The 141,085-nt window shown below is 50.8% G+C and overlaps 3 protein-coding genes across 12 annotated transcripts in view; 2 read left to right on the top strand and 1 right to left on the bottom strand.

Annotated features, from left to right (window-relative positions):
- OSBPL5 (oxysterol binding protein like 5) overlaps positions 1 to 12,840 on the top strand; it is a 54,904-nt gene extending 42,064 nt beyond the window's left edge. For 2 of the 3 annotated variants that reach the window (XM_077115396.1, XM_077115395.1), the window contains exons 15-22: positions 5,394 to 5,491; positions 5,822 to 5,911; positions 5,991 to 6,124; positions 6,589 to 6,774; positions 7,011 to 7,137; positions 9,970 to 10,105; positions 10,583 to 10,685; positions 11,720 to 12,840. In XM_077115396.1, the coding sequence (XP_076971511.1) occupies positions 5,394 to 5,491; positions 5,822 to 5,911; positions 5,991 to 6,124; positions 6,589 to 6,774; positions 7,011 to 7,137; positions 9,970 to 10,105; positions 10,583 to 10,685; positions 11,720 to 11,858 (1,013 nt within the window). In that variant the 3' untranslated portion in view covers positions 11,859 to 12,840. Of the gene's footprint in view, positions 1 to 5,393; positions 5,492 to 5,821; positions 5,912 to 5,990; positions 6,125 to 6,588; positions 6,775 to 7,010; positions 7,138 to 9,969; positions 10,106 to 10,582; positions 10,686 to 11,719 lie in introns of those variants that run through there. The other variant, XM_077115397.1, reaches the window with a different exon arrangement.
- Positions 12,841 to 61,066: 48,226 nt separating this feature from the next.
- On the bottom strand, positions 61,067 to 65,670 carry LOC143646475 (uncharacterized). Of its 8 annotated transcripts, none has more exons than XR_013157479.1 (6): positions 65,576 to 65,615; positions 65,061 to 65,105; positions 64,239 to 64,414; positions 63,958 to 64,123; positions 61,645 to 63,867; positions 61,067 to 61,371 (listed from the first exon to the last, which is right to left on the bottom strand). XR_013157479.1 is itself a non-coding variant. In XM_077115393.1 (6 exons), exons 3-5 carry the CDS (start codon positions 64,046 to 64,048, stop codon positions 63,380 to 63,382), a joined length of 309 nt encoding a protein of 102 aa, XP_076971508.1. In that variant the 5' UTR covers positions 64,049 to 64,414; positions 65,061 to 65,105; positions 65,576 to 65,615; the 3' UTR covers positions 61,067 to 61,371; positions 61,645 to 63,379. The 8 variants fall into 8 exon arrangements, 2 of the variants coding, with proteins under 2 accessions (XP_076971508.1, XP_076971509.1); XR_013157477.1 differs by having other exon boundaries at positions 63,958 to 64,103; XM_077115393.1 differs by having other exon boundaries at positions 61,645 to 63,445; positions 63,716 to 63,867; positions 63,958 to 64,414.
- A 12-nt stretch (positions 65,671 to 65,682) lies between these two features.
- Positions 65,683 to 138,803, top strand: CARS1 (cysteinyl-tRNA synthetase 1). Its single transcript, XM_077115392.1, has 22 exons — positions 65,683 to 65,796; positions 79,606 to 79,697; positions 80,670 to 80,758; positions 81,749 to 81,845; positions 83,836 to 83,934; positions 84,885 to 85,034; positions 94,740 to 94,880; positions 95,007 to 95,095; positions 96,460 to 96,581; positions 107,888 to 108,000; positions 108,589 to 108,717; positions 109,093 to 109,222; positions 109,324 to 109,427; positions 109,962 to 110,059; positions 110,210 to 110,399; positions 110,713 to 110,781; positions 112,986 to 113,067; positions 121,293 to 121,373; positions 122,239 to 122,306; positions 137,345 to 137,404; positions 137,716 to 137,799; positions 138,502 to 138,803. The coding sequence occupies exons 1-22, from the start codon at positions 65,772 to 65,774 to the stop codon at positions 138,634 to 138,636; spliced, it is 2,247 nt and encodes a 748-aa protein (XP_076971507.1). The 5' UTR covers positions 65,683 to 65,771; the 3' UTR covers positions 138,637 to 138,803.
- Positions 138,804 to 141,085: the final 2,282 nt, after the last annotated feature.

Genomic DNA, 141,085 nt, shown 5'->3' with positions numbered 1-141,085 from the left:
AGACATGGGGAGGGTGGTGAGTTTGCTTGTTGTGTTGGCTGGAGAGAGAGGCCACATCTGAGCAACAAAAGAGGTTCTCCTGGGGGTGACTCTTAGGCCTAATTTTAAGTAGGCTTAGCCTGTCCTTTCTGGGGTTAAGTTCCATATGAACAAACCCCAAGACTGGGGGCTCTGCCTATAGCTTTGGTGCCAATCACTTTTCTGACAATATGCAGTTACTCAAAATTAACTGGTCTTGGGAGGTGGGGGGCGGGCCCTACCTATGGGCTCAGACCTGTGGGTAGGTGCAGCGAAACTGTCCTCACTGTAAAATGAGCTCTAGTTTTAATCCGCAGTTTGATTTAAATCTTGCTTTGGGGCTGGCACCGACAGCAGCTGGGTGGAGGGCTCTGGAGAGTTCCCAGCAGCACCCACCTGCAGCCCTGCCTCGGCGCTGGGGCTCGGGGGCAGCCAGTGTCCCCTAAACCCATTCTCTGGGCACCTCTGTGAGCGCAGCATGCTCACCTGTCACGGTTTTCGGGAATTAGCTCCTTTCATCTGTGTCTTTACTTTGTCTCTCAGACAAGCTTAATTCCGCCCTTGCCTCGGGCACTGCTGGAGCCTGGGAAGGCTTCCAGTTCTCTCTCATGAGCTGTTAAGGAGTAGAAACAAAGCCAAAAAAGAGCCTTTTCAGAGCCGGACCCCTCTCCTCCCGTTTGTCAATCAAGAGCGTAAGTTGATACGTTGCCCTGTATATCTCCAGGCCCCATGTGCCCCCTTTCCTTGGGTCCAACCCTTTTCCAGTATTTTGTGCTGTCCAACCCAAAAACCCTCTGGTGGGTTGGTTGGTTTTTTCTGTCAGCCCCGCCCCCTCTCTGCCAGGGCAAATTTGGTTGAATTAATGCCAGCTTAGCTTCTTTGGTATATGAAAACTGCTTCTATACATTATCCTTTATCCCACCAGTGTCATAGATGATATGTTGTGTCCCCATTAACATGCATTTGTAATTAATGTGTTAGGCATTTCTCTTTTATTCACGTAGGAAAAAAAAAGAGGAGTTAGAAACCAAAATATGTGAACTACTGGTTTTTATATTTACCTATGTGTGGCTTCAAGCTATTATCCAGGGTCCTTTCATTTCAGCCTGAAGGCCAACCTTTAGCATTTCCTGCAGGGCAGGTCATTGTTTATGTGAGAATGTTTATCTGAGAATTTGTCCTTCCTTCTTGAAGTACAGTTTTGCCAGCTGTAGAATTGGTTAGCACGTATTTTCCTTTCAGCACTTTAATATGTCATCCCTGCTTTTGATTTATTATGAGAAATGAGTTGTTAATCTTACTGAGGAACTCTTGTAGGTGACAAGTCTTCTCTCTTACTCCTTTCAAGATTCTCTTTATTGCTGGTTTCAGCAGTTTGTTTATAACGTGCCTCGGTGTCAAGTTCTTTACGTTTATCCTGCTTAGAATTCCTTGAACTTTCTGAATGTGCAGAGTCATATATTTTATCAAATTTGGGAAGTTTTTGGACATTATTTCTTCAAATATTTTTTCTGCCCCCTCTCTCCTCTCCTTCTGGGACTCCCAATATGTTTATGATGGTATGCCCTCGTGTCCCACGAGTTTCTAAGGCTCTGTTCACTTTTCTTCACTCTTTTTTCGTCCTATTCCTCCAATTGGATAATTTCATCTGGCTAGTTTGCTGATTCTTTTGTCTGCTCAAATTTACTATGAGCCCTCTATTGAACTTTTCATATCAGTTACTGTACTTTTCAGCTACAAAGTTCCCATTCCATAATGTCTGTCTTTTTATTGAGATTCTCTATTTGTTGAGACATTGTTCTCCTGGTTTCTTTTAGTTCTTCGAGTGTATTTAAGACCACTTAGTAGAAAGTCTTTGTTTAGCAAGTCCACTGTCTGTGCTTCCTAATGGAACTTTTCTGATAATTTCTCTTTTTTTACCTGTGAATGGGCCACACTGTCTTGTTTCTTTGTATGCTTCGTAATTTTTTGTTGAAAATGGCACACTTTGAATATTATGTTATGCAAAAAGAAAGAAAGAAAGAAGGAAAGAGTGGAAAAGAAAAAAAGTAAGGAAGGGAAAAAAGACAAGGCAAGGCTGTCCAGGTCTCAGCAGGCCAGCTTTGTGTGGGTCATTCCTTTAGCACTTTGCCAGGTTGTCATAACTCCGTCTTAGCCTTCGCTTCCTGCATGTGTCTGGAAACCAGCCAGAGGTGAAAGCTTATGTTCTGGCATCTTCCAAGGGGGGCCATTGTGGTTTGGTTGCTCTGAGCATTATTTGACTTGGACTTATTTGATGGCTTCAGAGCATCCCAGGGGTTGCCCTTTCTGATGTTAAGTTGTCTGTCGTTGGCCAGTGGGCAGCCCTTCAAGGTGACCCCTGCACTTTTCACGCAGTGACCTGATAGACGCCTGGGATGAGCCATTTCCCCAGGTCGCCCCACGTTCCTTTCGGTGGGAAATGCTTTCTAGAGATCGTGACCTGGAGGCCAGGCAGGCTTCGCACATGAGGTTTGGTTGTTGTCTCTGCGGGTTTTCAGGGAACTGAGCCTGGAAGTCTTTGTGTTAAGATACAATGGGTAAAAGAACAAAGAAATAATAGGGGACAAAGGGTAAGATACATTGGGTAGATGGAAACACTGGTGGTCAGTGAGAGGGAGGGGTAAGGGGTGTGGTGCCTATGGGTTGTTTTTGTTTTCTCATGGGCAGGCACTGGTTTTTTCTTTCTTTTTCTGGAATGATGCAAATATTATAGAAAGTGATCGTGGTGATGACTGCACAGCTATGTGCTGATGCCGTGAGCCATCGATTGTGCACCACGTATGGACTATATATGATTTGTCCATAAAAATATTTTTCTAAGAAAAGACACCACGGTGAGTCACACCTGATCTGGGTTCAAAGCAGCAGGGATCCCTTGTGTCGTTGGATTTGCACCTGGGCTGTCTCTCCCCCAGGTCCAAAAGCCCGGTTTTCAGTGACACCACACCATGATCATTCGTCCCTCTTATCCCACGTCACGCATGTAGCAGACATAGAATCACATGCATCCCCACCACCACAGATGTGTGGGTTGGTTTGGGCGATTGCTTTTATCCTGGGTGTACCCCACTCAGGTTTTAAAGTCGCCTGCTGCAGTGCCTCTCCGCGGGTATGCCACCAGCTGGAACCAGATTTGGGGTATTTATTTAATTTTACTTTTATTCACTAGCAGTTCCTTCTCTAGTTTGATTTTTTTTTATTAATTTAAATTTTTTTGAAAAATATGACAAGAAAGAAACACATCCTTTTTGTTAATTTTTAAATTTTTTTTAAAACCCCATAAACACCAAACAAATACTAACATTCTTAACTTTTGATCATTCCATTCTACATATATAATCAGTAATTTACAATATCATCACATAGTTGTATATTCATCATCATGATCATTTCTTGGAACATTTGCCTCTATTCAGAAAAAGAAATAAAAAGACAACAGAAAAAAATTCATACATACCATACCTCCCACCCCTCCCTTTCATTGATCACTAGCATTTCAATCTAAGTTTATTATTTTAACATTTGTTCTCCCTATTATTTATTTTTATTCCATATGTTTTACTCATCTGTTGACAAGGTAGATAAAAGGAGCATCAGACACAAGGTTTTCACAATCACACAGTCATGTTGTGAAAGCTGTATCATTATACAATCATCTTCAAGAAACATGGCTACTGGAACACAGCTCTACACTTTCAGGCAGTTCCCTCCAGCCTCTCCACTACATCTTGGATAACAAGGTGATATCTACTTAATGCGTAAGAATAACCTCCAGGATAACCTCTCAACTATGTTTGGAATTTCTCAGCCATTGACACTTTGTCTCATTTCACTCTTCCCCCTTTTGGTCGAGAAGGATTTCTCAGTCCCTTGATGTTGAGTCTCAGCTCTTTCTAGGATTTCTGTCCCACGTTGCCAGGAAGGTCCACACTCCTGGGAGTCATGTCCCACGTAGACAGGGGGAGGGTGGAGAGACTGCTCGTTGTGTTGGCTGGAGAGAGGGGCCACATCTGAGCAACAAAAGAGGCTCTCTTGAGGGTGACTCTTAGGCCTAAATTTTAAGTAGACTTGACCTATCCTTTGTGGGGTTAAGTTTCATATGAACAAACCTCAAGACTGGGGGCTCAGCCTATAGCTTTGGTTGTCCACGCTGCTTGTGAGAATATCAAGAATTCAACTTGGGGAAGTTGAGTTTTCCCCCATTCTCACCATTCCCCGAAGGGGACTTTGCATTAATTTGGTTTTATAATTATGCCAAACGTGTACCTTTTTCCAAAGTCAAAACGACAAAACAAGGTATAGCCAAGAAGCCCAGTATCTCCCCGGTCCCTGCACCCGGCAGAGAGTCCCGTCCCACGCCTTCCGCAGTCTGCTTTCGTGCCCTTTACCCCGGAGACTCTGCTCGGCTCCTACTAGGCTGCGTGTTCTCCACCATGAGAGCTGGGAGGGGTCTCAGGGCGCTTCTGGGCGCCACTATGGCATGCAGCCTTGTTGTGTGTCTGTGGTTTGTTTCCTTTATTCTTTAGAGAGAAATTTATCCCACATTTCTAAGTGCTTAGAGCGGAAATAATTTCTCAGTTTTTTTCTTTAATTAGACAGTCCTCCATATGGCAAGACATGGGAAGATTCAGTCTTTCCATCACTGATTCAAAGAATAAGTGTTAATTCAAAAGAACTGTGCCAAGCCTGGCCTGGGTGCCAGCCCTGTCCTGGGCGCTGGGGTCCGTGCGTGCCCACCCTGTCCTGGGCGCTGGGGTCCATGCATGCCCGCCCTGCCCTGGGCGCTGGGGTCCGTGCGTGCCCGCCCTGCCCTGGGCTCTGGGGTCCGTGCGTGCCCGCCCTGCCCTGGGCGCTGGGGTCCATGCGTGCCCGCCCTGCCCTGAGCGCTGGGGTCCGTGTGTGCCCGTCCTGCCCTGGGCGCTGGTGTCCATGTGTGCCCACCCTGTCCTTTGCGCTGGGGTCTGTGCGTGCCCGCCCTGCCCTGGGTGCTGGTGTCCGTGTGTGCCTGCCCTGTCCTGGGCGCTGGTGTCCGTGTGTGCCTGCCCTGTCCTGGGGAGTGACATGAGCCGGGCTGGTGGCTGCCCGTAGGAGCTGACGTTGGAGCAGGGACTCCAGGTCAGACAGTGGCAGGCGCAGGGTCTCAGGACACGAGGGGCACTCGGAGCCCAGAGCATGGGGCTGCCGGCAGGGCGGCCCAGCAGAGATGGGGGCAGGTTCTAGGCAGAAGGCCGCCTGTCCCACCCCAGAGACCATGTTCCTGGGGGACAGTCGCCGTGGAGCCAGGCACCCCCCCAGCCTCCACTTCCCCTGGGGAGTACCCCTGGCCGCGCTGACTGCACCCCTTGGCCTCTCAGGGGTCCTGTACGGCACCATGACGATGGAGCTGGGGGGGAAGGTGACCGTCCTGTGCGAGAGGAACAACCTGTGTGCGGAGCTCGAGTTCAAGCTCAAGGTAAGGACGGCTGCAGCTCCCCGGCCGGCCAGGTCCCAGAGAGGGGAGGGGTACATGGGCCCTGGGGACTCCCCTCCGCCCTCCCTGGGCCCAGGGAAGCTGCCTGGGTGGGCGCAGGTGGTCACAGCTGCTCTGGGCAGCCCCAGGACAGGACGGGCGTGTCCCCAGGGTGGGAGAGAGGCCTGGAGAGTCCCCACGTCCGGGGCCCTGGTGGGGTGTGGGGCGAGTGTGTCCTGCGAGCCCGCTCTCCCCGTGCACTGACCACTCTGTCCGTGAGGACGGACCTCGGACGGGCCCGCTGACCGTGCGGGAGGCCCCCTGTCCCCGCAGCCTTTCTTCGGGGGCAGCACGAGCATCAACCAGATCTCGGGCAGGATTGTGTCGGGGGAGGAGGTGCTGGCGAGCCTCGTGGGACACTGGGTAAGGCGCCCTGGGGCGGGCGGGGGCAGGGGCTGCCCACCCGGGCGGCCCCTCTGACCCCGCCCGGGCTCTCGGGCAGGACAGAGAAGTCTTCATCAAGGAGGGCAGCGGAAACACCCAGCTCTTCTGGAACCCGACGGGGGAAACCCGCAGGCAGAGGCTGACGCGGTACACGGTGCTGCTGGAGGAACAGATGGAGCTGGAGTCCGAGAGGTGAAGCCCCTGAGGGACCCCTGACCCTGGCCCAAGGCGGCAGCCACTCCCCAGGCCAGCAAGATGACCGTGTCCCTGTCCAGGAGGGCAGGCCTCACACGAGCCTCTCATGGAGGATGACATGTCATGCAGGGGGCAGCTGGAAGGAGTAGGGGGTGATTCTGGACAGGAGCAGGCCAGGGGGTCCCTGTCACTGCTGCAGACCACAGGGCTGCCTCAGGCCGGAGACCCGCAGTGCCACAATGAAGGGCCTGCAGGTGGGAATGAGGACTCGGCGTGGGAAAAGAATGGACCATCGTTTGATGAATAAACAGTGCCTTGTGAGAGAGTGAGCTCCCCATCACCAGGGGCAATCAAGCAGAATTGCTCTGAGGCATCCCTTCCAGTGCTCAGAGACCCTGATTCCAGGCTGCCAGGAGGTGGGCGGCCCAAGTCCCCACTCAGATTGGTCCCCTGCTCCGCAGGCTCTGGCAGCACGTCACCAGGGCCATCGGCGCGGGCGACCAGCACAAGGCCACGCAGGAGAAGTTTGCCCTGGAGGAGATGCAGCGGCAGCGAGCCCGCGAGCACCAGCACAGCCCGGCACCCTGGAAGCCGCAGCTCTTCCACCTGGACCCCGCCACCCAGGAGTGGCGCTACCGCTATGAGAAGTGAGTGTGGCCGGGCGGCCCTGGGGGACCCGCAGACCCCACCCCGCCCCCAGCATCAGCCCCTTTGCCCGGAGGAGCGAGTGATGGAGGGCCTGGGCTGCACGGGGGACGCCCGTCTGGGGCTGCCCAGCCTGGCCCCACTGGAGGGTACTGACCACTGCTGGGAGCAGAGGGCGGGCCAGGACCCCTCATCCCGAGGGCCACCGCCTCCACCCCGGACCCTCTGGACCCTCCAGCCACAGCCCCTGGGACCCCACGAGGGACGTCGCCCAGTACGAAGAAGACGGGGTCCTGCACACCCTCCGTCGGGAGCCCGTGACCGGCCAGACCACCTTCCTGGGCAGCCCAGGGACCGGGCACAAGGTCAGCGCCCCCCGCTCACTGGCTCCCACCTAAGGGTCCCAGGACCACCATCTGCGGTGTCAGTGGCACGTGGCAAGGTGGGGTCGGGAGAGCCGAGGACCTCGCTCGGGTGGGAAAAGGATGAGCCAGGTTTGCACAGCCGCCTGGCCTCGAGTGGGCAGGAGGGAAGTCAGTGGGCTCCAGAAAGAAGGGGCCTGAAGGGGCCTGGAGGGTCCCTCTGACTTTGAGGGACGCTTACAGTGTCCCCTTGGGGGGCCAGGAACCGCCGCCACGCCCTCAGCAGCCACCAGGGGGTGCCCCATCCCGCCGCGTGGTTGGCCCAGGTGTGCTCACAGCACCTGCCGCCTCAGGTGGGCTCCATGGTCCTCCCCAGGGGAAGAGGCCCATGGCCTGGAGGGGCCTGGGAGGGGGTCAGCCACTCAGGGGGCAGGTGCCAGGGGAAGGGCAAGCAGCAGAGGCCAGCTCCCTGCCCAGGGCAGCAGGTGTGCTCAGGGGAAGGCCCCCGAGGAAGCTGCCAAGGCTGGAGGGCAAGTCCCAGGCAGCCAGCGGAGGAGCCGCTCCTGCCCCCAGGCCCAGACTTGGGGACCTTGTTAATCCAGCAACTGCCCCTGAACGAGCTTCGCTCTGCCCGTTCCTGCACTCCAGGGACCTTTCTTTTTTTTTTTCATGTTTCAACAGTTTCATGATTTATTCACAAGTAAACAAAATATAGACCACATGATTCAGAAAATCTGGGAGTGTTTATGCAGGAATTCAGGCTTTTAAAAGTTTTCAGTAGTGATCAGTGAAAGGGAGGGGTAAGGGGTATGGTATGTATACATTTTTTTTTTCTGTTTTCGTTTTATTTCTTTTTCTGAATAGATGCAAATGTTCCAAGAAATGATCATGATGATGAATATGCAGCTATGTGATGATATTGTGAATTACTGATTCTATATGTAGAACAGAATCATCAAAATAGGAATGTTTGCGTTTGTTATGTGTTTTTTGGTATTTGAAACAAAATAAAATAGAAAAATTTTTTTAAAAAGAAAAGTTTTCAAGGTGACAGAGGAATTCATGGCTGATCCCCATTATATGACTTTCAAAAGTTGATTTAGTGTTCTTACATCACTGGGGAGGCATAAGAAGAGGGTGAAAAGAGACCAAAGGTGACAGAAAACATTAGGAATATGCTGCGGATGATAAGAAAGGGAAAGGGACTAAATGAAGAGATAAATGAAATAATGAGTGGGATGGGGAAGCAAGCGTGAAGTCAGATTTGGTCTTTTTGTTCCAAATTCACCTGCCACAATACTTCTACTTTTACAGTTCATACTATTTCCATCATACTCTTAGTAATCACTCAGCTTTTGTTTCTTTCAAATATAAACACACATATTCCCAAAACACACAAATGTGTGCAATATCAGTCATAAAAACCTTTGACGATCCTGCGGTGTTTAACCATGATGGTGAGGGGAAAATGACTCTGGGACCCAATTTAACTTAAATGTACGTATTCTCTCACATTTTTATACAGGTTGTGAAAGAAGTTTTAAAATTAAGGGTCTGGAGTGATCTTATTCCTTTTGCTTATAGATAATGAAAATGCATGTGCTGTAAACAAATAAGCATATTTTTATTATTCCCCTTGTTTTCTAACAATAAAGGAAAACCCATTTCCTTGCTCTAAGCACATGAGCAAAACTTTCGCTCCATGAGAATCTGCATTTATTTTATTTTATTTATTTACAGTTCTTTCTAGATTGGCACTCATTACTATAGAAAAATAATATATGGAATAATAAGGACGTCAGAGTTTGTCTGGCAATAAGGAAGCAGTTTCTAATAGGGTGAAAATGCTCTTTGTCAAAAGTGACTCTACGCTAAACTGAAGAAAAGTGATGAGATCGGGAGAGAAAATACATATATATATACATCACCTACCTGTGTGCATCTGTGATAGTATATTTATCCGGATTTGTGATCTAGTAAGCTGCCAGAGAGTTAAACTCTGAAAATATCAGGGGATTCTTCTAATTATATACTTCAAACCGGTCTAAAGGTTCAAACCTTGCATTCCTGAGTAAGCCTGAGGATGTATCCAAGTACACGTTTATCAGCTTCCCAGGAAGCATGTACCTCCGTCGTGGAAAAGAATTGAATTAAATTACTGAACCCAGGGCACGCGGGTGGTTCAGTGGTAGAATGCTCGCCTTGCATGCAGGAGACCTGGGTTCAATTCCTGCACCATGCACCCCCCCACACCCAAATTATTTAACCCAACACTTCTGCATTAAAATGTTTGGGTTTTTTCCATACCATCATGGTTAAACTTCAAAGGCCCTTTTTAGGAGCATGCAATTGGGAAATTTCCCTGGAAGTCCTTTGGTCCCGGTGGTGGCCTGAGCCCTCGGGCTTTGCAGACCCGCCTCCACCCCCCTCCGTCCCCTCTGCTTTTACTGGGCTGAAGCTCGGGACAGGCAGGGCTGTCCACACTGGCTGGCCACCCTCACCCCCTGCCGGGGCCCACAAGGAAACTGAGGCCCAGAGAGGGGAAGCCACCTCTAAGTCTGTACCAGGTCCGGGACTCCGCCCCCTCTGTCCCCACCGCCTCCCCGCCGCCTCTGCTAGAGCCGTCCTGCTGCAAAAGGCCAGTGTCCTGTCCCCGAGGGTGGTGCACCCGGTGGGCCAGGGCGTGTCCCGGCTGTGCGGGAGGCCTCTCCCCGCTGGAGGGAGCCGTGTGTGCTGTAGGCACGGCCAGAGCCCAGGGCCAGGCGGTGGGGGCTGCAGGGGGTGGGGGCGGGGCGTGCCGTGGGCCCCCACTGCAGCAGCCCCATCTCCCTGCAGGGCCCAGACCGCAGGCTCCGCAAGGCCAGCGACCAGCCCTCCGGCCACAGCCAGGCCACGGAGAGCAGCAGCTCCACGCCCGAGTCCGGTCCTGAGCTCTCAGACGACGACGACGACGACGACGATGATGTGCTGGGTGAGCCCTGCCCGGTGGGCGCCTGGAAGCCCGGCCCGCAAAGGGCTGGAGGGGAGGGCTGCCCTGCTCTTGGGGGGCGGAGGGCGTGGGGGAGCCTGGGGTCCAGGGGGAGACTGCACAGTCCAGGGGAGGGGTAGCCTCCTTAAGGGGGGCAGGCGTGCCCATCAGCGTGGGACCCTCAGCTCTCTGCGTCCGGCTCCGTGGCTCTCCTTGGGTGCCTGGGTGTTTGGACTCGATCTCCGCCTGTTTGGTGGCCAAGCCTCTCCTGGGCCCCTCCTGTCCCCAGGGCTTTGCAGAGGCCAGTGGAGCCCAGCGACCCCCTCCCCCGGGGACATCCCCTTGGGGGCTCTGCCTCCCACTGTCCTCACACCTTGAGCTGGGTGCAACCCCATGGCTGCACTGTGGGCCCTGTGACTCCCGGGCTCACCCTCTCTTACCCTCTCCCCACCCCCCTGTCCTGCCAACCTGGGATTTCAGGCGCTGGCAGCCTGTGCCCTCAGTGCGGGAAGGAGGCGCGGCGGCTGCAGGTGCTGCACGAGGCCGTCCTTTCCATCCGGGAGGCCCAGCAGGAGCTGCACAGGTAGGCCCGGCTCTCGGGGCAGGGGCTCCTGGGACCCCAGGGCGAGGCCAGTCCCCACAGCCTCACGCACAGCTGGTGGGCTAATAAAGGGGCAGGGACTGCCTGCCGGCCACAGTTTGGGCCCCAGGCTCCCAAGCCCGGCCCCTGGCTTCCAGTCCAGGCTGGGATTTGGGTTCAGGCTGGTTATGCCTCAGTCTCCCCTTCTGTACACTAGGTGACGTCAGCATCCTGGAGACAGGGTGGGATCCTGGGAAGGGTTGAGCTTGGCACGAGGCGCCCAGGGAGCACTCAGTGGCTCTTCCTGTCCCTACAGTTCCCTTTTACTTTTCCCCTTCCCCCCCCCCCCCCCCCCCCCCCCCGGCACAGGCAGAGGCCTCAGCCCCAGGCCCAGAGCCCAGGGGAGTGCTGGGGCAGGGAGGGGGCCTGGAGGGTGTCCAGACAGGGGGGCCTGGCACCTAGAGACGAGGGCAAGCGGGCTGCAAGTGCAGACGGGGCAGGCTTCCTGGAGGAGGGTGCAGCGGGCAGGGAGGAGTCGAGGGAGGCAAGCGGGCTCTGACGTCGGGACTGAACACCCTGGGCTGGGCAGGGGTGATACAGGTGCGGGGTGGGGGGTTGTGGGAGCCTCAGGGTGAGGCTGTGGTGAAGGAAATAGAAGTTTCTGCCCCAGAAAGCCCAACTTCCCCTAAGCCACTGCTCTGGGAGCCCGTCCGGTACTTGACCCACCCCCTTCTCTCGGCACCCCTACTGCTCGGCCCCGCCCCCTTTGGCCTCCCCAACTGCTCGGCTCCGCCCCCTTCTCTGACCACCCCTACTGCTCGGCCCCGCCCCCTTTGGCCACCCCTACTGCTCGGCCCCGCCTCCTTCTCGGCTGAGCCCTGCTGGGGCTGCCCCCTACCTTCTCTTCCGATTTGCTTGTGTTCCTGGAGGGCAGGGCTGCTCCCTGGCTGCCTCCAGCCTCCGTGCGTCCCGGCACCGGCCCCACACCCAGAGGCATCCCGCCCGCCGGCCGTCCTGGCACAGCCCTGTCTTTGCAGGCACCTCTCGGCCATGCTGAGCTCCGCGGCGCAGGCGGGGCAGACGCCGGCCCCGGGCCTCCTGCAGAACCCGCGCTCCTGGCTCCTGCTCTGCGTGTTTCTGGCGTGCCAGCTGCTCATTAACTCCATCCTCAAATAAGGGGCCCTGCGGGGGCGGCGGCAGCGTCGCCTGAGGACCCCTGCCGGCCCCGGCGCTCTGTCCGACGGACCCAGCACTTTATCCAGCCTCGCAGAGGCGGAGGCGGCGCCCAGGGCCGCGTGGATGCGCGACCCCCGCGGCAGAGGGGCGCCACAGAGACCTGGGGACGCACAGGGGCCCGCGGGAGCTGGGCCCCTCCTGGGGAGGCGTCCACCTCGCCTGCAAGGAACCCGCCCTGCCCAGCCTTAATGCTAAAGCCAAATGCAGCTTCGATTGTGCATTGCGCCTGGTTTTCTCGCGGGTCACTTCCAGGGACCCCCACTTACCCGGCAGGGGCGACGGATGCCTGCTCGGGCTGGGGACGGCCGCCTGCCGGTGGGGACAGAGAAAGCCCGCACCAGTTCCGGAGTCCGCGGGGGCACCCACGCGAGGACGCACAGCCGTGGGGACGCTCCATGAAGGGACTTCGGGTGGGCGCAGGAGCGGCCTCCGCAGCTCTGGGAGGGTGTTTGGGTTTCCACTCAGCCGTTGTGCTTTCTAGTCGCCAGCCGGTGCCCGGGTTCCCCGTGCGTCTTGGCGCAGGTACTCGCAGGTACACGCAGGTGAGAGCCTGTCTGGCCGCGGGGTGCACAGGGAAGGGGACTGAGCGCCTCCAGCCGGGAGGGCACAGGTTGGTAACTTGCTCTGATCCACGCACAGTCTTCCTGGTTCACACTTTTTTAGTAAAGGTCATTGCAATATTTGGGCAGCTGCGAACAGCGGCGGGTGTCTCCTTTCTGGCCTTGGTTCCTGTGACAGGGGCCCTGTGTGCTATGAGTGTGCGTGTGTCCAAGCACCCTCCCGTGTGTATATGGACATACAGAGCCTTAAGCCGCCCTGGGGGGTATCACCCAGCTAACTCACCACCAACTTTTGTATCCATGCTCTCCACCCCCTGAATCAGGGACTGCTCACCCACCGTCCACTGAAATAAACAGACACATACACCGCATGGCCTTTTCTTGGGGGGTCCTGGGAACGGTGGGGGGGGGAGGACTCCTGGGGAGACACAAAGCCAGCAAGGGGCTGGGTGGGGCTGAGGTGCAGAGGGAGGGGCAGGGCGCATGAGAACAGAGAAGAGGGGCGCAGGGGAGGAGGCGGGAAGAAGCAGATCTGGCGTGGGGTCAGAGTGGTGATGGAGGGGCAGGGGGAGACGCCCCCCTTCTGGACCATATGCGGGGAGCCTGGGGTCGCACCAGCCCTACAATGAGCCAGAGGGGGACACAGAGACTGGAGGGCACTGGCCACCAGAATACTCTAGGGAGTCCCCACGACTGGTGCAGACAGGAAGGGATTCACTCCAGCCCATGGTGCCAGGTCTCTGCCCTCCGAGAAGGGGAGACCCAGCTGGTCCCTTGCTTTTGTTCCGCGCAGCCACTAGGGTCAGTACGAGTGGCCCCTGCAGGGGCACAGTCCCGGATACCCAGGAGGCCTGGACACCCCTGGCTGCAGACCCCACACACCTTAGCAGAGGGAGAGTGCAGCCACCCCTTTGAGCACAAACGAGGAAAGGCACAACAGGGATAGGGGGAGCTGAGATGGCAGCACCTGCTGCCAAGTGGACCCCAGAGGATGCTGGAGGCCGCTGTCGTCCCGGACCCCAGCCCCCTGCCCCAGGGCCAGGACCCAGGAAGGGGCAGCCAGGCACTACCACCAGCACCTCCCCAGAGGCCACATCTCAGCCCCAGAGCAGACTTGGCTCCCGGTCCTGCCCCCCCCACCGAGGGCAGTGTCCCCCAGAGAACAGTACCCCCCAGGGCATGCCATTTGTACACCAGTTCCGTTTGGGCCAGAAGTCCTGGAGCCAGTGGTCTTGCTCATACCCCCAGGGCTATTCAGAGAGCAGACCAAGGCCCCCCTCCCGGCCTGCCACAGATGTAGCCTCTGCAAATCCACGAGGAAGAGAAGCAGCCTTCCCAGCAGAAAGTTTAGAAAACAAAGTGTAGCCCCAGGAGTCCGGTTGGGTACAGACAGGGGCCCACAGGTGTGGCTCCAGGGTGTTCCCTGCGGCAGGTCCCTGGCAATGGGCACAGACCCTGGGGGCAGAGGGGACGATCATGCGAGGTGGGTTCCACGGAGCCAGCCCTGAGCCTTCCAATTTCAGCCACTCCCTGGCATGAGCTCTCGGGGGCAGCGGGAGTCGCTGGGCAGGAAGGGCCACCCCTCAGGGCAGGGCTGGGACCTGTGCCGCCCAGGGCACAGGAGGGCGACCCAGACCTCACACCCTCCCCCCACCCTCCAGCAAGCGGACATGGAAAACCTGGGGCTGGGGGTGGTGCAGCTGGGGGGCCTGGCCCTGCCACTCCCTGGCTTCCTAACCCCGAGCTTTGTGCTCCTCTGATCACGCCTGGGGCCGGCGGGACTCACAGACGTCTTCAGGACAGTGTCCAGAGGGTAACATTCTACAAAGGAAGGCCCAGGTACCCCTCAGAGCCAGAACCGCCACCAAAATAAAACAGCGCCCTGCTTTCTGCTTGACCGATCTCTGGAGTTTCCATCCAGTACTTTCTGAAAAATGAAAGTCCCACCACAGTGTCCGATCCAGACAGCCAAACAAGCCCCTAGTTCATTATCTTTGATTAAAAAAAAAAAAAAGAAAACCATCCTCTCCTAGACCCATTCCTGTAAGACGGACAAACATCATCCAATCAATAGGAATCAAGGTAAATTCCTTATGAGTCTATTTTTTTATTCCTTCAATATTTTAGTTAAGAGATTGTCACACAGTCCATGCATGGTGTACAATCAGTGGCTCCCAATATCATCATGTAGTTGTGCATTCATCACCACGATTATTTTTTTGAGCATTTGCATCACTCCAGAAAAAGAAATAAGAATTCAAAGGAAAAGACTCATACATATCGTACCCCTTACCCCTCCCTCTCATTGACCACTAGTATTTCCAGCTCCCCAAGTTAACTTGTTAGTCTATTAAATCACTCACCAGCCCTAGAAGCTGGAAGTTGCTTACATTTTGCAAGTGACCCAGTTTCCTTGTTGCAGCAAAACTTTTGGTGCCCAGGATGAAACGCTATGATCTGCTAACTCATCTTCAGACAAATTTTGAAGTCCCCTGGGGTCTAGAAGGGGACACATGGGGACTGCAGGCTCCCGTTACAGCAGGGTAAAACAGGACCATTGCAGGTCCCTGGTTTCCTATACAGCTATGAAAGAGTTAATGGGCAACTGTAGGTCCCTGGTTTCCTACCCAGCTCTAAAACAGTTAATAGACAAGTACAAGCCCCAAGCTTACTAGGTGGCTCTTAAAAGAGTCCATGGATAGCTAAGCCCCTAGTTTCTTATCAACCTCCAAAGGAATTAATACAAGCTGTAAACTTCAGCTGCAAATTTCACAGGACAAAAAATTTATCCTCAATCCCCAAAACCTCCCCAAACTATAATAAAAGCTTATAAAATCCTGGGCCGGAAGCAAACTCTTAATTAATAACAGAAAGCCTGCGGTTATAAAGATGGTTAGATATCTGCCCAAAGACAAGTTTTGGAGCTGAGACGGGCTGGCCACAGCATCAATAGTTCTCTCTTCCTGAAACAAGGCCACCCTGTGAGCACCTGGCCAATTCAAACCATGTAAGCCCCAGGTGTTCAAAGGTTACTATGGAAACCTCCACCCGGTAAAACCTTCTGTGGTAGTTAGATTCAGTTGTCAACTTGGCCAGGTGAACATACCTAGTTCTGTTGCTGTGGACATGAGCCAATGGTACGTGAATCTCATCTGTTGCTCATTACATCTGCAGTCGGCTAGGAGACATGCCTGCTGCAATGAATGACGTTTGACTTAATTGGCTGGTGCTTAAATGAGAGACTCAACGTAGCACAGCCCAAGCAGCTCGGCATTCCTCATCTCAGCACTTGTAGCTTAGCCTAGGCCTTTGGAGACGCAGAAAGGAATCACCCCGGGGAAAGATGTTGGAACCCAGGGGCCTGGAGAGAAGACCAGCAGAGACCATCCTGTGCCTTCCACATAAGAAAGAACCTTAGTGGAAAGTTGGCTGCCTTTCCTCTGAAGAACTAACAAAATAAATCCCCTGTTGTTAAAAGCCAATCCGTCTCTGGTGTGTTGCATTCCAGCAGCTAGCAAACTACAACACCTTCCTATAAAGTGAGCTAACTGGCCCACTCAGTGCTTCTCCTTGAACAGATCTGCATTATCCCTTTAACATGTGCTCCTTCTCTCTTTCTTTAAAAAACTAAACTACTGGTTCCTACTGGCCCTCTCATCTCTGAATTCTTTTAACGATGAGACCCCTGGGCCTGGAGCAGGGCTCAGCGGGCACTCCTGCCAGCAGGACACCAATTATACTGTGACCACCCACGTGAGATGCCCACGACACACACCTGGGCTGCTGCCCAATGCCCGAGACGCCTGTCCCAGGTAAACCCCTCTACCTCAAGTCCGAAGTTGCAGCAACCTCAGGGGCCTGGTTTAAGCAGCTGTGGTTTTGGTTCTATTGTCAGATGCCCCTTTTGTTTCCCCTTCATTCCTCACTCCTGCCTCCTAATCCTCTGTCTCTCCTGAGACTCCCTTTTTTGCACCGAGAGCTGCTCCTGGTCAGTCTGGGCATCTGGTCCTTCCACTCCAGGGCTCTCCACTGAGGTCAGAATGGGTCTCCAGTGGCTAAGTCACAAGCTCAGGCCCCAAGACCTGTGGCACATAAATAGTGCTTCATCTCGCCTCGGCCTGATGGCCTCTTCTTGCTCCAAGCCCCCTCCACAGCTGGCACTCCTGCTTCTTCTCCATGCTCGTACCACAGACCTGCTTCCTGTGCGTGGGTGCTCTGAGGAGTGGGGCAGGCTAGATAGGGAAGGAGGGAGGGGAAAGGGACCCTAACCCCATAACAAAAAGTTCCTTCGGGCGCACACCCCCAGCGCCCGCACCCCCAGCCGTCACGAGTGACGCACCTGAAAGAACTAATGGAAAGGACAGCTCATCCACCCTTCCTAGTAGCCGGAGGGGAAGGGCCCTTCCAAGTCCTTGTAACCCAAGGATCCCGGCCTCAGACTTCTTCTCCTCCTTTGGTGGGTGCTGTGCTCATCTCCTGTGTGGACCTTCCCTGCACACTAAGGTTTTGAGCTGTGCACACTGCCTGGTCCTCAGGTTCTTTCTGGTGACTGGGTTGAGGACTGTCACAGCCTCAGCCCCTGGTTGGGGTCTAGACTTCTCTGAGAACTCCCGCGGCTCTCCAGCACCCAGACAATTCCCAGGGCTCTCCAGGATCGAGCTCACTAGACGGCTACGTCTCATCAGGCAGGAGGAAGTTCCTCCCAGTGGCACCTAATTGGGAGATGACTATCAGCACTCAAGCCAAAATCCAGAAGAGAAAAGTGGAGGGGCGTGCCAGGGGACACCTTATAAAGTTTCACAGAGTCCGCGAGACTGGGTTGCGACGGGGTTTCAGCAGACTGCTGCGATTTGGTCCCACAAAGTCCCCCAAGAGCTGACTGAGCAGGGGCTTTGACCTTTAACCTCTGTCCCCATCATGTGGCAGCTGTGTGACTTGCTCCCAAAAAATGCAGGAGGGAGCGGGGTCCGGGACCTGGGTCCTGACCGTCCACCCTGCCCAGCAGACTGCGTTGGCCTCGGGACGGACACGCCTTCATGCACGTGGCAGGAGCCCACAGGACCTCACCGGCTCCCCACGCAGGGTGAGGCCGCCAAGGCCGAGGGAGGGGATTCATCCACTCCCCAGATAATGCATCAAACCTGTGACCCAGCCTTAAATGAGAAATTCCCTTCCAGACTTTTCCGACGTGCTGACTTCCACCAGGCCAGTGGGGTATCCCACTCTTCTGTGCAGTCTCGCCCTCAGGGGTCACAGTCAAGGGTAGCCAGTGGCACCGACGGGGGCAGTTCATGGCTCTCGGAGCACTGGGGCCTCCGGTGCACGTGGGTCACCGCAGAAGCCTATAGCAAGAAGATATGTGCTATGACCCTAAGGGCAAAAGAATAGAAGCTGAATTTCCACATCAGAGAGATGCCACCTTCTCCCTGCAACTGCAGGGAGCTCTGTGGGGTCAAACCACAGTTAGCCTCGGGGCATGGGGCGTCCCAGGTTGGGTACGTACACAGCCCCTGGCATCTTGTGCATAAACTATAGTCTAGCACTTACATTTTGGGTGACCCCGATACTACGTGCAATTAGGATTCCCAACCAACACGGCTGCACTGGGCAGGACCACAGCCAGTGGACTTTACCTCCCCCAATTCCTAATACTTGTGGCTCAGGCAAGAGCAACTTATTTTCATTACCTCGTTGTGGTTGTAGCATTGCTGGTCCTTTTCTCTGAATTTGCAGCACCTGCGTAGGCCCTGCCATTACCAGGTCAGCAGGGGTGGGAACAGCTGCTCAGGGCTGTGGAATGAGGCTGATGATGGCCGCACGTGACCAGCGTGTCCACTGCCGCCAAGGTGGCGGGTCATCTCTAATTGCCCATTCATCCTTTTCATTAACCACCCTGCTAGGGGGGTTAAGGCAAATGAAATGTCCGTAAGCCATCATGTTCCGTAGCACAGGCTTGAGTTAGTTGTCTGGTAAGGGGGTCCCCCTTTTACTAACCACGTGTGTGAGGACCCCAAAGTATGCACTGAGCTTTTCTAAGCTACCTGTCATGGCTCTTTGGTTACCTGTCCCTACTGGGAAGGCCAGCAGCAGGCTAGTGGCCGTGTCTACGGCTATAAAGGCACAGTTTGTACCTTCAGATAAGGAAAGGGGCCCGATCTAATTTACCTGCCACCTGGTGAAAGGCACCTGCTCACAGCAAATGTGCCACTCTGACGAGGAAAAATCCCAGCCAATAGGAGGGGCAGGCGTCCACAGCTTCTTTCAGTCATTGTCTGGTGATGGGCAGCTGGAAGTGCTATGCCAGTCTGCACAGGTCTGGTACACTCAGTGTCCAGAGTGTACCATCAGCCTCGTGCCGGGCTGGTTTTAGGCTACACATTTTTTGCAAAAGCATCTGGTTCAATATTGCCAGGTAAAGAATCAGGGTTAGGGGCAGAAACACGAAATACGGTTACCTTTTGCTTGTGACAGGTTGTCCAGATGTCTTCCCACATTTCTTTTCCCCATAAGGGGTGGCTGATCACAGTCCATTGCTCTTTCTTCCAAAGTGGCCATCCATACTGCCAGGCCTCGGTACACTGCCCAGTTGTCAGCACAAATAATGCATCCCTTGGTTCATGGACAATGACCAGCCGTTCAGCCCCTAATACGGCCCACTGGCTGCTTTGCATAGTCCCAGTTTCCCGCCATATAGTGTCTGTACTAGGTCACATGGCTACTGCTGTCCAGGTGGCAGGCTGCCCATGTGCTGGTCTACCAGTATTCCAGGCAGACCTTGTTATATTGCCACATCCATCAGTGGTGGGCACAGAGAACTTAAGGGGCTGTTGTTGAAAATGCTGTGCTGCAGCAGATTATCATGTATCCACCCTTATATGATGATCGTTGTTCTTAATTTCACAGGGCATTTCTGAGTTAGTCCTTCAGCTTACAGTCAGGCATTACAGGCAGTGCGCAGCTGTTTTCTAAGGGACTGGACCCCAGTGAGGCTCCTTTCCAAGACTGAAACCAGAAGCAATGGAAACTTGATTTGTCTGTTGCCTTTGCCACAAGCCCCACCCAAAGCCAAAATGGTACTGGCCATACCTAATTCACAAGACACTTCTGGTCTACCCCCCATAAAGCCTGAGCCAGTTTATTGGCCCGTTTGGCTTTTTCAAAAGCAACTTCTAGGAGATAACTCATTCCCAGAGATAGTTTTTCCCAATCAAAACTTACACAGGTTTTAATATTTGGGCTGAGGGAGGAATTAAAGGTTTCCAATGCCCCAACAATCCCAAGAAAGTCTTTAGTTGCTTTGGTATATGCAGCATAGGAAGACATTATACCTTATCCATTACTGCAAACGGAATAAATCTTGTGTTTCTGAATCACACCGTAACTCAGAATTTGACAGGGCAGCCAAGGCATTGCAGCCTACAGCCCTACAATCAACTGTCCATCCCTGGCTGTTAAGATGAAAGAGCAATTAGCCTAAGACATTTTTTTAGTTCTGGAAAAGAGTTACTGGTTAGCATGACATAACGAAATAGAGTTATATTGTTCCACTTGTCCAACTCCTGTGCTATGAGCCTGCAGCAGGTCAGGCTACGTGACTAGCCTCATAAGAGCATGATGAAAAGCATTTTTTCTGCTTCCTAGCTGTGGTGGTTGGTTCTGGTGTCAACTTGGCCAAGTGATGGTGCCAATTGTCTAGTCAGGCAAGCACTGGCCTGACCATCGCTGCAAGGATAGCTCGTGGCTGTATAAACTGGAAGGTTGGTTTATTAAATCATCAGTCAGTTAATTGCATCTGTGGCTGATTACATCTGCAGTCAACTAAGGCGTGTCTCCCACAATGGATAATCCAATCAGTTGAAGGTTTTTAAGGAAGAACAGAGAACTTTTCACTCTTTTTCAGCCAGTGATCCTCTCCCGTGGGGTTCGTCCAGACCCTTCATCAGAGCTGCCAGCTTCACAGCCCGTCCTATGGATTGTGGACTCTTCCATTCCCATGGTTGCATGAGACACCTTTGTAAATCACATACATACAGATATTTCCTGTTGGTTCTGTTTCTCTCCAGAACCCTGACTAATACAGCTTGGTACCAGGAGTGGTTTTTGAGAAAAAGAATCTTAAAAATGGGTTTTTCAAGTGATTTCCTACTCTGACTAGACTCAGGGCACTAATGACTCTGTTTCCAATCATCAAGATGGCACTAACAGTCCATGAGTTGAGTTGGCAAAAGAGATACTTAACATACCAGCATTAGATTCTGCTGATTATATGCTTATATGGGGCAAGGCTCTGGGTGAGAGTCTTTTTGACACCTTTACAGAGTTTTGTGGAATTAAGATGTAAAATGATGTTGGCTAGTTGTCGTTAGATATGCTGGATACAATGATGAGGGAAAGGGATCAGTGGAAGTCTTCAAATTTGCAACGTGAGTGCCATATGAACAATGTAAAAGTTTCCATGTTTCCCCTGAAAGAAAATGTTATTTCCTATAGTTGCAGACTTGAAACTCTGAAAACCAGACACAGAGCCTCATTGTGTGAGTAGCAGATTTACAACGTAGACTAAAATCCCAGCCTTGCAGGTGTCTGCTGTTAAAGTAAGCACTTTAATGGAAAACAGCAGGATCCTGAAAGATGGGGATGGAGGTATATGCCTTGAAAATGATGGCAGTGGGAGTTGGAATCCCTGGAATCTAATGAACATTTACTAGGCAGACCTGTAGTGGACTGCCCTGAGAAAAGAGCTCCCTGCCCTCCAGCCTGCCTTGAGGAAACAGCTTCCCAGTCTCCATTCTGCCCAGATTAGCCTTTCAGTGCCTGCTAACCCTGTAACCAGGGAAACAGCCCTCACTCCTGTATCTGAAGCGACTAATCCTGTTTCACCAGATGAAACTGTTACGGAATGCCCTGAAAGACATTTCTATTTCTTTTCATGACCCACCCGCACCACCCCTCTTTTCTTCAAGACCTATAACTAGACTAAAGATCCAGCAGTTTCCGAAAGGTGAGGTACAAAGTCTGATCCATGTAGAGGTATGCTATACTCCAAAACAACTGCATGAGTTTTCCAATCTATATGGACAGAAATCAGGGGAGTGTGTGTGAGAATGGCTATCAATGGTGTGGGATAATGGTAGAAGGAATATAAAGTTGGATCAAGGTGAATTTATTGACATGGGCCCACTAAGCCTCAATTCAAAGTTCTATTGAACTCAATTCAAGTTCTCAATTCAGTGTTGTAGCTAGAGAGATTAGAAAGGGCATTAACAGTTTGTTTCAATGATTGGCTGAAACATGGATCCATAGGTGGCTGACATTACCTGAGGTCAAAATGGCAGAGCTGCCCCGGTATAATGTAGATGAGGGGATCCAGAGGCTTAGAGATGTTGGAATGGTAGAGTGGATTTACTGTGGATGACCTGTTTACACACCCCAGGAATGTCCAAAGGACACATCTTGCACCAGAACCTTGAGAAATAAATTCATGAGACCACTCCATCATCCCTGAAGAGGTCTGTAGTTGCCCTTCTCTGTAGGCCAGATATTACTGTGGGAACTGCTGTCACAGAGCTGGAACCCTTACACACAGTGGGAATGACCAGACCCCGAGTTGGCAGAAGTCATGTGGCAACAGTTAATCACCATAGACAAGGTGGGCGTGGCCACCATAATGGACAGCAGACTCAAAGCAGGAGTCAAAATAATATGACTCATAGAGACTTGTGGTGTTGGCTAGTAGATCGTGGGTACCTGGAAGCAAAATAGATAGGCAGTCTACTAAATTCTTATTTGAGCTGTATAAGCAGAAGAATTCTAAGTCAAGTGAACAGAAGTCTAACTTGAATTGCAGAAACAGAGTCACAGCCCCTTATCAATTCCCAGGCTTGAGACAGTTTACAGACCTAGAGCCCATTGAATGAGGGGAGGGCCAGGTACACTTAGGGAAGGTCCCTTTTACATTGCCCCAAATTTACACTGTTAACCTTCCTCCCAGCCTCCCCCAAGGAAGTGCGCATCTTTTTACCAGGGTGACAGTGCACTGAAGAAAAGGAAATGGTCAGATATTTGGGGGATTATTAGACACTGGCTCAGAAGTGACACTAATTCCAGGAGACCAAAAATGTCACTCTGTGTACCAGTCAGAGTCGAGGCTTATGGAGGTCAGGTGATTGATGGGGTTTTAGCTCAGGTCCATCTCAAGGTGAGTCTAGTGGGTCCCTGGACCCACTGGTCATTTCACCAGTCCCAGAATGCATAATTTAAATAGACATCCTCAGCAGCGGGCAGAATCTCCACATTGGTTCTCTGGCTCACTGAGTAGAGGCTGTTATAGTAGGAAAGGCCAACTGGAAGCCACTAGAACTGCCCCTACCTAGCAAAACAGTGAGTCAGAAGCAATGCTGGATTCCTGGAGGGATTACAGAGATTAGTGCTACTCTTAAGGACTTAAAGGATATGGGAATGGTGATTCCCATTCAACTCTCCTATTTGGCCTGTGCAGAAAACAGATGGGTCTTGGAGGATGACAGCGGATTATTGTAGACTTAACCAGGTGGTAACTCCAACTGCAGCTGCTGTTCCAGATGCGGTATCATTTCTTGAGCAAATCAACACATCGCCTGGTACCTGGTATGAAGCTATTGATCTGGTGAATGCTTTTGCCTCAATAGCTGACAGTAAGGACCACCAGAAACAGTTTGCTTTCAGTTGGCAAGGCCAGCAGTACACCTTCACTGTCCTGCCTCAGGGGTATATCAACTCTGCAACTCTATGTCATAATCTTGACTGCAGGGACTTTGATTATTTCTCCCTCCCACAAGACATCACACTGGCCCATTATACTGATAGTATCATGTTAACTGGACCTAGTGAGCAAGAAGTGACAACTACTGTAGACTTATTGGTAAGCCATTTTCATGTCAGGAAATGGGAGATAAATCCAACAAAAATACAGGGGCCTTCCACCTCAGTGAAATTTCTAGGTGTCCAGTGGTGTGGGGCATGTTAAGATATCCCTTCTAAGGTGAAGAATAAGATGTTGCATCTGGTCCTTCCTGTGACCAAAAAAGAGACACATGCCTAGTTGGCCTCGTTGGGTTTTGGAAACAACATAATCTTCACTTGGGTGTGCTACCCAGCCCATTTACTGAGTGACCAGAAAGCTGCTAGATTTGAGTGGGGACCAGAACAAAAAGAGGCTCTATGACAGGTCCAGGCTGTGGACCATAGATCCAGCAGATCCAATGGTGCTGGAAGTGTCAGTGGTGAATTGAGATGCTGTCTGGAGCCTTTGGCAGGCCCCTGTAGGAGAATCACAATGCAGACCCTTAGGATTTTGGAGCAAAGCTTTACCATCTGCTGCAGATAACTACTCTCCTTTTGAGAAACAGCTTTTGGCCTGCTACTGAGCCTTAGTAGAGACTGAACGCTTAACTATGGGCCAGAAAGATACCATAAAACCTGAGTTGCCTATCATGAGCTGAGCGTTGTCTGACCCACCAAGCCATAAAGTTGGGCGTGCACAGCAGCACTCTGTTGTAAAATGGAAATGGTATATACGAGATACAGCCAGAGCAGGTCCTGATGGCACAAGTAAGTTACATGAGGAAGTGGCCCAAATGCCCATGGTCTCCACTCCTGCCACATTACCTTCTCTTTCCCAGACCAGAGCTATGGCCTCTTGGGGAGTTCCTTACAGTCAGTTGATTAAGGAAGAGAAAATTTGGGCCTAGTTTGTAGATGGTTCTGCACAATATGCAGGGACCACCCGAAAGTAGACAGCTACGGCACTATAACCCTTTTCCTGGATGTTCTTAAAAGACAGTGGTGAGGAGAAATCCTCCCAGTGGGCAGAATTTTGAGCAGTGCACCTGGTTGTTCATTTTGCTTGTAAGGAGAACTGGCCAGAGGTACATTTGTATACTGACTCATTGGCTGTTGCTAATGGTTTGGCTATTGGGTCAGGGACTTGGAAGGAGCGTGACTGGAAAATTGGTGACAAAGAGATCTGGGGAAGAGGTATGTGGATAGACCTTTCTGAGTGGGCAAAGAAAATGAAGATATTTGCATCCCATGTGAATGCTCACCAGAGAATGACTTCACAGAGGAAGGTTTTAATAATCAATTGGACCTTCAATGGATGCAGGTCATCTTTCCCCAGCACCTCCTGTCATTGCCAATGGGCTCATGAACAAAGTGGTCATGGTGGTAGGGATGGAGGTTATGCATGGGCTCAGCAACATGGACTTCCACTCATCAAGGCCAACCTGGCTACGGCCACTGCTGAGTGCCCAATCTGCCAGCAGCAGAGACCTACACTCAGTCCCTGATATGGCACCATTCCCCCAAGGTGATCAGCCTGCTACCTGATGGCAGGTTGATTACACTGGACCACTTCCATTATGGAAGGGGCAATGATTTGTTCTAACTGGAATAGACGAATACTCCAGATATGGGTTTGTTTCCCTGCACACAATGCTTCCACAAAAACTACCATCTGTGGACTTATGGAATGCCTTATCCACCATCCTGGTATCCACACAGCATTGCTGCTGATCAAGGAAACTTCTTCACAGAAAATAAAGTGTGGGAATGGGCATGTGCTCATGAAATTCTCTTGTCTTACCATGTTCCCCCTCATCCAGATGCAAGTGGGTTGATAGAACGGTGGAATGGTCCTTTGAGGACCCATTATGGTGCCATGTAGGTGGCAACGCCTTGCAGGGCTGGGGTGGTGTTCTCCAGGAGGCTGTGTATACTATGAACCAGCGTCCACTCTATGGCACCGTTTCTCCCGTAGCCAGGATCCATGGTCCAGGGATCAAGGGGTGGATATAGGAGTGGCACCACTCACTATCACACCCTAGTGATTCACTTGGAAAATTTGCTTCCTGCCCTTGAAACCTTACGCTCTGCTGGTCTACACATCCTCGTTCTCCTACTAGGAGGCACAACAATGATTCCATTGAACTGGAACTTAAGACTGCCACCTGGCCTCTTTGGGCTTCTCCTGCCTCTGAATCAACAGACATGAAAGGGGATTACTGTTCTGCCTGGGGTGATTGGTGCTGACTATCAAGGGGAAATAGGACTGCAATTGCACAGTGGAGGTAAAGAAAAGTTTTCATGGAATAGAGGAAATCCCCTAGGGCATCTCTGTGGTACCATGCTGTGTGATTAAAGTCAATGGAAAACTGCAACAACCCCACCCAGGCAGGGCTACCAATGGCCCAGAAACCTCAGGAATGAAGGTTTGGGTCACCCCACCTGGCAAAGAGTTGTGGCCAGCTGAAGGGCTTGCTGAGGGTAAAGGGAACATGGAGTGTAGTGGAAGGAGGTAGTGATAGATATGAACGACAACTACATGACCAGCTACAGAAAGGAGAACTATGAATGGATGAATGTTTCCTCCCTGTTTGGTTATGAGGATGTTTGCATTTGTACATAAGTAAATATCTTCCTTCCCTCTTCTCATATGACATAAGTTGTATTGTTCCTGTTATAGTGTTTAAGTCAGAGGATATGAAGTTTAAGAGTGAATGTTACCAGCTTCCAGAAAGGTGGCAGACCAGAGTACAGTGAGTTCACTTCTGCTCCATGAAACAAGCTAGGAGACAGGGAGAAAATGCCCAGGGTTTCAGGTCCCAGGGTGAGTAGTCTAGGAGGGTCTTTAGGCAGTTTTTGGGGGAGGAGGGTCAGGGGAGAGCGAGTGGGTCAGGTGACTAGGACCCCCTCCCCCAGGTGGGCTGCTGTGCACCTGGGAGGTACGATAGGAGGGAAATGACCCTCCTCGGCCCCAGCCTGCACAGCTGCCAGCTGGGGAAACTCCCCACGTGGCTGCTGTGGGCAGTGCCTCCAGGGAGCCCTGAGGCCAGTGATCGTCCACCGCTGGGCGGGCCTCAGAGTGGGGGCAGTGACCGCCCCATTGGGTGCAGGAATAGCTGCCCGCAGTCATGGTGTCTGGCAGGACCACCAGCGCTGCAGATCAGCTGAACCCCACACCCTGGTCAGCTCCCCAGTCCCCCAGCAGAGACCTGCACCTCCGCGCCCCCACCCCCCATGGAAGCAGCCCCCCTGCAGAGCACGCGGACCTTGAGTTGCTCTGGTCAGAAGGGGCGGGACTCAGGGAGGAGGAGGAGGAGGAGGCATAAGCGCGCCATCTGCTGACCAAGTGCAGTAAGTGCAGGTAGGCTACACCAGACTGGGAGGGGAGAGCTTGAGGAGGAGGAGCCTCACGGTCGCCACCTGCTGGGGAGAAGGGGCTGGGGGTCAAGCCTGAGTCTCCAGCGTGGTGGGCAGCTGTTCCACCACTGCAGTACCTGTGCACCTGCCTAGCTTCTAGCAGACCCTTAAGTTGAATTGTATCCCCTACATGAGATCCAGACCTTGGTTTGCTGGAGAATAAATGACAAAGTGCAAAAGGAAACATTCAGCAAAAACTAGGGAAATGCAAAACTTTAGAAGAGTGAAAGAAACCAACTTGAATAATAACCGTATCAAGATAATCAAATGCCCCAAACACAACAGAAAATCACAAAACACACGAAGATGCAAGCAGAAATGGCCCAGCCAAATGACCACATCGAAATTCGAGAGGGGAGACAGAACATGGAACAACTACTCAGGGATATTTATAAAGAAATAAAAGACACCAGTAAGACACTTGAAGCTGGGGAAGAAAAAGTGAGCTAGAATACAGAAAACAAAACCAGAGTGCACAAAAGAACAAATGGCAAGAAAGATGGAAAAACGCAACTGGATCTTAGGGAAATGATAGACAATAAGAGGCACAAAGAAATATAAGAATTATTGATGTCCCAGAAGGAGAAGAGAAGAGTAAAGGGTTGGGAAAGTCAGTTGAAGATATAATTGAAGAAAACTTCACAACCCTTAGAAAAGACACAAAAATGCACATCAGAGAGGCCCAGCAAACCCCACATAGAATAAATCCAAACAAGCCCACTCCAAGACATATCCTAATCAGACTGTCAGGTGTTCAAGAGAAACAAAGTCCTGAACACAGCATGAGAAAAGCAATAAAATTTTAACACATGACAGAAAAAACCTAACACTGACTTCAGACTACTCAGCAGGGAAGCAAGAAGGCAGTGGCATGATATTTTTAAGATCCTTTAGGAGAAAGGCTTTCAACCAAGAATTCTTTATCCAGCCAAGTTATCCTTCAAAGTTGAGGAAGAGATTAAACTCTTCAAAGAAAAAGAAAGATTGAGAGTCCTGTTGCACAATCTGTATCCCTTCAGCTCCAATTACTCAACATCTTACCCTATTTCTATCTCCTGATGGTCTCTGTTACCAATGGAAATTCTCCAAGTTCATTCACTAATGTCAGTTCATATCAGTGAGACCATACAGTATTTGTCCTTTTGTTTCTGGCTAATCTCACTCAGCAGAATGTCCTTAAGGTCCATCCATGTTGTTACATGCTTCATAACTTTATTCTGTCTTAAAGCTGCACAACATTCCATCGTATGCATATACCACAGTTTGTTTAGCCACTCTTCGGTTGATGGACATTTGCGCTGTTTCCATCTCTTGGCAATTGTAAATAATGCTGCTATAAACATTAGTGTGCAAATGCCCATTTGTGTCCTTGCCCTCATGTCCTCTGAGTAGATACCTAGCAATGGTGTTGCCGGGTCATATGGCAATTCTATATTTAGCTTCCTGAGGAACTGCCAAACTGCCTTCCACAGTGGTTGTACCGTTCGACATTCCCACCAAGAGTGGATAAGTGTGCCTCTTTCTCCACATCCTCTCCAGCACTTGTCGTTTCCTGTTTTATTGATAATGGCCATTCTGGTGGGTATGAGATGATATCTCATTGTGGTTTTGATTTGCATTTCTCTAATGGCCAGGGACATTGAGCATCTCTTCATGTGCCTTTTGGCCATTTGTATTTCCTCTTCTGAGAGGTGTTTGTTCAAGTCTTTTTCCCATTTTGTAATTGGGTTGTCTGACTTTTTGTTGTTGAATTGAACAATCACTTTGTATATTCTGGATACTAGACTTATCTGATATATCATTTACAAATATTGTTTCCCATTGTGCAGGCTGAGTTTTTACTTTCTTGACCAAGTTCTTTGATGGACAAAAGTGTTTAATTTTGAGTTCTCATTTCTTTCTCTCTTTCTTCAATGCTCGTGCTTTGGGTGTAAAGTCTAGGAAACTGCCTCCTATTATAGGATTTATATTTCCCTACATTTTCCTCTAACAGTTTTATGATCTTAGATCTAATGTTTAGGTCTTTGATCCATTTTGAGTTAATTTCTGTATAGGCTGTGGGATATGGATCCTCTTTCATTCTTTTGCATGTGGATATACAGTTCTCTTGGCACCATTTATTTTATTTTTTTTAATTTTTATTGATACAACAATGTACAAAGCACATACATTCTTAACATACAAACATTCCATACATGGTTTTTTTTTTTATTGTGATCAAAGTAGTCATTCTTTTTATTCACAGTTTCTGGACTTGCTTTCACATTAAAAACTGCATTATCCAACCCAAAGTGATAAAATATTTTAGCTTATCCTCCAGTCTTCATCTTTGATCCAAATTTTCTAAATGATTGGTTAGTTGTCCTAACATCATTTCTTAAAGTCTGCCTACGTCCTTCACTGAAGAATAAATTCATTTTTGCATGCATATGCTCACCATTCACAAATGCATTAGTCTGTAGGCGTAGTCAGTTATTGTCTACTAACTTTATCATATTGTTTAAGTCCTGTATTCTCTTGCTCTGTTCTATGTGCTGGGTCAGTCATATTCTCTCATTCCTCCTTGGATTTCTGATGGATGTAGTTGCCATGTTGTTTAATGCATTTGGGTTTAGGACTATTATACCTTCCTGTAAAATGCCGTTTATGTACTTAACGTCTCTCTTAATCCAATCCAATGCTTTTAATTCCACTTTGTCAAATGTTAATATCACCCTTCCTGCTTTCTCTTGTCTTTAAATGTGTTTTCTGTTACTGACACAACAAGGTTTTCCTAATCCCATGATTTTTTATCAGTCTGGCAGTTTTTCTAACAGAGGAATTCAATCCATTCCCATTTAACAAAACAACTGATATATTTGATTTTATTCTTCCCAGATAACTTGAGTTAACTGTTTATTTATTTTATTGTGTCCCCTACAGCCCCCCACTTCTTGTTCTTGTCAGTTTGGTTGAACGAATACTCTACCTTCCCCCTTTTCCTATATGGATTTGGAAATTTTACTTTCCTTTTCCTCTCTTCTCATAATGACCTCCCTTTGTGGTCCTAATAATCACATGTGTATTTGTCTATTGTCTTTTCCAAAATATGCCAACTCCACCCACCCACCAATTCCTCTCTGTCCATTGCTGTCCTGCGAGATGAGACCTTGAAAAGCACATCCCCTCTCCCTGCTGCGCAGAGATGAGGCCTTTGGAAGCTTCTACACCTTTCCTCATCCTCCACCTCTAGGTTTTGCAAAGATAGTTCCCTCACCGTGTCTATTTCATTGTATTCTTGTTCTGTTTTGTTTTTTTTCTTTTTAGATATCTCTCCCTGTTGACCTGTCAGGCCATGGAATGGATTCCATTTTCACAGGAGTGTCCTCTCGTTTAGTTCATTTTTTCAATGTTTGAAACTTAAACTGGTGCTTTTGCTGGTGGAAAAGTTCTTTGTTATGCACCAAGTCTTCTTTAAGCTTGTCACATCCTTCTCCCAGCTGCCGGCGCTGGTGTCCTTCTCCCAGCTGCCAGGGCTGGACTGCTGGGCTCTTCCTTTTGGCTGCTGGGTCCTCTCAGGTACCTTGTTTCTTCCCTTTGCCTCTTCATAGTCCTGTTCTCTCCCTCTCTGGGTTGAATTGAGCTGTGAAGGACTCAGGCAGTGGGGCCAGCAAATGTGGAGGTGGAGGAGTCGAGCACCCTCTACCCCAGTGGGCTACCCCTAATCCCCGGAGGCCAGCCCTCCACTGCTGCCCAAGGTGGGTCTCACTCTTTGGTACCATTTATTGAAGAGACTGTTCTGTCCCAGGTGAGTTGGCTTGACTGCCTTAATAAAGATCAATTGTCCATAGATGAGAGGGACTGTATCTGAACACTCTATTAGATTCCATTGGTCAGTATATCTATGCCTGTGTCATGCTGTTTTGACCACTGTAGCTTCGTAATACGCCATAAAGTCAGGTAGCGTGAGACCTTTGACTTCATTTTTCTTTCTCAGAATACTTTTAGCTATTCGGGACACCCTGTCCTTCCAGATAAATTGGGTTATTGGTTTTCCTATGTCTGAAAAGTATGTTTTTGGGATTTTGACTGGTATTGCATTGAATCTGTAAATCAATTTAGGTAGATTGACATCCTAACTATATTTAGTCTTCCAATCCATGAACACAATATGCCCTTCCATCTATTTAGGTCTTCTGTGATTTCTTTGAACAATTTCTTATAGTTTTTTCTATATAGGTCTTTTGTCTCTTTAGTTAAATTTATTCCTAAATATTATATTCTGTTGGTTGCAGTTGTAAATGGAATTCTTTTCATGATTTCCCCCTCAGATTGTTCATTACTAGTGTATAGAAACACTACAGACTTTTAAGTGTTGATCTTGTAACCTGCCAATTTGCTGTACTCAATTATTAGCTCTAGTAGTTTTGCTGTGGATTTTTCAGGGTTTTCGACATAGTATCATATCATCTGCAAACCGTGAGAGTTTTACTTCTTACTTTCCTTTTTTTTTAATTTTTATTAATTTTTAAAATTTTTTTTAAAATACAACAAACAAACGCAAAGATTCTTAACTTATGATCATTCTGTTCTACATATATAATCAGTAATTCACAATATCATCACATAGTTGCATATTCACCACAGATCATTTCTTAGAACATTTGCATCAATTCAGAAAAAGAAATAAAAAGACAACAGAAAAAAATTCATACATACCATACCCCTCACGCCTCCCTTTCATTGATCACTAACATTTCAATCTAAATTTATTTTAACATTTGTTCCTTCTATTATTTATTTTTATTCCATATGCTTTACTCGTCTGTTGATAAGGTAGATAAGAGGAGCATCAGACACAAGTTTTTCACAATCGCACAGTCACATTGTGAAAGCTTATCATTATACAATCATCTTCAAGAAACATGGCTACTGGAACACAGCTCTACATTTTCAGGCAGTTCCCTCCAGCATCTCCATTACATCTTGACTAACAAGGTGATACCTATTTGATGCGTAAGAATAACCTCCAGGATAACCTCTCAACTCTGTTTGGAATCTCTCAGCCATTGACACTTTATTTTGTCTCATTTCTCTCTTCCCCCTTTTGGTTGAGAAGGTTTTCTCAATCCCTTGATGCTGAGTCTCAGCTCTTTCTAGGATTTCTGTCCCACGTTGCCAGGAAGGTCCACACCCCTGGGAGTCATGTCCCATGTAGACGGGGGAAGGGTGGTGAGTTTGCTTGTTGTGTTGGCTGGAGAGAGAGGCCACATCTGAGCAACAAAACAGGTTCTCTTGGGGGTGACTCTTAGGCCTAATTTTAAGTAAGCTAGACCTATCCTTTGTTGGGGTTAAGTTTCATATGAACAAACCCAAAGATTGGGGGCTCAGCCTATTGGTTTGGTTGTCCCCACTTCTTGTGAGAATATCAAGAATTCAGCTTGGGGAAGTTGAATTTTCCCCCGTTCTCATCATTCCCCAAAGGGGACTTTGCAAATACTATTTTATTCACTGTTCAAATCACTCTGGGATCTATCAGGGCACCACTCTGGATAAACCAACAAAATCTCATGCCCTACTCAGGGTTCCATGAACTTATGGTGTTCAATTAAGCTGTCTACATAAGTTATATTAGGAAATGCACTAATCGAAATATAAATTTTGTACCAAATAAATATTTTTTGCTTTAGTCTCACACATAAGTTGAAATTTTAAAATATTAATTACCATCTATTTTCAATACCCTGCAGTAATGACATTCCTTTGTTCTTCCTCATGCAAAAACATTTTTTAAATTTGTACATTTAGTCACTATCATTATACACTCTAGGCATTCTTAGATTATACCACCTCAGTCTTTATCATCTATCTTTCTTTCCGATTTCATTTGTGCCCCCAGCCCTCCTCCCTCTATCATTCTCACATTCAGCTTCATTCAGTGTTTTAACATAATTGTATTACAGTTGGGTAGTATTGTGCTGTCCATTTCTGAGTTTTTATATTCAGTCCCATTGCACAGTCTGTATCCCTTCAGCTCCAATTCCCCAATATCTTACCCTATTTCTATCTCCTGATGGTCTCTGTTACCAACAAAATTCTCCAAGTTTAGTCACTACTTCCTTTCCAATTTTGATGCCTTGTCTAATTGCTCTGGCTAGAACTTCCAACACAATGTTGAATAACAGTGGTGATAGTGGACATCCTTATCTTGTTCCTGATCTTGAGGGGAAAGTTTTCCGTTTTTCCCACAGCTAACATCTGTGGGTTTTTCATATATTTCCTTTATCATGTTGAAGAAGTTCCCTTCTATTCCTATCCTTTGAAGTGTTTTCAACACGAAAGGATGTTGAATTTTGTCAAGTGCCTTTTCTGCATCAGTTGAGATGATAATGTGGTTTTTCTGCTTTGATTTGTTGATATGGTGTATTACATTAATTGATTTTCTTATGTTGAACCATCCTTGCATACCTGGGATGAATCCTTTGGTCATGATGTATAATTCTTTTAATATGCTGCTGGATTTGATTTGCAAGAATTTTGTTGAGGATTTTTGCATCTATATTCATAAGAGAGATTGGTCTGTAGTTTTCTTTTTTTGTAATATCTTTGCCTGGCTTTGGTATGAGGGCGATGTTGGCTTCGTAGAATGAGTTAGGTAGCTTTCCCTCATCTTCAATTTTTTTGAAGAGTTTGAGCAGGATTGGTATTAATTTTTTCTTGTGAATTCACATGTGAAGCCATCTGTTCCTGGACTTTTCTTTTTGGGGAACTACTTAATGACTAATTCGGTTTCTTTAGTTGTGATTGGTTTGTTGAGGTCATCTATTTCTTCTTGAGTCCATGTTGGTTGTTCATGCCTTTCTAGGAAGTTGTCCATTTCATCTACAATGTTGTAGCGTTTATTAGCATAAAGTTGTCCATAGTATCCTCTTATTGCTTCCTTTATTTCTGTGGGGTCAGTGGTTGTGTCTCCTCTTCCATTTCTGATTTTATTTATTTGCATCCTCTCTCTTGTTCTTTTTGTCAATCTTGCTAAGGGTCCATCAATCTTATTGATTTTCTCATAGAACCAACTTCTGGTTTTGTTGATTTTCTCAATTGTTTTCATGTTCTCAATTTCATTTATTTCTACTCTAATCTTCATTACTTCTTTCCTTTTGCTTGCTCTGGGGTTAGTTTGCTGTTCTTTCTCTAGTTCTTCCAAGTAGACAGTTAATTCCTAAATTTTTGCTCTTTCTTCTTTTTTGATGTAGGCATTTAGGGCAATAAATTTCCCTCTTAGCACTGCTTCTGCTGCATCCCAAAAATTTTGATATGTCATGTTTTCATTTTCATTTGCTTCAAGATATTTACTGATTTCTCTTGTAATTTCTTCCTTGACCCACGAGTTGTTTAAAAGTGTGTTGTTGAGCCTCCAAATTTGTGAATTTTCAGACACTCTGCCTATTATTGATTTCCAATTTCATTCCTTTATGATCTGAGAAAGTGTTTTGTATGATTTCAATCTTTTTAAATTTATTGAGACTTGCTTTGTGACCCAGCATATGGTCTATCCTTGAGAATGATCCATGAACACTTGAGAAAAAGGTGTATCCTCCTGTGGTGGGGTATAATGTTCTATAAATGTCTGTTAAGTCTAGTTCATTTATTGTATTATTCAAATTCTCTGTTTCTTTATTGATCCTCTGTCTAGATGTTCTGTCCATTGATGAGAGTGGGGAATTGAACTCTCCAACTATTGTGGTAGATGTGGTTATTTCTCTTTTCAGTGTTTGCCTCATGTATTTTGGAGCATTCTGGCTCGGTGCATAAATATTTATGATTGCTATGTCTTCTTCTTGAATTGTTCCTTTTATTAATACATAGTGTCCTTTGTCTCTTTTAACTGTTCTACATTTGAAGTCTAATTTGATAGATATTAATATAGCTACTCCTGCTCTTTTCTGATTGTTATTTTCATGAAATATCTTTTCCCAACTTTCACTTTCAGCCTGTGTTTATCCTTGGGTCTAAGACTCATTTCCTGTAGACAGCATAGAGATGGGTCCTATTTTTTAATCCATTCTGCCAGTCTATGTCTTTTGATTGGGGAGTTTAATCCATTAACATTTAGTGTTATTACTGTATGGGCAGGACTTTCTTCTACCATTTTGCCTTTTGGATTTTATGTGTCATATCTAATTTTCCTTATTTTTACCTTAACTTCATTTCTACACTCTTCTCCACACCTCTCACTCCTGTCTTTGTACTGTCTCTAGTACTCCCTTTAGCACTTCTTGCAGAGCTGGTCTCTTGGTCACAAATTCTCTCAGTGATTTTTCATCAGAAAATGCTTTAATTTCTTCCTCATTTTTGAAGGCCAGTTTTGCTATAGAATTCTTGGTTGGCAGTTTTCCTCTTTTAGTAATTTAAATATATCATCCCACTGTCTCCTCGCCTCCATGATTTCTGCTGGGAAATCTACGCATAGTCTTATTGGGCTTCCCTTGTATGTGATGGATTGCTTTTCTCTTGCTGCTTTCAAGATACTCTGTTTCTCTTTGACATCTGACATTCTGGTTGGTAAGTGTCTTAGAGTAAGTCTATTTGGATCAATTCTGTTTGGGGTACGCTACATTTCTTGGATCTGCATTTTAAGTCTTTCATAAAAGTTGGGAAATTTTCAGTGATAATTTTCTCCAATAGTTTTTCTTCTTCTTTTGCCTTCTGTTCTCCTTCTGGGACACCCACAACACATATATATATATTCATCTGCTTTCATGTTGTCATTCAATTCCCTGAGACCCTGATCATATTCTTCCATTCTGTTCCCTGTATTTTCTTTTGCTTGTTGGATTTCAGATGTCCCGTCCTCCAGTTCACTAATCCTATCTTTTGCCTTTTGAAATCTGACATTGTAGGTTTCCATTGTTTTTTCATTTCTTCTACTGTGCCTTTCATCCCCCTAAGTTCTGTGATTTGTTTTTTTCAGACTTTTAATTTCTTCTTTTTGTTTATTCCTTGCCTTCTTTATATCCTCCTTCAATTCACTGATTTGATTTTTGGTGAGGTTTTCCATGTCTGTTCGAACATTCTGAATTAATTTTTTCAACTCCTGTATTTCAGTTGAATTGTTGGTTTGTTCCTTTGACTGGGCCATAGCTTCAATTTTCCTAACATGATCCATTATTTTTTTGCTGGTGTCTAGGCATTTAATTACCTTAATTAGTTTATTCTGGAGATTGTTTACACTTTTTTTACCTAGGATTTTCTTTCTGGATGACTTTGTTGTCTATCTATTCTTTGACATTCAGTTCAGCTTCTTCTGGACCTCTAGCTTAGGTTTTGTTTAACAGATCAGAATTTTTCAGTTCTTGTTTTCTTGTTTCTTGCCCTGCCTGTATGGTGCCTTTTTCCCCCCTAGGAGGGTCTGCTTAGGTATCATAGACCCCAGACAGGCTTTCCCAGACCAAACCAGCCTCCTGTCAGGAGGAAAGAGTCACCTGCATCGGTTTTCCCTGAGGGTGAGACCCAGCAGGTTGAAAGACTTTCCTGTGAAGTCTCTGGGCTCTGTTTTTCTTATCCTGCCCAGTGTGTGGTGCTTGTCTGCCTGCGGGTCCCACCAGCATAAGATGATGTGGTACCTTTAACTTTGGCAGACTCTCCCTGCTGGGGCGTGGTGGAGACAGAGGAGAGGTTGTAGGCTGGTTTTAATCACTTCATTTTTCCAGACCCTGGGGTCTGAACTCCTTGGGGAGGGGGGATTCCACCTGAGCTGGGCCCCACCCCTCCCCTGGGGAAGGCACAGGCTCCAGACAAACACTCAAACAAGCTCAATTCTGCCTATGCCCAGGGCAGTGGAGCCTGAGAAGCCTTGCAGCTGTATCCAAAGAGCAGTCAAGCCATAGAAACACAGCCACAAAAATGAAAGAGAAAAATCCTTTTCAGAGCAGGACGCTTGTTCCTTGGGTTTGCCAATGAAGAGCTTAAGTTGGTACGTTGCTCTGTGTATCTCCAGGTCCTATGTGCCCCCTCCTTTCCTGCAGGGCCCCGACCTTTTCAAATCCAAAAAAAAACCTCTATGGTTTTTTTGTCTTTTTTTTTCTTTTTCCATCAGCCCTGCCCCCTCACCACCAGGGCAAAAACCAGCGACCTCGGAGCTTTCACAAATATATGGAAATTAAACACCACACTCTTAAATAATCAGTAGGTCAAGAAAGAAATTGTTACAGAAATCAGTAAATATCTGGAGATGAATGATAATAAGAATATAACATATCAATATTTATGGGATATGCCAAAGGCAGTGCTGAGAGGGAAATTTATTGCCCTAAATGCCTACATTAAAAAACAAGAATGAGCAAAACTTGAGGATTTAGCTGCTTACCTGAAGAATTTAGAGAAAGAACAGCAAAATAACCCCAAAGCAAATAAAAGAAGAGAAATAATAAAGACTAAAGCAGAAATAAACAAACTGGAGAACAATAAAACAACAGAAAGAATTAACAAAACTAGAAGTTGGTTCATTGAGAAAATTAACAAAATTGGTGGTGCCTTAGCTAGATTGACAAAGAAGAAAACAAACATCTTATACAAAAATTAATTCAAAATGTAGCAAAGACCTAAAATGTAAGAGCCATACCATAAAACTTCTTGAAAAAAATTTAGGGAAACATCTTCAAGATCTATTCATGGGAGGTAGCTTTTTAAGCTTTACACCTAAAGCATAAGCTGGGAAAGGAGAAAATAGACAAATGGGAACTCCTTAAAATCAGGAGTTTCTGTGCCTCAAAGGACTTTGTTAAAAAGGTGAAGAGGCACCCAACTCAATGGGAGAAAATATTTGGAAACCACATATCGGATAAAGGCATGATAGCCTGTGTATATAAAGAAATTATACAGCTCAACACCAAAAGAACAAACAATCCAATTATAAAATGCACGGAGGAAATGAACAGGCACTTTTCTGGAGAGCAAATGCAGATGGCTAAAAAGCACGTGACAAGCTGCTCATCTTCATTGGTTATAAGGGAAATGCAAATTAAGACGACAATGAGATATCATCTCACATCTGTAAGAACGGCTGCTATTAGACAACAGGGGAAACTATAAATGTTGGAGAGGATGCAGAGAAATTGGAAACATAGTCACTATTGATAAGAATGTAAAATGGTTCAGCTGCGATGGAAATCAGTTTGGCGATTCCTCAGAAAACCAAATATTGAGTTGTCTCATGACCTGGTAATACCAATACTCGGTATATGCCCAGAAGAGTTGAGGGCAGTGACACAAAAGACACAAACGGATATTTGCACTATTCGCAATTGCCAAAAGATGAAAACAAACCAGTCAACAGATGAATGGATCAACAAAATGTGGTATATACATAGGATGGAATATTATACAGCATTTAAACAAAATGATGTCCTGAAACATATGACATGGATAGATTTTTCCCTTGCTTGCTTTAATTTTAAAGTGGTTTATGAAACATATTGTACAAACATGCTTTACAATGATTAATTCGATTTTTTAATGCCTATGGATAAGCTGACTAAGATATCCATTTTAGGTGATTAAGATTTCCATATGTTAATTGTAAAAATATTTGTATCTTCATATTTTCCTGAAATCATGAAAATATTTATTAGCGTCGGTCATTACTAAAGCAATGTAGTTATTTGTAAGAACTTTCTAAGTGATATTTTGAGAACATTGACAGATTTGACAGCTGATTAAATGGTATCTAAGTTGATGTTTAATACTTAGAATTTAAGAACTTTGTTGTTTGAATATGTAGATTTTTCCTTGTTGCCTTAATTTTAAATTGGTTTATGAAACTTACTGTACAAACACAGGCTTTACAATGACTATATGAATACTTTACTTAAATATGCCTATGGTTAAGCTAACTAAGATATCCATTGTCAGTGCTTCCAAGTGTATTGTTTGTTTTCTTCAATAAAAAAATTAATAAATAATAAAATAAATTTAAAAATTAAAAAAAAAGTGGATGTTACCTAAGGACTTGCAACCTATTTTGGAGAGATGTAGTACATTTCTGGTTTTACACAGGACAGTTGAATGTTTGTTAGGTGAAACACGTCTGTCATTGTGTTCTATTTGGAAATTAAGCATATTTCAAGGTGATGCATATAGCTGTGAAGTTGACGAGGGGTGAGCTTTGATGGTTGGGTTCAGGTGTTAACTTGGCCAAGTGATGATACCCAATTGTCTGGTCAGGTAAGCTCTGGCCTGGCCATTGCTGCAAGGATATTTCATGGCTGGTTGATAAACTGGAAGGCTGGCGTATTAAATCATCAGTCAGTTGATTGCATCTACAACGGATCACATCTGCCATCGTCTAAGGCATGTCTCCCACAATGAGATGATTCAATCAGTTGAAGGATTTTAAGGAAGAAGAGGGGCCTTTTCATTGCTTCTCCAGCCAGTGGGCCTCTCCTGTGGATTTCGTCCAGACCCTCCATCAGAGCTGCCAGCTTCACAGCCCATCCTATGGATTCTGGACTCCCACTCCCACAGTTGCATGAGTCGACTTTATAAATTCTTATATTTACAGACATCTCCTGTTGGTTTTGTTTCTCTAGAGAATCCTGACTAATACACCAGCTGAGGGGAAAAATGGATTGACTGGCCCTATTTAAAGGAATACTAAAAAACTGAGTGCTAATTCCTTAGAATAGAAAGGCAAACTTTGGAAATGCAGCATACAAAGGTGACGTCACTCCACCCTCTCCCTCCAAAACTTCCTTTTTTTCTCTCCTTTTCACCATCAGATAAAGAATCTATGGGATACCAGTCCGGGGAAATCAGGACACACTTCAGGTACCCTTTGGAAGTCTACCAACATGCTAATATTTCTAAACTCTTATCTACAAGGTGAAGTCTCTCACTCAATGCATCCTCCAAATCTGATGATTTCTCTGTTTTGCTGAGACAGTCCACAGGAATGACCCTGGTGGTCTTACAGATTTCTCTGACTTCCTAGAGACAGCCTGCCAAAACTGGCTATACTGCATAAAAATGGCCAACTGACTCCAACACAGCCAAGAAAGTGGACGGCTCCTCCCTGCACCAGGGAAGCAGACCCACGTGGAGCTCCCCTTCCCCAGACTCATGCATTCCACAGGGAGACGTTCTCTGGTCTCCTGCCTGGCTCGCCAAATGTTCCAGCACAGCACAACCCTGAGACCGAAGACCATGCCAGACAGAAGATTACCCTTGAGTTTTTGTTTAGGGGCTTACAGACAGGAGGAAGATCTTCCCAAATGGTGGCCAGTTTGGAGATGAATGATAGCACTCCACACCAAAAAAAAAAAAAGGAAAAGGGAGGGGTATGTCAAGAGGGTAGCTATAAAGTTTAACAGAGTCCCACAAGATTTGGATTAGAAAGGGTTTTCAGCAGAGTCTCATGAGATTTGGTTCAGCAGAGTCTCACCAGAGTTGGGTGAGTGGAGATTTTGACTTTAACATCTGTCCTGGTCAAGGAGTCTGCTGTGTGCAGTGACTGCTCTTAAAAGGCAAGGAGGGGGCAGGGCCCCAGGCCCTTGGTCCTTACACTTTGGGATACAGGACTAGTTTATATTGTTAGTTAAATAAAAACAGCTATGTCTTCTGAGTTATCGACATTAAGTGCAATACAAGCATACAATTTTCTTCTACCTGGATATGCTCTTCCTAAGTATATGTATCAGATAACCTAGCATTGTATCTAACAGGTGTTTAAAATCAAGAAAATGTCAATTTGTGTTTAATCAAATTGAGTTATTACCCTGAAAAACTCTCCTTGAAGAGTTACTGTCTTTTCTGGGCAGCTTGAAGAAAATTACCAACATCTTTTTGGGTATTTAAATATGTAAGGTATGCAGAAAGTGATTCCGTTAAGAAGTAAGAGAGTAGCTTTGTCCTAAAGTAAATTGACAGGTTGCTGCAGAATGAGGAAAAGGAAAGTGTAGGGCAAAACATGAAAGAATAGACATAGTGGAAGGTTTGCAGAAATGAATTTTATTTTCAATGATCGACACTGGCTAAGATTTGATCAGTTTAATCACAAGATTTTTAAAGCGTTTTCATATCAAACAATGTACTAATACAAAACTAGAATTTGGTTTTCTTTCTTAAAGTGATGAAATTTTCTTGGATTATGGGTCTATTCTTAGTAAGTGGTTGTAAAATGTTTCTTGACTTTCTGAGTAACCTACCTGGAGGCAAAGATTCTACATCTCATTAGAATAACATCACCCTTGATTTCTAAATTGATCCTGTCATCCTTTACTGTTTAAAAGAACAACTCTTCTTACTTTTTAAAAGAACCAAGTTTTTGTGTTGTTGACTTTTTTTTTTACAGTCAAGTTACCTCTATTTACCTTTTCTTTTTTTTTTTTTTTTTTTTTTTGCATTGGCAGGCACTGGGAATCAAACTTTCTATTTACTTTTAGAATATTTTGTTGTCATTTCACTCAAGAAGGTAATCAACTATTTGTATCAGAGGTCTACAATGCAATTTAGCCAAGGGTTCAAACCACCTGACAATATTTGACATATTGCCTTCTCAAAAACAAACCCTAAGTGATATAATTTTTATTTCAAATAGTTTTTGGGATTTTCCATAGTACCCCTGGAAAAAACACTAAGGATTTGTTCTTCAGATTACTAGGGATTTTATACAACTTTGAAAGTATTTATATTAATAACATTTTACCCATTCAAAGTCAACCAACATAAGATTAAAAAGTCCTTCTAATTTGTCCACACTTTCCATGTAACTCATAACATATCAAATGAATCTCACCATTTCTAGCACCTCTCTTTTTATAACAGGAAAGAACAAATCCTTAGTGTTTTTTAAAGAGAGGTGCTAGAAATGGTGAGATTCATTTGATATGTTATGAGTTACATGGAAAGTGTGGACAAATTAGAAGGACTTTTTAATCTTATGTTGGTTGACTTTGAATGGGTAAAATGTTATTAATATAAATACTTTCAAAGTTGTATAAAATCCCTAGTAATCTGATCATCTCCTGAGTGTCTGTGATACGTCCTGAAACTGATCTGCATGACATCTGACAATAGTGCTATTGATCATAACTTTGGTTATTCTTTAAAAATGTTGCAAGCCATAAAACAGCACGTTTCTTTGACAGTTAAATTGTTTCACTCTGTTGCCTCCCTGAAAGTGCTTACAACCAGCTACACATCAAGCCTTAGTCTGCAGCGGGGTGGATTTTAAAGAGAAGCAATGCCCGTACATAACTCATGTTCCACCTGTCAATTACCGTAAACCTGCAGAGGTGGGACAGGGTCCAATACCATGACCTCAGGGCAAGGAAGCTTTTGATCTTAAGGCATTTCCATGTGTCTAATTTTTCTTTCACAGCTTGTGCTATAGGTGTAAGTTTAAGAAGTTCCCTCCTATTACGAGATCTTGAAGATGCTGCCCTTATTTCTTCTATAAGATTTATGGTACTGGCTCTTATATTTAGGTCTTTAATCCATTTTGAATTATTTTTCTATAGGGCATCAGATAGTGTTTCTCTTTCATTCTTTTGCTACAGATATCTCAGACCCATTTATTGAAGGGACTATTCTTGCCAATCCAGGAGACTTGGGAGCCTTATCGATGCTCATTGTCCATGGATTTTGTGGACCATCTCTGCACTCTCGATTGGACTCCATCAGTCGATACTTTTTTTTTTTTTTTTTTTTTTTTGCCAATATTGTGCTGTTTTGACCACTACAAAGTCAGAAACTGATGGTCCTCCCACTTCGGTCTTCCAGTTTAGGCTATCTTTAGCTATTTGGGGTCTCTTTGCTCTCCCAATAAATTTAACTAGCCTTCCCAATTCTTCAAAGTAGGCTGTTGGGGTTTTGACTGGTATTGCGTTGAATCTGTACATCAGTTTGGGTACGATTGACACCCTAACAACATTCAGCTTTCCTATCCATGAGCATTGAATGTCTTTCCATCCAGTTAGGTCATTTTTTATTTCTTTTAGCAGTGTTTTATAGTTTTCTGTGTACAAGTCCTTGACATCCCTGGTTAAGTTTATTCCTAGATACCTGATTATTTTGGTTACTATTTTGAATGGAATTTTTTTCCTTAATTGTCTCCTCAGGTCATTGTTTGAGAATAGTTACATTACTAATTTTTGTACATTAATCTTGTATCCTGCCAATTTGGCTGAATTTACTAGCTTAAGTAGCTTTGTCATAGACTTCTTAAGATTTTCTAAGTTTAGGATCATGTCATTGCAAGTAACAAAAGTTTTACTTCTTCCTTTCCATTCTGGATGCCTTTTTATTCCTTTCTCCTGTTTAATCGCTCCAGAAAGGACTTCTAGTACCTCACTCCAGGCAGAAGGGGTGGGAGTGGGGTGACCTCAGCCCTGAAGAGGCGAGGCTGGACCCACAGCTGCACCCCACCTGGCCGTACATATAAGGAGACGCTGACCCCCTGCCCATCACCCAGCCCAGCCCAGATGGGAGGGTCAGGTAGGCAATGAGGCCGTGTTCCCTAAGGCAGGGTACACTTTTAAACATTGATTCCTGGGGGTTCGGGCACCCTTGGAGTCGAGTTCCCAGGCATCTCCTCCAGCCCCTCCCCATGGCTACCCCCTAGATACCCATCCAGGGAACCCCTAAACACCCGCACTGGCTCCCACACTATGTGGGATGCACAGGCGAGTGGCCATGAGAACCCCCGGGGAGCCTGCCCACGGCCGAGGTCCTGGGTGAGAACCAGCCTCTGCCTGTCGCCTGCCCAGCAGCAGATGGACTCACAGCCAGGACAGGGCTAGAGAAGCCTCCAGGTCTGCACACCCCTCCCACTGCAGAAGGGGGGTCCTCGGTGAAAGGCCCTGGGAACCACATTCGGCCCTGGGATGCAATGACCACCTGTCCTCTGGAAGGCTCAGGCAGCCACCCCAGGAGAGGGGTGTGGTCTCTGCACCCCAAAGGCAGGAGGCAGTCATGTCCAGAGACGCGTCTAGAAGGTTGTCCCTGACCTGAAGCTGCAGGTTATGTGGTGAGCCACTGAAGGAGACAAGCCCCAGCCCAGGCCCTGGCCACCGGGTCCTCCCAGACCCAGTTCCTCCTCATGGAAGGAAAGGCTCTGGAGAAAGCTCCTCCAATGGCCCAGCAGACGCCCCCACCCATGCCTTCCTGCAGCCCCAGGAAGGGCACCAAGGACCCAAAGAAAGGGGCTGGGGGCCAAAGCCCACCTGCATGGGGCTTCCATACACCTGGCACACACCTGTGCAGAAGCTGCAACCTGGAGATGCTGGGGACAAGGCTGAGAAAGGCTCAGGCTTCCTGGTATTGGAGGAAGGAACATACAATTTCAGGTTTTACAGGAAATGAGAAATGAATGCAGTTTTCCTTCCTCATAAGACCTAATGTTTGAAATGGGATCATTTCAAGGATCTAAGATAAGTCTCTCAATTCTTTCGGGAAACAGCTTCAGAGGCACTGAGGAATGCACTGGAGGGGGGCAGGTGCCACCTCCCTGGGCTCCTAGGGAAGGGAAAGAAGGCGGGGATGGAGCTGGGACTGGTGGGCCGGAGGCTAGAGGCTGGAGGACAGGCCTCTTTCCCACTCGGTGGGATTTGGGGTGACAGGTGGGCACACACCCCTTCCCAGCTTTCTGTTTTCACATTCACAGCCCTGTACTGCTGGCTTGGAACAACTCTTCCAGCCCGAGAAAATGGTCCTTGTGCTGGGGAATGGCGAAACAGCGCATATCAGCGTGAACCCAGTTCTGTCTGGACTTTATAAGGTGGAAAAAACCTTATGGAGTAGATTTGTAGCAAGTAAAACACTATATTGATTTTTTTTTTAAAAAAAAAAAGGATGCGTTCGGCCGTCTCTTCCCTCTCCTATCCGTTTCCCGCACCCCATTTCCTCCCCCAGATTCCAGGAGCCCCGGCTCCCCGCAGCCTCCCTGGCAGGCCCCGCATCTGACGCCACGGCTTCCGGAGCTGGGGGTCCGCGCAGGGTGCGCCCCGGGCTCGCGGGCGGGAGGAGAGCCCCGGAATTCGGGCAGCGTGTGGAGCCCCCTCCCGCGCCGCTGCTTCCCCCCAGGCCGTCCAGGACCTCGGGGCGCTGTCCCCGACGCGCACTTGCTCGCGCTTTCCATGCTTCTCGGAAATCGGGGAGCGCTCGTCCGGGCGTGTCCGGGGCCCCCACCTGCCCCTCGGGCTCGCGGGGAAAAGGAGCCCCGGCCTCCGCCCGCAGCCCCCGGCCCGGCCAGAACGCGCTCCCCTGCACCGCCAGCAGCAGCCGCAGCGCCGGCCCGGGCACGGCCCCAGGGGCCCCGCGAATGAATGGGGCGCGCGGGGCGGGGAGCCGGGTCAGGGCTGGGGCCGCCTGGGGCGCTGTGGGCGGAGCGGATCCTGCCTGGCCCGGGGGGGCGCTGCGGCCCGCGGGGGCGTGCGGGGGAGCCTGCGGCACCGCCCTCAGAACCGCCCCGGCCTCGGCCCTCGCCCTGCGCTCCTGTGTCCGCCTGGGGCCAGCCACCCTCCCTCTCTCCCTAGACGCTGGCCCGGCGCCCAGTCCGCGGCCCCTCCCACTCCGCCCCCCCCCCCACTACCCGGAGCGCCTCCGGACCCCCTGGAGCGCAGGCCCCTCCCTTGGGACTCAGCACAGCCGGGGAGTAAGTTCTCCTACCCAGGGCCACCTCCTGCTCACTGCGCTGAGAGGTGGACGCCCTCACCAGCCCGGTGCTCTAAGAACATGAGAAAAAGAGGTGACACAGGACAGGGCCTATGGCCAAGAGATTAAAGAGGGAGGCCAAGATCCTTCAGGAGGTGGCTCTTAGCAGGTCCCAGCCAGGTGCCCCAGACACCCCAGCGGGGCAGGACCAGCGGCGCAGGGTGTGGGGGCTGTGGGGACACGGGGGACCAACCACAGGGAAAGGGTCCAGTGGGGAGGGCTTTTGGAAACTCCCATTTGCAAGCAACTTCCATAGTCTTTTTCTTTAAAAACTCGAACGTGGGATCCCCAGGAGGGGACATGGTATGGGCTGCCATCTGCAGCTCTGCCCTCTCACTGCCATGCTAAGACCCCAGGGAAACCTTTTGTTGCCTCACAGCAGTCTCTCTCCTTTCTGGGGTCAGAAGAGGGAGCCCAGCGGCCGCCACCTGGCCTGGGAACTGCTGAGGCCGGGAATGCTGGACCCCCCACCAACTGTCCTCTCCTCATCGGCCTTCACTTGAGGCTCAGGACTTAGTCCCTACATCTTCTAGTTAAGGGCATTTCGAAGCTGCTCAAACCCTCTGAACTCCACACCTCTGGTTTCATTGTGGACTTTGTTCTTTTGGTGTCTCCGTTAGCCTATCCGATGTCCAGGAGTATAGCATAGCCACGGTTTTGCATTTTCCAAAATCCCCCAACTTGTCCGACTTCCTCAGCAGCTACGCCCACTCCTGCCCGTACCCGCTCAGCTCGGTGCCTTCGTCATCTCCCCCCAAGGGTAACTGCGTGAAAACTTGTGCCCAGAGCGACCAACGTTAAGAAAGAGTTCCCTGTGTGGGCAGCATGTGCCTGCTCTCTCTCAGCTAGGCCTTCCTTGTCTACACCCCATAAGCCACCCTCCATCAAGGGGGAACGCTTGCACACTAAGCTTTATTTCTGCTGCCAGCAGAGCCACTCGACCCCTAGATAAATTTCTTTCTTCACTCCCATAAATCCCTATAATAAAGCATCATGTCTCAGGCAGTGCCTGGTGTTTTCCTTGGTCTCTCGGCTGGAAAAGCCCCTTCGGGCCGGGACACAGGAGTGTGTCCTGGGTGGGCAGCCCTGAGCACCTGTCTCCTCCTCTTTCTCTCGTTACACAAGGGGGGCCTCCCCCACCTTTATGGACCTTCGTCCTGCCCAGAGCATCCCGTAACCATCTTGGGGAGCTGGGTCGGGCATGGCAGGGCACTACAGCCCCCGTCCCACCTGCTTTGAGCCTCTTGGCTTCTAAAGACTAAAGCAGACTCACCTGTAAGGCTGAGGGGGCAGGGATGGCCCCTCCAGGCCATTTCCGAACAGCTGGGGACACCTGGCTGCAGGTGGGACAACTAGAGCGCAGGCTGCCCGCCGGGGGAGGAGGGACCCCGCGTCAGGACCCGGCAGAGACCCCAGTGTCCGCGCCCTGAGGGGTGTCCTCTCTGCTCACAGGCTTTAGGACACTCACATCAGAAGCAGTGGGCTCTGCAGCCCTAAAACACCCGTAATGCGGCCCCGCCTTCCAGCCCTGCAGCTGTCTCCGGTCTGGGACTGATGTTCCCGCCGGAGGTGAATTCTTCCCCGGCTGGACCTCACATACTAAAGATAATCCTGAATTACAGCGGCTGCAAAGACACTTTTAATATGTCCAAATTAGCCTATTTGCCTGCACAATTAGAGAACACGTTATGAGATCAAACATCCTGAGTGAACACCCTGGGTGGGACGCCTTTTTTTTTTTTCTAACTGGGGTTGGGCGCTTTCAGATGTGTGACAAATTCCAAAATTGTCTCTGTTTAAGTAACAGACACCAAATTAACAAGAAACGTGTCTGCATGCTTAATGACACTTGAAAGCTGGCTGAAACCTCTGCATGTTTCAGGCTGCCTCAGCTTTTCCCTCTCGTCCTGCCCTCCCTGATTTATCCCAGGCTGGCGGAGCTGCCCTTTTATGACAAGGGCCCTGGGGCTGCTTCAGTCTCCACCTCCTCAGCCCCTTTTAAAATCCACCATAATGCAGGAGGCTCAGGAGGTGCGCTGTCACCCACACTCATGGGACTAAAGCCAGAACTAGGGACGTCCCATGTGTCCTCCTGAGAACACCTGCATCTTTAATCGGCACGTCCACCAGCCATGAGAATCTGATTCCACAGCTGCTTCTTTACAGGACCCCTTCAGAGAGCTTGAGAAAAATAAAAATCTGACCTTGATACCCTCTGGTGATAAGGCTGGACAGGATGAAGCTGCCCCTTCTGTTTCCCTAACCCTACTGCCATCCTTGGGGCTCCTTCCTGGGTGCCTTCTCTGCCCGACTCCTCACATTGGCGGATACCCCGAGCCCAGACCTCCTGAGGCCACCAGGACAGCCCCTCGGTACTCAGCCCAGGTGAGAGCACAGCTCAGGGCTACTGTTGGGCATTTCCCAATCAAAAACTGATCAGGGTGTAGCCTCTCTCTCCAGCCAACACAACAAGCACACTCACCACCCTCCCCCTGCCTGCATGGGACATGACTCCCAGGGGTGTGGACCTTCCTGGCAACGTGGGACAGAAATCCCAGAATGAGCTGAGACTCAGCATCAAGGGATTGAGAAAACCTTCTTGACCGAAAGGGGGAAGAGTGAAATGAGACAAAATAAAGTGTCAATGGCTGAGAGATTCCAGAGTCAAGAGGTTATCCTGGAGGTTATTCTTACACATTAAATAGATACCACCTTTTTAGTTAAGGTGTAACAGAGAGGCTGGAGGGAACTGCCTGAAAATGTAGAGCTGTGTTCCTGTAGCCATGTTTCTTGAAAATGATTGTATAATGATAAAGCTTTCACAATGTGACTGTGTGATTGTGAAAACCTTGGGTCTGATGCTCCTTTTATCTACCTTATGGACAGATGAGTAAAGCATATGGATTAAAAATAAATAATAGGGAGAACAAATGATAAAATAAATTTAGTAGATTGAAATGCTAGTGATCAATGAAAGGGAGGAGTAAGGGGGATGGTATGTATGAATTTTTTTCTGTTTTCTTTTTCTGAATTGATCCACATGTTCTAAGAAATGATCACAGTGATGAATATACAACTATATGCTGATAAAAATAAATAAATTAATTAAATTAAAAAAAAAAACTGATCAGGGTGGGCCACAGTGGCTCAGCAGAGAGAGTGCCCTCCTGCTATCCCGGAGACCCGGGTTCGATTCCCGGTGCCTGCCCATGTGAAAGAAAAAAAAACTGATCAAAACATTCTATGAGGGATTTGGAATTCTGACTGGAGTTTATGATCCATGATTGCCTGGACTTTCTCATGTGGTGCTGAGGGAACCAGGCACCCTGGTGTGGCTGTGAAATCTGGGTCACTGGGCGGGCTGGGTGGGGCGGTGTTATGACAAGGCAGGCAGGAGAGGAGGGGGAGAGGGCACAGCGCTGGGTGTCCCAGTGCCCCTGCTGAAACTGGAGAGAGCTGGAGGCAGGCAGGAGACCCGGCTGGGGGAATCTGTCATGTGCTTTGAAAACAGGAAGTGTGGGTCCTCCACCTTACCCCTGTCATGGGCAGTTCGGGGGGGACCTCTGACCCTCCAAATGAATTTGGTAATTGGGTTTTCCAGTTCTGCCCAGGGGGCAGCTGGGATTTGAGCTGGTTGCTGTGCCCAGGCAGAACCTTGCAGACATGCTCAGAGAAATGGGCAAGCCTCATAGTGACAACTGTTGACGGTGTCACATGAAGAGATGTCTAGAGGCCGTAAGTTCATAAAGACAAAATGTAGATTAGAGGTCGGAGCAGTGAGAAGGAGGGAAGGCTGTGGGCTTGCAATGCTTTGCAGAAGCCCCTTGGCCTCCACACCCCACACGGTACCGCGGCTCCCATGTCGGTCCCTCGGTGCACGCGCCCGCGTCCGGACCCCTTCAGTGTCTCAGGCACCTCGCTTCCCGGGTCCGCATTTCCCTCCCCACCCCGCGACCCCCCGCGCCTGCCTACCTGCATCGGGAGGAGCAGCAGGACGGGCATCAGGACAGCGCGCACGCAGGTGACAGGGCGCACGGAAAGCCGCCAGGGGCTGGGATCCCACAGCTGCGCTCGGCCCCGCCCAGTCAGGCCCCTCCCCCCGGGAACCGGCCCCGCCCTGCCCCTGCCACACCTAAACCTGAGCCAGAGAAGCTCCTCCTGCGAGGAGGCTGCCAGGTGGGCAGTCAGGTGGCTGCGGCGGGCCCAGCGCGCACAGCGCCCTTCCCGCGGCGACCCGGTGAGGACGCACCGCTGCCTCCCTCCCTCCTGCAGCTTTGGGGAGGGCTCCTGTGCTTCACAGTCCCTCCTGCAGCCCCGTGGGCCCCCAGGCGTCCTGGGACCCCTGAAGTGGGGCGCGGGCCTCACATTTCTCCGCCTGTCCCAGATTTCCCAGTTGCTTTGTGCCTCCGGACCGTGATTCCCCATCCCTCCTCCCCCCTAGAAGTCTGACCTACTGTCCGGCCACTGCAAGCGAGTTTTATGGGGGGGGGGGGTAACCCCGTACTATTAACCCCTCACTGTGCGGCACAAGTTCTCATCTGTCCTGAGAGGGAGACACCCCCCCAACTTTCCACTCCTCGGCTGAGCGCCCTGCTGCGAGTCACAGTGTTGGCACCCTCCTATGTCTTGGGGCCCCCACTTTTGCTCTGCCGGAAGGCACCCAGCGTCTATCCCTCCCTCTCCCCTCCCGCCCACAACTTCTCTCTGGGCACCTGCACCCCAGGAGCTTCGTGCAGGGTGGGGGTGAGAAGAGTCTGGTAGGGATCTGGGGGAGCGGACACTCCTTCCATGCATTCTTTCATTATGCCAAGCCCCGTGTCAAGGGGCTCCCCTGTGCACGGGGGACCACAGTCAATGGGATACAACTCCCTTTCCCACCCCTGACCTCACTTGCCCCCACCTTCCTCCAGCCAGGGAAACAAATGCCTGTGCCGGAGGGAGTAGCCGGAGCTGTGTAGTCCTGGCCTGGGACCCATCGCGGCCCGAAGAAAGTTGTGTATCCCTGGGCCGGGGGTGACCGAGGAGCGCCCACAAAGTGTCCATGACCAGCAGTGGTGGCAGGAGGCCTGCGGGCACAAGGCAGGGTCGCCCCCAGGCTGCACTGCCCCCAGACCCGGGTTTCCCGTTAGGAGAAGGGAAGGCGGTTCACGGGACCCGGGGGGTACCTGGAGGGGCAGGGGCAGGAGATAATTGGCTCCAGGCCCCAGGGAGGGCTGCCTCATCAGCCAGCGGGCCTCTCCTGTGTGGTTGGCCCAGATTCTTCATCAGAGCTGCCAGCTTCACAGCCCCCCTACCCCCCAATCGATTTTGGATCCTTCCATTCCCACTGTTAGATAAGATACCTTTATAAATCTCATACTTATTGATATCTCCTGTTGGTTTTGTTTCTCTAGAGAACCCTGGCTTATACACTATGATATCCAAACAATCCCATCTTTATGTATTTACCCTAAGAAATGAAAACTTATGTGCTCAAAAACCTCGTACTTGAATATTTATAGCATTATTCATAATCACTAAAATTGCAACAACACAAATATCCTTCAGTGCATGACTAGAAGAAAAAAACCTTTAAGAGGAGGGTCTTGCCTTGTTGTACAATCTTAAGCTAGAATTATCTCTGCATTATCCATTTGAAAAGAACTTGAGGCTGGGTGAGCACCAGCGGTGCCAAGCTCAGAGCGACAGGCGGCTCCCAGCATGTCCCCTCCCCCCACTACCCCCACTCCCACCTAAGAGATGGGTGCCAGGGTGCTTGGGCATTGCATTCTGGTGCCTGGACCGCAGCTGCTGTGGAGCTGGGCCTGGTCTGCAAGGCCAGCCGGGAGAGAATGGTGCCCAGGAGGGAAGAGGGGGAGGGGAGGGCAGGAAAGATCCAATGGCTCTTTCCAACTGAAAAACTTGCCTTTGCTTTTTGGTGCTTATTGAGAACCAGCACATTGCAGACAGGCACTTTAGTGTCCCCTCTATGGGTGTAGGCAGTGCCAGGGATAGTTCTCCTAAAGCAGCGAGCCCTACCTGCTCTCCAGGTGCACGGTGGTGATGTCCAGTCCTGGGGTCAGTTCTGTGGACACGAAACACTTTACCCTGAAGTCCTGCCCGCCACATGGCGAGTGAGCAGGCTGGGAAATTATCAGAGATGACCAAATAGTTCATGGAGAACAGGTTCTTTGCAGCCTCTTAAGCAGAATCACCTTGACAAATGTGAAAGCTTCTCTGTAAGTCAGAGCAGATTTCAGAGTTGCAGGGTAGATTTCACACAAATGTTAATAGACATGTCGCCATAACATTAAAAATTTCCCTATGTTTCTGATGATTGAAAGGGCTTTTCAAGGATGCTGGAATATGGCGTGCACTTAAAGCCACATTGACAAAGGGATTCATTTACATCAATACAGTGAATATTCAAAGGATAACTTGAGGATCTTAAAACCCATCTAGATATCAAGCATCCAGCTGAATTCCCTCATAAAGGCAGTGGCTGATTGTCGAGATTTGGAAATGAAAGGGAATCAATAAATCGATAAATTCCAGCCCATGAGACAACTTGATTGTTGCTTTTATTTAACTTATATTATGCCAATGTAAATAGTAAAATCTGTTTAAAATATACTAATAATGGAATTTCATGTAGCTTCATAGTTATTGACTTCTACATTAATTTGTGGTCAGTGGCTGTCTGTGGAATACAATTCTTCGAAATATATTCAAGCAGTTTAGGCCCCAGTCTATGGACAATTGTTGAAAATGTTCCATGTATCCTTTAGAAGAATATATGTTCTTTAATTGTGAAAATTTTATATATTTTTAAGTTTTTTTAGAACCCCAGAAGGCAAAGTTTGTTTTATTTATTTATTTTTCGCCTGGGCAGGCACCAGGAATCGAACCCCGGTCTCCGGAATGGCAGGCGGGAACTCTGCTGCTGCACCACCATCCCCCGTTCTGCAAAATTTATTTTGAGGTCATCCACTGCAAAAGTGGATATATGGATTTCACCCTGTAATGCCATCAATTTTTGTTTCATATATTTTGAAGCTAACTAAGTGCACACAACTAATTTTGGTATATTTTCCAGGTGAAATAAACTTTTTAATATGATGCAGTTACTCTCTGAGCCCATTTTACCGGTGCTGCACTGACAGCGCCCACCATTTACATCCACAGGGAAGGCTGCCAAGTCTGTCTGTCTGGGAGGGCATTCAGCCAATACTCAAGGAAAGCCGGGGTGGGGGTGGGGGGTGCTGGAGCTAACACCCCGGAACAGCCTCAGCCAATGAAGGGAGCTGGAGAGTGATATCCAAAGTGAGTGATATCCAAAGCTGATCTGTGACTGCTGGGGGAGGAGCCCCCCACCCCTCCTTAACTACCGGGCCCTCAGCGCTCACCAGCAGTCTCAGAACCTGCCAGCTCCTCTTCCCACTCCGCGGGCCTCCAGCCCGGGAACCGCGCGCCCCATTCCTTCGCGGTGACCCCCGGGGCCATATTCGCGCCGACGCTGGGGCTGCTGCTGGCGGCGCAGGGGAGCGCGTTCTGCCCGGGCCGAGGGCTGCGGGTGGAGGCCGGGTGAAGGGGGGCTCCTCTCCCTGGTGAGCCCCAGGCGCAGGTGGGGGACCCAGGCGCGCCCGAAGACCCTCCCCACGCTCACGGCGCCGGGCACCCGGATCTTCGAGGGGCGCAGAAACCGGGGGCGTGTGCTCGTCGGGGACAGCGCCCGGAGACCCCGGAGTGCCTGGAGCCAGCAGCGGCGAGGGAGGGGCTCCACACGGTGCCGGAGTTCCGGGGCGCACCCTGCGCGGACCCCCAGCTCCGGGGGTAGTGGCGTCAGGTGCAGGGCCTGCCAGGGAGGCTGCGGGGAGACGGGGCCCCTGGAGTCTGGGGGAGAGGGATGGGAGGGGGAGGGGCAGGACGAAGGCGTCTTTTGTGTTTTAATTCGGTCTAGCCTTTGACTTGCAGCAGATCTACTCTCCAACAGTTTCTCTACTCTGGACTCCAGGCAAAACTGGATTCACACAGATTTGCATTTTCACCATTTCTGAACACAACTGGCATTTTCTCGGGTGTGAGTAATTCTTCTAAACTTGGCAGCCCAGGGATGTGAATCTGAAAGCGGAAAACCAGGAAGTGGGTGCCCACTTGTCACCCCAAGTCCCACCGAGTGGGAGAGACGCCTGTGCTCCAGCCTCCACCCCACCAGGGCTCCAGCCTCCATCCCCTCCTCCTTTCCTTCCGAGAGGAGCCCAGGCAGGACCCACCTTTCCACATGGAGCGCATTCCTAAGGGCCTCTGAAGCAGTTTCCCTAAAGAATTGAGAGACTTACCTTGGAAAGGGATATTCCTTGAAACAATCGTGTTTCAAATGTTGGGTCTTTGAAGAAAGGAAAACTGCATCCATTTTTCATTTCCTATAAAATGCCTGAGATGGTATTTTTCTTTCTCCAGTACTGGGAAGCCTGATCCTTGTCTCCAGTGTCTCTGGGTTGCAGCTACTGCACAGGGGTGTGCCAGCTACATGGAAGCCCCACGGAAGTGGGCTTCAGCCCCCAGCCCCTTGAGCAGGAGAGCTGCTGCTCTTACCCCTGCCTGAGGCTGAGTAAACCTGGCCACCAGGTCCTCCCAGACCTGATCACTGATGGTCACTGCCTCTGGGGCCGGGACAGGGCCAAGATCTGGGTGCGGGAACGAGGCCCACCGGGCATGTGCAGAGTGCCAGGAGCAGTGCAGCCAGAAAAGGGTTGGCTTTTACAAAGGAAATTATTACAAGTTTACAAATTCAAGGCCATAAAAATGTCCAAACTAAAGCATCCAGAGAAACATCCCTTGTCTCAAGGAAGGCCACTGTCTGTCTTACGGGAAGGCACATGGCTGGGATCTGCTGGTCCTTGTCTCCGGTTCTGTGCCTTCCAGCTTCTGATGCCAGTGGTTCCCGCTCTAAGCATCTGTGGATCTTCACTTAGCTCCTCTGGAACACGGCTCTGGGTTCTGGCTTGCTTAGTATCTCATGGGAAAGTACGTGGCGACGTCCGCTGAGCGCTGCTTCCCGAAACATCCGTGTCTAGGTGTTTGCTTTCTCCGTCAGCACCCCAAGCATCTCCAAATGTCCGCCTCTCTGTTGGCTCTCAGCTTTCCCCAGTGTTTCCTCTTTTAAAGAACTCCAGTAAACTAGGCAAGACCCGCCTGGAATGGGCAGGGTCACATCTCCAGCCAAACCAAAGGTCACATCCACAGTTGAGTGTGTCACATTTCCATGGAAACGAAATCACAAAAGTTTTCTACCCTACAATACTGAATCAGAATTGAAGGACCTGGCTTTTCTGGGGTGCACTTTTGAAGCAGCACACCCACATTTCTCCTAGACGTATGCAGATATCCATTTCAGTGTGGCTTGTCACGCTCACAGGGCCACCGATCATTTTGCAGAACGCCTCTCAGCTTGTGTGAGGCTGTTTCTCGTGCGAGGTGACACGAGTGCTCTCACTCCATCACCGGCGTCAGGTTAGGGGACCTTCCCAGGGCGCCGAGGCCTGAGCTCAGGGGCATCTGCCGGAGCTGGCCATAACTAAGCTACTGTCTCTGCTTGTGAAGGATGAGGGTCTTGTGGGGAATTTCTGGGAAGCTTTGTAAATATCCCGCTGCATCGCTTCTCCTTTCATTTATGACTCTTGCCTAAAATGATTGTTACTGTGCTGTGTAAATTTACCTCCATACTTTTTTTTCTGAGACTTTTTCCATGTTTTTCCCGATTGGAAATGTAATATAAACCCCAAAAGCTAACAATAGAATACATTCATTTCTGTAGTAAAGGAGAATAAAACAATAAGTGAGGGGAGCGAGGCACCACCTCTGTGCATCCAGACACACCCACGCAGCCCCGTTTCCATCCCAGAGAGGACAGGCCTGGCAACACTGGTGGATGCAACTGTTGAGTGGTTACTGCAGACCAGAACCCGAAAGTTTCCATCAAGCGTGAGCGCCCCTGACGAAGCCATCTCCTCGAGGGTGTCCGGGACCCCAGCTGGCTGGGACGCCCCATCCCAGCTCAGAGCCACGTGTGCTGGGGCAGTGGGGGGCACGTGTGGTTCCGCGGATAGAGGGAGGGGCTCGTGAGCCCCCGTTTCCTCTTCCACCTTCAAGGTGACCAGTGTAGCCCCTGGGGTGACCGAGTGCGGCCCCGGCGAGTACCTGGTGAACCAACCACCTCTGCTGCAAATGCTGTCTGCCTGGTAAGTACAGGACACCTTCCAGAACCTTCCAGGACAGGCCTGACCCGTGAGGAGGGTGGCCTGAGGACCTTGGGCGTAGACTGGAGGCCTGAGCCCTGGGTGGGGAGAGCCCAGTAGGGACGGTGGCCTCCTCTTGACCCCTGCCCACTGCCCCCATGTCCCTCCAGCAGGCATGTCCGTTTATACCCCTGAGTGGGGGCTCCATCCTCAATAGGAGGCTGGGAGATGAGCCCTCGAGGAACCTGGGGCTCCAATGCCCAGCTGTGCCCAGCACCCTCCCCCCACCTCCGCAGCCCCCTCCTGAGCACGTCAGCAAGCACTGCAGTGTGACCCACGATGGCGGAGAGTGTGTGCCCTGCGAGCCGGGGACATTCACAGACGTCCCCACAAGGAGATCTCCGGCCGCCGGTGTACCTGGTGCGTGATAGGTGAGGGAGCTGCTGGAGCCAAGGGGCCTGCGTGCTCTCACTTTAGGAAATATCCCACGAGTTTTCCGTGTGGGAAACTCACCCTGGGGAAGCCAGCCCAGAGATGCCACTGAGGACCCCCTACCACCGCAGGAGCCCCGGGCTGCAGGCAGAGGGACTGAGGTGTCCTGCCTCGTGGTGACAGCTGTACCTGGTGAAGGAATCCATTAGCACATCACCAGGACTTATAAGGCAGGTGGGCGTGGTTGCTATGGCAACCCCCATATACCGAAGTTCATCTGAGCATCTAGATGAAGCACCAGATCCCCCAGGAAAACATAATTTTTTTCAAGCATTAGTGCAAAATAACAGGTACTTTGCATGCGTCTAGCAGAGGACGTGGAAGGTGCTTCTGGGAAGAAACACTGCTTATGGAGATTTGAAGACACAGAGGAACCCAGCGTGACTGTGGGTGGGAGACTCAAGGTTAAAGGGGTCAGTGCCCCCCGAGAGGAGTCTCTGACCAGTGCGTTTCCACTGAGAATCCCAGCAGGGTTTCTGTGAGCTCTGACAAGCTGACAGTTGCCCAAACTGTCCAGAGATGAAACAAGCTGGTGCCCGGCCCTGCAGACGTGAAAACTTTGTATAAAGAGACAGCGATGAGCACGGGAGCATCAGGTGGGGGGAAGGGCCCAGAAGACCCCACGATACGCAGCGCGGTCCCTGCTGCCCGACCTCGCCCCTCCCAGGGAAATGCTGGAATCCCCCAGGGGCCGGGACATGGAGGTCCCCAGACACCAAGGAGGACTAAGGGGTCCCCACAGTGTCCACAGCATCCGTTCCTTGACAGGGGAAAGGCCACACAAAGAGTGAAACCTCAATGTAAAGCAGAAAATATGGAGAATTGTTGATTGTTTGGTGGAGAAAATAAGAAAATTTTAACCATTACATAGACAGTCAAACGGAAGTGATCATAAACATACAAAAATGTGAAAATACATGGAAAACTACGCCGTGGGCCAGGCTGGCAGGTTTATAAGGTTTGCCCGGACTGGTGGGGGGGCAGAGAGCTTGGGGACTCGCACTCTCAGGACCCCTCGGAAACAGCCTGGCGGGTCAGTGCGGTGGAGCTGGGCCAGGCCAGCCAGCAGCGCATCCGAGCCCGGGAAGGTCACTCAGCCGGGAGAGGGAACAGACACTGCGTGCACTTGGACGGACCCTGCTGACCTCGTTTTGGGTGAAGTCAGCCGGACTCGCATTGTACGCTCTCGGTGACGTGGAGTAGTTAGAACAGGACAGCGCGTAGGGTCAGGTGGCCAGGGCCAGGGAAGGGAGTATGGGTTGGTGCCTGATTGGCAGACCTTCTAATTGGGGTCTAGAAGTTTCGGGTTGGGGGCAGATCTGGGCCCAGGCCGAAGGGCAGGTGCCCGAGCCATTGCCATGTGTGTGGCCAGGACAGAGCTTTCCCTCCGGGACTGACCCCTGCCCTCCCTCCTGCAGACCAGGAGGTCTGAGTGCTCCCTGACTAGCTGCTGAGTGCTCCCTGACCAGCGACCGGCCCTGCCAGTGCAGGATGGGGGACTTCTACTGTGACTCCCCTGTGGACTGCACGGAGAACGGCTTCCGCTGTCCCAGGTGCCGCCTCAGGGGCTGGGACCACAGGGGAGGGAAGAGGCCTGGGTGCTCGGGGGTCCCAGGCAGCGGTGGGTGCCCATAGGCCTGGGTGGAGTCCCCCACTCTCTGCTGTTCAGCCCCAGATGACTTGTTTCACCCTCTGAGCCTCAGTTTACCTATGTGTAGAATGGGTCTCCTGGTAGCACATGCTGCATGGAGTGCCGTGGAGATTCAATCAAGCAAACACCTGGATCTCTCAGGGCAGGGGCTGGACGGTGGCCACTGCCCAAGCATTCATTCACAGAACAAATGACTCCTGGCCCCCCCAACACTGTGGGTGGCATTGAGGCCCTGATCCCAGGGTGGACAGAGAAAGGTCAGAGGCCCGTAGGGTACAGGGCTGGGGTGACAAAGCCAGGAGGGATGAGGGGATGTGCTCTAGGAGGGTCCTGGGGCGCCGAAGAAAGCATCACCAACTGGGGGCTTCAAGCCTCAGGAACTTCCTGTCGCTCACTCCGGGGCCAGGCCCAAAACCACAGCATGCGGGGCACCCCTCCCAAGGCCCTGGGCTCTTCCTTGCCGCTCCCAGCTTCCAGGGTGGGGGCCATCCTGGGGTTTCCCTGTGGCTGCCTCCCTGTTGTCCGTCTCTCCGTCTCTCCTTCACACAAGGAGCCCTGTCCTAGTAGATGGAACCTCCCCCAGGACGGCCTCACCCTAAATCCGCCCTCAGCATTGCTCCTACTTCCAGGAGGGTCACGTGCTAAGCGACCCTGGGGGACCCGAGTCCACCCCCAGTCGGGGCCCCTGTCCTGGGGAGCTGGGCCTGGCCCCCCCACTGTCCCGAGAACTGTGTGCGCGGGGGAGGGGGCTGGGCTGGGCCAGGGTGGGTAATGTCCCCGTGTCTTCTTTCTTTGCTCCCAAGTGTCCGGAGGGCACAGTCCCCCTTCGGCCATGCAACGCCGTGAGGGACGCCATGTGTGATAAGAACCCACCCTCACCCTTCCCTCACTGAACATCCACAACCCTGGGCGGGTGCAGTGTGAGAAGGTGCAGAGCCCCAGTGGGTGGGGCCCTGGGGATGTCTTGCTCACCGTCCCCCTTGTGGGGGTGGCCGGGCCCCACACCCCCTCCCCACATGTGTCTGGGCAGCAGCCGCTCCTCCTTGCACTTCTGCTTTCCCAGCGGGGAGACTGTGACCCCCGGGGGTGGGGGCTGTGCCCTGTCCTGCCCCAGCCTCCCTTCCGTGGTCCAGCAGGGAGTCCTGGGCTAGCCCTCACACCAGCCCCTCCCCCTGGAGGCCCACAGCCTCTTGCCCCCATTTTGGGGTCAAGCCGCCTAGCCCTTGCAGGACCCGAGCCTGGGGTCTTCGTCTGTGATGTCACTGACCACTCCTGGGGGCCGGGACCGTCCGAATGACGTCACAGTGGTCGGCGAGGGTCATGGGGATGGCCAGCAGGGAGGACTCGGGGAGGACTCAGGCCGGACACATGCCGCCACTGCCCTTCCCAGGGCTGGGACTCAGCTTGGGAAGCTTCTCCCGCTGGTGGGGAAGCAGGTCGACCTGCAGCCCTTCCCCTGCTCTGTCTCCTCCAAGAAACAGCGCCCAGCTGGGGAGGGTCGACATCCGGCTTCCCCTCCCCTCCTCCTCCTCCTCCCCCTCCCCTCCCCTCCTCCTCCTCCCCCCTCCCCTCCCCTCCTCCTCCCCCCTCCCCTCCCTTTCTCCTCCCCCCTCCCCTCCCCTCCTCCTCCCCCCTCCCCTCCTCCTCCCCCCTCCCCTCCCCTCTTCCTCCCCCCTCCCCTCCCCTCCCCTCCTCCTCCTCCTCCTCCTGGCAGCTGTCTGGCACCCCAAGAGCAAAGGTAGGTGGGGGGGGGCACCGTGCTGCTCACACATTCAGGACATGGGGACATGGACACACAGACGGTCAGACAGACGGATGGAAGATACGCATGCAGGCAGACATGGAGATAGACAGATGGATAGACAGATTATGAATAGAAAGACAGATTGATTGATAGATGACAGGTGGGTGAAGACAGTAGGCAGGTAGAAAATGGGTGGGTGGGGAGCGTGGCAGGGCAAAGGGGCACGATGCCAGCAGTGGGCGGCTCCGGGCACCTGAGGTCAGGCTCTGTGCCTCTGGACAGGTTTTGCCACTATCAGGTAGGAATTATTTCGAAATGAAACCCTAAATAAAGGCGAATAGACGTGTGGTTGATCAAATAGTAAATAGCCCCGCAGCCCCGCCAGCCTGGAATCGGGGCTGTTCACTCGAGGATCTCACGGAGAGGGTTTTAGGTACAGGCCCCCAGGCCCAGTTCCTGCCCCCAGAGGCAGCGCCAGGGCCTGGTGGGGGAGGGGCGGGAGGGGGAGGGGCGAGAGCTAGCTCAGGTTAGCTGGGGGCCGGGGAGGGGCCGTGGGGGCTTGCTGAGGGCCCCTTGTGTTCCCAGGGCGTCCTCGCAGGTGAACATGAGCACCTGTCCGTGCTGCGAGCCGTGGGTGTCGGGCTCCGGAGGAGGTGGGGCCTGCAGGCCGCAGGGGGTGTGTGGACGACAGAGCCACTCAGCGGGGTGGGCTCAGGGTCCCTGGGGGGGCAGGCAGAACCCGGAGGGCAGCTCAGCAGCTGGACCCCAGGTCTTCAGGCAGAACATCTCCTTCTCCCCAAATCTTCAGTTTTCAGTCCTGAGGCCCTCAGCCACTCGGGGAGCACCCCCCCAAGGCTGTGTCCTGGCCTCAAGGCGATGCTCTACATGTGATCCCCAACTCCAGACAACCTGCCTCGGGACCCACGGGCCACCCCTCTGAGTGACCACTGGGTCCTCTAGCCTGGCCCGGGGACATGCAGTCACCCGCCCACCAGCTAGAGCGTTCCCTGTCCCTGTAAATCGATCACCATGTCCCTCTCCTGGCACCCAGCACAGTGACCGAGGGGCGTCCTGCAGTTTGCGGCGACACTGACGCGGCTTCTTTCCTTCTCTTTTTATTTTCAGAGCAGCTGAGCCAGCCGGGCCCCCCTGTACATGTCTCACTGGTATTGGGGTGGTGCTCCTGGGGACCCTCACGGGCTCAGGGTCCTAGCACAGCCCTGGGCCTCCAGCCTGTGGCAGCGGGACCAGGAGTGGTCCCGGGGGAGGGCACAGGGTGGTGGCAGTCGCCGCCTCCCTTGGCCCCTACCCTCCCCCACCTCCCCCTGGCCCCACACCCGCCTCCCCTCGCCCCCTGCCCCCCCACCATGTCGACCTGTGCTGGGGCCTCCACCCCCTTCCTGCAGCGCAGGGGGCTGAGCTGGAGGATGGGGTAACTTCTGCTGCCATAGAGCCCGACGGTGGCCTGAGGCCCAGGCCCAGGACTTGGCGTGGGGACCCCTGGAAGGGCTGGTGTTCTAGTTTGCTAGCTGCCGGAATGCAACATACCAGAAACAGAATGGCTTTTAAAAAGGGGAATTTAATAAGTTACAAGTTTACAGTTCTAAGGCTGAGAAAATGTCCCAATTAAAGCAAGTCTATAGAAATGTCCAATCTAAGGCATCCAGGGAAAGATACCTTGGTTCAAGAAGGCCAACAACGTTCAACGTTTCTCAGCTGGAAGGGCACATGGTGAACATGGCGGCATCTGCTGGCTTTCGTGGCTCTACCAAAAGGGACTCTCTCCAAAATGTTTCCTCTTTTAAAGGATTCCAGGAAACAACTCCACCTTCAGTGGGTGGAGACACACCTTCATGGAAATCATCTAATTAAAAGATACCACCCACAATTGGGTGGGTCACATCTTCATGGAATCAAACTGCTCCCACCCAGCAATATTGAATGAGGATCAAAGGGCATGGCTTTTCTGGGGTCCACCACAGGTTCAGACCAGCACAGCTAGGGACAGAGCTGGAACGTCCCCGTACGGGATTCCCGGGGGAGCTGCCCACACCCGCTCCCCACCCCAGACCGAGCCTTTCTGTCCCCTGGGCGGCTTGGGTAGGGGAGGCCGAGGGTCCCTCACCCAGAACCTCACTTGGTCCTTCAGTCTCCTGGAAGCCCCCAGGCCGATGAGGCAGTACTTGTCGTGGACGCTGGAGGCCACCAGCCAGTCCCGGCTGTGAAGACGACTCTGGGTGGATGTATGCAGGGCAGCAGGACCTCAGACCAGGACCCAGGCTGGACCCTCAGAGGTCCTGGGGGATGCCCCTGCACTGCAGGCTGAGGTGCTGGAAGGTTCTGCGGAGGCCTCAGGAAGGAGCCCCCACCTCGTCCTTCTGCAGGCCGCAGACCAACGGATCAGACCATGGCCCCCCCGCCCTTCAAATGACATGTAACAGGTAAATGAGCCCTGAAGGGGGCGGCCTACCAGCTAAAGGAGCACTTATGGAGCATCGACTGTGTGTGTGAAGTGTCTGACCCACTTACTCCCATGGAACCTACACTCCACCCTGTGGCCTGAGGGGACCTCGAGGGGGTCCGGTTTCAGAAGGTCCCCACCAAGCCCTCGGATGCTGGGGGCCGCGCCTCTCCTCACTGGAAACCTGGCCTCCAGATTGCATCCTGGCCCTGAGTCAGTGCTGCAGACACTGATTAGGCACCTGCTGTATGCCCAGCACTGACCACTATAGAGGATCAGGTTCCAGGCTCCAGAGTCCGAGGAGGGAGAGGAGACCCCGATCTCACCCTGGCAGTGGGGGTCTTGCAGGGTTGGCAGCAGGTGCCAGGTGACCCCGAAGCTCCGAGGTCAGAGGTGGTCTCCGGGGGGCCTTTGGGGCTTTCACGGCTCAGAGGCCGGACCCTCGCCGAGGACCCTGTGCCCAGGTCCCCTGGACACGGGGAGGTGGAGCTCTCCTCTAGCTGTGCACAGCGTGTCCCCAGGCAGCGGGCTGGGGCTTCATCAGACCCCCTAATACAGAGGGGACCCTCCCCTCAGTGAGAAACACAGGGTCAGGCGAGGGGGCGTCCCAGGGTCTGTGGAAGCTTCATTGTCCCTGCTTCCAGCCCTGGCGGTTGAAGGAACCCCGAAAGCTGCTGTTGGGGGGCAAGCTGGGGTGGGGAGCCCCCGGTGTTGGGGGACGGAGGGGCCTGAGGCTGGGGAAGCCTGACCTCATCCTCGGGAGAGCCAGGGTTCAGGGCCGCGTCTACGCAGATCATGACCACCAGAGTCCTGAGAGGAGGTGCTCCTTTCAGGGTCTCAGTATCTCCCATTTATCTGGACTTCTCCTGAGCCCTAATACATGGTGGCTCCGGGAGGAAAAGCCTACTGACATACCCCCACCCACAGGACGGCTGCTATGTAAACAGGGAAGTGCGTGCTGGAGGGCGTGAGGAGACGGGACCCCAGGCCACGTAAGGGGAGGGGACAGGGCAGCTGCTTGGGAGGCCCCATTGCCGGGCCTCAGAGGGTTAACGTAGGATTCCCACTGACCCAGCCTCCCCTTCTAGGGCTACCCCCACAGGCAGTGGAACCAGGGTCTCAGACAGACAGGTGGGCCCCAATCTCCACAGCAGTCTCACCACAACAGCCAGAGGAGGACACAGCCCAAGTGTCCTCAAGCACAGAAGGGAAGGGTACCAGGGGTACCGAGGGCACCCACCCCTGGGCCAGCTGCGTCCAGAGCCCCCTGGCCGCCCCTCGGCCCCCCGGGCAGGCAGAAGCGCTCCCTGGCTGACCCCCCCAGCACGGTACAGTGGGAGCGCCTCGTTCTAGCCAGACACGTCTCACCACCTCGTCTTTATGTTTCAGCCACCAGCACCAGCACAATGCATCACGAATTAGGATGCAAGGATCCGGAAAGTAACTGGGAAATGTGGATGAGCCTCACCTGACTTGACTATAATGGAATTGAGATCGGTGAATGTGCGAATATAAGAATTGGAGGGACAGCGTCCTGATGTGCCCCTCGGGTGAAAGGAATGCCTTGTCTACAGCACCACCCATACGCTCTGCCTCCCCCCACCCCCCAGGACAGTTGATGACCTGTAACTTCTGTCCTGGTCATGCAAACAGCCATGCACAATAAACCGTTCTCAGTACGGAGTGGGGCGCTGGGTCTGGCTCTCCCCAGGCTCCAGCACCCTCCAGCCTCTCCCGCTTCCCTCACCTGGCTGTCGTCGGCCTCATAGTAGAGACAGCAGAAGAGCACAAAGTGGCTGAGGTCCCTGAGGGAGGACCAGAAGATGTTCTGAAGGTGGCGGGACCTTGGCCTTGCTGCCCCAGGAGATGACCAGCTGCTCAGCCACACAGCCCGTCCTCCTGGGGGACATGGACAAGGCGATGAACATGGCAGACGCCCTGAGACGCGGCGCCCACGGCCCGCCCAACACAGTGCATCACCAAGCCCACCTGCCTGGTGACCAGGTCCTTGCAGGAGTGCCGAGTGCACAGAAGGGGACACCAGGCCACAGACACAGAAGCCCAGAAAGTGTCGATGCATCCACTGTGAGAGCTCCGGTCACCAGCTGCTGACCTCAGGCCTTTGGTGGGGACACCTGCGGCAGGTAGACAGGAACTAGGAGAGCATTGGACATCCCTGACCTCATGGGTCAGAGACAACAGCACTTGCAGGGTCCTCGGTGCCAACCCTGCCTGTGTGTCCACTAGGTGGACCCCAAATAGAAAGGTACCATGCAAAGGCTTCCTGCATCCACTGGATGCCTTCATTCCCTTTAAACTGCTTCTCAATTTCATATTCTTGTCAAGTCAGAACTGACATGGTCCCTGGGGCTGTTGTCACAGCGTCCTCTGTGCAGCTCCTTTTGTCTCAGGCTGCGGCTCGCCTCCTCTGGGCAAGGTGGACACCCTAGGAGGAAATTAGTGACCACAGGTTTGTCCTTCAGCCCTTTTACTCCTCTAAGTCTCCCACCCCTCCACCTACTTGTGGGGTCAGACCTCTACCGCCCTGGGGGAACTCAGGTGCATTTTAGATGTCTAGATAGTTCCACTTTAAGATACAGTGTTGCAATAAGGCAACACTATGCTGCTACAGTTTACATTTTTCCTAATGAAAATTTGTAACTGAAACAGTGTTTCATTTCCCTGACTGCACTGACCCTGGGTGCTGTGGTGCCCTTGGGAGGTGACATCATGCTCCCAGATGGTGGGAACCCCTCAGTATCCCTGTGCCCCGTGGGGGGAGGGAGTTCCTGGGGGCTGGGACCACAGGCCTGAGAAGCCTGCTCTCCAACTGGCTTGTGGGCTCCAGCTCAGACATGGGAGTCCTACCCTCACACTTTCCCCAAACATCAAATTCTGCATCTGTCCTTGGGCATATTCCCAAGTTGGTACAGGCATTTCCATCCTGGGACAGGGGCATGCATTCAGCTCTTCCCCACCTGCTCCTCATGGGATCTTCAGGAAAGGAAATGCCCAACCTCTAGCCAGGACTCTTGCTCCAGACACTGGGTCATCCCTGACCCCATCTCCCTTGTCCCCACCAGCCTCCTTACGGGCCCCTGGGCTCTGGGATGTGTCCTTGACCCGTCTCTCATTCCCTGAAGAGGATCAAAGGCGTCCTGTCGGGTCCTGCTTTCTCGGAGTCTCCTGACTCCACTCCCCTCTTCCCAGCCTTTGCTGGAGGATGTTCTAGAGCCCAGATGGCGAGGGCGCCCTCGCCTCTACACCGTTAGGGGGTCTCCTTGTCCTTGACTTTGCTAAGACCCTCCAAGCAGCGCCATGGCCCTCGCTGGGGCCTGGAGAGAACCATCCCCTGCCGCCGCCCTCCGCGTGCCCTCCAGGTCCTGTGAATCGCCTTCCCTTCTCCTAATGGGCCTCCCTCCCGCCGGTCCTCTGCCTGGAATGCGTTTCCCAGCCTCGCCTCCCTCCTCGGAGTCAGCCTCGGGGCCCATCCCGCCCCTGGGAGTCCCTGTAGACCCCAGGGCTGCTCCTGTCCCCTCAGCGGCTCAGGGCCAGGGGGGCAGAAGTGACACCCCCACGCGAGCGAGGATCTGCCCCGAGCGCCCACCGCAGCCCTGGCCCCGCGCGGGAGCCTGGAGACGCCTCCTCCCAGCATGCCGCGCGCCGCCGCGTCCCCGGCGTCCTGGTTGCCTAGCGACGGCGAGGACCCGGAAGCCGGCGGGCGCGGCGGGGCGGGGCTTCCGGCGCGGTTGCATCAGATTCTGGGCAGTGCCGGCCGCCGCGGCCCGTCGGGAGTCCCAGCGATGGCAGGTTCCTCCGGGGAGCAGGGTGAGCGCGCGGCGCGGCCGCCACCGGGCGTCGGGCGGGGCTCGCGGCGGGGGTGGCGGTCGCGGGCTGGAGGCGCGGACCCCCGGGCCCGGGCGCGATCCCCGGCTGGCAGAGCGCAGTTCCCGGGCGGGCGGGCGGGGGCCACCCTGCACCCCCGTCAGGGCGTGCGCCCGCTGCTCCCGCTGCCCCCGCTGCCCCCGCTGCCCCCGCTGCCCCCGCTGCCCCCGCTGCCCCCGCTGCTCCCGCTGCTCCCGCTGCTCCCGCTGCTCCCGCTGCCGGGTCGCCCGCAGCCGGCCCGGGCCCGGGATGCTTGCGCCGAGGTCGCCCCTCTCCCAGCCTCGGGGCCCCCTCTCTGTTGGAGCCGAGGAGTCCTGCGCCCCTGTGGTTCCCGGGCCTGACCTCCTCCCTTGCCCCCCAACTGTTGTTTGGGGGAGCAGCCAGGACCCGGCGCGGGGGCTGGTTTGTGCCAGGTCCCCAAGGCGGCGTGTGGGTGGAGGGCGGGTGAGGCTGGTCGTTGGGGAAACGGGGCACAGGACGCTGGCCCAGCGCGGGCATAAACATAAAAGTGCCCTGGGGTTTGGGGAAGGCTTTCATCTCCTGCTGGGCACTCGGGTACAGCTGGACGTCGCTGGCCAGAGGCGTCCTGACCCCCTTTATTGCGGCTCTGGGAAGCGTGGGAGCAGCTCCTGACTGGGCTCAGCAGATCACCCTCGCTCATGACACACACCTCCCGGCCAGGGCGCACAGAGCCCCCGGCAAGGATGCGCGCTTCCCTCAGCGTCCCCGAGATAAGACTGCAGGTGCCTGAAGTCCAGAGACTGCCACCTGCATTCCTGGCTGTGCCAACAAACTCAGGAAAGATTCACACTGTGTACTTTACATTCTGTTAGTGCCACACATAACACATGGCATCTCCTTCCTACCCTACACCCATTGGTTTGTGTTGTCCCAAGTTTCCTTGGCAAGAGCTGGCCCTTGCTCCTGAGTGCAGAGACCGGGCATGGGCTGGGGAAGCTGCTGGGCCTGTGGCCCCTGGCGTTGCCGGTGACGTGGGAGAGCCCGATGACAGGGCCCTGAAAGCATGTCCAGCCTGCTGGGCTCCTGCTCCGCCCTCCCCAGCCCCAGGCGCCCAGACGCCTTTGGAATAACTGCCCTTTACCCACCCTGGGCCCTGGGCGTGTGCCAGAGCCTCTTTGTGCCTCGATTTACCCGCAGCAAAACGGAGGTAATAGTTCTGCCCGGGTAGGAAGCTGCGAGCCTTCAGTCAGGATGGAAGCCTGGCCGCGTAAGTGTTGAGAACTCATGCCTGTTTGTTTGCTTTAAATTACAAGGGTGGTTTGGGTTCTTTTAAAAAGTAGATGGCATATTGGTTTTTTTGCATATTTATGTTTGTTTTGTTTGTTTTTTCCTTTCCTATTTGGCATGGAGTTGTAGGTTTTTGGAGCCTTAGTAAGCATTGGCATATTTTTGGAGATGGACGTGCGGGTGGGGTTGACCCCAGGGTGTCAGGGCAGTTGTAGGTTTTCCCTGGTTTTATGCCTCAGGGCTGCATCCCATCCCTTCCCAGCTGCCTTCTCATCCCCAGGCCAGAGCACTCCCCCGCTTCACTGATGCCTGCATGCTCCCCCCCCCCACACACACACCCTGAGACCCCTGGAGCCTACCCTGAGAAAGGAGGTTGTAGGAAAGGAAGTCCTCATGGCTGTAGAAGGGCACCAGGGTTCTTGCAGACCTAACTGGTTCCGGGTGCCTCAGTTTTTATTCCCAAGGTTGGATTCACCCGAGGTGATAGTCTTCCCAGATTGCCCAGCAGACCCTCATGCGTGTTCTCCGTTTTCTGATCGTCTACCCCGGCCTGACTGAGAGCGTTTACCTGGCTGCCAGTGGTCTCCTTAGACCCGCAGCTCCCTGCTTGTGGGCTGGCGGAGGATTGTCCCAGGAGGACGTGTGGGCTCCTCCCAGGGCCCTGGCCCTGCACACTCAGGACCTCACTTTGGTGAGGCTCTGGCACACGCCCAGGGCCCAGGGTGGGTAAAGGGCAGCTGTTCCAAAGGCGTCTGGGCGCCTGGGGCTGGGAGGGCAGAGCAGGAGCCCAGCAGGCTGGACATGCTTTCAGGGCCCTGTCATCGGGCTCTCCCATGTCACCAGCCACCCCAGGGGCCACAGGCCCAGCAGCTTTTTGGGGGTACACTCGTGCAGTCTATTCTTTGTGCAGCCAGCAGCCCCCGCTCTCAGTACTTGCGTCTGCTCTCTCCTGTGATCTCAGCGTAGAGCTGGATGGTGGGTGCTGCCGATACTGCTTTTCTGGACTAGAATCCTGAGGTTCAGAGATGCTAAGCAGACCAGGCTCCAAGCTCCAGAGGTCTGGCTGCCCTTGGAGCCTTCACCAGGGCTGTGATATCGGTGCTTTGATTATTCTCTTCCCACTAACCGAACGGCTCCAATCTCTGAACTAGTTAAGTTAAGGTACCCAGGAGGTACTGGGTGCAGCAGGGAACCAGAGTGGGGCCTTGGTGGGTGTAGACTCCAGCCCCCAGATGCCTTCTAAACTGAACCTGCATTACCTTGGGGCTTGCTGAGTCTCAGGCAAGAAAATGGGGACCATGGGGGGGCGAATGTAAGGCAGGAGGCCCCCCATCCCGACTTCTGAGCAGGTGCAGATGCAGGTGGGAATGAGCCAGAGGTGGGGAGCAGGGATCCCACCGTCTGTCAGTCCACTCGTCTGGGGCTCGCTGACTGTGGTCTGGGCCCAGTGCCTCTACCCAGTGACACCCCCCCACACCTGCATTTGGGTGATAGCAGCAAATGTTTTATGCAGACCCCAGCCTCCCCACCCGTGACTGGCAGGGCCAGTGGTGAGAACACCCACTGCAGAAGCCGCCTGTCCTCGGGCAGTGTAGGAGCTGGGCTGCACCTCTCGCCTGTAGGTGGGATCCCCATCACCACGGGGACAGGGCAGTGGACCCCCAGCAGGGGCTGGGGCGGGCAGGACCTGGCCCAGGGAGTGGGACCGGCCACTCTCTGGCCCTACCGCAGCCTGGCCCAACCCCATGACCACTTGAAAGCTGACCTGTTTTTGTTTCCTCGAGACACTTGTAAACGCAGCTACTGTAATTACCGAAATCGGCTTCCCTGTGTTTTGGAAGCCTGTTCTTCTGGGTGTTCTCTGTGCCCTTCTGCCTCAGCTGAGCCTGCTTGTGTGGGCCGTGTTCCCCACAGGGGCCGCCCTTCGGGTGCGCGTGCGCCTGGGGAGCTCCCACGCGGGACCCCTGGTTTGAGGGGTGAGTGTAACAGCAGCAGACACGGGCTGCGTGGCCAGAACATATGCTAAGCACTTACGAGGCTCGCTTGGCTCAAGCTCGACAGCTTTCCCAGGCGTGTGGTGTCCTTAGCTGGCCTTCCGCGCAGAGGCGTGGCCATGTGGCCGGGCCATGAGGTCGGGGGGACGCGGCTTGCCGATCCCTGGTGCGGTGGGCTGGCAGGGCCTCCTGTGCCCGGAATGCGCTGTTAGCACCTTGAAGCCCTGGGATTTGCTAGACCGTGTCATGTGCTCATCTCGTAAAGATCATATGCTCGCGGTAGAGGATGTGTGAGCAGCCAAGAAAAGATGGAAATAAAGGCACCTGTCCCCCTCCTCAGAGAGCGCCCCTGTTTGCATTTAGGCAGGACCCGGGGACCTCTCTCACAAGACCACAGTGGGACTGTGCCCAGCAGTTCCCGCCACTACCCTTGACTCTGATCCATCAGAGAAGGGGAAGGGGCATGTGGAGGGTGGGAGCTGGGGACAGCCTCAGAGTGGCCAATACAGTCCAGCCCAGCAGGGGCCATTAATCCAGTAGGGGGTCGTGATCCAGTGGGGGACCCTAATTCATCAGGGGCCCTTAATCCAGTGGGGGACCCTAATCCAGCAGGGCCCTTACTCCAGTGGGGGACCCTAATTCAGTGGGGGGGCTCTAATCCAGCAGGGGTCCCCCTGGCCGAGCGCAGCTGCCTGAGAGGCACAGGGTGGGGGCACAGGCCACATGGGGTCCAGTCCAAGGTCAGCCTGCACTCCCTGTGAGGTGGGGGCTTAGAGAGAGAAGAGATGGGATCTTGTGTTTTATGGCTGCCGAGTGGGAGGGGCCGGCCCCTGGGTCTGCCCTAGGCGAGGGCTTGGCTTACCTGCTGGCCTGGTGCTGCTGAGGGCGTGACGGTATCCGAGCAGGCCGGCGCAGTGCCACAGAGGTGCTGGGGGTGGTGCCAGGGCGCTCTCAGGGCCGTGGCAGAGGGAGGTGGTCCCGCAGCCAGGGGCCTCCGTGCTTGTCACCTTATCAACCGGAGGTTTTCTGGAAAGCCCATGTTTTTGTTTTAATATTTTTATTGAGAAATCTTCACACATATCCACTCCATCCAAGTATACAATCAGTGGCTGACAATATCATCACATAGTTGTGCATTCTTCACCATGATCATTTGTAGAACATTTGCATCACTCCAGGAAAAGGAATAAAAAGAAAAGAAAAAAAAACTCATACATCACACCTCATATCCCCTACCCCCCATCTCATTGACCACCAGCCTTTCAGTCTGTCCATTTTTTGTTTTACCTTTTCTCCCCTGCCCCATTAATTATTTTTTTACCTTTTTTTTTTTAACTCATCTATCCATACCCTGGATAAAAGGAGCATTAGACACAAGGTTTTCCCAATCTCACAGTCACATTGCAAATGCTAAATTTTTCTATAATCATCTTCAAGAATCAAGGCTACTGGGGCACAGCTCAACAGTTTCACGTACTTCCCTCCAGCCACGCCAACACACCATAAACTAAAAGGGATATCTATGTAAGGCATAAGAACAACCTCTCGACTCTGTTTGGAATCTCTCAGACACTGACACTTTATTTTGTCTCATTTCTCTCTTCCCCTCTTGGTCAAAAAGGCTTTCTCAGTTCCTTGATGCCGGGTCCCGGCTCATCCCGGGATTTCTGCCCCACGTTACCAGGGAGATTTACACCCTGGGAGTCATGTCCCACGTAGAGAGGCAGGCAGTGAGCTCACTGGGTGAGTTGGCTTAGAGAGAGAGAGAGAGGCCACATCTGAGCCACAGAAGTTCTCTGGGGGTGACTCTTAGGCCTAATTTTAAGCAGGCTTAGCCTGTCCTTTGCAGGAATAACTTTCTTAGGGGTAAACCTCAAGATCGAGGGCTTAGCCTTTGAATTGGTAGTCCCCACTGAAATCCCCCCCCTTTTCTTTTATGGTCCATAGCCTATCTTTTTTTTAACTTTTTTTATTGTATAAAATAACATATATATACAAAGCAAAGAAATAAAAAAGCAATAGTTTTCAGAGCACACTTCAACGAGTAGTTACAGGACAGTTCCCAGAGTTTGTCATGGGCTACCATACCATCATCTCAGATTTTTCCTTCTAGCTTCTCCAGAATAAAGGAGGCTAGAAGGGATAAACATTTTTTTATCATCACAACTGTTTTTTTTTTTTTAATTTTTTTGTGAAAAATAACATATACACAAAAAAGCCATAAATTTCAAAGCACAGCACAATAATTAGTTGTAGAACAGATTTCAGTTTGGTATAGGTTTTTCTTTCTAGCTGCTCCAAGACACTGGAGACTAAAATATCAATTTAATGATTCAGCAATCATATTCATATGTTAAACCCTACCTTCTCTGTATAACTCCACCACCACCTTTGATCTTTCTCCCATTCTTTAGGGGTATTTGGGTTATGCCCATTCTAACTTTTTCATATTGAAAGGGCCTGGCAATAATATGGGGTAGGGGGATGGAACTTAGGTGATGTTCTGGAGAGGCTGGGCCCTCTAGGTTTCAAGATTTACCTGGTCCTACAACCCATCTGGAGGTTGTAGGTTTCTGGAAAGTTACCCTAGTGCGTGTAACCTTTGTAGAATTGTATATTGCCCTAGGTGTTCTTTAGGATTGGCTGGAATGGTTTTGGTCGAGGTTTAACAAGTTATGATCAGTAGCAATGTCTAACTGAAGCTTGCATAAGAGTGACCTCCAGAGTAGCCTCTCCACTCTATTTGAACTCTCTCTGCCACTGATACTTTATTAGTTACACTTCTTTTCCCCCTTTTGGTCAGGATGGCATTGTTATCCCCTGGTGCCAGGGCCAGACTCATCCGTGGGAGTCATCTCACCCACTGCCAGGGAGACTTTCACCCCTGGATGTCATGTCCCACGTAGAGGGGAGGGCAATGGTTTTACTTGTAGAGTTGGAAAGGAGTTTTCTTTTGGATGGGGGACAGAGTGCAGGGTCTGGAAATCGAACCCGGGTCTCCCGCATGGCAGGCGAGAATTCTGCCACTGAACTACCCTTGCACCTCCCTGAGAGCCGGTGCTTCATGTTTAAAGCATGAAGCCCCTTATGAGGGTTCAAGGGATTTCCACTGGGGTCCACCTGAATACAACATACAAAGGGAGAAGCCCTGGGGGTCTAATGGGCTGCGGCTGAGGCTCTGACATGTCCCGAAGGCAAGTGACTGACAGATCGAGGAGTCTCTGCCCAGTCCCCACTCCCTGCGCACCTACCTTGCTGGTGGTGTTTGCTTTAAACAAGTCTGGGGGCAATGCAGGGAGGGCAGATGTGGTGGTGGGAGCTCCAAATTTAGAATCTTTTTTTTTGTTTAATATTTTTATTGATAACATACAAGCATAAGTATTCTTAACATACAAACATTCCATATGTGGTGTATAATCAGTGGCTGAAAATATCATATAGTTGTATATTCATCACCATGATCATTTCTTATAATTTTTGCATCACTCCAGAAAAAGAAATAGAAAAAAACTCATGCATACCATACCCCTTACCCCCCATCTCATTGACCACTAGTATTTCCATCTACTCAATTTATTTTAACGTTTGTTCCCCGTATTATTTATTTATTTTTAATCCACAGTTTTTACTCATCTGTCCATACTATAGATAAAAGGAGCTTCAGAACAGGGTTTTCACAATCACACAGTCACATTGCAAAAGCTGGGTCATTATACAATCATCTTCAAGAAACATGGCTACTGGAGCACAGCTCAAGAATTTCAGGCAATTCCTCCAGCCTCTCTAATACACCTTAATCTAAAAAGGTGACATCTATATAATGTATAAGAATAACCTCCAGGATGATCTCTCGACTCTGTTTGAAATCTCTCAGCCATTTTATTTTGACAGTTTATTTTGTCTCATTTTTCTCTTCCCCCTTTTGGTCGAGAAGGTTTTCTCAATCCCTTGATGCTGAGTCCCAGCTCATTCTAGGGTTTCTGTCCCATGTTGTCAGTGAGGTTTACATCCCTGGGAGTCATGTCCCATGTAGAGAGGGGGACAGATTTAGAATCTTTAAACCCTTAAGTTATGTTAATTGGGATTAAACTTTAAAAAATATATATTATTTCAAGAATTAACCTAAAAATGTAAAGTCATCTCTCCCCTCTAGCATGGATGAGCTCAGTCTCCAGCCTGGTGGGGCTAGATGCCTTTCGTCAGTGGGGCCCCAGTTGCTTTGGGGGTGCTTCTGGAAGCCCAGGGCTCCGTTACCCATGGGTTTACATGCAGAGCTCTGGGGTTCACCTGAAATGGCCCATTAGCATCTGGGCTTCTGGAGGGGCTGGGGGCCTGGCCTGTCACCTGCATACCCACTGGGCCGGCAGCCTCCTCCAGGCGGGTTAGCAGTGTCTGCCAGGGAACGCAGGAGGGTTTTCCAGATACTTCTGCCACGCACCCCCTTCCCCAGCGTCGGGTGGAAACCCCTGCTGTCGGCCATCTCCCCCCCCCACCCCAGGCCGAGCCCTGCTGGCCCCTGCAGTGTCCTGCACGCTCGTCCAGAAGGCTCGAGTAGTCAGGTGGCCAGGGGACCTCATTGTCTCCCTCGGCATGTCTCCTCTGCTGACCCCCTCTTCCCCGCCGTCCTGCTCCTTCTCAGTCAGAGTTTAGCCCTGCCAAGAATCTCGTTCCCGACACAGCGGAGCCACCTTCCGTGCTGCCACCCCCAATCCTTCTAGTTCCTTCCAGCCCTCTTCTATGGCACTGACTGGCCCCAGCCCGCTCTGTCCATCTGGCATGTGAGGTCCGTTCCCCCTTGGGCCTCCTCACCCAGTTCCCAGGCTCCCCCTTGAGCTCTGGTCCCAGCACGGACCACCCCTCCGTGGAGGCTCCCTGCACCCCCCCACCCGGGCACCCACCCTGCCACTCCCTGGCCCAGGCAGCCGGAGTGTCCCTGCGAGGGCTGGGGCTTTTTCTGGGGGCTGAATCCCCAGGAGCCTGCAGGGCTACCCTGCCCCCGCCTCAGCCCTGGCCCTGCTCTCCACCTCCTGCCCGGGGCACTCTCGGTTCGGGCAGGCACGCCTGGTGGCCACTGCCCATAGATCTCCCTGGCTTGGGCGGTGCGTCTCCTATGAGCCGCGGTGGATATTCTGTTGTGGACACGGGTTCTGTCCAGCCAGGGATGTCGTTCCTGTGTGAGGTCCCATGTGTGCAGGAGGGCTGCGTGCGTGTGTGTTTGTGGGTTCAGGCAGAGAAACAGACCGCTGTGCGGTGTGACAGCAGCCGCCTTGGAATCTGTAGGACGCCCAGGGCCCTGACTGAGAAAGTCCCCTGGCCGCGCTAAGCTGCAGTGATGTGAGCCCGCCAGCTATCTGCGCAAAGGCACTCTGGGGGAATTTCTGGTTATTCCATAAAGGCCTCTTTTGTCGTGTTTCCCAGTTGTTTCCTTTTCTTCTGCGGGTATGGATGTGTATTTGCTGCTCACCAGCCACGTGGCTGCAGCAGCCCTTAGGGAGCTGGGCAGCCTGGCGCCCTGGGGACGCACCCCTCAGCGGCAGCCTCCCCCCAACCTCGTGTCCTCTCTGTGGTCCCCGACCATTCCCACAGATGAGCCTCCAGCTTCCTGCACGGCAGGGCAGCCGGCACAGTTCCCCACCGAGTCCCAGCATCCTAATGAGGAAGGACAGCAGAGTCAAGACCAGCGAGTCATTGAAGAAGCTTTTCCTTCAAGGGCATCTGATGCCTTTAAAATGAACCTATAAAACATGCGTGACCTACCTGCAAGGAGGGGAGTCCTGGTAGGGGATGGTGGTGATGGCAGCAGGGCTCTGCGAACCTGACAGCACTGAGTCATATTCACACGTACTTGAACGGAGAAGTGTTAAGTTGTATATGTTACCAGAATAAAAATTTAAAAAGAAGAATCCCTTGGATCTGCACCACCCAGTGAACCCTACGTTAAGCGATTGGCTGAGTTAAGAGCAGCTTCTAGGCACCTCTCGGAGGTGTGCAGGTTTGGCTCCAGGCCACTGCAATAATGCAAATATCACCATAAAGTGAGTCACACGCATTGTTTGGTTTCCCAGTGCATATAAAAGTTATATTTACATGATACTTTAATCTGTTAAGCATGCAGCAGCATTATGTCCAAAAGAACAAGGTACATACCTTAATTAAAAAATACTTTATGGCTGAAAAATGCTGACCGTCTCCTGACCTTAGGACATTCACCGTCTTGTTGCTAGCAGAGGGCGGCTGTGGCCATTTCTTAAAATAAGATGACTGTGAAGTTTGTCACGTCAATAGACTCTTCGTTTCATGAACTATTTCTCTGTAGCATGTGATGCTGTTTGATAGCATTTTATATATTTATTTATTTTGTTTGTTTGTTTGATAGCACCTTACCCACAGTAGAACTTCTTTCAAAATTGGCATTAATCCTATCGAACCCTGCCCGCTGCTTCATTGACTAAGTTGATATAATAGTCTAAATCCTTTGTTATCATTTCAGCAACAGTCACAGCATCTTTGCCAGGAGTGGATTCCGTCACGAGAAACCACTTTCTTTGCTCACCCATGAGAAGCAGCTCCTCATCTGTTAAAGTTTTATCTTGAGATTGTAGCAGTTCAGGCCCATCTTCGGGCTCCCCTTCTAATGCTAGTTCTCTTGCTGTTCCCACGTCTGCAGTTATTTCCACCATGGAAGTCTTGAACCCTTCAGAGTTGTCCACAAGGCTCCTGCTAATGTTGATGGTGTGACACGAATGGTGCATGAACCCTTTCCAGAGGGCTTTCTGTGTACTCTGCTCACATGCAGCCGAGGAATCACTATCACAGCTGTAGGCTTACCAAATGTAGTTCTTTTAAAATTTTTTTTATTTTAACATTTGTTCCCCCTATTATTTATTTTTATTCCATGTGTTCCTCTCATCTGTTGACAAGGTAGATAAAAGGAGCATCAGACACAAGGTTTTCACAATCACACAGTCACATTGTGAAAGCTATATCATTATACAATCATCTTCAAGAAACATGGCTACTGGAACACAGCTCTACATTTTCAGGCAGTTCCCTCCAGCCTCTCCACTACATCTTGACTAACAAGGTGATATCTACTTAATGCATAAGAATAACCTCCAGAATAACCTCTCAACTCTTGTTTGGAATCTCTCAGCCATTGACACTTTGTCTCATTTCACTCTTCCCCCTTTTGGTCGAGAAGGTTTTCTCAATCCCTTGATGCTGAGTCTCAGCTCACCAAATGTAGTTCTTAAATAACAAAATTTGAAAGTCTAAGCGACTCCTTGAGCCGCGGGCTGCAGAATGGCTCGTGTCAGCAGGATGAAAGGAGCCCTCCTCTCGTCCCCTCCATCCACTTTTGGCTGACCAGGTGCATGGTCAGTGAGCGGTCGTGTTTTGAAAGGAATCCTATTTTCTGAGCAGTAGGTCTCAACACGGGCCGAAAAATACTCAGTAAAGCACAGTGTAAACACACATGTGCATCGTCCAGGCTTTGTGTTCCGTTTATAGAGACCAGGCAGAGGAGATGTGGCATCTTCCTTAAGGGGCCTAGGATTTCTGGAATGGTAAGTGAGCACCGGCTTCAAGTCTCCAGCTGCACTAGCCCCTCACAGGGGCATCAACCTGTATCTGAAGCTTTGCAGCCGGGCGCTGGCCTCTCCTCTCTAGCTGGGAAGGTCCTGGATGGCATCTCCTTCCAGTGGGAGGCTGTTTCGTCTCCATTGAAAATCTGCTGTGTAGAGGGGCCGCCTTCATCAGCTGCCTTGGCAAGGTCTCCTGGTGAACTCGCTGCAACTTCTGCACCAGCCCTTGCCACTGCGTCCTGCACCGTCACACGATGGAGACGGCTTCTCTCCTTAAAGCTCGTGAGTTCGCCCCTGGAGGCTTCAGACTCTCCTGCAGCTTCCTCACCCTCTCGGCTTCCTCAGAGTAAGAGTTGGGGACTTGCTCTGGGTTAGGCTTTGGCATAAGGGAATGTTGTGCTGGTTTGATCGTCTCTCCAGTAAAACTTTCTCCGTAGCAGCAGTGGGGCTGTTTCACTTTATCATGTGTGTGTTCACGGGAGCAGTACTCCCAGTTCCCTTCGAGAACTTTCCCTTGGCCTCCACAGCCTGGCTACCTGGTGCAGGAGGCCTGTGTTCAGTGTCTCTCAGCTTTCCCCATGCCTTCCGCACCAAGCCTGTCACTCTAGCTTTTGGTTTGAGATGAGAGACGTGCGACTCTCCCTTTCTCGTGATCACTTGGAGGCCATTTTGAGTTATCAGTCAGCCTGATTTCAGTATTGTGTCTCAGGGGACAGGGTGGTCCGAGGAGAGGGGAGCGAGGGGGCAGCTGGTGGGCAGAGCAGGCAGGACGCACATGTTTATCGACTAAGTTTGCCGTCTTACAAAGGTTCACCCCTAGACAATTAACAGTTGTAGCATCGAAGATCATAGCTCACCATAATGGACTTAGTAACAATGGAAGAGTTTGAAATATTGCATGAATTACCAAAATGTGACGCACAGACACCAAGCGAGCGGGTGCTGTTGGAGATGTGGCGCCGGTAGGCTTGCACAACGTGGGGTTGCCGCAAACCTTCGATTTGTAAAAATGTAATATCTGTGAAGCTTGATAAAGTGGGGTGTGCCTGTCTAAAAAGGAGCTTTCATCAATTGTAACAAATGTTCCCCACCGTGCCAGGTGTGGATGAGTGGGTGGTGAATGGGGACCTGTATTTTATGCATGATTGGTCCATAAACCCACAACCTCTCTAATTAAAAAAAAGGAAGAGAAATTATACGTGACCTTCAAAAGCAGCTAGATGTTTTATTACGGTTTGGGGATTTTCTATGCTGTTAGGGCTGTGACCACCTGTGATTTTGCTGGAACTTACCTAGAGTAAGAGCTCCTGATTAGGGCTGTCTGTCTGCCTCCCCACCTCACTTAGTCCCCCTTCTGTGCCCAGCCTCCACGCATCCGGGTGTGCACACGTGTGTGCATGTACACCAGGAGTGCATACACCCCACTCTGAGCCTTTCCCTTCCCGTTGACCCAGCATTGGGAGTGCCCTCTGTCCCAGCTCATGTGTCCTCAACGGACAGGACCCCCTGCACGGCCGGTGCCCTGATTTCCTCTGACGTGTGGAGTGACCTGTCGGCCATGTCTGCAGATGCTGGGAGGCCGGGCGTAGATGGGGTGGGGGAGGCACCTCTGTGAGCTGCTGCCGGCCCGGGGGAGGGCGAAGGCACTGCCAGCCCTGGCACGGCTCAGCCAAGACCCCCAGCACCGAGCCAGGTGGGCGCACGGCTGAGTGAGGCTCTGGGCCTGCGGCTGTTTACAGAGGGGGACGGATGTGCAGACAGGTGTACCGGCGGGGGTGGTGAAAAGATGAGCTCTGTGGGCAGTTGTGTCCAAGTTTGGGGGCACCACTGCGGAACGCGGGTATAGGGCTTTAGGGGTGACAGGTATGCCCTCAGGTGCAGGAGCCGCTTGGTGGGGGGCTCAGCTGTGCCGGGCCGAGGTGGGTGGGGATCGCCGCTGCTGTGATGATACCTGGCTGAGAGCGGTCAGCCGCGGTGGGCTGCAGTGGGGCTGCCTTGCCTGGGAGGGTCCCAGCCTCAGGTCACTGTGCTCAGCCGGGGAGGAGGGGCACCTGTGCCTGGGTTGAGCAGGGCAGGGGGCACCGGGGTGGGGAGGAGGGCAGGGACTGCCCGGTGAGGGCTGGCTCTGGAGGGCTGCTGAGGGGCCTGAGGGCTGGGGTGCAGGCTGCCTTCCAAGGCAGGGAAGGACGTTGTGGCACCCCAGCCCTGCTCAGGGCAGAATCAGGGCAGGCAGCCGGCTGGGAGTGGGGGTAGGGCCAGGTGCTTACCCAGCATCTGACGGGGGTGAGGGGCTTGGGGGACTGCGGGGCTGGAGGCCGGGCTTGCCCTGCATTGCCACGGCCTTGTGCACAGAGCCACTTCTGTCCTGGCCTGTGGCGTATGCCCCACCTGGGGTCTGGAGGTAGCCTGGGTCACTGTCTGTTGCTCTGCCAAGCCTCACTCCACCTGGCCCAGGTGAGGATCCTTGGGAACTGGGTGGGCCCTAGAGTTGGCGAGGGACAGACTGTTAGCCCCAGAGGGGCCAAGTGCATGGCCAGGCAGCTGGCGAGTGAGTCTGTGCTGGGCTGCCTGTTACCTAGATGCATGCGGGATGAGGCCACGCTGTGCCTGGCTGTTTGCGTGGCGCCCAGCTCCTGCTCGCCCACAGCCCCGTGCAGTGGTTTGCATGGAGCCGTGGGGAAGTGGGTGTCCGAAGGCCAGCCCAGCTTAGTGGGGTCAGGGCAGGTGCACACGCAGCCCTGTGGAAGGAGGGAGCTTTTAGGCTGTCCTGGAACTCACTGCCAGAGCAGAGCAGAGGACAGACCAGGTGTCCGGAACAGCAGCCAGGTCGGCAGGGATTTGTGTCTCATTTCATCGGGAACGACACCTCTGTCGTCAGAGCACAGCCAGGACTGAGGTGACTCACTTATCTGCTTTCTGCCCTCCAGGTAAAGGCCAGCACGTGCAGCCCCGGTGGTCCCCTCCGCCAGGGACTGAGCCCTGCAGGCTGCGCCTCTACAACAGCCTCACCCGGCGCAAGGTAAGGGGACCTCATGACCGTGCGCTAGGGCAGCGCCGGGAGCAGCCGTGGGCTCCCCACGTGCACTTAGCAGAAGGGTGGTTTCTTCCTGAGTCCTGCCTGGGAGGCGTGTAAATCTTCATGGGCTGGCGGTGCTGTCCATGTCGCCAGGGCAGAGCTGTCCTCTGGGCAGCCACCCAGACTGGCATGCTTGCCTGCCCTGCCCGTCGGCTCCCAGGCATTGCCCTCAGCAGTCTCGGGAGCTCTGCCCAAGTGTGAGTGCTCCAGACCGTGCTAAGCCAGCCAGGCCTCGGCGGCATGGAAAGCAGACCCAGCCTTGGCCCGGTGTCCCAGGCATGAGCCATGCAGGATGAGCCACCTGCTTGAGTGTGTCGGAAGCAGAAGGAGGCTGGGTCCCTCGGTGCACAGGGCACGGCCCCTGGGACTGAGTGGTCTGAGAGATGCCAGCCAAGGTCTGATTAGATTTCTAGTCCCTGAGCTGCTTAGCATCAAGGGTGCTGGCTGGCAGGCAGGCCGGCCAAGGCTGTGACTGCAGGACCTTCCCCGTGCAGCCTGCTGGAGCTGCTGCTACACACAGGTGTGAAACCTCACTCCTGCCCTAGCCCCAGCTCCTCCACGGGTGGAAGGAAACGACAGCACCTGGGAGCACATGTTGGGCTTGATAAATACTAGCTGCTGCAGCTTTTCAGCAAAAACATGAAGTTTTGGCTTCCCTCCCCACCAGCCTGTGGAGCAGGGACTGCAGAGAGGAAGAGGCTGCAGCCTCCAGAGTCGTCTTGGCCAGCAAGAGGTGCCCAAAGACAGTCTCTTGCAGCTCCTGCAGCCGGGAAAGTTTGTGGCTCTTCCCACAATTCAGAAGGAATTCTGAATGTGTTTAGATTCTGACTCAGCCCCCCGCTGCGTATCTTCTGTCTTGGTGGTCTGGCGTGACCTTGCATTCCTTCTGATCCTCATACCTTGTCTCTAACAAAGGACGTGTTTGTCCCTCAAGATGGGAAGAAGGTGACGTGGTACTGCTGTGGGCCAACCGTCTACGACGCTTCTCACATGGGCCATGCCAGGTAGCGTCCAGCGCTGGGATCAGCTGGTTCCAGGGAGAAGCGGCAGCCAAGGGCAGGAGGAGGCGGTGGGGCTGGGTGGAGGGTGGGGCTGGGTGGAGGGTGGGGCTGGGTGGACGTGGGGCTGGGTGGAGGGTGGGGCTGGGGGCTGGATGGATGTGGGGCTGGGTGGACACGGGGCTGAGTGGAAGGTGGGGCTGCGTGGACATGGGGCTGGGTAGAGGGTGGGGCTGGTGGATGCAGGGCTGGGTGGAGGATGGGGCTGGGTAGAGGGTGGGGCTGGTGGATGCGGGGCTGAGTGGAAGGTGGGGCTGGGTGGAGGGTGGGGCAGGGGGCTGGGTGGAGGGTGGGGCTGGGTAGAGGGTGGGGCTGGTGGATGCGGGGCTGAGTGGAAGGTGGGGCTGGGTGGAGGGTGGGGCAGGGGGCTGGGTGGAGGATGGGGCTGGGTAGAGGGTGGGGCTGGTGGATGCGGGGCTGAGTGGAAGGTGGGGCTGCGTGGAGGGTGGGGCAGGGGGCTGGGTGGAGGATGGGGCTGGGTAGAGGGCAGGGCTGGGTGGACAGCAGCCAGGCCGGGACCAGAGCATCTTCGGCTCTGCCATGGGTGGCCCGAGACTTGAAAGGAAAATCAACCCTGAATGTTTTCTTCTCTTATTTTCTAAATGATTTTTTTTAATTATATAAGTAATCTATATTCATGGTAAAAAAGTGCTAAAATCCTGATTACCGGAAAGGGAAATTTCCTGTCATCCAGTATTGAACACCCTGGAATAAACCAAGACATTCTTTTCCATGTATCTGAAATTTTGGCCATCTGTCCAGCATGGGTGGGAGTGCCCGGGGGCTAGGTTCTAGGACACCCAGGCTCAGGCAGTGCCAAGCCAGATCCCGCTGGGCGGCCGTGGGGAGTAGCCGCCATCAGGGTGAAGGTCATGGGGTCCTTTCACTTGTGCATCTTTTCACAATTTGGGAAATGTTTGTTTCTCATCGTCCTAGGTCCTATATCTCCTTTGATATTTTGAGAAGAGTGCTGAAGGATTACTTCAAGCTGGATGTCTTTTATTGCATGAACATTACAGATATTGATGATAAGGTAAAGGGACTTTTCACAGTTACGTTTTAACTGCAGTGGGATTATGTGGAGAAAAAATGACTTTTGGATAATAGGTAAAATAACGTAGGGTACAGCTGGCTTAGCTTTTGACCCAACAACCACTATTTGAATCCCCTCAGTGAATCGGTGGTACAGCTTATGCAAATGATATTATGATTTATGCAGATATTTAGATGTTGGAAATCTGCATTTTCAGAAACTAAGTTGATTAAATGTTGCAGGCACTTTAGCAGGTTATTTTCTGTGTAACGATGTAGGAAGCTGAGGCATCCTTCTTTCCTTAAGCATCAGAAAGATCACGTTAAAATATTCTCAGCTGAGCCAGAAATCTGATAAAGATAATATCTGAACTATGTAAAGATCTCCTAAACTCAACAACATAAAGACAAAAAACTCAAAAAATGGGCCAAGAGCTCAAATATACATTTATCCAAAGAAGATACACAAAAGGGCAGGAAGCCCACAAAGGACGTTCAGCATCGTTAGACATCAGGGAGACGCAAGTCAAACCACACTGAGGCTCCACTCCACGCCCGCCAGGCTGGCTCCCCCGTTCTAGTCTGCTCGCTGCTGGAGCGCCACATACCAGAAGCAGAACGGCTTTTAAAAGGGAATTTAGTAAGTTCCTGGTTTGCAGTTCTAAGGCCGAGAAAATGTCCCAATTAAAGCAAGTCTATAAAAATGTCCAATCTAGGGCATCCAGGGAAAGATACCTTGGTTCAAGAAGGCTGATGAAGTTCAGGGTTTCTCTCTCAAGTGGAAAGGCACATGGCGAACACGGTGTCATCTGCTAGCTTTCTCTCCTGACTTCCTGTTTCATGAAGTTCCCTGGGAGGCATTTTCCTTCTTCATCTCCAAAGGTCATTGGCTGGTGAACTCTGCTTCTCATGGCTATGTCGTTCTGCTCTGCTCTCTCTGAATCTCTCGTTCTCCAAAATGTTTCCTCTTTTATAGGACTCCAGAAACTAATCAAGACCCACCCAAATGGGTGGAGACATGTCGTCACCAAATCTAGCTTAACAACTGCTCTTGATTAAATCACATCTCCAGGGAGATCTAATTACAGTTCCAAATTTACAATACTGAATAGGGATTAGAAGAAACGGCTGCCTTTACAAAATAAGATTGAAACATGGCTTTTCTAGGGTCCATGCATCATTTCAAACCAGCACAGCTCTTATTAACAAACTGGGAAACGCTGGCGCTGGTGAGGGTATGCAGTGGACTCACTGCATCATTGCGGTGGGGATGTCAGCGGTGCCACCGCGGCGGGAAGCAGTTGGGTAGTCCCTCAGAAAGGGGAGTTTAGCATTACCACGTGACCCACTTCTAGGTTTGCACCCAGAGGATCTGAAGGCAGGGTCTCTGATGGGTCTTTGCACACCCACGCTCATAGCAGCCTGATTCACTATAGCCAAAAGGGGAAACAGCCCGAGTATCCACCGTCTGATGAATGGTTATACAAAATGTGATCTAGCCACGCGGGGGAGTATTATTCAGCTGTGGAAAGAGGAGTTCTGATTCCTGCGACAGCATGGGTGAGCCTTGAGGTCACTGTGCTGATGAGAGAAGCCAGACACGAGGACGAGCAGTGAATCATGTCGTGTGAAGCAGCGAGGACATGCAAACCCATGCGGGCAGTGGGTTACAGAGCATCACGGACAGGGGCCGGTGGGGGTGGGGTCAGTGTGCCAGGGGCACAGGGCTTCTGCTTGGGGCAATGGGAGAGTTTTGGGAAAGGATGGAGGAGACAGTAACACAACACTGAATGTCCTCAACACTGCTGAATTGTATACTTGACAACGGTTAAAGTGGGAAAATTCGGCATTGGGGTTGTGTGACCCCAATAAGTATTTTTTTAGCAATGCATTTTCCGTGATTTGGTGGCATGGCCCTCGAGCCTGGCTTGCTGGGGCCGGGTGCCCGCAGCCGCGAGTCCGAGACGCTTCTCTTTCTCATGCTCTCGCAGATCATCAAGAGGGCTCGGCAGAACCACTTGTTTGAGCAGTATCGGGAGAGGAAGCCCCCCGCGGCGCAGCTCCTGGAGGACGTGCACGCCGCCCTGAAGGTGGGTCCCCCTGGGCTCCGAGGCCATGCACAGTCACTCCCGTTGCATGCTCGGGGCCACTGTGTGTGTCCCCGCATCCTGTCTGTCCTCAGTGGCTTTTGTACAGCGTGTGGAACTAGACTCTGTGCCATCAGGATGCACCCGAGTCTCCATGGAGCTTGGCCCCTGGCCTGTGAGAAAGTCCCCAGGGAAGTCACCCAAGCAGGGGGTGGACAGGTGGTGTCCTGCTCCCACCAGGAACTGGCAGAAGGGTCACTGGCCCTGAGTGCCCACCTGCCCCACTGTTCCCCCACAGTGCCAGGGCCACCCCCAACTCAAATGTTTACTTCTGAAAAGGTACACGCGCTATGCCAAGTTTCTTGGAATGGTAATATTGTAAACTGTCAGAGGCACATGAAGAAATTGGTCCTCTCCAGTTTTATATTTTGAATAAGCAGTGTTAGGATGATGTACTGGCATATGCATTACACAGCAAGACTAGCGTACACTGTTGTTTTGTCTTTAGGGGTGAGCGATATGCAGTTTATTTACGGAGGAAAAGGAGGTCTAAGGTTGGGGCTAAGCAGTGTTGCAGGGTCCCAGGGCTGGCATGCGAGGTGTTCGCCTTCCACGGGGGTGGCGGCTGGGCCTGCACCCATCTGTGCAAGCACATCTCGCACCACGGGTGAGCAGACTCGTGTAAACCTCAGGGAGCCTTAACACTCCACCCTCCCCCTTCTCCCATGGGAGAAGCTTTGCACAGAGGGCGTGAGTGCCCTCCTACCCGAGGTTGTCCAGGGGCCTGTGTCTGCAGAGGCTGCGGGGAACGCGGGGGAAGCCAGGGCAACACTCTCCCCCATTGCTGTCGTGGGGCAGTGGGGACAGCAGGTCTCTAAGCCACTGAAAATGGCCTTTGCAGGCGGGGGGCCTGGCCAAGCAGAGTCTGACACTCCCACCTCCCCTCGTTTTAGCCGTTTTCAGAAAAGTTGAATGCGACAACGGATCCCGATAAAAAGCAGATGCTCGAGAAGATGCAGCAGGCCGTGGCGCTGGCCACTGAGGCGCTGGAGGGGGCCGTGTGCTCCCGAGTGGCTGGAGAAGAGCTTGACGCCCGCGTCCAGGTGAGGTCCGCAGGGCCCTAGAGGTGGCTGCGCCAGGTCACATTCAGTAGCCCAGGGTGGCATGCGGTGGGGACAGCCAGCCGTCCAGCTCTGCACGGCGGGGTCAGGGACCCCAACCTGCCCCCAGCTGCCCCTGCCTGCCAGGCTCCTGGCCCAAGCGCATGTCCTTTGAAGCAAAACCTTGAGCCCCCTCAACAGGACTCGGCTGCAGGGACCCCACTTCTGTTACCCGGAACATGAACGGTCCTTCCCAGACCAGGCTCACCCCTGGAGCTGCAGGGTGTGCGGGGGCCTGGCACATCTGCTGGCCCCCTGGCCGCTGTTGAGACGGCTGTCCGTGGTGGGGACAGAGGGCCCCGGGGCCCTGCCTGGCATGCGGGGTTCTGGCCTGGCCCTGGGCCCGGCAGTGGCCCATCTACTTTACGCCCGCGCCCCCTGCTGCGCGCCCTCTAGTGGAGACTCGGGAAAGCGCAGCCGGGGAGTGAGGTGTGCAGCGCCGGCCCAGGGAGGGTGAGAGCAGCCCCTACCCAGCCCCCCGCCGGTGCCTGGAGCCCCAGTTCCCTCGCGCTTTCTCTTTGTGTTTGTGTTTTTTTGGTTCTTATTTAATCAAGATGACATAAAAGTTTGAAAGTAAGTAGAGGAGTTAACATGATTTTAAAAAGACTTTTTTAAGTGAGGAGGCCTTCTCTGAAACAGTAAGGAAGGAGATGGTCATACAGGTCAGTCAGTGCGTCATCTGATAAGACAGAGTCTTTGTCATGTAGGCAGGTGACGCAGCTGGTTGAAAACCTTTCCTAGCTTCTCACTAAGAGCAAACCAATAATCCAAGAAAACATTGTCATTTTGCAGGGAAAGCCAAGTTCTTGTTTTGTATGAAGGTCCATCCAATAAGAAAACTATTAAAAATCTTAAAAAATTATAAAATCTTAGCCAGCCTTAACCACTGTCTATGAAATTCACTTCCAACAATTGACTTCTACAACTTTTTACTTCTACCCATTTGTCCTGCACGCTCCTGTTTCTCATTCTGCAGCAATGAGTTATTTTACTTCAAGGGAAAAGTTCTCTCTTTTTCCTTAACAGAAACACTTCCTCCGTACTTTACATAAATATCTTAAATTACCAAAAAAGATCTTAGAATCAGTCTTCAAGCCAGCATCCTATAAAACACATTTATTCTTTTTTGTGAAAAATAACATATATACAAAAAAGCAATAAGTTTCAGAGCACAGTGCAACAGTTAGTTTTAGAACAGATTTCAGAGTTTGGTGTGGGTTACAATTCCACAATTTTAGGCTTTTACTTCTAGCTGCTCTAAGACACTGGAGACTAAAGGAAATATCAATATAATGATTATGCAACCATGCTCATTTGTTAAACCCGACCCTTTCTGTATAACCCCATCATCACTTTTGATCTTTCTCCCACTCCTGAGGGGTATTTGGGCTATGTCCATTCTAACTTTTTCATGTTGGAATGGGCTGTGGATAATATGGGGTAGGGAGATGGAACTATCTGATGTTCTGGAGAGGCTGGGCCCTCTGCGTTTCAGGACTTACCTGGTCCAGGGACCCATCTGGAGGTCATAGGTTTCTGAAAAGTTACGCTAGTGCCTGGAACTTATATAATGCCCCAACTGTTCTTTAGGATTGGCTGGAATTGTTTTAGTTGGGGTTTGACAAGTTATAGTATATACTAATGACTAACTGAAGCTTGTGTCAGAGGGACCTCCAGAGTAGCCTCTCGACTGTATTTGAGCTCACTCAGCCACTGATACCGTTCCCCCTTTTGGTCAGGTATGGCATTCTTGATCCCGTGGTGCCAGGGCCAGACTCATCCCTGGGAGTCCTCTCCCACGAAACTTTCACCCCTGGAAATCATGCCCCACATAGGAGAGAGGGCAATGGTTTCACTTGCAGAGTTGGGCCTAGAGAGAAAGGCCACATTTGAGCAACAGAAGAGGTCCTCTGGAAAAGAGGTCCTACCTATAGGTAGGCTAAGCTGCTCTACTACATACATAAGCTTCACAAGAGCAAGCCTCAAGATTAAGGGCTTGGCCTACTGATTTGGGTATCCCTAATATTTGACACAGTATCAGGGGTTTCCCCAGTAGTGAAGTTTAGTAGTTCCATATTTTTTCTCCCACCCCTCAAAGGACTTTGCCAGTACTTTTTGATTGTCTGCTTAATATGCTCTGGGATGCATCCAGGCATTACATTAAGCTATACAGGGTTAAAGGCTCCCACTCTTATTCTGTGCTCCCTGTATTTGGATTGTTAAAATGATCTATCCTGACAGGTTGAGTTAGATTATGTGCCACAGAAAACGTAGGTTCTGGACAAAGTAAACCTTTCTTCCTTTGGTCTCGAAAAATAGATGAGGTTCTAAAATATAGACAATGTTTTTCTTACTCCTGTATTCTGAATTACCTTAATCTCGACCTGATCAGCTTCAGTCTTATCTCTAAATACCAGGTTACACATGTACAAAACAGCCTCTCAAAATCCAGAAATAACAATCACCTCTGCGGACTAAATGTGATTCCCCAATTATGTACCCCTGATGTTGCTGTGGTACTGCTGATGTTTTACTGCTAAAAATAGCCCATAGCATGCAGTAGCAGTTTTCCCCTGTACCCCAAACTTTGTGCAAGATTCTTATCTTTGCAGTAGTTCATGCAAGAACTTATTTATACTTACATTGTTAATTGGCGGGACATGTAGGTCTATACAACCCCTTTCAATCGTGTTCCCCTTCAGTATGGCGATATTACTTACAGACCCACTGGAGAACCACCTTCGCTCCTATCTATTCCCTTACACTGGAGTTCAACCTCATTTGCTAACTGTTCACCCATCTCTAGCTTCCATGTATCACTAGATTTTCTCGTTGGTTTTTATCCCTCGTGGTCCCCAGACAAGAGTTTGCTCTGCTGTGCCCCCTCTAGGCTTCGCAGGCCTGTGTCACGTGCATGAGGTCCCCGGGTCTCTGGGGATGGACTTTTGCACCCCGCAAGGTCCAGCCATGCCGTGGCCACTGCTCCCTTCACCCTCCCTTGTCCTGAGGATGCCCCCAGCCCATCTTTACCCATTTTCCTGTGCGGGGCTGTTGGGTTGTGTGGCTGCCCATGAGACCACTGTGGGTTCTTCTGTGTTGGTCTCCCCAGCAAGGGGAGTCTCAGGTGGGTCTGGGGGTCCCCACAGGCTTCTGGCGTTCCCCCTCCCAGGAGGGCATGCACAAAGCACACTGTCCCCTGCAGCCATCACAGCAGCACCTGTTGGCCCAGGGCAGCCCATGGGGGCCCAGCATCCCGGGATTTTATTGGTGCTGGTCACACAGGCACCCGCTGCCTGGCAGCTACCCAATTCCCCATCTCCCAGGAGGAAAGCGGGGTTCAGCATAAAGCACATTGTGCAAACTGCCTGCCGGCTCAGAGCCTCCTGGCTCATCCACCAGGTCTGTTATGAGGTGCCAGCCCGGGCAACCCTGCAGGCAGGTGCTTCGCAGGTGACAGGCCCTTCACAGGTGGCAGGTGCTTCGCAGGTGGCAGGCCCTTCACAGGTGGCAGGCGCTGTGCAGGTGGCAGGCCCTTCACAGGTGGCAGGTGCTGTACAGGTGGCAGGCGCTGTGCAGGTGGCAGGCCCTTTGCAGGTGGCAGGTGCTGTACAGGTGGCAGGCACTTCACAGGTGGCAGGCGCTGTACAGGTGGCAGGCCCTGTGTAGGTGGCAGGCCCTTCACAGGTGGCAGCGCTGTGCAGGTGGCAGGCCCTTCACAGGTGGCAGGTGCTGTACAGGTGGCAGGCGCTGTGCAGGTGGCAGGCCGTTCGCAGGTGGCAGGTGCTGTACAGGTGGCAGGCACTTCACAGGTGGCAGGCGCTGTGCAGGTGGCAGGCCCTTCACAGGTGGCAGGCACTGTGCAGGTGGCAGGCCTTTCACAGGTGGCAGGCACTGTGCAAGTGGCAGGCCCTTCACAGGTGGCAGGTGCATCGCAGGTGGCAGGCCCTTCACAGGTGGCAGGCCCTTTACCGGTGGCAGGCGCATCGCAGGTGGCAGGTGCTGTACAGGTGGCAGGCGTGTCACAGGTGGTAGGCCCTTCACAGGTGGCAGGTGCTGTACAGGTGGCATGCGCTCTGCAGGTGGCAGGTGCTGTGCAGGTTGCAGGCCCTTCTCAGGTGGCAGGTGCTGTATAGGTGGCAGGTGCTGTGTAGGTGGCAGGTGCTATGCAGGTGGCAGGCCCTTCGCAGGTGGCAGGTGCGTCGCAGGTGGCAGGCCCTTCGCAGGTGGCAGGTGCTGTACAGGTGGCAGGTGCTTTGCAGGTGGCAGGTGCTATGCAGGTGGCAGGCCCTTCACAGGTGACAGGCGCTGTGTAAGTGGCAGGCCCTTCACAGATGGCAGGCCCTTCACAGGTGGCAGGCCCTTCACAGGTGGCAGGTGCTGTGCAGGTGGCAGGCTCTGTGCAGGTGGCAGGCCCTTCACAGGTGGCAGGCCCTTTGCAGGTGGCAGGCACTGTGCAGGTGGCAGGCCCTTCACAGGTGGCAGGCGCTGTGCAGGTGGCAGGCCCTTTGCAGGTGGCAGGCGCTGTGCAGGTGGCAGGCCCTTCACAGGTGGCAGGCCCTTTGCAGGTGGCAGCCACGGGCCGCTCCTACTTCTGAGTTGACACCAGCTTGTTTTCCCCTGTGGTTAGGCAAGTGTGTCCTCCCACCAGTTTTGGGCATTCTGTTTATTTGCATAGACGCCAGCACTTTCCTTCTGGCAACAGATTGAGTGTAGAATATAATGACTGAGGTTTGACTTGGCATTTCCATGAGCTCTAAGGAGGCTGGGGCCTTTCCTTTGCCAGCTGGGGTGCTTCTGTCTTCTGCCCCCACTGCTGCTGGCTGGTTCATCTTTTCCTGGTTGGCCTGTAAGCGTTCCAGGTGTCCCAGCTACTCGGCTCCCGCCGTTTAAAGGCGTTACGAATCCTTTCTCCCAGTTTGTGCTTTTCTTTTCCCCAGCAGAGGGTCTTAATTTTCATGTAATCGAATTCATCCACTTTTTTTTTCTTCTCTTTTATACGTGACCCTTGTGTCTAAAGAATTTTCCTACCCTGAGACATAAAAACAGTCTCCTAGATTTTCTTCTGAAGGTTCTCAAGCTTTGTGGTTCATGTATAAATCTCCAGACCCCCGAGAATGAGATTTTGTGAGTGGGGTGAGGAGGGACGCAACCTCCGGCTCCCCACAGACCAAAGCCCTCCCTTCCCGAGCGTTGGGCCGCCGTCCCTGTCACTTGTTCGATTTCCATGTGTGTCCAGGCGTCCGCCCAGGCGGCCACCTCCATCCCGTTGGTCCCGCTGCCTCTGTGGGACCCTCAGGCCGACTCAGACCCTGGGATCCACAGCCTCCGCGGCCCGGCCTTGTTCCTTGGCTGAGTTTTGAATCCTCCCCTTGTGGAGGTCCAGGCAAGGCGCTCAGTGGTGGGATTTTAACTGGAATCGTTGGGAGATCCGGCGCTGGGCTCTGGCGGGCCCCTCTGCTCTCTCCTTCTGTTCTGTCCATTAATTCTGCCCGTCGGTGCCTCCTTCCTGTTCGTTTGGGCTTGTTCTGCCCTGCTGTCACCCTCCTTAAATCGCACCTCAGCTACTTGCCGGTGCAGCTTTTAAGGCCACACCTTCCCCTCTGTCATTTCTGCGGCTTCCGCTAATTCTGATAGCTCTCAGCTCCGAGCAATATTTTATTTCCAGTTTGGTTTCTTTCTTTCTTTTTTTAGCCTAGGAATTATTTAGAAGTATGTTTTTAATTTCCAAACATATGAGATTTTTCAAATTGCCTTTTGAAATTCACATGCAGCGCAGTGTCCAGTGGTCAGAGACTCTGGCCTGCATTGGCTGCTCCGTGAAGTGGAGACACCGCCACGGCCCTCATGTGCCGGGTTGGGGAACAGTCTCCCGTTCCTGAGACTTCGTGTTCTCTAACTATTGGGTGCAAAGTTCTACAGAGTGGTAAGAGCAATTTCAAGGCTAGAGTGACCAAAGAGGATTGACCCATTTAGTGACTAGGCTATATTGGGGCAAGTAAACATTGAAACACTGCCACAAAAAATTTTATTTTCACAAAAGCAGAAAAGTAACTGTTGTATAGGAAATCATTACATACTAATGATTTGGAATTCCTAAAAAAAAAGTAATCTATGTAATGTCCAATAAATCAAGCTTGTTAACCCCATTGTTGATATATATTTTTGTGTCTACTAATGCTTCTGCCTTTTATAGTTTTTGTCCATTTTCCCCTATGCTTTTTTGCTTTTATAAATTTTGAGGCTATTTGATAAGCATATTCCAGTTCAAACTAGGTGTATCTTCCTGGTGAGTTAACCCTTTACTGCTCTTGTACCACTCCAGACGTAATCCCCACGCGCACTGGGTGACCGACCTTAGCCTGGGAACCTGCCAACGCCCCCCTTCCCTCGCCTCCTGGCCCCCCACCCCCTTTCCCAAGGAAACCAGGTGCCCAGACCTTGCCTTTGTCCTCCTCTCTTCATTTTTGCATCCCTCTGTTTCAGGAGTTTCTCCAGCCATGGGTGCATGCCTGGAACCCTTTTCTCAAATCCGGTCTTAGGTCTCTGTCCTTGCCTGGCCTGCTGGGCCTCTGTGGGATTCTTTCTGTCCTCTTACTTTATTTCCGGTCACCTTGCTCTCCTTTCTATGCTTGGTTCCCCCTTTCTGGCCTTCGTGCTGCTCATTCCTGTCCTTGCCGTTGCTCGTTGAGACCTTTCTCTGTCTGCCCTTCCGGCGGCCACCCTGGGAGCTGCCCGGTCGTGTGTCTCATCTCACCCCCTTGCCCAGGCAGTTCATGGCTCAGAACATCACAGCTCAGAACATCGCAGCTCCGTCGAAGCCCCCAGCTATCATGCTGCTGGGCCCAATGTTCTTTTTATTAATTTTTAAATTAAAAAAAAATATGACAGCAAACAGTAACATTTTTAACATATGATAGTTCTGTTCTACGTATATAATCAGTAATTCACAATATCATCACATAGTTGCATATTTCATCATCATGATCATTTCTTAGAACATTTGCATCAATTCAGAAAAAGAAATAAAAAGAAAACAGAACACAATTCATACATGCTATACCCCTTATCCCTCCCTCTCATTGATCACTAGCATTTCAAACTAAATTTAATTTAACATTTATTCCCCCTATTATTTAGTTTTATTTCATATTTCTACTCATCTGTTGACAAGGTAGATAAAAGGAGCATCAGACACAGGTTTTCACAATCACACAGCCACATTGTGACAGCTGTATCATTATTCAATCATCTTCAAGAAACATGGCTACTGGAACACAGCTCTACATTTTCAGGCAGTTCCCTCCAGCCTCTCCATTATGTCTTGAATAACAATATCTCCTTCTCTACTTAATGCATAAGAATAACCTCCAGGATAACCTCTCAACTCTGTTTGGAATCTCTCAGCCATTGACACTTTGTCTCATTTCCCTCTTCCCCCTTTTGGTCGAGAAGGTTTTCTCAATCCCTTGATGCTAAGTCTCAGCTCATTCTAGGGTTTTTCTCAGTCTCTTGATGCTGAGTCTCAGCTCATTCCAGGATTTCTGTCCCACGTTGCCAGGAAGGTCCACACCCCTGGGAGTCCATGTCCCACGTAGGAGAGGCAGGGTGGTGAGACTGCTCGTAGTGTTGGCTGGAGAGAGGGACCACATTTGAGCAACAAAAGAGGCTCTCTCAGGGGTGACTCTTAGGCCTAAATTTTAAGTAGACTTGACCTATCCTTTGTGGGGTTAAGTTTCATATGAACAAACCCCAAGACTGGGGGCTCAGCCTATAGCTTTGGTTGTCCACACTGTTTGTGAGAATATCAAGAATTCAACTTGGGGAAGTTGAATTTCTCCCCGTTCTCACCACTCCCCAAAGGGGGCTTTGCAGATACTTTTCCACTCACTGATCAAATCACTCTGGGATTCATTGGGGCATCACTCTGGACAAACCAGCAAAATCTCATGTCCTACCTGAGATTCCAAGTACTTAATGGCATTCAATCAAACTATCTACATAAGTTATATTAGGAAATGCACTAGTCAAAATATAAATTTTGTAACAAATAAATATTTTTTGCTTTAGTCTCACACAGAAGGTGACATTTTAAAATATGAATTGCCATCTATTTTCAGTACCCTGCAATAATGACATTCCTTTGTTCTTCCTCATGCAAAAACATTTTTAAGATTGTACCTTGTACATTTCGCTATTATTATACACTCTAGGCATTCCTAGATTATACCATCTCAATCTTTAACATCTTTCTTTCTGATTTCATTTATGTCCCCAGCCCTCCTCCCTCTGTCATTCTCACATGCAACTTCATTCAGTGTTTTAACATAATTACATTACAGTTAGGTAGTATTGTGCTGTCCATTGATTTATCAGCTTTTAATGTTTTGCCGCATTTGTTAACTTGTTCTGTCTGTCCATCTGTCTGGCTGCATTTGCCATCTGTCCTTGTGTTGACCTGTTTCCCAGACACCTGAGGCTGGCTGCACACCTGGGGCCCTTGAACACTTAGCACGTCCACGTGTGTTCCCTGAGAACAGGGCGAGCCACGTGTGTGACCGCAGCGAGTGCAGCTGCCACTCTCGGGAGCTCCAGTGTTGATCTGAAAAGCGCTGTCTGTGTCCGTTTGTTTCACTTGACCCAGAGCCGTCCTGGGCCCGTTCTCCTCCGTTTGACTCAGTCCAGGACTGTGCATCGCATTTAGTGGTCATCACCTTTTTAGTCTCTTGTTTTATTATTTTTTTTAATTGTGGAAACATCTGTGCAACTTAAAATCTCCCATCTTGGGCCCTCCCAGGAGCCCTGCCTTGTCCTCCTGGTGTGGTGGGTGTGGGGGTATCCATGGGGTTCCCCTGCCCCCCAGCAATGGGCAGCAAGTCCGTTTTATCCAGAGACTCACCCGCTGTGCTGCCGACACTGCGGGTACCTCCTATCCTGCGTCCTCGCCATCCCTACCACATGCCTGCCGCTGCCGCCCGCCTCCCTGACCAGCCTCCTCTGTCCTGGCCCCTTTGTCCCCCGGTCCCTCCAGCCATCCACAGACTTCCCAACTCTTCTGGGGTCTGGTCTCCTATCCAGCCCAACATCCCTGCCTGCTGCTGTCCGTTCACAGCTGGAAGCTTCGAGTCCTCGCGTCGAGCCCCTACCCCAGGTCGGGGATGGACGTGGCCCCCTTTCGGCCTCTGTGAAGTCAGCAGGGCTGTCACACAGGGCTGGCAGCATCCCAGCTCGGGTGGGCGAGCGGGAAGGGCTCCCAGTGGGCAGCAGGGCATGAGGCCTCCGTCTCCCCGGCTGTCCGTTCTCTGGGACGTGCCGAGTGTGTCCCTGCCGTGTGTGTCCCTGCCCACCTTCTGCCCCGACCGGCCCCCGCGGAGGCCCAGCTGATGCGCCACTTCTTCCCAAAGCCCACCAAGCCCTCAGCCCCGGGGTCTGAGTCCTCAGCCCTCTTGGGCCTGCTTCTGGGGGGGCTCTTCAGCCCCCCGTTTCCAGGTGCTGAAATTGTCTGGGTGTCGCCGTCCCTAAGCTGTGCCCCGACGAGGCACTGACTGCAGGGGTGCACTGCGGAGCCTGTGGCCGAGTTCACCTGCCCTGGGCGTCGCGGGGGCACCGGCGGGAGCGCGTGTGTGCTCAGGCCCGTCTCTCCCTCTGCAGGGGTTGTTGGAGGGGGCAAAGGATTTGCTTTCCGAGTGGCTGGATGCTAGGTTCGGCAGTGAGGTGACCGATAACTCCATCTTCTCCAAACTGCCCAAGTTCTGGGAAGAGGAGTTCCACAGGGACATGGAAGCCCTGAACGTGAGTGCCCCTCCTGGCAGAGCTGGTGCATGCACGGGGCGCCCGGGTGCCTCGCCTTACGGGTGGCCGCTGGGCGGGGGGCTCCGGAAGGGGACCCAGCAGGCCTGCCCCCTCCTGCTGCCCCAGGTCCTGCCGCCGGACGTCCTGACGCGGGTCAGCGAGTATGTGCCGGAGATTGTGGCCTTCGTCCAGAAGATCGTGGACAATGGCTACGGGTAAGTCGAGGGTGGCGGGGGGCGGCAAGCGCCCCCACTCCCGATGGGTCCTGGTGGACGGGGGCAGGGACTTCCAAGCAGTGCTCGCCACCCACAGCAGGGAGACTTCTCTGCACGCCGGGCGGCCTGCTCTGCCACCTCGGTTCAGGGTCTTTCTATAAACAGAGCCCTCCTGCCGCTGCTTTCCTGTTAGTTCCCGTACAACACGATGTGTGTAGGTGTGGGCCCGGGCTCTGAGCTCAAGGAAGGAAGGGGACTGGGGCCCCTTGTATGCAAGCCTGTCCCTTGAGCCCCAGGAGACTCCTGTCTCAGCTCAGGGCCCACCCAGGGCCTGGGGAGCCCCAAAGCCCCCTGCAGACTCCTGCCTCAGCTCAGGGCCCACCCAGGGCCTGGGGAGCCCCAAAGCCCCCTGCAGACTCCTGTCTCAGCTCAGGGCCCACCCAGGGCCTGGGGAGCCCCAAAGCCCCCTACAGACTCCTGCCTCAGCTCAGGGCCCACCCAGGGCCTGGGGAGCCCCAAAGCCCCCTGGAGACTCCTCCCTCAGCTCAGGGCCCACCCAGGGCCTGGGGAGCCCCAAAGCCCCCTGCAGACTCTGCCTCAGCTCAGGGCCCACCCAGGGCCTGGGAAGCCCCAAAGCCCCCTGCAGACTCCTGTCTCAGCTCAGGGCCCACCCAGGGCCTGGGGAGCCCCAAAGCCCCCTGCAGATTCCTGCTACAGCTCAGGCCGGGTGGGGCCTGGGGATCCCTGAAGCTCCCAGCAGACTCCCGGTATGCAGGGCCCACCCAGGGTTGTCAAGGACAGTGTGAGATGGCACACACCCCAGGTGGTATGTGCAGGCTGAGCTCGCAGGAAGAGGTTGCTCTGGGCTGGGACACTCCAGGAGTGCTTCCTGGAGGCAGTGGCCAGGCTGGGTCATGAGGGTGAGCAGACTGTGGGCCAGCAGAAAGTGGCAAGGGTGATTGATGGAGGGGTTGACTGTCACCAGAGGTAAGGGAAGCATGGAGCTGCCCTGCTGTGTGGTCACCCTGCCATGTGGTCATCCTGCCATAAGGTCATACCACTGTGTGGTCATCCCACTGTGAAGTCACCCTGCCATGTGGTCATCCTGCCATGCATTCACCCTGCCGTTCCCCCACCTTGCCATGCGGTCACCCTGCCATGCCCCCAGGTGGACGTGGTTGGACTGACTGCCTCAGAACCACCGAGCAGCCAGACCCTGAAGGAATTGAGGCGAGCAGGACCAGAGAGGGGCAACCACAGATGCAATGATGACCCTTCTGTGTTTTCAGATTCTTTCCTAGGAAGGGTTTCTGAACTTCTTGGATCTGCTATAGCTTTGCCCCAATTTCTGTTTTGTTTCCCAGCTACGCCTCAAATGGGTCTGTCTATTTTGATACGGTGAAGTTTGCTTCCAGCGAGAAACACACCTACGGGAAGCTCGTGCCCGAGGCAGTTGGGGACCAGAAAGCCCTTCAGGAGGGAGAAGGTAACCGCAAGTCAGCAGAGGAAAGGAGAGAGGAGATGGGGGCGTCCCATCTGCACACCCACGAGCGGGGGAGGTCCTTACCTGCCGCAGTGGGGTAGACCGAGGCAGGCCATTGCTTAGATCTGCTGGTGCTTCCTTCACCTAAAGGAGTGTTAGGGGTTTTCAATACGAAGACCATGAAATGGGTTATTTTTAAAAGAGCAAAAAGAGAGTGAATCCAGTGCCCTCCTGGAAAGCAGAGTAGCCAGGGAGTGGGTGTGGGTCCCGCTGGTGCCCTAGGAGCAAGCCCCCCGAAGGCCAGGGTGAGTTGTGTGCCGCCTGACAGACCCTGACAGCAGCTCGTGCCCTGCTGGGGCCACTTGCTTCAATGCAGACGCAAGGTGTCTTCTGGAACTGATATACTTGTCTTTCGTAAACGCCTCCTCCATTTTTATTCGTAAGGGGACTCAGGGGCACAGCTCCAGATCTCTCGGGCTTCCAGCTGCGCAGACCACAGGGCAGCGGTGGCTTCTGCCTGGCTGGGGCAGGCGCTACGTATATCCCACAGTGCTCCTGGCAGGTGGTTTGGCCAAAGAATGGTCATCCTTTCAGAGCGAGTAGATTCACCTGTGGGGCTCTGTGCTAAAGAAATGTTAGAACCAAAAGCAAAATGGCACGGAAACTCTGGGAGAAGATGTGCAGGTGGAGAGGAACCGAGAGAAAGCTGGTCTGACAGCACTGGTCTCGGCCAGGTGGCATCTGAGGCCGAGTGTGGCTGTAGGAGTGGAGGCAGCAAATGCCTGAGACGAAGCCCCGTCCACTGAGCAGCCCGGAGCAGGTGCACACCTCCAGGCCCAGACAACCCAGAGACGCAGGCCGCACCTACGGCGGAGACAGATGTCCTGCTCGGGCGTTGATAGGTCAGCAGACCAGAGCTGATAAGGAGATGAAGGCATGACACCTAAACACACGCTGGGAGAATTGAAGATCGTAATCCTGAAAAAGCAGCGCGTAGAAAAGGAAGTCTCAGTGGGCGTCGCGGGGAGTTTAAAACTGAGCACCAGCAATAGCGTTTCATGTCAGAATTTCCAGAATGCAGCTAAAGCCATCGCATCGAAGGACATGCATGTTGTTGGATGCAGTTACCAACAAAGGAAGATTGAAAATAAATTGAGCCAAGCAGTCAGAAAGCTAGAAAAGGAGCTGGAGGAAGATAAGATAAAAGCAGTTAGTGAAATGGAAACAACTTTAAACACCGAAAGCTGGTTCTTACGGGTGTAAATGTGATTCAGTGGTAGACACTTGTCTGCCATGAGGGAGGCCCAGGCTGGATCCCTGGCCCATGCACACACACCCAAAAATCAAGCTGATCCTTTACAGAGATTAATAAAACAGAAAGACTTCTCACAAGATTGGTTACTAAAAATAGAACATTCAAAAATAGGTTAAGACAGAAACTGAGCATAATGGACATAGTAGAGAGTTAAAAAAAAATTGTTCAAAAAAACTGAGCAACTTACTGTGACTACCTCTGAAAAATGCAATTCTAGCAGTTGCAGCTAACCAAGATGATTGCATAAGACACTGCATGAGGCCATCTCCCCACAGTCTTTGAACAACTAGAAAACAGCAGCAGATCTGTCTTCCTCAAAACCCTGTAAAACAGCTTCAGGACTGCAGTTTTGGGTGAATGCAGTTGAGAAAGAGGAGTTTTGGGGCCGTTGCTGCACTCCCCCTGTGCATCCCTGGCCCTGTTCTGGAGTGGGCAGAGATCCCCTACCTGCATACTGGGCCGCCTGTGTGTGGGTGCTGATCTCTCGGGTGGCAGCCTAAAGGAATGGACCGGGAAAGACTTTTCACACTCGCCCTCCCAGACCTTGCCTTACAGGAAGCAGCGTGCAGATGGCTAGAGCGTGTGGGCCGGAACCAAAAAACAGTTACGTCAAGGTGGCCCCCAGCAAAGGATTATCTGCTTTTAAAAATGCAATATAGCACCCAAAAGAGGGTGGAAGTTTATTTCTTAGTGTGCAGAGGGGGCGTTAGAATTCCTACAAACGGGGGAATTTCTAAGGCCAGGAGCAAGCACAAGCCAGGGACAAGATCCAGGCTCAGAAAAGACTGGGGGACCCTGCCCTTCACTTTCGCCTCAGGCTGATCTTCTCAGGGAGTGGGCTGAATTGTGAAGGAGAGCTCCAGCCAACACAGAGCTCATTTGTAAAGAATGTGAAAGGTGTTTTCTCATTGGTTTCTTTGTTTTTGTTAACTCCTGACAGTCGAGGAAATCTCTGCTTCATCACTAGCTGGTTACAAAGTTAAAGAACAAGACAGCTCAGGGAATAAATCTCCAGATTTACTCCAAACTGGATAAACTCAAAGAGACCCACATCCAGGCACGTCGTCGTCACACTGTCCAATGCCAAGGACAAGGAAAGAGTCTGAAAACTGTAAGAGAAAAGCAGGCTGTTATGTACATGGGAGTCCCAATGAGACTAAGTTCTGACAGCTCATTAGAAACCCACTGGAGGCAAGAAACAGGACAAAATAGTAAAAGTGCTTAATGAAAATAGTTGCCAACCAAGATTTTTATATCTGGTGGGACTGTCTTTCAAAACTGAGGGAGAGATTAAGACATTCCCAGATGAGGAAAAGCTCGAGGTATTTGTCACCACTAGACCTGCCTTACAAGCAGTGCTAAAGGAAGTTCATCAGACTAGAAGGAAAGGACACCAGACAATGGATCAAAGTGGCATAAGGAAATAAAAACCTCAGTAAAGGTAACCATACAAGTAATTATAAATGCTGGTACAATTGTATTTTTTGGTATGTAACTCCACTTCTTACTTTGTACAGGTGTTAAAATGTACATGCATAAGAAGTAGTGATAAATGTATGGTTTTAGAATACAACTTATAAAAATATAATTTGTGAGTACAACAAAAAGGTGGGGGAATAAAAGGATATAGTAGCAGTGTATGTCTATGTTACTGAAGTTGAGATGATCGTTATAGATTTGGGATGTTAAATTTAAGCCCCATGAGAACCATGAAGAAAATACCTAAAAATATATGTACACAAAAGAAATGAGAAGGGACTCAGTATGGTACAATACAAAAGAACAAATAAAAATGAAAATAGGCAGTAATGGAAGAATTGAGGGACAAAATAGGTATACCCAGATAGCAAATGGCAAAAGAAAGTTGTTCTGGTTTGCTAATGCTGCTGGAATGCAATATACCAGATATGGATTGGCTTTTACAAAGGGAATTTATTAAGCTACAAGTTTGCATTTCTGAGACCATGAGGATTTTCAGATTAAGGCATCAACAAGAGGATACCTTCCCTCAAGAAAGGCCAATCGTGTCCTGAGTTTCTCTGTCATGTAGGAAGGCTCATGACGACGTCTACTGGTCCTTTGCTCCTGGTTCCAGTGGCCTCCTCTCTGAGCTTCTGTCTCCAGGTACCACCAAACATCTGTCGCTTGGCTTCATCTCTCTGCTCTCTCTGTTGGTTCTGAGCTTTGTCTCCATGAACTCTTTTAAGGGCTTCAGTAAACTAATCAAGACCCACCTATTCAAGGGCAGGGACTACATTTCCATGGAAATAATCTAATTAAAAGGTCCCATCCATAGTTACGTGGCTCTCATCTCCATGAAAACAACCTAATCAAAAGATCCTACCTACAAGATTGGGTGAAAAGGGCAGGGCTCTTCTGGAATACATCACAGTTTCAAACCAGCACAGGACTCCTGCGTTGTCAGTCATTACTTTAAATGTAAAGAGATTAACTCTCCAGTCAAAAGGCAGAGGTTGCAGAATGGGTAACAAAATATGGCCCATCTAAATGCTGTGTGTAAGAGACTCACTGTAAATTCAGAGACACAAGTATATTGAAAGTGAAAGGATGGAAAAAATTGTTGCACAAAAATAGTAACCAAAAGTGAGCTGGTGTACCTATACTAATATCCGATAAAAAAGACTTTTTAAGTCAAAAACTGTTATGAAGAACAGAGAAAATCATTTATATACTTACAAAGTATTCAGTTCAGCAAGAAACATAACAATTATAAATATATATGCACCTTATGGCAGAGCCCCAAAACTTTTGAAGGAAATACTGACAAATTTGAAGGAAGGAGTAGATGGGTCTATGTTGACAAAGGACATAAATACATGATTTTCAATAATGGATGGATCATCTAGACAGAAGATCAATAAGGCGATAGGAGACCTGAACGGCCCAGTTAACCAACTAGACCCAGCAGACGTGTACAGAACCCTCCACCCGCAGCAGTGGACGGAACACATGTGCTGGAGGACACGTGGGCCATTCCCCAGGACAGGCCATCTCTTAGGACACAAAACAGGTCTCAGTAAATTTTAAGATGTTGAAATAATGCACTGTATCTTCTCTGACTACGATGGAATGAAGGGAGGAACCCATAATGGGGAAAACGGGCAAATTCACAGCTACATGGAAATAAACAGCGTATCCTTAGGCAACCACTGAGTCAAAGAAGACATCACCAGGAAACCACGTGAAAATGACAACACAGCATGTCAAAACAGAATGGATGCAGAGGTGGGTCAGGATGGGGGCACAGGGAGATGTGGGGTGTAGTCATCCTCTAGAGCAGCTAGTAAATAGCCGGGGACTGTCCTCAACCACTGTTGGAGGTCACCCATGGCTGGACACGTTGTACACTGGTCTGGGGCAGGTGGAAGGGCTGAGATCACAGCACAGACCTGTGAATAAAGTCCCGGGTTGTGAAGGCAGGTGCCCCTCCCCTCTGGCACGGCAGGCTGCTGCAGACACTTCCTGTGGGAAGAAGAAGTGGATTCTACTAGGAGCAAGGACAGTAGATCAGCCAAGCTCTAACTGTGGTTTTAGTTAACAGATTTGGACTGCTGCATATAAGCTCCGGGCACAGATAAACCAAGGGGAAGCCAGAAAGTAACACTGAGGTCACTCTCCTGGCAGAAAGGAGAAGCGGCCGATGAATAAAAAAATAAATAAAAACTGAGGCTTCTGGTGTCGCCAAGCTCAGAATATTGGGGAAAGGCTGTGCTCCCTTACGGAGCTGGGTGCCAACTCCAGCTCATGACTGGTGAAGCTTGGGGGCTGGGGACGGCTCTGAAATGGAATTTTAATTTATTTTCTTTCTTTTTCACTCTACTTTTAAAAAGTATTCTGAGAGGCTCATTAGAGAAAGCCTCAGGCATTTTCGATTGTCAGCCCTGACCCAGGAAGGATGGAATTAAGGTAGGTCTGAGAGGCAGAGTAACAAGTCAAATGCAGGAGATAATTCCCTGAAGAGTGTATCTTCCCCAGGAAAAGGGGGCCTAGCTTAAGTGGCCACGCTTTTTCGGAGAATTCAGACCCCAGCAGCTAGGAGTCATAAGCAGCATAAGCCCCACCTCCCAGCCTAGCCTCTGTCCCAACCATGCCCCTGGCAGGCAGGGTCTGCAGAGAATTAAAGGAGCTGCCCCACTTTACGCGGGTCGGGAGCTGCGGGCTGACACGTGCCGCCTGCTGGGCAGGACAGGAAACGCAGCGTCTCGAGGCCCCTCAGGAAAGTCTGACCACCTGCCAGGTCTCACCCTCAGGGGAACTTGGTACTGTTACACCGTCCTCCTGAGACCTGGGCCTGCCTCGTCTAGGGAAGTGTGATTGGGGTCACCATATCTGGGGAGACCCGCCTCAAAAACACGTTCCATATAGGCAGGGCAAGCTCCAGAAAAACAAGAGCTGAAAACTTCTGATGAGTTAGGCAGAAGCTGTGCTGGAAGTCTGGAATAAGCTGAACTGAGGGCTGAAGAGCAGGTAGCGAGCAAAGCTGTGCAGCAAGAAAACCCTAAGTAAGAGACTGAGAATGACCTCCAGAGTACACTAACCAAGGAAATCAGATGCCAAGACACCAGCAAAAACTCATGAGTCATACAAGGAAAAACAAAGAGATGGCCAGTACAATAAACATTGCCAAAAGAAATTAAAGAAGAGCCAAGTAAATGGAAGGACATTTCCATGTTCATGTACTGGAAAGCTAAATAATGTTAAAACATCAATTCTTCCCAAAGCTGTTTAAAGAGTCAATGCAATTCCAGTCAGAATTCCAGCTGCCTTTGCAGAAATGGAAAAGCCAGTCATGAAATTTATATGGAAGGATAAGGGGCCCTAAATAACCAAAAATATCTTGAAAAAGAACAAAGCTGTAGAATTCACACTTCCAGATTTTTAAACATAAAGCTACAGTGATCCAAATAGCATGATGCTGGCACAGGGACAGACATATAGACCATGGAATTGGATTGAGAGTTCAGAAACCCACCTTCCCATTTATGGCCAATTTATTTAGGACAAGTCTGCCAAGTCCACTCTATTGGAAAAGAGTAGTCTGTCCAGCAAACGGTGTTGGGAACGCTGGATGTCCGTATGAAAAAGAATAAAGTGGACCCCTCCATTATACCATAAACAAAAATCAACTCAAAGTGGATCAAAGACCTAAATGTAAGAAACAAAACTATAGAAGAAAACTTGGGAAGCATCTCAAGAATCTTGTGTTAGGCAATAGTTTTTTTTGACTTTACACCCAAAGCCCAAACAGCAAAAGAAAAAGTAGAAAATGGGGCTTCATCAAAATGAAAAACTTTTATGCATCAAAAGACTTCATCATGAAAGTAAAAAGACAGTGTATAAAGTGGGAGAACATATTTGGAAACCAAATATCCAATGACTGTTTAATATCTAGGATAGATTTAAAAACATGGAACTCTTCCACACTGGTGTTTATGGCAGCAGTGTCTGCGATTCACAAGGAGTGGAGGGGCCTAAGGGTGCAAGGACTGAGGAATGGAAGGGGGAATATGGTGTATGCACACAGTGGACTACTGAGTGGCAGCAAGAAGGAATGAAGCGTGAGGCATGCAGCTAGGTGAAAGAGCCTTAAGGCCTGTATGTTGAATGAAATGTCAGAAACACAAAAACAAATATTTCACACGTCATTTATGTGGACTAACTGTGATATAAAAACTCCCTGAATCGAAGTTGAGCGCATGGGTTGTCAGGTTGGGGCCTATTGTAAAGAGTCATAGATTGTAAGCTTTTACAGCAGTCACATCTATTCAGGAGTTGTGACTGTTATTTCTAAATTTTGAGATACTGAGCTATTTATGTATAACCTGGTAGTTCCCAGAAACTTTGGGCATTTGTGTGACGCCTGAGATTCAGACTTAGAACTCTGAAGCTATGGAAGTGAGCAGTACCCCACACAGGAACTGTTTAAAAAGTTGAAAAAAGGATCAGACTTCAACTAGCGATATGAACGAAGCTGATCTGGGTAGGATTAAGGTAAATCAGAATACAGGATAAAGGATGATATAGTCCATATTTCAAAAGTTCAACTTCTGTGTGAGATCAAATGGAGAGATGTTTATTTGGTGCAGAATTTGTTTCGGTTAGTGCTTTATCTAATTTAACTGTGTGGTCAGTTTACTTGAACACTGTAAGTACATAGAATCTTGAATAGGGCATGAAATCTTGTTGGTTTGTCCGGGTTAGTGTGGTGCCCTGATATATCCCAGAGTAATTTGGACAATGAATAAAAAAGTATTTGCCAAGTCTCCTTGCGGGGACTGGGGAGAAAGGAGGAAATATTCAACTTCCTCATTTGGTAAATTCTTAATAGTCTTGTAAACAGTGGGGACAACCAAATTAATAGGCTAAGCCCTTGCTCTTGGGGTTTGCCCCTGTGAAACTTATTCCTACAAAGGATAAGCTAAATCTACTTATAATTATGCCTAAGAGTCACCCTTGGAGAACCTCTTGTTGCTCAGGTGTGGTTTCTCTCTGTGAACTCACTGCTTTCCCCTCTGTGGGGCATGACTCCTAGGGGTGTAAATCTCCCTGGCAATATGGGACAGAACTCCCAGGATGAGCCAGGACCCAGCATCATGGGATTGAAAAAGCCTTCTTCACCAAAAGGGGAAAAAGAGAAATGAGATAAACTAAAGTTTCAGTGGCTGAGAGATTTCAAACAGAGTTGAGAGGTTATCCTGGAGGTTATTCTTATGTACTCTACAGATATCCCTTTTTGGTTTATGGTGTACTGGAATGGCTGGAGGGAAGAACCTGAAACTGTTGAGCTGTGCTCCAGTAGCCTTGGTCTTTTTCTTTTTTTTAAACGTTTGTTCCCCCTATTAATTATTTATTTTTAATCCATGTGTTTTACTCATCTGTCCATACCGTGGATAAAAGGAGCATCAGACACAAGGTTTTCACAAGCACTGTACAGTCACATTGTAAACATTATATCATTATATAATGATCTTCAAGAAACATGGCAATAGCCCTCGTTCTTGAAGACAGCTATCTAATGATGTAGCTTTTACAATGTGACTGTGTGATTGTGGAAACCTGTGTATGATGCTCCGTTCGTCCAGGATATTGATACATGAGTAGACAAAAATGGATGAAAATAAGAATAGTGGGGATAATAGGAATGTAAAGTGGCACAGCCACTGTGGAAGATAGTTTGGGAGTTCCTCAGAAAGAATTGCTGTACAACCCAGCAGTCCCTCTGCTAGGTACGTGTTCAAGAGAGTGGAAAGCAGGGACTTGAATGGATATTTGCACACCAGTATTCGCAGCAGTATAATTAACAGTAGCCTGAAGATGGAAGCAATCCAAGTGTTGTCCAACAACCGATGAATGGATAAACAAAATGTGGCGTATACATGCAATAGCAGAATATTTAGCCATAAAAAGGAGTGAAGTTCTGCTGCATCCCACAACACGGATGAACCCTGTAGATATGCAGAGTGAAATAAGCCTGACAAAAAAGGGCAAATATCGTATGATCTTACTGACATGAAATAATTAGAAGAAGCAAACTCAGAGAGCCCGAAAGCAGAATACAGGGGCCCGGGTGAGGGTGGGGAGTGGGGATTTAATGCTTAACTGGTGCGGAATTTGTGTCTGGGGTGATGGAAGAATGTGGTAATGGTTGGTGGTGATGTTGCACAACGCTGCGTGTGCAATGAACACCACTGCGTTATGCATTAGAATGTGGTTGGAGGGAGGGTTTTAAGTCATATGTAAGTTACTAGGACAAAAAATTAAAAACAAAAACATGGGACTCTGCAACCCAAAGAGCGACCCCCTAATACAGACTATAGTTAATAATATCATTATAATAATATAATGTTGTTTCATCAACTATAATGAAGGTACCACACAATGCAAAGTGTAAAAAATGGGGAAACCAGGCATGTGAGGGGACAGCAAAGGGCAGGTCTCCCACTGAGGGCCCTTCTGGAAGCTCAGCGGTCAGAGCCTAGCTCTCTGGCCGGCCTGGCTGCAGGAGGCCTGGGGGTGCCGCCTTCCGTCCGTGCACCACCTGCCGCAATGTGGGGGTTTCTACCAGGAGAGAGGAAGGGGCGGTGTGACCGTGGGGACATGGGGTACTCGCCATGGCCCACTTGCCCCACAGAGTGAAAATGCTGCGTCCAGCAGGCGGGCTGCACAGACCTGCCCAGCCGAGGCCCTGGGGCGGAGTGCAGACCACCGGGCTCAGTCTGCCCTGGGGGCACCGTGCCAAACAGCCCCTCCCCTTGGGGGGAAAGCCAGGGGAACTTTGAGTCTTATTTCTCATATTTAATAAGAAGAAGCAAATAACAAGCCTTACCAAATAGTGACATTTGTGTGTGTGGCGTGCATGGGGGGGAATAGTGTGTGTGTACATGCACAGGTCTGTGTGTGTACGCAGGTGTATATCCGCATGTCTGTGTGTGTCCGTGTGTCTGTGTCTCTGTTCTATGAGCCTCTGTTATCGTCTCCATTTAAAAGTTTTTCAAAATAAATTTTTAAGAAGTAATCAGATTTAAATAGTCACGTATTGCTGTGTTCGGCATAATGACAAATTGAGTACGTAAATGTGCGTTATCTGTTAGGGGTGGCTAGAAGAGCGGGTCACGGAGCCCCCACGAGATGAAGGTTTTGAATAAGTGCTCGTGACCCAGTGTCAGAACAGTGAGAAAACAGATGAAGAGCTAAAATTGAAATTGGCCTGTTTCTTGGGTGTGCCTGCGTTTTGCTTGCATAGACTTCAGAATCAACTAACCAGCCACCACAGTGCCAGCGGCGATTATGCCGCGCATAAGAGATTGCAGGCTCTGTCTTCCCCTGGTCCCCTTTGGTTCTCCCAAGCAGGCTGTGTTCAGTACGCTCTGCGATCCTTTGCATTTTCAGACCTCTCTCGGCAGTGCTTCCCGCTCCCTCTGTGGCTCGGGGTGGCTACGGGAGGTTGCACAACGTGTGGCTCGGAAGGTGGCATCGATGGCTCTGTTTGCAGCCCTTTCCTGGACACCTGACCTAAGACCCTCGGCTGGCATCTGTGGCACCTGCCAGGTGTCGCCTCGAGGGGTGACAGCACCGGGAGGAGTTGGCAGGTAGACCAGTCGGCAGAAACGGGCTTTGGGCCTTGTAGAGCCCTCCGGCTCCTGGCTGGTTTCGGGTTCCCGTGCCTGGAGCCAGAGGCCTTCGCTCTGCCCTTTTCCCTGACGGAGGGAGGGCCTGGCTCACTCCCAACATGCGCCACAGCTGACGTTTCCCACGCGTCCCGCAGCGCCCTCCAGAAAACCTGCGGTGACCCTGTATTCCTTTCCTGGGGACGTCATTTGCTTGGTTCACACATTTCTCCAGGAAGCTCCTCTTGCTCCTGAGAGGCCCGGACGGGTGAGTCCTGGGGACCCCGGCAGTCGAGGCCTCGGCTGTCCACAGGAGCCTCGTCCGGAGACGGACCGTGCTCCGTTTCCCTCTAGGCTTTCTTGGACTGTCCTTTTGCCTTCTTCCCCTTCTTTCCCTTTGTGTGGTCAGGCAGGACAGTGAGTGTCCCCGGGCACCCCAGCCCTCCCGTGCCCCCGGGAGCAGTGCACAGCTGTTAGCCACGTCCTCGGCCTCCCACCAGGAAGGGTCCGCCGGGCGGTTGGCACAAGGACTGCTCTGCCTGCGTGCAGGCCCCCCCGGTAGGCTCTGTGAGCTCCCACCTTTGTCCAGAGCCCCGCCATGCTGTCCTGCACCCTGGAGAAGGCTCTCGGGCAGGCCACAGGACTGTAAGTATTTTAGGAAACTTCAGGTCAGTAGGCGATTGTTCCTGGACATCGGTTTGTGCTTAGTAATTTCTGCACTTATCATAGCGTTCGTGAATCTAGACATGGGGTCACCACCAAAACACGCTCATAGTTAACCAGACGATGCACTCGGGCCACGTTAATCAGCAGTACGTGTGCTGGACGTGGCCGAGTCAGGCGGCTGTCTCCCCCCGTGTCCGCAGGTGACCTCAGCGTGTCGGCCGACCGCCTGAGCGAGAAGCGCTCAGCCAACGACTTCGCCCTGTGGAAAGCCTCCAAGCCCGGGGAGCCGTCCTGGGCCTGCCCGTGGGGGAAGGTGTGCGTCCTGCCCACGAGCCGCGGAGGGTGGGGGTGCTGGGGGACGCTGGCCGAGCCCTCCTTCCATCCCCCTGCAGGGCAGCTCTACCTGGGCAGGAGCCTTTTCCTAGGCCTGGAAGCCAGAGCTAGTGCAGTGTAGGAACTGCCAGCTCTTCCTGTTTTTCTCTCCAGGATGCCTCACTGGGTCTCTGGGCAGGTCCTCCCTTCCCTCCCTTCCCTCCTCTGATCTGTAAACAGGGCTGTGGGCAACACTGTCGCCTCCCAGGCCTCTCGGTCCTCAGGTTCTCCAGTGCCGAGTTGAGTGTGACAGTCCTGGGGCTCCAGCAGTGAGTCCTGGCCAGGCAGGGCCCGGGAAGGGAGTGCCATTGCTGACTCTCCTCAGGGGGTGCTGGGGAATTCGGGGAGTAAATTCGTCACACGGGGGCTCCAGCCAAGCCTCGGGCCCCTTGAAGCTCATGCACCTGACAGAAGAGGGTACTCTTTGGTTGTGTCCTTGCGGCATTTAGTGCCTGTCCCAACAGGGCTCAGGGCTGTGGGGCCAGCAGAGGCCTGCACTGGCCGGTGACGGTCCCTTTGGCTCTTACAGGGCCGACCGGGCTGGCACATCGAGTGCTCTGCCATGGCGGGGACCCTCCTGGGGGCGTCGATGGACATCCATGGAGGGGGCTTCGACCTCCGCTTCCCGCACCACGACAACGAGCTGGCCCAGTCGGAGGTAGGGACTGGCGGCGCTGCACGCTGGGGGCGCTGGGGGCGCTGGGGCTGGCGGTCAGACCCCTAGATTAAGACAGCCTGACTTCTCCATCTGGCTGTCGGTGGAATTTACACCCCAGTTGTTGAGTCTGGCTCCCCCGTTCCCAGCCAGCCCTTGGGCAGCAAATGGGTGTGGACACAAGCTGACCGCGTTACATGCTGCTTTGTGTCCTGGGGGTCCCTCTGAGTCCCAACTGCCAACCTAGAGTCTGCCACCTGCGCAGCACACATCACAGAGATGGGAGACGGGATGCATGCCAGGCTTCCGGCACCCTCCGGGCAGGTGGGGGGTGCCTCGTTGCCCATGGCCGTTCCCCTCCCCCTCGCCCTCATGCAGGCCTACTTCGAAAACGACTGCTGGGTCCGGTATTTCCTTCACACGGGGCACCTGACGATCGCAGGCTGCAAGATGTCAAAATCGTTGAAAAACTTCATCACCATCAAAGATGCCTTAAAGAAGCATTCAGGTAACCCCTGGCTTCGGGCTGTGACCCTGGCATTTTCCTTCTGAGACGGGGCCGCGGAGGGCGTGGGGGGGGACGTGGAACCGAGTCGTGTCCCTCCGCAGCCCGGCAGCTGCGCCTGGCCTTCCTCATGCACTCCTGGAAGGACACACTGGACTACTCGGCCAACACCATGGAGTCCGCGCTGCAGTACGAGCGCTTCCTCAACGTAAGCCGCCCGCCCGGGGACGGGGGCCTGCGGGCAGCGCTGAGGGGCGTGGGGACAGGGGCCTGTGGTCAGTGCTGAGGGGCGTGGGGACGGGGGCCTGTGGGCAGTGCCGAAGGGCCCGGGGACAGGGGCAGGTCAGCTCTGAGGGGTGCAGGGGCCTGCGGTCAGCATTGAGGGGCGCGGGGGCCTGAGGTCAGCTCTAGGGGTGCAGGCCCCTCCCATTCCTTCCCATGGAAGGTGACTGTGGCTTAGCGAGGACACATGGCCCCTTGTAGTGCTTGGAGGGGCTGTGACCCCATCTGCTGGCACCCCGCCCCCAGCGTCCTTCCTGCCGACGAGACTCTGAGGCCAAGGCAGGAGCACGTTTCTGTCCTGGGTCAAAACCTTTCGCCTTCTCTGCGCCTCGCGTCGTGATCCCGCCTGGCGGCCCTCAGAGCTGACCTAAAGGAAACCCTGTCCGCAGAGCAGCTGTTGCTCAGAGGATTTTGGACGTAGAAGTTGCCTAAAGCTTATTAAGTTAAACTCTAACTCCAGGAGTTCTTCCTGAATGTGAAAGATGTCCTCCGTGCTCCTGCTGACCTAGCCGGTCAGTTCGAGAAGTGGGAAGTGGAGGAAATAGAGCTGAATAAGAGGTGAGAGGGCGCCTTCGCCTGGGGGTGCGCGGGGGTGGTGCGCTGTCCCGTGCCGTCCCTGCGCGGGGGCCCTGGCTCTGCCGCTGTGCGGGAACGTCCTGTGACCGTGGCCTGATGGCGCCCCCCCGCCCCCCCCCCCCGCGTGGCCAGCTTCTACGACAGGCAGAGCGCGGTGCACGCGGCGCTGTGTGACAACGTCGACACCCGCACCGTCCTGGAGGAGATGCGCGCCCTGGTGAGCCAGTGCAACCTCTACATGGCGGCCAGGAGGGCGGCCAGGACGACGCCGAGCCGCTCGTTGCTGGGGAGCGTCGCCAGCTACCTCACCCACATGCTGAAGGTGGGCGCAGGGGCGGCAGCGGGGGGCGCCGCTGGGGGAGGGGCCCGGGCCCACAGCCCGCTGAGCTGCACTCCCGCCCTATGTGCGCCCTCCCCATGCCTTGTGTGTCCCCTCCCCATGTCCTGTGTATGTCCTCCCGTGCCCTGTGTGCGCCCTCCCCATGCCCTCTGTGCACCTTCCCTGTGTCCTGTGTGCATCCTCCCCGTGCCCTGTATGTGCTCTCCCCCTGCCCTGTGTGCCCCCTCCCCAAGCCCTGTGTGCCCCCCCCCCCCCCGCCCTGTGGGTTTATTCAGTCCTTTGTCTCCTGGACTAGATCTTTGGGGCCATCGAAGAGGAGAACACTCTGGGGTTTCCGGTTGGAGGTCACGGAACTGGCCTGAACGTGAGTCGACCCTACCCCAGTCCCCTTGGACCCCACCCCAGGAAGCGGCACCCGCTCTGGGGCTCCTGCCACCTCTGGCACAGGTGCCATCCCTTCCTTGTCCCCAGAGGTTCGCCCTGCCCTGGGACCTTGTGGGTAGACCCTGCTGTGCCTGCCTGTGTAAGGTGTTAGGTGGCCCACAGGGTGCACGTCTAGTCTGACCACATGCCTCACCCACAGCCCCATCACACCTGGTTCTCAGAGTCCCGAGACCCTAGGGCAGCTTCTCTGGCCCTGGGGGTCGCCTGCCACCGTCCTGGGTCATGAGGCGGGGGCATGGCGGCTACAGAGCTGTTTCTGTAAGTTCAGCCACTAAGCTGACTGGCCAGGCTCACAAGACCAGACAGATGGACGCCTCCTGCCATGTGGTCCAGCCGTAGGCCGGGGCCCCCAATATTTCTTCCCGTGCTCATTTCATTGCGCCCAGGACCTGCGTCCAGTAAAGGGCCTCGTTGAAATGTCACATATTAAACTCCATGAGCCCCTTCGGCTGGGATGGGTACCCCACCGTCCTCCCCGCCCCCCAGCTGCTCAGAAATGCAAGCCAGGCCAGGCCCCGCCCGGCTCTGGCAGCACCTCTGCCCTGGCAGCTCCCCCACGCTGAGCCGTCCTACACTTGCGTCCGTGCATGTGGGCGGGCTGGCAGCTTTGGAGTGAGCAGGTGGCAGATGCATGCCTTTGGGTTGTCACCCTAACTGCGTGACACCCCCCTCGGCCCATGCGGGTCGACTCCCGCCCTCCCCCTTGGCAAACTGCCTCTGCTGCTTGGTTAACAAGCCTGCGTGAATGCTGACATCCAGCTTCATCACCCAAACGAAACAGGAACTAGGGACACGGTGAAAAGCAGAGCCTTTTAGGCTCCCTGTGTTCCTGATGGGCAGTGGAAGGAGTGGCCCCTCTGCAGACAGGGTGCCAGCTGCAGCCCCCACAAACCAGCCTCCACAGAAAGAGCAGTTCCCGGGTTGTGAGACGGGCCACCTGGCCCTCCTGCCATGTGCTGGGGGCTTTGTCAGCCTCAGAACTGGTTGCTGGTTTGGTATTTTTCAGGCATGACACGTGAACCTTCTTTGCTGCTTTTTGGAAAGAAAACCCACATGGCTCCTTCATTCTTGGGCACAAGAGACGCTATTTATTTTCTTAAGAGATAAAGAGCCCCTCTAGGCAGAGACATTTTGCCTTTGAACTTAAAAAACGTTCTTTAATCCCAAAAGGCTGCGGTGGCTGTGGGGGGGCTTCAGAGGGACCATAAACAGACACCCGTCCCCACATCCCCCCCTGGGGTGTCCTACAGCCCTTTGAAGTCAGCCCATTAGAACTCAGCAGCCGCAAGCAAACGGGGTGCCCTGCTGGGCTCGGGGCACAGGACCCGCAGGTCCCACCGTGTAGGCTCACCGGTGGTCGCAGGAGGCTGAGGGCTGCCGGCCGGGGGCTGTGCTTGTACAGGAGGAATTGCCGCCCATACAGGCGTGGGGGGGCCCAGTGGCCTCTCCGGTGGACCCATCCCGGCCGGCTTCTGCAGCTTTTGATATTTTCCTTTGGAGGCTTGAGCCACGGAAGGGACTTGCTCGACAGCCTAAATGCAGTTTATCCTGGAACAAGGGTCCCTGTAATCTACAGCCCCTTCGCGGTCGTTGCTCCTTCTGTTGGGATCTTGCCCACATGCGTCTCCGACCCTGGCGTGGTCGGCGTGGTCCTGCCCTCCAGGCCCCCTGGGTGTCACCGTAGCCAGCGAGTGTGTGCGGGGAGCAGGTGGTCCCAGGGTGCCCTGTCCCCAACATGCCCACACTCGGCCTACAGAATAATGCTGGGGCCGGGGCCGGAGCCGCTGGGGCAGCAAGTGCTGGAGCTGCGAGCTGTCCTCCCATTGCCGCTGGCTCTCGGAGAGCCGACCCTCATGGAGTCGGCCCCTTTGTCCCATGAAGTTCCTCACCTGGGACAAGGACGCCATGTCTACCATGGAATGGCCCGAGGGTGCTTTGCCCCCATCCGGCCGCACACTCATTTCCTGGCCCTGGGCGTGGCTCTCAGCCCCAGGGACGCTCTGCTCTCCCCGTGCACACTGGCAACCCCAGCAGCCCACCCCGGGGCCTGCGGGCTCAAATGGGGTGAGTTACGCAGGGAGGGGCGCCCCGTCCTCGCGCTGACCCAAACTGTTCCTTCCGCAGCTGGAGGCCACCGTGCTGCCGTACCTTCAGGTGCTGTCCGAGTTCAGAGAGGGGGTGCGGAAGATAGCCAGAGAGAAGAAAGGTGAGCACCGGCCAAGAGCACGCGTTGGCTCGGTTTCCCACTGCGGAAAGAGGGGGCTGGGGCACCCCTTGCCGCGGGGTCTGTCCTGTGCACTGTGCACCCCCGGCCTCTGCCTGCTGGAGTGACGACCACAGATACCTCCAGGCATTGCACCCGGCCCTGGGGGAGCAGAGTTTCCCCCGGGTGAGAACCCCCAATTTACTCCAGTTGCGGTAGGGGCGTGAGGGTCCAGGTCACCTGATGCAAAGTCAGAAACAAGGGCTCAGGCTGGCTGTCGGGCTCTGCCCTCTGCCTGAGGGGACCCGGTCCTGCCTCCAGCATTCCCTGGGAGCTGAGCCATGCTGAGTCCAGAGCCTTCTACCGCGAGATGCCGGAGCGGGGAAACTCAGAAGCTCCAGACCTGGCAGCTCCCAGGGTCGTCCCGCTCGGGGTAGGGGGCTACAGGGGGCAGGGGGCAGGGGGCAGGGGTTGATGCCTTCACGGACAGCTCATCCTGGACCACCTAGCCTCCTGCCCCAGCCATTCCTTCGTCCCCAGATGTCCTGAGATGGGTTTATCTTCTTAGTGTGTGTGTCACTGTTTGGTACTTGTTACTGTGTATCCTAAGACTGAAAACACTCACTTCAAATGTTTCACCTTTTAGGAAACTTTGTATATATACATCATTTATTGCAGGGGTAGGTTTGCAGAAAATAATGCAAAAAATGCAGACTTTCCATGTAATTCCCCACACACACACACTCATGCAGATTTCCCTCTTATGATTGGGCATTACCTTTGTTACAATTGATGAAGCAATATTATTATAATTACATTGTTAACTATTGTCGCTGGTTTACACTAGCGTTCACTGTTTCTGTTGTACAGTTTTTATGTTATTTTATTCTAGCAACATATATACAACTTAAAATTTCACCTTTAAACCATGGTCAAGTATATAGCTCAGTGGGTGTTAATTACATGCATATGTTGTGCTGCCATCACCACCATCCATTACCGAAACTTCTCCATCACCCAGACAGAAACTCGGCCCACATTAAGCATTGACTCCCTATCCCCTACCCTCACCCCAGCCCCTTGGAACCTGGATTCTAATTTCTGACTCTGTGAAATGGCTTATTCTAAATATTTCACATCAGTGAGATCATACAATATTTATCCTTTTATGTCTGGCTTATTTCACTCAACATGATATCGTCAGGTTTCATCCATGTTGTCTCATGAATCAGAGACATTCCTTATCATGGCTGAAGAATACTCCATTTTATGTATGTGCCTCATTTATTTAGCCATCCATCAGTTGATGCACACCTGGGTTGCCTCCACCTTTTGGCAATTATGGATAATGCTGCTGTGAACACTGGGGTGCAAATATCTGCTCAGGTTCCTGCTTCAGTTCTGTGAGGCGTATACCTGGAGGTGGGATTGCCGGCCACATGGTAATTCCATACTTAGCTTTCTGAGGACCCGCCGGACTCTTCCACAGCAGCTGTGCCATTTGACATTCCCACTAGTAGGGAATTACTGTTCCTTCTCTCCAGATCCAAATGCTTACTATTTTCCTCCCCACTCCCCCCATTATTTTACATTTGTTGGCCTCAGAGAATGAGTTAAGTTGTGGTGCTCTCTCTTCTTCAACTTTTGGGAAGAGTTTGAGCAGGATTGGTGTTAATTCTTGGAATATTAGGTTAAATTTACCAGTGCAATCTTATGGTCTTGGGAAGTTTTTTTTATTATGATTCAGTCTCTTTACTGGTAATTGGTCTTTTGAGATCTTTTTCTTCTTGAGTCAGTGTAGGTAGTTCGTGTGTTTCTAGGAATTTGCCCACTTCATTCAGGTTATATGTTGTTGGGGACAGCTGTTCTTAGAATCTCTTAAAGGCCTTTTATTTCTGTAGGGTCAGTAGTAATGTCAGCCCCTGTTGTTTCTGATTTTAGTTATTTGGGTCCTCTTTCTTTTTTCTTTGTCAGTCTAGCTAAAGGTTTGTTGATTTATTGATGTTTTCAAAGAAACAATTTTGGGATTGTTGATTCTATTATTTTTTCATTTTCTCTTTCAGTTATTTCCACTCCCATCTTTGTTATTTCCTTCCTTCTGCTCACTTAGGGTTCAGTGTGCTCTATTTTTTCTACTTTCTCCAGTTGTGAGCTTCAGTCTCTGATTTGACATCATCCTTTTTTAAAAAATATTTTTATTGACACATCTTTGCATACATATAGTCCATACCCCTTGTACAATCAGTGGCTCACCATATCATCACGTAGTTGTGTGTACATCACCATGATCATTTTTTAGAACATTTGCATTGCTCTGGAAAAAGAAATAAAAAGGAAAAAGAAAAAACCCATATTATCCCTGTGAGTCCTGTCCCATGTTGCCAGGGAGACCTTCACCCCTGGAAGTCATGTCCCATGTAAGGGGGAGGCAGTGGTTTCACTTGCAGAGTTGGGCTTAGAGAGAAAGGCCACATCTGAGCAACAAAGTGTTTTTCTGGAAGTAACTCCTAGGCATACCTGTAGGGAGGCTAAGCTTCTCTGCTATATAAATAAGCTTCACAAGAGCAAGCCTCAAGATCAAGGACTTGGCCTATGGGCTTGGGAGTCCCTAATATTTGAGAGAGTCTCAGGAGGAGTTTCTCCAGTTGTAAAGTTTAATAGTTTCATGTTTTTTTCTCCCATCTCTCACGGGACTTTGCCAATACTTTTAAATTATCTGCTTAACATACTCTGGGATGTATCTAGGCATTACATTAAGCTATACAGGATTAAAGGCTGTCACTACCACTCTGGGCTCCCTGTGTTTGAACTATTTGAATGGTCTGTCCAATTGATTGAGTTAAATTATGTGCTACAGAAAATTTAGGTTCTGGTCTCCATTTTTTAAAAACGTTTTTTATTGTAAAATAGAACATATATATGAAGCTGTTCTAGTTTGCTAGCTGCCGGAATGCAACACACCAGAGACGGATTGGCTTTTAATAAAAGGGAATTTATTTTTGTTAGTTCTTCAGAGGAAAGGCAGCTAACTTTCCACCGAGGTTCTTCTTTATGTGGAAGGCACAGGATGGTCTCTGCTGGTCTTCTCTCCAGGTCCCTGGGTTCCAACAACTTTCCCTGTGGTGACTTCTTTCTGCATCTCCAAAGGCGTGGGCTGAGCTGCGAGTGCTGAGATGAGGAATGCCGAGCTGCTTAGGCTGTGCTACATTGCGTTTGCTCATTTAAGCACCAGCCAATTAAGTCAAACGTCACTCATTGCAGCAGACACGCCTCCTAGCCGACTGCAGATGTAATTAGCAACAGATGAGGTTCACTTACCATTGGCTTATGTCCAGCAGCAACAAGATTAGGTATGCTCACCTGGCCAAGTTGACAACTGAATCTAACTAACACAAAAGCAAAGAAAGAAAAAAAGCAACGTTTTCGAACCACACTTCAATAAGGAGTATTACAGAATAGATCCCAAGTTTGTCTTGGGCTGCCATTCCACGTCTCAGATTTTGGAGGCTAGAAAGAATATTAATATAGTGATTCAGCAGCTCTAGTTGTTTCTTAAATCCTATTTTCTCTGTTAGGCCTCTTCTTCCTCCTTCAATCCTCCTAATTTGTAGGTATCTTTGGCTAATACCTATTCTGAGTTTTTCATGTCAAGAAGGTGGGTCCACATTAAAGGATGGGGGGTGAAATTGATTGATAGTCTTGGACAGGCTGATCCTTCTGAGTTTCAGTACTTATCTGACCTATGAACCTTCCGGGAATCATATGTTCTAGGAATACAAACCTAGTGTATGAAATTTTTAGCATCTCAGTTCGAGCCTTAAGTTGTTCTTTTATTATTATTATTATTATTTTGAGAAATATCCACACATGAACAGTCCAGCCATATTATACAAGTCCAGCCATATTATACAACTAAATGATCATGGTGAAGAATACACAACTAGTTACAGTATCATCACATAGTTGTGTATTCTTCACGATGATCATTTGTATAATATGGCAGATCATTCAATCTGCCCAGTTTTTACCCTTTAGCTCCCCCTATTATTTATTTTTTAGCCTTATTATTTTTTTTTACTCATCTTTTGATACCCTGTATAAAAGGAGCATCAGACACAAGGTTTTCACAATCATACAGCCACATTGTAAAAGCTGTATCATTATACAATCATCTTCAAGAATCAAGGCTGTTGGAACATAGCTCAACAGTTTCAGATACTTCCCTCCAGCCACTTCAATACATCATAACTAAAAATGGATGTCTATGTAATGCTTAAGGATAACCTCTAGGATAACCTCTCGCCTCTGAAATCTTTCAGCCACTGACACTTTATTTTATCTCATTTCTCTCTTCCCTCTTTTGGTCAAGAAGGCTTTCTCATTCCGTTGATGCTGAGTCTCAGCTCATCCTGGGAGTCATGTCCCACGTAGAGGGGAAGGCAGTGAGTTCACCTGCCAAGTTGGCTTAGAGAGAGAGGCCATATCTGAGCAACAAAAGAGGTTCTTTAGGGATGACTCTTAGGCATAATTATAAGTACGCTTAGCTTCTCCTTTGCTGGAATAAGCTTCATAGGGGCAAGCCCCAAGTTCAAGGGCTCAGCCTGTTAGTTTGTTGTCCCAACTGTTTGCAAGAATATCAGGAATTTCCCAGATGGGGAAGTTTAATATTTCCTCCTTTTTCCCCAGTCCCCCAAGGGGATTTTGCAAATACTGTTTTATTCAATGCCCAGTTACTCTGGGATGTATCAGGGCATCACAGTAACCCGAACAAACCAACAAGATCTCACACCCTATTCATGATTCCATGTAATTATGGTGTTGAAGTAAACTGACCATACAAGTTTAATTAGATAATGTGCTACCTAAAATATAAGTTTCGCACTAAATAAACATCTCTCCCTTTGATCTTGCATAAAGGTTGAAGTTTGAAAATATAGGCCATATCGTCCTTTACCCCATTTTCTGGTCTTTTTTTTTTTTTACCTTAGTCCTGGTTCTGATCTTTTTTTTTTTTTTGCATGGACAGGCTGCAGGAATGGAACCCAGGTCACTGGCATGGCAGAGCCATTGTTGCACCACCCTTTCCTTCATTTTTGAAAGACAGACTTGCCAGATAGAAAATTCTTGGTAGGCAGGTGTTCTAGTTTGCTAGCTGCCAGAATGCAACACACCAGAGACGGATTGGCTTTTAATAAAAGGGGAGTTATTTTGTTAGTGCTTCAGAGAAAAGGCAGCTAACTTTCCACTGAGGTTCTTTCTTATGTAGGAAGGCACAGGATGGTCTCCGCTGGTCTTCTCTCCAGGCCCCTGGGTTCCAACAACTTTCCCCGGAGTGACTTCTTTCCGCATCTCCAAAGGCCAGGGCTGAGCTGCGAGTGCTGGAATGCCAAGCTGCTTGGGTTGTGCTACGTTGAGTCTCTCATTTAAGCACCAGCCAATTAAGTCAAACGTCATTCATTGCAGCAGGCACGCCTCCTAGCCGATTGCAGATGTCATCAGCAACAGATGAGGTTCACGTACCATTGGCTCATGTCCATAGCAACGGAACTAGGTGCCTTCACCTGGCCAAGTTGACAACTGAATCTAACTACCACAGCAGGTTTTTTTGTTTTTTTTTCCCCAGTAATTTAAATATTTGATCCCACTGCTGTCTTATCTGCAGGGTTTCTGATGAGAAATAGGCACTTCATTTGATCGGAACTCCCTTGTGCCTGACTTGTCATTTTTGTCTTGCAGTTTTCAGAACTCTCCTTGTCCTTAATTTGACACTATGTCTCTGGGTGTGGTTCTCTTAAGATTTATTCTGTTAGGGGTTCACTGGGCTTCCTGACCATGTAAATTCATGTCCTTTGTTAAATTTGGGAAGATTTCTGCCATTATTTCTTTGAATGTCCCTTCTGCCCCTATCTTTCTTCTATTTATTTTTTCCACGTGGGCGGGCACTGGGAATCAAACCCGGGTCTCCGGCGTGGCAGACGAGAGCTCTGCCTGCTGAGCCACCTTGGCCCGCCCCCTCTTTCTTTCTTCCCCTTTTGGGACTCTCACAATGTGCACATTTGTACGTTTGATGGTGTCCCAAGGTTTTCTAGGCTGCTCAAACAAATGCAATGACATGAGTCTGATCATAGGACAGGAATTCGTTTGCCTAAGGTTTGAGGCTGGGGAAGAGTCCAAATCAAGGTGTCACCAAGGCAGTGTTTTCTTCCCAAACACCATTGCCTTCGGGGTCTGCTGTCAGGGATCCTTGTTCCTTAGCTTGTCGCATGACACAGCACATAGCAGCATCTGTTCAGCTTCTCATGTCCTCTGGCTTTCTCTCTCTCGGTCTGAATTTCACTCTCTTTTAAAGGGCCCCAGTGATAAGATTAAGACCCTTCCTGATTGTGCCGGAACACGCTTGAACTGAAGTAACAGCATCCAAAGGTCACTGTTACAATGGGGCTGCACCCACATGAATGGATTAGATCTGTGAATGTGTTTTTCTGGGGTACATCCAGCTTCAAACCACCACAGGTCTCTTAGGCTCTGTCCAGTACTTTTTTTTTTTCCATTCTTTTTCTTTCTGCTCCTCAGCCTGGGTCGTTTCAGGTGTCCTGTCTTGGAGTTCACTGATTCTTCTGCCAGCCACCCTCTGTGTTTGAAGCCCTCTTGGGAATCTCCGACTTCTGTTATTGTGGTCGTCATCTCCATTATTTCTGTGATTCTTTTTTAAAATTTCTGCTTTTTTGTTGAGATTTTCATATTGTTCATTCATCATTTTCCTGATGTCTTTTAGTTTTTCCTCCATGAACACATTGAGGATCATTTTTTTCTAATCTTTGCCAGTATGTCTAAAGTCTGGTCTTCTTCCTTGATGGTTTCTGGATTTTTATCTTGTTCCTTTGGATGGGCCATTGTTTCCTGTTTGTCTTGTAATCTTGTTGCACGCTGTATGTTGTGCTAACTCTGGGATTTAGTCATGGCCTATCCATTTCTTAAGTCTGTGCCTAGCTAGTGATGTGACAAAGATCTCCTTTAGTGCCAGGAGCTAATCAGAACAAACAACGTGGAAGACACTGCTCATAGGCTTTGTAAAGACCCTGCATTGATTGGGGTCCTACTTTAGGGTTTAGACCTCCAATTAAGAAGCGAATGCAGGGTGGGCCTTGAGAGGGACTGGTGATTTGGGTAACATCAGGCAGCTCAGATAGGGGCGGGCATGCTGGGGACAGAGGGGCAGCAGTGGACAGAGGCAGGCATGCTGGGGACACAGGGGCAGCAGTGGACAGAGGCAGGCATGCTGGGGACGGAGGGGCAGCAGTGGACAGAGGCAGGCGTGCTGGGGACACAGGGGCAGCAGTGGACAGAGGCAGGCATGCTGGGGACACAGGGGCAGCAGTGGACAGAGGCAGGCATGCTGGGGATGGAGGGGCAGCAGTGGACAGAGGCAGGCATGCTGGGGACGGAGGGGCAGCAGTGGACAGAGGCAGGCATGCTGGGGACACAGGGGCAGCAGTGGACAGAGGCAGGCATGCTGGGGACGGAGGGGCAGCAGTGGACAGAGGAGGCATGCTGGGGACAGAGGGGCAGCAGTGGACAGAGGCGGGCGTGCTGGGGATAGAGGGGCAGCAGTGGATAGGGTAGGACTAAATACCTGTGCTCCTTCCCTGGGGAGTCATCTGGGCAGGTTGTCCCCTCCCCGTAGCTTCCTCTCCTTTCCTGTTGTAGGCGCTTTCAGGTACATATTTCGGTGGTTGCAGGGTCCTCTGGCCCAGCCTGGGGAACTGGCTCTTGGCACACGGGGGGTGAGGGGCAGTCCAGAGGGCGGGCAGGGTGTGCAGGGCCTCCCAACCCTGCGGCAACCCCAGCCCTGCCCACCATACCCTGCCCTCTGGCTCTACTCCACAGGGTGCTTGGAGCTGGGGGTGGGGGGATCCTGGTAACTGGCCACCTCCTACCCCTGCCTCTGAGGCCCCCTTAGCCCACAACCAGGCCAGGCTGTCACGACTCCCTGCCCACCAGTGCCCGGCTGGCGGGGGGCTCGGTGCTGGTGCCCAACTCAGCACCCAGGGGCTGAGTTGGGGGCACTCCCCACCCCTCACTCCCTGCCGACTGCATGGGAAGGGACTTCCCCAGGTCATCGTCCTCTCCCCTTTGGGGTATCCTTGGCCGCTGCAGCTGCTCTGCCCGGGCCCCTGGAAGGGCATATGGCCACAGGGCCTGTGGCATGACCCGTGTTCTCTCCCCAGTCCCTGAGGTCCTGCAGCTCAGTGACACCCTGCGGGATGACGTCCTGCCCGAGCTCGGAGTGCGGCTGGAGGATCACGAAGGTGGGGTGTGCCCCCCAACACCGGGAGGGCTGTGGGCACGCTAGGCTGGAGGCATGGGGGCTGGGTGAGGGGGCATTTCACAGGGCCCTGGGCAGGAGTCCCAGGGGGTCCCAGGGCTGGCATCTTACGTCGATGGTGTGACACAGGCGGTGCCCACACGGTCAGGCCCAGTCCCCGAGCCCCCTCCCCATTTAAGGGGCATCCCACACCCACCCTGAGAGTGCCCTGTGCAGTGTCTGACAGCCGGGCCCTGGTGGCCTCTCAGGAAACGAGCCTGTGTCATGTGGCCGTACACGGCTTCACAGCTCAGATATCAACTGTATGTTTTATTTGCACAGAAAATTATTACTATTATTATTATTATATATATTATTGTATATTTTTTTGCATGGCCAGGTTCTCCAACATGGCAGGCAAGAACTCTGCCACTGAGCCACCATTGCCCACCCAGAATTACTTAATTTTAAATACCCAGATGACATGGCTTATTTTACGTCTTCACAAATCCCAGAAGACATCAAATAAGCCATGTCATCTGGGTATTTAAAAATTTAAATTATGACTACAAAATGCCCATATAGTGATTACAAAATGTCCTCCTGGGTCGTAATTTAGTTCTTTTTTTGCTTTTTCTTTATTTTTTAATGTCTGTCGGACCCCCTGAAATTGATTTTTGCCTGTGTGAGGAGGAGGAGGCCTGTGCCGGGTGGCGGTTCTGGTGCCTGGGGCCTCGGGGGCAGCCCCTGGATGAGGACGGGGTGCAGGGGGGCTGCCCGCAGCCTGCGGGGCCCGCCGTGGGGTCCGGGCAGGGTGGAGGAGGCGCCCGGCAGCCCGAGCTCTGCCTGATGGACTGAGTGCTTTCCAGGGCTCCCGACCGTGGTCAAACTGGTGGGCAGAGACACGCTGCTGAAAGAGAGAGAGGAGAGGAAGCAGGTGAGTGAGCGCGACCCCAGCTCTCCCGAAACTGGAGAACGCATGGCGGTTTCTGTAGTCTCCTTTTCCAAGAGGAATGTTTGTACTTTTATTTATGTATTTATTTATTTATTTATTTATTTGCCGTTTCTCCCGATCATTAACCGACAGCCTGATCAACTTCAAGTGTACTTTTATTTAAAATCCCAGAATTTACAAGTGCCAGAAAGAGAAATTAAGATAGAAAAATTAGCTAGTTTAGTAATAACGACAACAACAAAACCCACCAGTATAGCCACAATGGAGAAGCCCGTTTTAGCACTGACATGAGTAAGACCATACAATATGCTCCTTCAAGACTCATCCATGCTGTTTCATGTGTCAGAACTTCACTCCTTTTACAGCTGAATCATCTGCCATTGTATGGCTAGACCACTTCTACAATCCACTCTTCCCTTTGTGAACACTTGGGCTGCTGCCACCTCCTGGAAGTTACAGCTAATGTCACTGTGAATGTCAGTGTGCAGATCTGTTCATTTCTTCGGGGTATGTGAATTGGTGCATATTGCTGGGTCCTGTGGTAACTGTTCAGCTTCCTGAGGAACTGCCCAGCTGCCTCCCACCGCAGTGGCACCATTTTACATGCCCACCTGCAGCACACCTGCGGTCCTGCTTCTCCACATCCTCGTCAGCACTTGTTAGTTTCTGTTTTTTAAAAATAGCTATTCCAGTGGGTGTGAAATCATACCTCACTGTGGTTCTGAATTGCATTTTCCTTAATGGCCAGTGATGTTGAGCATCTTGCCATGTGCTTATTGGCTGTGTATCTTCTTTGGAGTGGAGCCTGTCAAAGTCATTTACCCATTTTTTAATTGGGTTGTTTGTCTTTTTGTTATTGAGTTGTAGCAGTTCTTTGTTTATTCCAGATATCAAATACATGGTTTCCAAATATTTTGTCCCATTCTGTAGACGGTCTTTTCACTTTGTTGATAATGTCCTTTGATGCACAGTTTTAATTTTTGATGAAGTCTCATCTGTTTTTTCTTTGTTGCTCCCGTTTTGGTATATAGTCTAAGAAACCATTGCCTAACACAAGATCCTCAGGAGGCTTCCCAAGTTTTCTTCTAGGAGTTTTCTTCTACTGTGCTGGTTTGAAAGGAAGGATGTCCCCTAGAAAAGCCATGTTTTAATCAAAATCCCATTTCATAAAGGCAGAATAATCCCTATTCAATACCGTATGGATTAGATCATCTCCCTGGAGATGTAACCCAATCAAGAGTGGTTGTTAAACTGGATTAGGGGAGGTGTGTCTCCACCCATTCGGGTGGGTGTTGATTGGTTTAGTGTAGCCCTATAAAAGAGGAAACATTTTGGAGAATGAGAGATTCAGAAAGAGCAGAGAAGAACGACATAAGTGGCCTTTGGAGATGAAGAAGGAAAATGCCTCCCGGGGAGCTTCATGAAACCAGAAGCCAGGAGAGAAAGCTAGCAGATGACGCTGTGTTCACCACGTGCCCTTCCAGCTGAGAGAGAAACCCTGACTGTGTTCACCATGTGCCCTTCCAGCCGAGAGAGAAACCCTGTACTTCATCGGCCTTCTTGAACCAAAGTATCTTTCCCTGGATGCCTTTGATTGGCCATTTCTATAGACTTGTTTTAATTGGGACATTTTCTTTGCCTTAGAACTGTAAACTAGCAAGTTATTAAATTCCCCCTTTTAAAAGCCATTCTGTTTCTGGTATATTGCATTCTGGTAGCTAGCAAACTAGAACATCTACCATTTTGTTTCTTATATTTAGGTCTTTGATCCACTTTCAGTAAATTTTTGTATATGATGTAATGTAGGGAATCATCTTATTCTTTTGCATATGGACATGCAGTGTTCCTAGCACCATTTGCTGAACAGACTATTCTTTCTCCACTGAGTGGAGTTGGCAGCTTGTCCAAAATAAATTGGCCATAAATGTGAGGGTTGATTTCTGAACTCTCAATTCAACTCCATGGTCTGTATAGCTGTCCTTGTGCCACTACCATGCTTTTTTTGATTACTGTAGCTTTGTAATATGTTTTAAAACCTGGAGTGTGTGTTCTGCAACTGCTTTCTTTTTCAAAGTACTTTGAGTTATTTGGGGCCCTTTGCCCTTCCATACAGATTTGGTAATTGGTTTTTCCATTTCTGCAAAGAAAGGTGTTGGAATTTTTGACTGGAGTAGGACTGAATCTGTAAACAACTTTGGGTAGAATTGATGTTTTAACATTACTTAGTCTTCCAGTTCATGAACATGGAAATGTCCTTCCACTTATTTGGTTCTTCTTTAATTTATTTTAGCAATGTTTTGTAGTGGCCCATGTATGAGCCCTTTACATCCTTGGTGTATTAGTCTGTTAAGCTCCTGCAATGTGATATACCAGAAATGGAATGGCTTTTAAAAAGGGAATGCAATAAGTTAAAAGTTTACAGTTGTAATGCTGAGAAAATGCCCAAACCAAGGTACCAACAAGAGGTTACCTTCACTCAAGAAAGGGTGATGCCATCTGGAGCACTTCTGTGAGCTGGGAAGGCACGTGACTGGCATCTGCTGGTCCCTTGCTCCTGGGCTCTGTTGCTTTCAGCCTGGTGTTCCTGTGGGGGCTCCTCACATGGCATCCGTGGGCCTTCACTTAGCTCCTCTGGGACACAACTCTGGATTCTGGCCTGTTCAGCATCTCATGGGAAGGCACGTGGTGATGTCTACTGGGCCCTGCATCTCCAAACATCTGGGTTTTGTGTTAGCTCTGTTAGCTCTGAAGCAACTGTTCTCCAAGCACCCGCATGGGCCCTGAGGCTTCTTTAAAATGTTTCCCCTTTTAAAGGACTCCAGCAAACTAATCACGCCCCACCTGGAATGGGTAGAGTCACATCTCCATCTAGTCAAAAGGTTAAACCCACCATTGGCAGGTCACACCTCCGTGGAGATAATCTAATCTAAAGTTCCTACCCTACAGTATTGAATCAGGGTTAAAAGAAACAGCTGTCCCCACAAGATTGGATCAGGATTAAAACGTGGCTTTTCTGGGGTACATAATAGATTCAAACTGGCACACTTGGTTTAATTCATTCCTAGATATTTGCTTCTTTTGTTTGTTATTAGTAGAATTTGTTTCTTAATTTTCTCCTCAGATTGCTCATTACTAATGTATAGCGTCTTTTCCATGTTGATCTTGTACCCTACAACTTTGTTGAATTATTTATAAGCACTAGTAGCTTTGTTGTAGATTTTTCGGGATTTTCTATATTTAGGATCATGTCATCTACAAATAGGGAAAGTTTTACTTCTTCCTTTCTGGTTTGGATACCTTTTATTTCTCTTACCTAAAGGCTCTAAACTTTGTTGTCTGAGTGCTAGAACTTCCACTAACACGGTTGGTCAGCTAATAGTGGGCATCCTTGTCTTGTTCCTGATCTTAGAGGGAAAACTTTCATTCTCTCACCATTGAATATGATGTTAACTATGGGTTTTCATATATGTGCTTTATCACACTAAGGACATTTCCTTCTATGACTATTTTCTGAGTGTTTTTATCTAAAAGGGGTGCTGGATTTTTGTCAAATGCCTTTTCTGGGCCAACTGAGATGGTTATGGGGTTTATTTTTCCATCGCTGTATTAGAATGGTATATGACCTTGATTTTCTCAGATTGAACCATACTTGCACACCTGGGGTGAATCCCACTTAATCATGGTGTATAAGTGATTGAGTGTGCTGGTAGATTCCATTTGTCAGTACTGAATCTAGAATATAAGTTACCAAGGGGTGGGGTGGGGGCAGGGAATAGGGATTTAAGGTATGAAATTACAGAGTTCCTGTTTGGAATGATGGAAATGTTTTGGTCATGGATGGTGGGGACGGTAGCACGCCACTGTCGACATAATTAACAGGACTGAAGTACATATCTGACTGCGGTTAAGAGGGGGAAGTGTTAGGTGATATATGTGGTACTAGAATAAAAATTAAAAAAAAAAATCTGTGGACCCGCACTAAGTTAAACCCTGGGCTATAGGTGATGTAATTATAAAAACGTGCCTTCTTCAGCTGTAACAAGGATATCGCAACCAGTGCACTGTGTGATGTATGGAAAGCCTGTCTTTTATGTATGATTGTTCTATAAACCTACACCTTCTCCAATAAAAAGTAATTAAAACCTAAAACTACATTTAAATGCCGAAAGTACAGTTGCACAGGTGTTTCTATTTCCCCCTATGGTCACCTTTACTAGCGGCCTTTATCCCCTTAATGGCTCTGACCCACTCTCCAGTGTCCTTTCCTTCCCATCTGAAGAGCGTCCTTCAGCACTGCCCATCGGGCAGGCCCAGTGGCGACCACCTCCCTGTGCTTTGGTTTGTCTGGGGGTGTCTTAATCGTTCCCTCGTTCTTCCTTCTTTGGTTCTTTTCTATTTATTTTTTTTATGTTTTTTGTTTGTATGTCTGTTTGTTTCCCTCGTTTTTAAAGGCAGTTTCCCGGGATATAAAGTTGGTTGGCAGTTATTTTCTTTCTGCACTTTAAGTATTTCATCCCACTGCCTTCTTGCCTCCGGTTGTGCCTGATGAGAAATCAGCATCTGCCCTTCCTGGGGTTCTGCAAATGACCTGTTGCCTTCCTTAGCAGCTTTCAGGATTCTTTCCTCGCCTTTGGCTTCCGACAGTTTGACTACTATGTGTATCGGTGTGGATCTCTAAGCTTATCTGTTTAGGATTCTTTGAGATTCTTGAACATGCATATTCGTGTCCTTTTTCAAGTTTGGGAAGTTTTCTGCCATTCTTTATGGACTCTTCCTTCTGCCCCTTTCTGTCTGTCTTTGCCTTCTGGGATCCCTACAGCGTGTGTGCTGGTAGTCCCTCACACGACCCACGGGTGTCCGAGGGTCTCGTCACTGTTCTTCATTCTTTTCTTCTTTCTCCCCCTCAGCCTGCAGCACTTCAGGGGCCTTCTCTTTGCATGCACAGATTATTTCTTCTTCCAGCGCTAATCGCTGTTGAACACCTTGGCGAATTTTTCATTTCTGTCATTATGGTCTCCACCTTCAATATTTCTGTTTGGTTCCTTTTTTTTTTTTTTTTTAATTTTTTTATTGTATAATAAAACATATGCAAAGTAAAGAAAGAAAAAAGCAATATTTTCAGAGCACGCTTCAACAAGTAGTTACAGGACAGATACCAGAGTTTGTTATGGGCTACCATACCATCATCTCAGATTTTTCCTTCTAGCTGCTCCAGAATGTAGGAGGCTAGAAGCAATAAATATTTTTTGTAACCACAAACAACTTTTTTTTTCTTTCTTTTTTGTGAAAAATAACATATATACAAAAAAAGCAATAAATTTCAAAGCACAGCACAGTGATTACTTGTAGAACAGAGTTCGGAGTTTGATACGGGTTACAATTTCACTATTTTAGATTTTTACTTCTAGGTGCTCTAAGATATTGGAGACTAAAAGAGATATCAATTTAATAATTCAGCATTGGTATTCATTTTTTAAATCCTGTCTTCTCTGTATAACTCCACCATCACCTTTGATCTTTCTGTCCCACTCTTTAGAGGTGTTTGGGCTATGGCCATTCTAACTTTTTCACATTAGAAGGGGCTGTCAATAATATGGGGTAGGGAGATGGAACTAGTTTATGTTCTGGAGAGGCTGGGCCTCTAGGTTTCAGGATTTATCTGGTCCAGGGACCCATCTGGAGGTCATAAGTTTCTGGAAAGTTACCCTAGTGCATGGAACCCTTGTAGAATCTTATATACTGCCCTAGAGGCTCTTTAGGATTGTCTAGAATGGTCCCAATGGGGGTTTGACAAATTATGACACATAGCAAGGTCTACCTGAAGCTTGCATAAGAGCGACCTCCAGAGTAGCCTCTTGACTCTGTTTGAACTCTCTTTGACACTGATACTTTATTAGTTACACTTCTTTTCCCCGTTTTGGTCAGGATGGAATTGTTGATCCCATGGGGCCAGGGCTGGATGCATCCCTGGGAGTCATCTCCCATGTCGCCAGAGAGACTTTCACCTCTGGATGTCATGTCCCACATAGTAGGGAGGGCAATGATTTCACTTGCAGAGTTGGGCTTAGAGAGACCAAGGCCACATCTGAGCAACAAAAGAGGTCCTCCAGAAGTAACTGTTAGGCATACCCTACAGATAGGATAAGCTTCTCTGCTACCTACATAGCTTCACAAGTGTAAGCCTCAAGATCAAGGGCTTGGCCTATTGATTTGGGTGTCTCTAAAATTTCATACAGTGTCAGGGGATTCCCTGATGGTAAGATTTAACAGTTCCGTATTTTTTCTCCCATCATTCCAGGAGAAAATGAAATGTATTTTTCTATACTTTTTGATTATCTGCTTAATATACTCTAGGATGCATCCAGGCATTACATTAAGCTATGCAGGATTAAAGGAACTCTTTCTTATTCTGGGCTCCCTGGGTTTTAATTGTTCAAATGAGTTATACAGATAGGTTGAGTTAGATTATGTGCTACAGGAAATCTAGGTTCCAAACTAAATAAACCTTTCTTCCTTTGGTCTCAAAGAATATATATGGTTCTAAAATAGAGATAGTGTCTTCCTTACCCCTGTGTTCTGAATTACTGTAACCCCAACCTAATTGGTTTTGTTCATATCTCTAAATATCAGGGGTTTTTTTTTTTAACTTTTTTTATTAATTAGATTTTTTAACTTCTGTTGATATAGTAGCTAAAAGGAGCATCAGACACAAGATTTTCACATTCACAGAGTCTCATTGTGAAAGCTATATCATTGTTCAATCATCATCAAGACACATGGCTACTGGAACACAGCTCTACATTTTCAGGCAGTTCCCTCCAGCCTCTCCACTTCATCTTGAACAACAAGGTGATATCTACTTAATGCATAAGAATAACCTCCAGGATAACCTCTCAACTGTTTGGAATCTCTCAGCCATTGACACTTAGTCTCATTTCACTCTTCCCCCTTTGGTCGAGAAGGTTCTCTCAATCCCTTGATGTTAATTCTCAGCTCATTTTAGGGTTTTTTTTTCTTTTTTAAACTTTTTTTATTAATTAAAAAAAATTAACAAACAAAACATTTAGATATCATTCCATTCTACCTATACAATCAGTAATTCTTAATATCATCACATAGTTGCATATTCATCATTTCTTAGTACATCTGCATCGATTTAGGAAAAGAAATAAAAAGACAACAGAAAAAGAAATAAAATGATAATAGAGAAAAAAAGACTATACATACCATACCCCTTACCCCTCGCTTTCATTTACCACTATTTCAATCTGAATTTATTTTAACATTTGTTCCCCCTATTATTTATTTTTATTCCATGTTCTACTCTTCTGTTGATATAGTAGCTAAAAGGAGCATCAGACATAAGGTTTTCACATTCACAGAGTTTCATTGTGAAAGCTATATCACTGTTCAATCATCATCAAGAAACATGGCTACTGGAACACAGCACTACATTTTCAGGCAATTCCCTCCAGCCTCTCCACTACATCTTGAACAACAAGGTGGTATCTACTTAATGCATAAGAGTAACCTCCAGGATAACCTCTCGACTCTGTTTGGAATCTCTCAGCCATTGATACTTTGTCTCATTTTACTCTTCCTCCTTTTGGTCGAGAAGTTTCTCTCAATCCCTTGATGTTAATTCTCAGCTCATTCTAGCGTTTTTCTCAGTCCCTTGATGCTGAGTCTCAGCTCATTCCAGGATCTCTGTCCCACGTTGCCAGGAAGGTCCACACCCCTGGGAGTCATGTCCCACGCAGAGAGGGGGAGGGTGGTGAGACTGCTAATCATGTTGGCTGGAGAGAGGCCACATCTGAGCAACAAAAGAGGCTCTCTTGGGGGTGACTCTTAGACCTAAATTTTAAGTAGACTTGACCTGTCTTTTGTGGGGTTAAGTTTCATATGAACCAACCCCATGACTGGGGGCTCAGCCCACAGCTTTGGTTGTCCACACTGCTTGTGAGAATATCAAGAATTCAACTTGGGGAAGTTGAATTTCTCCCCACTCTCACCATTCCCCGAAGGGGCTTGCAAATACTTTTCCAGTCACTGATCAAATGACTCTGGGATTCATCAGGGCATCACTCTGGACAAACCAACAAAATCTCATGTCCTACCTGAGATTCCAAGTACTTATGACATTCAATCAAACCATCTACATGAGTTGTACCAGGAAATGCTCTAGTCAAAATATGAATTTTGTAACAAATAAACATTTTTTGCTTTAGTCTCACATATAAGGTGACATTTTAAAGTATTAATTATCATCTATTTTCAGCACCCTGCAATAATGACATTCCTTTGTTCTTCCTCAAGCAAAAACATTTTTAAAACTTGTACATTGTACATTTCACTATTATTATACACTCTAGGCATTCCTAGATTATACCATCTCAATCTTTACTATCTTTCTGATTTCATTTATGTCCCCAGCCCTCCTCCCTCTATCATTCTCACATGCAGCTTCATTCAGTGTTTTCACATAATTACATTACAGTTAGGTAGTATTGTGCTGTCCATTTCTGAGTTTTTGTATTCAGTCCTGTTGCACAGTCTGTATCCCTTCAGCTCCAATTACCCAATATCTCACCCCATTTCCATCCCCTGATGGTCTCTGTTACCAAGGAAATATTCCAAGTTTATTCACTAATGTCAGTTCACATCAGTGAGACCATACAGTATTTGTCCTTTTGTTTCTGGCTGATCACACTCAGCATAATGTCCTTAAGGTCCATTCATGCTGTTAGATACTTCATAACTTTATTCTGTCTTACAGCTGCATAATATTCCATCTTATGTAAATGACACAGTTTGTTTAGTCAACTGTCTGTTGATGGACATTTTGGCTGTTTCCATCTCTTGGTAATTGTTAATAATGCTGCTATAAACATTGGTGTGTAAATGTCCATTTGTGTCCTTGGCCTCGTGTCCTTTGAGTAGAGACAGCATATAGATGGGTCCTGTTTTTTAATCCATTCTGCCAGACTATGTCTTTTGATTGGAGAGTTTAATCCATTAACATTCAGTGTTATTACTGCATGGGTAGTACTTTCTTCTACTATTTTGCCTTCTGGATTTTATATGTCATATCCAATTTTCCTTCTTTTTACCTTTACTCATAGTCTTCCTTTCTACACTCTTCTCCACACCTCTCTCTTCTGTCTTCGTATCTGTCTCTAGTGTTCCCTTTAGTATTTCTTGCAGAGCTGATCTCTTGGTCACAAATTCTCTCAGTGATTTTTTTTTTGTCTGAAAATGTTCTAATTTCTCCCTCATTTTTGAAGGACAGTTTTGCTGGATATAGAATTCTTGGTTGGCAGTTTTTCTCTTTTAGTAATCTAAATATATCATCCCACTGTCTTCTCGCTTCCATGGTTTCTGCTGAGAGATCTGCGCATAGTCTTATTGGGCTTCCCTTGTATGTGATGGATTGCTTTTCTCTTGCTGCTTTCAAGATCCTTTCTTTCTCTTTGACCTCTGACATTCTGATTATTAAATGTCTTGGAGTATGTCTATTTGGATCTGTTCTCTTTGGGGTACGCTGCACTTCTTGGGTCTGTAATTTTAAGTCTTTCATAAGAGTTGGGAAATTTTCAGTGATAATTTCCTCCATTAGTTTTTCTCCTCCTTTTCCCTTCTCTTCTCCTCTGGGACACCCACAACATGTATATTCGTGCGCTTCATATTGTCTTTCAATTCCCTGAGTCCCTGCTCATATTTTTCCTTTTTTTTCCTGTAGTTTCTGTTTCTTGTCAGATTTCAGATATTCCATCCTCCAGTTTTGAAATCCTATGTTCTGTCTCTCGAAATCTACCATTGTAGGTTTCCGTTGTTTTTTTCATCTCTTCTACTGTGTCTTTCATTCCCATATGTTCTGTGATTTGTTTTTTCAGACTTTGTTTCTTCTTTTTGTTCTTTCCTTGCCTTCTTTATACCCTCCCTCAATTCATTGGTTTGGTTTTTGATGAGGTTTTCCATGTCTGATCGTACATTCTGAATTAATTGTTTCAGCTCCTGTATGTCATTTGAATTGTTGGTTTGTTCCTTTGACTGGGCCATATCTTCAATTTTCCTAGTGTGATTTGTTATTTTTTGCTGGCGTCTAGGCATTTAATTACCTTAATTAGTTTATTCTGGAGATTGCTTTCACTTCTTTTACCTAGGGTTTTCTTGCTGGATGAATTTGTTGTCTATCTGTTCTTTGACATTCCGTTCAGCTTTATCTGGACCTTTAGCTTAAGTTTTGTTTAACAGAGGAGAATTTTTCAGTTCTTGTTTTCTTGTTTCTTGCCCTGCTTGTGTGGTGCCTTCCCCCCAACACACACTTAGGAGGGTCTACTTAGATATTATAGACCCCAGCCAGATTTTCCCAAACCAAACTGGCCTCCTATCAGGAGGAAAGAGTCACCTGCATTGGTTTTCCCTGAGGGTGAGACCCAGCAGGTTGAAAGACTTTCCTGTGAAGTCTCTGGACTCTGTTTTTCTTACCCTGCCCCGTATGTGGCGCTTGTCTGACTGCAGGTCCCACCAGCATAAGATCATGCGGTACCTTTAACTTTGGCAGACTCTCCCTGCTGGGGGCATGGTGGAGACAGAGGAGAGGTTGTAGGCTGGTTTTAATGGCTTCAAATTACCAAGCCCTGGTGTCTGAATTCCTTGATGGAGGGATTCCACCTGGGTGGGGCTTCACCCCTCCCCTGGGGAAGGCACAGGCTCCAGATAAGCCCCCAAAAGAGCTCACTTCTGCCTATGCCTGGGGCAGTGGCAACCTGAAAAGTCCTGCTGCTGTATCCAGAGGCAGTCGAGCCTTTCTAGACACACAGCCACAAAAACCTCTGTTTCCTTCTTTTTTTTTTCCCCTTTTACTGTCAGTCCTGCCCCCCTTGGCGCCAGGGCAAAAATGAGCAACCTCTGCTTTAATGAGGTTCACCTAAGCTGGGGGCCTATTTTTAGTAGTCAGAATTTGTTAATTAGTTCCACAATTGGCATTTGATTGTGCCCAGTCCCTGCTGCTGGTAAAGTCCTTTCCTTTCCCCTCTGGGAAGCAGCCTGTGGGGGAGGGGCGCTGGCCGCCGCAGCTTTGGGAACTCACGGTTCCGGGGGTGGTGCTCACAGCTGGTCCAGCTGGTCCAGACTGGGGTACGCTGTGTGTCTGGTCAGTGACGTGGCCCCAGGAGCTGTTCTGTACTGTTTCTGGTTATTTAGTAGTTGTTCTGGAGGACGAACTAAAACGCGCACGTTGTTAAGCCACCACCTTGACCCGGAAGTTCAAGTTGTTTTTATATATATTTTATATAATATAAAATAATAATATAAATATATACATTTATATATTATATATAAGTATTATATATATATATATATATATATATATATAAAAATAGGCTCTCAAAATCCAGAAATAATAATTATCACTCTGGACTAAATGTGTCTGCTATATGAGCTTACAATCTAGGCCCCTGTTTTCTTATGAACACTCTCTAAGGGAGACTGTATCATAATTGTTCTTTCAAAATAACTGGCTTATTTTGCCTCACCAAATGTCCTATCCATTCATTTACATTGTTGCATGCCTCACGACTTCATTCCTTTTTGTAGCAGCACAACATTCGATCATATATATATACCATCATTCACCCATCTACTTTTCAGTAAGTGCATCCTTCAGCCACCTGCATTCATCAGGCATCATGTACAATGCCTATTTTGTTCCTTTTTATAATTTCTATCTCTTTATTGAAATTCTCATTTGGTTAATATACTGTTTTCCTGATATCCTTCAGTTCTTTGGGTTTTCCTTTAGCTCTTTGAGCATATTTAAGACCATTTTTTAAAATTCTTTGTTGGTATATCAGAAGTCAATTATTTCTGTTGTTTATCTTCTTCCTTTGGATGGGCCATCCTTTCCTATTTCATTTGTCTTGTGATCGCACACTGCACTTTTTCATATTTTAATGTATTAATTCTAGAATTTACCCCAGAGCTGTCTGTTCCTTAAGTTCGTCTCCAGCTTGTCATAAGACAGAGATTTCCTTGGATGCCAGGAGCTAACAGAAAGCAACCAGCCAACACAAAGCCTACCTTTCCCAGTCTGAAAACTGGCTGGGGGTTGGCTAGTGGTGTCCTTTAGACCTTAGCCCTCCTACCAAGATCAGACTGAGGTGAAAACACTGGGTCCTCTCTTATGAGCTGTGTCCTGTCCTGGCCATGTGCTCATGGCCTCAGGAATTCTTCTTTTCAGGGATCAGAACATCTCCACTCCCTATGAAACTGACTGCCCCCCGCCCCGTATTCTGTTAGATTTCTTGAAGCCAATAATCCTTTGCCCCAAGCCATGTTGACTAAATTGCTTCTCACAGTGCTTTAGTGGTCTGCCAGCTGCTTCTGCCTGCAGGGCAGGCTCAGGGAGGACAGGCCAAGCTGAGTGTCCCGGGTCAGTCTATCAGGCTGCACTGATAGCTCAGCGCCGGCACACAGGCAGCCCAGAGCACGCATAGGGGATGCTCTGCTCTCTCCAGTACAGGATGATGGAGGCAGCTCCACACCTTGGGGTGCCACAAGCTTAGGCTACTGTCTCTACAGCTGCATGTCCTTGATTTGACACTTGCCCATTACTGCAACCCTCTTCTGGAGTTTTGAGGATGACGGCTCTGCCATATTCTGCCAGAGGTTCAGAGATTCCATGGGGGGCCAGCACCCTGCAGTATCTTGTGTCGCCCTCTTGGTCCCATATCTTTCTCTGAACTGCAGTTGTATATTCCTCTGTCTCTTCCAAAGTGTGTGTCACCCACAGCCCTGTGGGCCTCCAGCTGCTTTCCTCAGTACTGCCCCCGACTCCCCAAGCCCACCTGCCTGTGCCTCACTCCATGCTCCATTTCATCTTCCACGGCACCCACTTCTCATCCAGGTGCCAGGAACCAGGGCTGGTATCCAGACTGAACTGGGGGAGTCCCTGCCCACAAGGACCTCAGCGTCCAGCAGAGAAAAACTGCATCACTGGACTACAATATGGGCCCCGACGGCTGGGCAGAGCAGTGCAAGACCCCTAGGAAGGGAGCCACCAGGGGAGAGGGCCACCAGGGCCACTGGGGGTTTCATGCCACAGGCAAGGGGGCCCCGAAAGGCCCTAGAAAGGAGGCGAGCATGAAGAACTAGTTGGGGAGGGGAGGGGAGAGGAACCCAGAAAACGGAGTTGTCGGGAGTGAGTTATGGACAGCTGTGGAGGGCCAGCATGTCCCTGGGCTCTGGGGTCACCCCCAGTGCCTGCTGGCCCCACCCGCTGAGGCCACGGGAGCAGAGAGATGTGCTGCAGTGTGGACCGAAGCCTGGATGTCACCAAGCTTGTCGTGCCTGGGTTGAAGATGAGCTGAAGAATGACATGTCTGGAACTCAAGAGTCCCTGCTCTCGGACACAAGAAGTGCCTGCTGCCCCCTCACTGGACGCTGGTGTGACAGAGTGGCAGAGGGGTGTGCCACCTGCAGACGCATCCTCAGTGGGACGAGGAGAAGCAGCCAGGCATGCCTGTGCTCTGTGCTTCTAGGCCTGACCCTTACAGCCCTGTTCCCCTCGTCTCAGGCGCCACCCCAGCCCATACTGCTCCTGCTTGCCCCACCTGGAGTTCTTGGGAGCTGCTTGCTGTGGCCACAGCACTTGGCCAGCTCCTGCATTCCCCAAATCCCTGTGTCTGGATTCAGGGGTGGAAATGCCGCTGCCTGGTCTTTTCAGGCCTGGTGGGCTAGACATGCAAGCAGCCTGGGGCCTTCGTGCCTGGTCCTCTGGTGGGGCACTGGTGCACGGGTGCTGGCCGGAGCAACGACCGGTGCCCTCTCGGGGTCCATGCTGCCGACCAACATAATCTCATACTGCTCAGCCTGTGCAAGGAAACACCTGGTGGGCTGGCAGCCGCCTTCTGCCCACCCCCACTCAGGGCTGGTGTGACAGTGATGGGATGCAGGGTGGGGGTGCTGGGCTGGCTGGGACCCCTGACCCTGCGAGGCTACCCCCTCTGTAGGTCACTCAGTACACCTTGGTGTGCGACTCTCCCCTGGAAGGTTCCGGCTAGTGCACACGCTTGTCTTTAAAAGAAAAGGGCCCATTCCTGCATTCATGCTCCCCACCCCTCCTTGCCCTCCCACTCAGCCTTATCTTGCCCCCTGTTCCTCAGACCCTCCTGAGCCCCTTGGCTGGCCCCTACCTCTGGGTCTCCCTCTAGCTACCCCCCCCCCCACAGCCTCACTGCCCCTTACTCACTCTCCCTTCCCTCCCAGCTCCGCAGCACGTACACCTCCACCCCTTCCAGTTTTCCAGCTAGTCTCCCTCCATCTTTCTGTCTGTGGTGACCCCAAAGCTCCCTCTGGCCCATGCTCCAGACTCTGAGACCCGGCTGCCTACTGGAAATCACTGCTTGGCTCCACAGCATCTGAAACTTAATATGTCTGGAAGGAAACTCTTTGATTCTCAACTCCCCAAACCTGTTTCACCTCCTTGTCCATGAATGGCACATCTGTGCACCCCGTGCTAGGGTCAAATGCGCTCCTGACCTGGCCTGCAAGCACCTAGCCACCTGGCGCCTACTGGCCCCTGCCCTCCCTCCCCTTTCTGTCTCAGGGCCTTTGCTCCTTCCCTGCCACCCCTGGCCTGCTCAGGGGTCGCCCTGCAGCACTGCTGTTCTCCACCCAGCTGGTAAAAGCCCTTGGCCTGGGCCTGGCTCATCACCTGGCCACTTGTCGGGAGTAGCTTGCAGGGGTGACCTCTTAAACCATGTGTTGGGTGGCTCTGTGGGTCCAAGCTGGAGAGGTGCTCGCTGTGCATGCTGGGGGGTGCTTGGGACTGAGTGATAAGCACCGATCCTGCTCAGTGTGCTGCCTGGTCCAGCTCCTTCCCAGTGCTGGGTCCCGGGAGGAGAGCAGGGTGGGGGTAGGGGGCTGGTCTTATGGAGACCCTGTGGGGCAATGTCCCCAGCCCCCTTCCCATGTTGGCCTGCAGGCCTGGTGCATCAGCCATTGTGCTGTTTTCCCAGGTTGAAGAGGAGAAGAGAAGGAAGAAGGAGGAGGCCGCCAGGAGAAAGCAGGAACAAGAGGTAAGGCGTGGGCTCGTCCAGGTGGGGAGTGTTGCCCCGAGGGGCTCTCTGTACACTTGGGCCCCGAGACCCTCATGCCCAGGCTCTGCCCTCTGCAGGCTCCACGTCATGGTGGTTCTCCATCGGCCTCCCCGCTGATGCCATAGGGGAAAACCTGCTCTGGCTTTAGACTGTCCCTCCGCCCTGCGTGTCCCCCTCCCTGTCTGTGGTCTCTGAATTGGAGGGCCTGGAAGCACTTCTGGCGGGAAGGTGCATGTGGTGGGGGGGGCTCCCGCTAGCCATGCGCTGCAGCCACATGTCCTGTGTCCCAGGCAGCAAAGCTGGCGAGGATGAAGGTCCCACCCGGTGAGATGTTCTTGTCCGAGCGTGACAAATATTCCAAGTTTGATGAGAACGTAAGGACTCACTTTTTTCTTTTTGGGGTGATGTCAGGCTGTGTCAAATTGGGATGACAGCAAATATCAACCTTGAGCTAGCAAGGTTTCTGTGTGGGGTGTTTGTAAGGGAAAAGGGATCACATGATGCCTTGTTCAAGGGTCTGCGCCCCAGGAGGTTCCTGTCCCGGGTGGGGGGGCGGGCCAAGGACCTGCCCTGACAGCCGGGCCAGCTTGGGTGGGCACACTTCCCTCCACCCTCATCCAGGCAGAGTTTGCTGTGGCTGCTGAGGTCACAGCCACAGCCGGTTTAGACAGGCTGGAGATGGGGCCTCCTGCAGAGGGGTCGCCAGGGTCCCTGACAAGCTGGACCCAACTGCCACGTCAGCACAGCCCCGCGACTGCCCATAGGGGTCTGCACTCCTGCCTTCCTGTCCCAGCAAAGGCCTAGTAGTGGGGACCTCAGGGCTCCTGTGTCAGGACAGAGCACATGGCTCCGCGGGGTCCCTGCCCCCTCAACACCCTGAGGGAAGGGCACCCCTGACCCTGGCTGCTTCTCCCCCACTTTCAGTGGCCGGGCCTGGAGCCAGCTGAGGACTACGTGCCCGAGCAGGTGGATGTAACCCTCTGCCCCTGGGTCCCGGCCCCCTGAGGTTTGGGCACTAGGAGAGGCACAGGTAGTGGCGTGGGGGCTCACGCCAGGCTCCACTCTTGCCCTCGCAGGGTCTACCCACCCATGACACCGAAGGCAAAGAAATCAGCAAGGGACAGGCCAAGAAGCTCAAGAAGCTCTTTGATGCTCAGGAAAAGCTCCACAAGGAGTATCTGCAAATGGTTCAGAACGGAAGCCTGGAGTGAAAAGAGAAGGCGGCCGGCTGCGGGCGAGCTGTAGGGGTTGCGGGCGTGCCCCGACGCGTCCATCATGTTTACAGTTGTCTGCGTGTCCTAAGTTAAGAATTGTGTTCCTATAGCTTTGTGTCCTCGTCGGCTTTGAGACAGTCATAATAAATTTGTCCAAGCAGCGAGACCTGTGGCCCTCCCTCTGCGTCAACCCTGCATGCTCAGTGCTGGACCCGGGAGGTGCTGCCTGGTCAGCAGGCCCCCCATTGGGGTGCCCAGGCCCGTTGAGCCCTGGGGATTTCACTCCCAGGCCAATGGCTCTCAGTTAATCTCTGGTGCGCACGCATACTGGAAAGTGGCTAAGTGGGTGAAAGACAGGCTCCAGCTCCCAGAACCTGCTGACATCCCAGACAAAGGCTGCCCCTCCGCCTCTCCAGTCTAATGAATAAACAAACTGCAGATTCCCCTAAAGCCGTTCAGCATTTGGCAGAGGCCAAAACCGATGGCTCAGCGGGCCCAGGCCCTGGCAAGCTGCCCAGGGCTGCTGTCAGCACTGGTGAGTCCCTGGCTGCAAGGCCAACGTCAGCGCTGGAGTTAAGCCTGAGCTGCGTGGCCATCCCTGAACCACCGAGGAGGGCATCCACAAAAGCCACTACCTGCTTCATACCTGCAAAACCTTAGCACCAGATGGGAATCCATCAGGACAAGAGTGGCACTGGTGCTAAGGTGAAGCCATGCAAAGTGCTGCATGCCAGTGGGGCAACTTGGCAGGATCTAACTGGGGATTCATTTATCCTTTGTCCTGGCAGTGCCATCTTTAGGAACCTAACCCAAATACACAACGGCACAAGTCGGAAATGATGTGTGCGAATGCCAGCTCACTGCACACAATGCATGCTCAGAAGGCCAGGCGCCAATCGCCAGGTGACTCAGGCCAGTTCCCGCCCTGTGGCCTCTACTCCCAGTCAGCCATGGCGCCCATCCGGGTGCTGGGCGCCTGCTGCTTGGCCCCTCTTCATCCTCTCCCCACTCTGCATTTTCTCAGCTCATCCCAGACAGCATGCCTGAACTCCCACCCACTATGGGGAAGACTTCTGGAAGCACCCCAGGAGGGTCCGGCTCCTCAGGACAGCAAGGGCCACACAATATTCCACCATACGGATGGGCCCCGCTCTGTCCATTCATGTCAGCACACGTGGCTGCTTCCTCCTCGGGGTGATGCTGGGGCCCTGTCTGCACACCTGTCTTCAGTTCTTTGGGGTAGACGGCCAGCCTCATAACTTTCCCCTCATCAACTGAAAACCCATTTGCTCTGCCCTGATGCTTTATGTAAATAAACCCACTCAAGACTGCCATGGAGGACAGGAAATACTGTCTCAGTGCAGGCGGTGAGGAGTAGTGTCCCCCCATTTCAGAATAGACATGACTGGGACATCCTACAGGTCAGCTGCATGGGCTCCTCCTTCCCTTTTATGCTGAGGTCTGTCCAGCTAGCTGCAAAGACACAGCATCTGGACAGAGGCCTTGGGATGGGGTCCTTGGTGTCCCTGAACCCACTGCTCCCACTGCAGACGAGGACACTGAGGCTTGCCTGCCCTACCCAACCCAGCCCCTCAGCCCTTGGGAATCGCCGTCATGCAAATGCCCGCTCTGTGGCTCTTGCTCTTGCTCACCTCCCGTCAGGGCTACCCCCAAAGGGCTGTCTTTAGCGATGTCAGCCCCCCTGGCTATCTGTAGATCCCAGGAAGCTTTGTGCCGCTTGCTGCCTGGCCTCTGCAGCTACCATGGCCTCTGCTCCAAGCATACACCCACCCTGACCCTGGTGGCCTACTGCTCTGGTTCACAGGAACCCGCCCCTATCTCCTTTCCACCTGGAAGCCTTGCTGATGGGGGGGGGGGGGGTGTGCCAGGGGGCTGGATGGGGGGAGGCACACACAGCCCTTTTATTCCTGTGCCCTGCTGCACCGTCACCCATGGAGAGCTTTGGTGGGTGTTGCCCACGGGATGTGGCAACAAAGCGCCACTGATTAGTTGGCTTTAACCAACAGAAGGGTACTCTCCTCGTTCTGAAGGTCTGGAGTACATCAAGGTGCCTGCATGGCTGCACTCCCTCTGAGCTCTGCAGGTTCTGGCTGTGGCTTGCTGGCTACTCCGTGATGTAAGTGAGCCTCCACCTCCATCACGTGGCCGTCTCTGCGATGGTTGTCAGTGTGGGCTGCCCCCGACCCGATTCTGTCTGACCTCACCCTAACAACATCTTCAAAGATCCTATTCACAAACGAGTTCACGTTTACAGGTCCGGAGGTTGGGTCTTGACCACGTCTTCTGGGGGACACACGTCCATCCATAGCACCCACCTTCCCACTAATTGCTGGGGCGACCCTGGGGAAAGGCCACCCAGGGTACTTGGCCTCCGTCCTCTTCCACGGGGACCACGGAAACCCCGGGGGGCTTGAGCTGCCTGGAT

Source organism: Tamandua tetradactyla, chromosome 9 (genome assembly GCF_023851605.1).
Source record: "Tamandua tetradactyla isolate mTamTet1 chromosome 9, mTamTet1.pri, whole genome shotgun sequence".
NCBI classification, from domain to species: domain Eukaryota; kingdom Metazoa; phylum Chordata; class Mammalia; order Pilosa; family Myrmecophagidae; genus Tamandua; species Tamandua tetradactyla.
This window is presented reverse-complemented; position numbering and strand designations above follow the sequence as displayed.

Excerpts from the sequence above, each read along its gene's own strand:
- CARS1 (XM_077115392.1), top strand. The coding sequence starts at position 65,772 with ATGGCAGGTTCCTCCGGGGAGCAGG. Across the intron at positions 85,035-94,739 it reads AGCTTGACGCCCGCGTCCAG|GGGTTGTTGGAGGGGGCAAA; the intron begins GTGAGGTCCGCA and ends CTCCCTCTGCAG. Across the intron at positions 108,718-109,092 it reads ACGAGCTGGCCCAGTCGGAG|GCCTACTTCGAAAACGACTG; the intron begins GTAGGGACTGGC and ends GCCCTCATGCAG.
- LOC143646475 (XM_077115393.1), bottom strand. The coding sequence starts at position 64,048 with ATGCATCGACACTTTCTGGGCTTCTGTGTCTGTGGCCTGGTGTCCCCT. Across the intron at positions 63,868-63,957 it reads AGGACCTGGTCACCAGGCAG|GAGGACGGGCTGTGTGGCTG; the intron begins GTGGGCTTGGTG and ends CATGTCCCCCAG. Across the intron at positions 63,446-63,715 it reads ATGAGGCCGACGACAGCCAG|TCAAGTCAGGTGAGGCTCAT; the intron begins GTGAGGGAAGCG and ends ATTCCATTATAG.